The 144,179-nt window shown below is 36.5% G+C and overlaps 7 protein-coding genes across 7 annotated transcripts; 1 reads left to right on the forward strand and 6 right to left on the reverse strand.

Annotated features, from left to right (window-relative positions):
* Positions 1–14,836: 14,836 nt before the first annotated feature.
* Positions 14,837–15,722, reverse strand: LOC5563961. The gene is made up of 3 exons (XM_021852107.1): positions 15,545–15,722; positions 15,093–15,487; positions 14,837–15,024 (listed from the first exon to the last, which is right to left on the reverse strand). Exons 1-3 carry the CDS (start codon positions 15,689–15,691, stop codon positions 14,844–14,846), a joined length of 723 nt encoding a protein of 240 aa, XP_021707799.1. The 5' UTR covers positions 15,692–15,722; the 3' UTR covers positions 14,837–14,843.
* A 15,922-nt stretch (positions 15,723–31,644) lies between these two features.
* On the reverse strand, positions 31,645–32,434 carry LOC110679653. The gene is made up of 2 exons (XM_021855047.1): positions 32,004–32,434; positions 31,645–31,873 (listed from the first exon to the last, which is right to left on the reverse strand). The coding sequence occupies exons 1-2, from the start codon at positions 32,411–32,413 to the stop codon at positions 31,714–31,716; spliced, it is 570 nt and encodes a 189-aa protein (XP_021710739.1). The 5' UTR covers positions 32,414–32,434; the 3' UTR covers positions 31,645–31,713.
* A 13,526-nt stretch (positions 32,435–45,960) lies between these two features.
* LOC110679479 lies at positions 45,961–47,280 on the forward strand. The gene is made up of 4 exons (XM_021854172.1): positions 45,961–46,220; positions 46,284–46,435; positions 46,490–46,597; positions 46,677–47,280. The coding sequence occupies exons 1-4, from the start codon at positions 46,071–46,073 to the stop codon at positions 46,834–46,836; spliced, it is 570 nt and encodes a 189-aa protein (XP_021709864.1). The 5' UTR covers positions 45,961–46,070; the 3' UTR covers positions 46,837–47,280.
* Positions 47,281–55,830: 8,550 nt separating this feature from the next.
* On the reverse strand, positions 55,831–58,061 carry LOC5563968. The gene is made up of 5 exons (XM_001648224.2): positions 57,640–58,061; positions 56,536–57,049; positions 56,269–56,451; positions 56,084–56,197; positions 55,831–56,021 (listed from the first exon to the last, which is right to left on the reverse strand). The coding sequence occupies exons 1-5, from the start codon at positions 57,860–57,862 to the stop codon at positions 55,886–55,888; spliced, it is 1,170 nt and encodes a 389-aa protein (XP_001648274.2). The 5' UTR covers positions 57,863–58,061; the 3' UTR covers positions 55,831–55,885.
* Positions 58,062–69,252: 11,191 nt separating this feature from the next.
* On the reverse strand, positions 69,253–82,803 carry LOC5563950. The gene is made up of 4 exons (XM_001648225.2): positions 82,439–82,803; positions 69,689–70,284; positions 69,512–69,622; positions 69,253–69,439 (listed from the first exon to the last, which is right to left on the reverse strand). The coding sequence occupies exons 1-4, from the start codon at positions 82,604–82,606 to the stop codon at positions 69,301–69,303; spliced, it is 1,014 nt and encodes a 337-aa protein (XP_001648275.2). The 5' UTR covers positions 82,607–82,803; the 3' UTR covers positions 69,253–69,300.
* Positions 82,804–95,490: 12,687 nt separating this feature from the next.
* Positions 95,491–96,581, reverse strand: LOC5563949. The gene is made up of 4 exons (XM_001648226.2): positions 96,367–96,581; positions 96,112–96,309; positions 95,858–96,054; positions 95,491–95,795 (listed from the first exon to the last, which is right to left on the reverse strand). Exons 1-4 carry the CDS (start codon positions 96,418–96,420, stop codon positions 95,510–95,512), a joined length of 735 nt encoding a protein of 244 aa, XP_001648276.2. The 5' UTR covers positions 96,421–96,581; the 3' UTR covers positions 95,491–95,509.
* An 11,877-nt stretch (positions 96,582–108,458) lies between these two features.
* On the reverse strand, positions 108,459–109,588 carry LOC5563976. The gene is made up of 4 exons (XM_001648227.2): positions 109,431–109,588; positions 109,166–109,363; positions 108,909–109,105; positions 108,459–108,845 (listed from the first exon to the last, which is right to left on the reverse strand). Exons 1-4 carry the CDS (start codon positions 109,431–109,433, stop codon positions 108,563–108,565), a joined length of 681 nt encoding a protein of 226 aa, XP_001648277.2. The 5' UTR covers positions 109,434–109,588; the 3' UTR covers positions 108,459–108,562.
* Positions 109,589–144,179: the final 34,591 nt, after the last annotated feature.

Below are 144,179 nucleotides of genomic sequence, written 5' to 3' on the forward strand. Positions count from 1 at the left end.
AACTTTTATTCTGCAAAAATGTTTGTTGAGTATTGTCGGCGCGGTAAAAAGTTAGAATCACTTTCTCAGAGAATTTAGATTTTCTTAAAATCTATACGGTACCTAATTTCGGAAGTGGTGCATTCGATTCACGTCCTGATGTGCTCTAATGGGCCCTACTTCCGAAGCAGGGTATCTCACATAGATTCCGATAAAAATCCAGCTTGTCTGCTCAAAAACAATATTGTGAATTGGATACCATCAGATTCTTTTCCTGTGATAGGTTTGTTGCGGAAAAATATTATGGATCAGTTAGACATCAAGACAAACCCTTATTTTTAAATTAGTTTTTTCTCGGGCCCTAAGCGTCGCGACTTATATGTGAATAGTGCGCTGTGTTAATAAAAACCGCAAAAATGCAGGGCCACACTGAAAAACTGATTTCAAAATGCGGCGAGTTGAGGCGCATCGCGAGTCACACAAGCGCGATCCGGTTTTGGTGGCGGTGCGAGAATATAATATACAGTCAGCTCTCCCGTACTCGATATTTGATTGTTCGTCATTTCTCCGAAAACCATTTCCCCGAATTTTTTTTTTCCCAAATGACGTTCTCCTGAAAGAACTGTTTCCCGACAATTATTTTCACGAATGTACGATTTCCCCGAAAAAATCGTATTGTAAGCTACATACTGAAAAATAATTATGATTCTACTGACAAGAAGTATTCAACGCGCTAAGGGATGTAAGTTTAGATGCAAAAATGGTAAACTTTGTATGAAATCCATGTGTAAAATTACCTGTTATTCACGTGCAATAAGCTCAAAACAACTTAAAAATTGCTTCTTGTAAAACGAGTGCACATTATTTCATTGGAAGCGGTATGTTTGACATAAATGTGGATGTTTGGCTTATGTACATTTGATCGAATGAACGTTTGATCGAATATTGAATTATTGGATTAATAGTCTATTTTATTAAGTTAGACTGTTCCAATAATTAATTGCACTAAGCTGATAATATTTCAATTAGCATTTTCTCTTATTTTAATAGCAGGACATTCTTTGAAATATATTGCCATTATTTTGCCGAGATACATCACTCGTGTATTAAGCCAAACTATTTTTTATTTTTCTTAGTGTCACATAAAGACTATAGTAGGATTATTAGGCTAGAGATAGAATCTTCTCTGACGTGTTCAACATATATTAACCCAAGGCAAATTTCAAGTCATTGATAATTTCCAGAATCGTCTATAATGTGGCGACTATACCAAGGAGTTTCATGGAAAACGCATCAGCGTAAACCTTTTGATAATAGATTAAATTGAATAATTCAAGCGTGTGCTAGAATAAGGGCGTAAGTCGCATGATCGATTTCTCTTCATCGATCCTCTCTTTCGTTAATAATGATGACAAGACGCAAGTTTGTCAGCAGTTTTCCACCTCAGGAGGCAAGATTGCATTACTGCCTAGCGTACTGAAGTGAAAAAATGCCAACAAACCCGCATCTTGTCACCTTTATTCACAGAAGAGAAGATCGACGAAGAGCAATCGATCATGCGGCCTGCGGGTCGGATGAATCGCGACGAGCTGATCTCAAATGAAGGCAAATCAACTTGTCCAATAAGTCTCACCTCACGCAATACATAGGATTAGTGATCCTTTATAGAAAGATAAGCGAAAGTGAAATGGAATGATTTGGCAACAGACCAGCAGTGCTGATTTTGCTCAGCGTCGAGAATAATATTGTAACACGGACATGACTTCCTCATTGCTAAAAAGTGTATTTTGTTTCGTTATAAATCTTTGAGCTACATATCCAAACTAATAAACAGCCGAAAAAATCAACAACTAAAAATCGCATTGACAAAAATTTAAAAAAGGAAAATATTTCATAAAATGATGCTTATATTGAGCTATTCGGTAATCCAATCCGCATTTTTATTAAATTAATTAACTCATTACGCGTGGTAAAGATGGACAAATTATGGGTGTAATTATGAAAAAATTGAAAGGAGTCCGCGTGGTCTGTAGGGATTTGGGTCACCAAGTGTCTCGGTAGCTTAGTTGGTAAAGCGCTCGTCTAGCATACAAGAGTCCTGGGTTCAAATCCCAGCCGAGCACGTGGATTTTTTTCATAATTTCACCCATAATATGCCCATCTTTACCACGCGTAATGAGTTAATTAATTTAAAAACCATGCGGATTGGATTACCGAATAGCTCAATATAAGCGTCAATTTATATTAGAGTGTTACTGCCTCTCGGTAGTAGTCATGTCGTCACTTGAGTGAGAACGACACGTTGATAGCCTTCTAACATCTTTACTCTTCCACAATACAGTTGTTGTGGAAGCGATGTAGTCCTGGGTTCAAATCCCAGCCGAGCACGTGGATTTTTTCATAATTTCACCCATAATTTGTCCATCTTTACCACGCGTAATGAGTTAATTAATTTAATAATATTTCATATTTTTGCTTCATGCAAAATTACTGAAATAATTTCAAGCGGATTACATTACTCTTCAAGAAAAGTTCAAAAAAAAACATAACGCATGTTTGTTTGGCTCACACGTTGACAGCTCTCGCTGCTCGATTGGCTCACACTTTGACAGAAATGTCAGTTTCCGCGAATCTCTCTTATAAAGGATTACTACATAGGATAAACGAAATTCTCTTTTTGTTTATTTTAGATGGATTATTATCAATCGTTTTAAGGTGACACGGGAGACCATGTTATTCTTCCTATCTTTTGTCTTACTCTAACAATTATCTTCAGAACTTTGCAGCAACAAATCTCTAGTTCAAATGAGCCGATTCAACTGAAAATTTATTGGGTTGAGCACTACATATATATAATTATAGTGATACATTTTTCGCATCGATATATTGAGTGGTACTTGAGATTTGCTTCTTCAAATGGAGAGAGTGATTAAAACACCGTCCCATGCGGCTTTAAAAGCTATATGTTTATTCAAGAAATGTCATGTAGCTGTAAGTCACAATAATAACAATAATTCAGCATGTGATGAAAACGTATTATACCGGTACTTTTAGTTCACTTCGTCAAAATCGTTTCCTTCAAGCCGCGGCCATCAAAGTTGATGAACTTTTGAAAGAATAATGAATTCAACAATGCACACTGGGCCAGGAGCAGAATTTAGCCAGACAAAACCTTCTAGCGCATTAGGAGTGCATTTTTATGGATTGGTGTCAAAGGAGACTTATCTTGAATTTGTTTGTTCTTCAATTTGATGATAAAAGTTAGTTGGAAATTTCGCCGCATAATTGGCGCTGCGATGCAAACTTTTTTGTTTTACGTCCTAGAGCTTTCGCGTCTTCGGCAATGTTTTAGAACGTGTAAAAATACGACAAGTTGTCGAAGACATCAAAATTCTAGGACTTCAAATAACAAAGTTATGGTAAAAAATGTGTAAATCACTTAAATTTTACGTTTTTCCTACTTTTTATGTCAAAATCGTAAAATGTTTCATTTTAAAAACCATGCGTCGCTTGATTTCGATAATATGCATGTACTGTATGGAAAAAATATCTTATTTTTGTATAAATATTTGAATTTTTGAACAAATTATTGTAAAAATATCATAATTTTTAACATAACTTTACTCAAAAAGTTGCAAATTTTTGCAAAAACTTATCAATGTTCCTAAATACGCTATATTTAATCTACCAAATGTCAAAGTTTGCCGGATGTATATTTTGATATATTTGAGATATCTGAATTCAAAATAACCACCTTTTTCATATAAATAGAATAGGCTTAATATTAATTTTATCATTGTACTACAAGATTGTTGACACATTGCGTGAGTCAAGTTTTATTAATCAAATACTTAGTCAGGTCTTACAGTATATAAATATTTTCATATTGTTATGTGGCTCTTTTGTCATCTCCAGCAGCTGTCTAATTAGAACTTCGGTGTGGCCTGCTATAATTATTTTTTTACATCCTCTGTTATGACCGTGTCGAGACAGTTCTCTCTGATATAAATAACAATTTACAAATCACAAGTATCAAAATAAAAGTATTTGATTTTTGACACATTGCGTCAGTTAAGATTTGACTGACGCAATGTGTCAAAAATCTTGTAGTTTAATGATAGAATTAATAATAAGTCCACTATATTTATATAAAGAGATGGTTAGTTTGAATTAAGATACCTTAAATATATCAAAATGTACATCTGGAAAACTTTGACATTTGGTAGATTAAATATAGCGTATTTAGGAACATTGATAAGTTTTTGCAAAAACTTGCAACTTTTTGAGTAAAGTTATGTTAAAAATTATGATATTTTTACAATAATTTGTTCAAAAATTCAAATATTTATACAAAAATAAGATATTTTTCTCATACCATACATGCATGTTATCGAAACCAAGCGACACATGGTTTTTAAAGTGAAACATTTTACGATTTTGACATAAAAAAGTAGGAATAACGTAAAATTTAAGTGATTTACACATTTTTTACCATATTTTTGTTATTTGAAGTCCTAGAACTTTGGTGTCTTCGACAACTTGTCGTATTTTTACACGTTCTAAATTATTGCCGAAGACGCGAAAGTTCTAGGACGTAAAACAAAAAAGTTTGCATCGCAGGGCCAATTATGCGGCGAAATTTCCAACAAACTTTTGTCATCAAATTGAAGAACAAACAAATTCAAGATAAGTCTCCTTTGACACCAACCCGGAAAAATGCACTCCTAAAGCGCTAGAGGTTTTGTCTGGCTAAATTCTGCTCCTGGCCCAGTGTGCAATGTTTAATATTACAATAACTGAACGACAAAAAAAATTTTTTTTTCACGAAAATGATATTTTGAAAGAATAATATATTCAACATAATTATTTAACGTTGAGCACATTTAGTTTCGAACTACAAAGCTGAATGAAATAAAACGTCCAGTTCAAAATAATGTATCGTACGTAGACACTAGTAGTATATGTACTAGCATCTACATATGATAAATTATTCTTTAAAATGTTATAATGCTTCCACCACGTTGCAAAGCGTAGGTAATATTTATAATGTAGATAATTTTGTGGATGGCTGCAGATCATTCATTCAAATTTTTAGTTTTGTTTTATTTCTGCTGAACTAATCGATGTTTTAATCAAACATTACTTTATAATATTTCGACGGAATGCTCTAAAGTTATTCGACCAAACGTCCATTCGACCAAATGTCATTCCACCAAATGTATTTTGACCAAATGTCCTAAAACCCCTTGTACATGCTGTATCTTTTTAATTTATCAATGATATTTCAATCAGTTTTCAATCCATTGTACGACTAGTATTGTACAATGTTGTGATAATAAAAACCCTCTTAAATAATTAAATTTCACACGAATATGGAACAACGTTTAGAACGGTCAATTTTTGGAGGTCATCGAAACCAATGATTGATGAAAATTGGCTGAAAAGTTCGACTATCTATATTTTTTATTTTCAAAAAACGCTTGTTTTTCGAAAGCTTTATCAATCAAAAGTGAGATGTTAAAAATCAAGTTATTGTTGGAGCAACAATTTTACAGATATGATGAAATCATTTTTTCCCGATATTTTTAGAGAAAAATATTTTAAACTGGAAGAGAACTGATATAAGTGGAATTTTTTGGTTCAAAGTACGGAAGTGCTAATATAGTTTTAATATGGAAATTAACTTGTGCCTTCATACAGTTGCTTATTTAGTCGTCACGTCACATTTAAAGCACAATAGAAAAACATTTTTTTATATTTTTAGAAGATCTTTTAAATCACAATGACAATCATCAAAATTGGCATCACTTCTGTAATCAAATCGATTTCATTTTCCACATATTATTTTCATAAAATTGTATTCTGAGATAAAATCACCTCACGCTTAAAACCAATTAAAATATTCGGAGAAAAACGTTTCCAATTTGTTGTAAATCGATAAATATGCGTACCGTCGTTGGTGGTGAGAATGGGTCAAAAAGGGATAAGAACGATTTATTTATGGAATAACTGTCGCAATTTAACTCCAATGAACTTCAAATTTTGTGTGTATGTGCTTTGATGGTACATTAACAACTGTTCAAAAAATTAAAGAAAAATATTTATTTACAGAGGAACCACAAGTGAATGAAAAATGACCCAATCTCACCCCATAGAAGGGGTGATATTGGGTCACTGTTGTAATTGGAATAATTTGTTTTTGAGAATATGATTGCAAAACCATTCACAGCTGAAAAATATTGATGGAATACGATGCAAACAAGACACAAAGATATCTAAGATGTTTCACAAGTATGATAGACCCACTTAAAAGAACGATTATACCAAAAAATTGAAGAGCTATGAGAAAAAATAAGTAAACCCAACATGTATTGTCAAGTTTACTACAATTTTCTTGTAGTAACGGTGCGACATTCCACAATCAATACATTTCAGGCAGATGTTGACGTCATAATCCCGGTATTTCAGTGATCCAACTCATTTGTACATCCGTGAGATGTGTCTATAATATGAAAACACTGATAAATAATTAAATTCCAAAAAAAAAAATCCATTTGATAAAAATTTACGATGTTGCTGCGCACGAAACACAGTTGCTGGTTTGAGAAGTTGTCAAAATGCGTTGCATTGTTATTCAATGCATGGAATCCTCAAGTAGACTTGTTTGATGTTAAAGAGATGCTGTATTTAGAAAGAATAAACACATCTTAATGAAAAAAGAGAACACCCGGCTCCGTAAAATGTCAAAAAAGTGGGCTTGCAATTTCATTTACTATCGATCTTGCTTGACCCAATCTCACCCCCATTTATTATGTTTTAGACACCGTACCGAAAAAAATGAAATTTTTGTGGAAAAATCCAATAGATTCCGGAAAAGGTGCAACACACGCAAAGTGCGCTTCAATGGTGTGATTTATTGTGTCGTTTCATCGTGTGATTTTGATGTGAATTCGTGAATTTTCCGCGTGACATGACATATTACTGGATAGCGAAAATCATTCTAAATACGTGCGTCGTGAAGTTATCATAATTTTCTGTTTTCTGGATGTGTGATACTTGATTTTATAATTCTGTTCCGATCGATCCAAAACAAGCGATTTGCATATAGCAGATAAAGCTTTGTTTATCGCCCGTGGGGCGAATAAGATGCCAAGAATAAATCACCGCTTGCTACCATGGCATCGGTGGTTTGCAGTGGTTGTGTGCATAAAATCACAACAGAGAGCGATCGAGTGTATTGCTTTTTTGGCTGCGATAAAATTTTGCACACTAAATGTGCTGAGATTAATTTAACTGGAGCGAAAGCGTTGAAAGAGAATCCAGCACTTCGTTACATCTGCTTCGATTGCCGCAAGAATCAATTGTCTATTAATGATGTTCAAAGTAAATGTAAGTCTGTTCTGAAATCCGTTAATGAGCTACACAGCATACAAAAAAGTACCACTGAAAGGATCGTTAATCTCGAGCGCTCTATTGCTGATTCGGTATCAAGTTCTTGCGAAAAAGTTGTTTCGAAATACATTGAGAAATTATTAACCGACCTCCGTGATTCTGCTTGCTATGTCCAACATGCTGTACCTAACATCGCTGCCGGTCCTTCGTATGCTTCTGTGGTTCAAACTGGAGTGCCCTTATCCCAACGAACTGAAAGTTACAAACGCAAGGTAGCTGATACTTATTCTCAAAACTCTGCAAAGAAGCTGAAACCTAACTCTGCTGATGATGACGTTGCAAATGATGAGGGACAATGGTTGCGCTCTGGGAAAAGGCGGAATCGGATTATTCAGAGTACACATTTAAAAGCCACTTCTGTCGAACCTTCAATCAGAACTCCTATTGGCCGACCCAAGCCTAGCCAGGTGCCCAAAATGAATCGTACTGTAGTAATGAAACCGAAAGTATCACAGGACGTAGACACGACGAAATCTGAGATAAAAAGCAATTTGGATCCCGTCGTTCATGCTGTTGAAGATGTGTTCTTCAACGACAATGGAAATGCCATCATTCGATGTGATTCGCAACAATCTGCCCTTAAACTAATTGATGCTGCTCAAAGTTCATTGGGTACCAAATATGAGATAGGTATTCAAACTGCACTGCGTCCTAGAGTTAAAATCGTTGGATTTTCTGATGTTATGCAAGACGAATTTATTTCGAAGCTCATAAAACAAAACAACCTGCCTGATAACGCAGAGTTGAAAGTTGTGCGGTTTACCAAATCCAAAAAGCTGATAGACAACCCAATGTCTGTCGTTTTGGAAGTAGATGCCTGCACCTTTAAAATTTTGCTCAACGCTAAGTACGTGAATATTGAATGGGAACGCTGTCCGGTTTTTGAATCAATCGATGTTCTTCGTTGTTTCCGCTGTTCTGAATTTGGACATATTGCGGCCAATTGTAATAAACCCTTCTGCTGTCCAAAATGTACTGAATGTCATGAGGCAACTGAATGCATGTCTGAATACGAGAAGTGTATTAACTGCACTATTGCGAATAAAGCACAAAACGTACCTGCTGATCAACAGCTTGAAGTCAACCATTGCTCCTGGAGTAATGAATGTCCGGTGTATCTGAAGCGTTTGGAAAAGTCAAGACAAAGGATTGACTACTCCACATAGCAGTCAGAGCTGATGCTGCTGATCACTCCCCTTTGCTGTGAATCTGGAGCTTACAATGCAGCTTATTCAGTCAACACGTCACCTCAAGGCTCAGGACACCAGCACAACGAACTGGCTGGTCCAGAGTACTGCTACTTCTTTCGACGATATGGTTCAAGACGATAAAGCTGGTCCAACCGACACGTTGTCTCGGGATTCAGGACACCAGCGTAACGAACTGCCTGGTCCAGGTAAAGCTTCCTATAGTATATGTCCTGCCGAAGTCTATATAGATACTGCGCCCGCCCTCAATCGTATACACGCATTACAGAATTCAGATCTCCAGCAAGAAAACGTAGCTGTCACGTTACTGCCGGATTCAGGACACCAGCACAACGAACTGGCTGGTCCAGGTAAAGCTTTTTATAGTACACGTCCTGCCGAAGTTTATAAAGATACTACGCCCGCCCTAAATCGAGTACACGAATTACAGAATGTTTCAATCGATACCATATCCACGGATTCAGAACACCAGCAAGAAAACGTAGCTGTTCTAGGAGCCACGCTTCCTCTGGATTTAGGACACCAGCACAACGAACTGGCTGGTCCAGACGATGATGCTGGTCCAACCGACACGCTGTCTCTGGATTCAGGACACCAGCGTAACGAACTGCCTAGTCCAGTACACGTGTTGCAGAATGTTCCTACTTATCTGAATGCAATTGTTTCTGATGCCTCCGTTGTGCACACCGAATTGTATTTCCCTAATGCTTCCGAGAAAACGAAGTCTCCAATAGATGCTACCACTTCGGATACAGGACATCAGCACCAAGAGCTAGCTGGTCCAGGTAAAGCTTTATGTAGTATATGTCCTTCCGAAGCAAAAACTACTGCACCCGCCCTCAATCGAGATCAAACGTTTCAGATAATGCAAAGCGGACTGTCTTCTACGACTGATGTGGATTCTGGACATCAGTTAAGTGATTCCCATCTCAGTACAGCTCTTTCGTCGATCATCAGCGTTTCTCCGCCAACCAGCTTCAAAAAACTGCGTATTTACTATCAGAATGTTCGGGGTTTGCGCACAAAAATCGATGATTTTTTCCTGGCTGTGGCAGATTTGCATTATGATATCATCGTGCTTACAGAGACGTGGCTCGATGATAAGATCTATTCCGCGCAGCTTTTTGGAGATTGTTATACCGTATTTAGAAACGATCGTAGCACGCTGAATAGCAGAAAATGTAGAGGTGGCGGGGTACTTATTGCTGTTTCCTCTGGTTTGAACTGTAATCTTGACCCTACTCCTGTCGATAGCTCTCTCGAACAATTATGGGTAGTGTTGAGTCTTCCTGAGCAGAAAATAAGCGTTGGTGTCATTTATCTGCCTCCTGATCGCAAGAACGACATGCCAAGTATATCCAAACATGTTGAGTCAATCCAGCTAATTCAATCGAATCTCGGAATACAGGATCACGCTTTCTTATTCGGTGACTATAATCAATCAGCGCTTGTTTGGAACTATTCAACAAGAAATCGTTTGCAAATCAACCCATTAGAATCACACATTTCGACTCAATGCACCACACTTCTTGATAGATTCAGTCTAAGCGGTTTAAATCAAATCAATGGAAGTGTTAATCGAAACGGGCGGATTCTTGATTTAGCCCTGGTCACCGATTCTGTATTAAATCAATGTGAATTATTAGAGGCCGTCGAACCTTTAGTTCCTCTTGATGCTGACCATCCTGCGTTTACCGTGGAAGTAAAAATTCCGTCTCGTTTGATTTTTGAAGATATGTCAAACGAATGTGGTTTGAATTTTAGAAAGGCCGATTTCATCGGTCTGAACGAAGCCCTTGGAGAAATTGACTGGAACATTATAGAATCTACCCCGAACTTAGACGACGCCGTGAACCTCTTTAATCACCTGATTATCAGGACAATGTCCAATTACGTTCCTGTTCGTAGACCTGCTCCCAAGCCTCCCTGGACTAATGCTCGCTTGAAGAAGCTTAAACGAATTAGGTCAAAATTTTTACGGAAGTTCTGCAGAACTAGATGCCCACATGTTAAACAACAATTTGATCATGCGAGCAACAACTACCGGCTATATAACAGATTTTTATACCAAGAATATACCTTGAGCATTCAGGAAAACCTGCGTCGAAATCCTAAACAGTTCTGGTCGTTTGTGAACTCCAAGCGTAATGAAAAGGGCTTACCTGTAAAAATGTTTCTACAAGACAATTCTGCTAACACATCCGCCGAAAAATGTGAGTTGTTTGCCACGCATTTTAAGCATGCTTTCAACAGCTGTGTTGCATCTAATGACGAAGCAGAAGCTACGTGCCGCGATGTACCATATAATGTATGTGAATTGAGCAACGTTCAAGTTGATCACCAGCAGGTTAAGGCCGCCATCTCTAAATTGAAATATTCAACCGCTGCCGGCTCGGATGGAATTCCATCCTGTCTCTTGAAAAAATGCGCAAACAACTTGATCCGTCCGCTAGCTTTTTTGTTCAACGAATCTCTGCGACAGCGTCTGTTTCCATCTAACTGGAAAATTTCTGTAATGTTTCCAGTGTTCAAAAAGGGCGACAAGCAAAACGTTGAGAACTACCGAGGAATAACCTCACTATGCGCATGCTCAAAAGTTTTTGAAATCATCATTTACGAGTTGCTTTTTGCGAGCTGTAAGAATTATATCTCTTCGGATCAACACGGTTTTTACCCTAGAAGGTCAGCCTCAACGAACCTTTTGCACTTTTCCTCGTTTTGCATTAGAAATATTGATGCAGGATCACAGATTGATGCGATATATACTGATCTAAAGTCGGCGTTCTATCGAGTTGATCACAAGATATTACTTGTCAAACTGAAGTAGTTAGGAATCTCATCAGACCTTATTGATTGGTTCAATTCCTATCTCACAAATCGCAAGCTGCTAGTTAAAATAGGCGATGAGTCGTCGGAATTCTTCACTAATCCAACTGGCGTTCCTCAAGGAAGTAATTTGGGACCTCTGCTGTTTTCAATCTACGTGAATGAGCTTTCAAGATTGCTGCCACCGGGCTGTCGATTGTTTTATGCGGACGATGTTAAGATTTTCATTGTAGTTAACAGCATTCAAGATTGTTACACACTCCAACGGATTTTAAACTCATTCATAGCATGGTGCTACAATAATAAGCTGACAATAAGCCTAGCTAAATGCAGCGTGATAACATTTCACAGAAAATTGCAACCAATTGTTCACCACTATATAATACTGAATCAACATCTGGAGCGCGTCGACCATATCCGAGATCTGGGAGTTATACTCGATCAGGCATTTACTTTCCGTCTACATTACGAACACATCATATCTAAGGCCAACAAACAACTTGGCTTCATCTTTAAACTAACCAGCGAGTTCCATGATCCTCTATGTTTGCGGGCATTATATTGTGCACTAGTTCGCTCAATTTTGGAATCTAATGCTGTTGTATGGTGCCCATATCAGGCGAACTGGATCTCCAGAATAGAGGCCATACAAAGAAAGTTTATCAGGCAAGCGCTTCGAAGCCTTCCATGGCGTGACCCGCTGAACTTGCCGTCGTACGAAGATCGTTGCGGACTACTCGGACTGCAGACATTAGAAGAAAGGAGATGTATTAGCCAAGCAGTGTTTGTTGGAAAAACATTGCAGGGAGAAGTCGACTCTACCGAAATTTTAGGACGATTGAACATCTATGCTCCTGAAAGAATTCTACGCCAGCGCAACTTTCTACAGCTTGAGCCACGCCGTGCAGTATATGGCTTTCATGACCCAATCCGTTTCATATCTGCCAGATTTAACGAAGTATTTCACGTATTCGACTTTAACATCTCTACAACCGCGTTTAAACGCCGATTACAAGGCTCTTTACCGACTTTGAACAGGTGAGTTCCTCTCCAACAACTCTAAAGGTTGTAAATGGTGCTACCAGATGTTTTTTTTTCTCATTCTCGATTACTATTGTCGCCGAGTCTGGACCAGAGATCATCGTAATGTTTCCTGTAGACCACGATGTTTGGATGGATGGATGATGCACGAATAGTTTTTAGGTTTTATGATGATTGACATTGTTTGTAGAAAAGTAATTGTGATTGTATTGTATTTATTGACTTTGTTTATAATTGTTACTGACAGTGATTGTAATGTTTATGTAGAAAAGAAATGAGGTTTTTACGCCTTTTTGAGCAAGTCGCGTGTTGTTGGTCTACTCAAATCGGCTTTTCCTCATCAAACGCTTCATTAAGCAAAAGCAGATGAAGCTAGAAACCAAATAAACAAATAAACAAATAAACAAATAAACAAATACGTGTGAAGTGCAGGGGGGGTATACGCAACGAGATGCGCCTACCGTTCATGTTTTGTGGGTGTATTCGTTTGGCTCACAACGCTGCTAGGCATCACGCTGTTTGAGTGTTGAAATGCATCAGCATTTGCTGCCTGGCATGGCCCGCGTTCGACCTATGCTGTTGGGTCGGCCCGCGTGAGAGATGATGCTGTTTGGGACGGCCCGCCCGAGAGATGATTGTTAGGCGAGCTTTGTTTGTAGTTGACAGCCGTACACCCACCCTGGTGAAGTGTAATGAAAAGACTTTCAACCTTCTACTAATATAGCGATAGAGGTTGAAGTACATGCGTGATACTTTGCACAGGAGAAATTTAATGTTGTAAATTTTATCTAGTTTCATCATACAAGTTCATTGATATAGTAAACAAAAACTACTTTTTTCTAAAAATGTATATTGTCATTAATTATGTGTAATAATATGTTCCCTAACATATGAATTATAAATTTTAGTAATATCAGCCTTATTAGCTGAAATATTCCATAAACCATATTTTTCCGTTTTGACCCAATCTCACCCCTAGACCCATTGTCACCCCCATCGACGGTACATGATTTTAAAAGTATGAGATTTTTCAGTAAAACGACCATAAAGAGTAAAATTTATACTTAAGACTGCGGTTTAAACTCACGTTTTAGCTCTCGTTTATACAAATGTAGTTTCTTTAGTAACCTAAACTAGTTTTGAACACGCCTATTACTTTTCTCTTTTTCAGGGAGTGAAGTTGTCCATAAATGGATAAATTACTAAAGTAACCTAATATCAGAGAATGATGGAATATAATTAATTTTTTAAAGCTATACCATTAGTAGAATAGTAAAGGATACAAACATACAATTTGTTTATAAACATGAGGATTTTTGATTTGCGAAAAATAATGTCAAACTTTGACGAACAGTTTTTCTTAGGAGTTTTTGGAAACACTATTTGGTTTTTCAACCAAAAGCATTTTCTAAGATCTTATATTTTTGAAGCATTGTAGAATAATAGTTGAACGATTACGATTTTATCAATAAATAAAAAAGATGAAGCGTAAGCACTTGTCCACTTTATATAATGAACAGTAATTACATCTCTAATTCGATATTTTCATTAAAAGTCTCAAATATTCTCCAAATGTTAATAAATTCCATAAATTTGAATGTTATGATTATGCTTATAGTAAAATTAAGGGTTTTAACTTGCTTCAGGGTCAGAAAACTTAATATTTTTTGACTGCTCAAAAGATGTAAAGAAAGAGAATGTTTCACGATTCTACTATTTCCCACGTTGAAATTAGTATTTTGAATGTATTTTGTGAAACTTACAAATATTTCAAAATTTGAAAAATATGTGTTCTGTATCTCGATACCTCCCTAACTCGATGGTCCCTGCAATATCGAGGAGTTAGGGAAAATTGACTTAAAATCAGTACAATTGCTATTCAAAGGACCATCGACGAAACCATAAAAACGATTTTGTACTATTGTTCTCTTACTCGATACCGAGATATGTTACAATGATCACACTATCATGGGTCACCCACTATTGTGGGTCACTCCATTAATGCGTGTGGAACAGAGTGACTAATAATCGTGACAAGGTGACCCATAATAGTGTGAGCAGTGTATATGTATTTAATTAGGGAGAGTTGACTCTGTATACATTTTTGTATTGCACATTTATTGAGGCTCAGGCATTAGACAGCTATAAAATAATCAATAATCAAACTAAAGACGGGGTTGGGTGTTGAAGAGGGTTGATGAACATGTGAACGAAAAAGCATATGTTTTGAAAACTTTCCGAAAAAAATCTCCATCGTATATCGCAAAAAAATGGGATCATGTCACATGAGCTACCAATAAAAACGCAGATAATCCAAAAACAACCACAGGTGCAAAATCACCTGATTGCCTCTAGTTTATTATCGTCTAAAAAGCCAGAAATATCCGTCAGAAAGCTTTTCCTGCACGTGGGATACATCAAGCTGCAATCCGCACCCATCCGTCCGTATTTTTCTGCCATTTCGTATTTGAGTTTCATTTTCCGCTCGTGATCACCAAATGCTTGATGCTCTGAAGGCCTGAAATATCGTGAGAGTTTTCGATTTAGTATCGATCAAATTATGTTGTTTTTATGAAGGTAACTTACGTTAGCAAAAAGTGTAAGACTTCAGTATATAAGTCTTCCTCTAAATTATGGAAGGGGCTATGTGATAACTCGCATACACTTTTGATAACACAGTCCTTATCATAGCCAGCGAGCTGTAGAACTTCTTCTATAGCCGTATAAACATCCCCCGCACTCAGGTGTCTGGAGGAGCGTCTTTTTCGAGTTGCTCTAGCGGTTACGACTTCCGTCGGCATGTATCTTCCTTTCACGATATCCACCATTGACCGGGCCCAGGTCGGAAAACTGTAGAAATCCTTCAACCTGTACGGAAGATTGTAATTCACCTGAAAGCCTATATTCACACCCAAACGTCTGAAGGGGTACTTTTTCTTCGGGACGAAAAATGGCGTTCCTGACGAAGTACAAATCGATAGCTGAAAAATGATAGAATATTGCACATATAGATTTTTGCACAATCATATCAAACAAACCTGCATGGTAGAGAGAGATGGGAAAAGTAGGTAACGTCCTTCTTCAACGGCATTTGTTTGGTTCTTTTCCACGAACGTTCCAGCCACATCACCAATAAAGACGTACAAGCATGCCGAAAACGTGATTACTTTTAAAAGAAAGTGCATTTTTTGGGGAATGTATAACTAATGGCTTTGCTGTCGGATACTAAACTGTTTTCTCGTCTCACGGGAGGCATCGAATTTCAAAGAAAAAGTGTTGACTCAAAGGTGCTAACTCGATAAAATCACTTTCTTCTGCTTTCTATGTGATAATGAACTGATTGGTAGGGGCTGTTACCAGATTTTTCTTGACAGATGGTGCATTATTTATAAAGGCCCTATAAAACGCGTACAACAAACCTTGAACTTCAGGTTTTTATTCGCAGTTTAGCGTGACATTTTTGTCATAGTTTCACAGCTAAGAACTTTATACAAGTGTTCTTTGAAATAAGGGTGTTCTTTTACATTTTCTAAAATGACTGGTTGTGAAACAAACAAAAAAATAATCTTGGGATTTATTATATACAGTTTAATCAATATCACGGATGAACCTTTTGTAATGTTGTTTGTAATGGGTATTAATCAACTATTGTGTTTTATGTTCTGAAATCGATGGAACTAGCTTGCTGAGCAACATCGTTGATTATGTGCAGTCATGACTGAAAACCCCATACAAATTTCAATGGAGATAGGAAACTTTATTTAAATTTTCCTTATTCTTCCTGGTATTTTATTAATAACCTTCCCTTAGTTTTTATATGTCGGACAAAACCTCAAATGTGTCCCAATAGATTGAAAATTGCAATCTACTAACTTTCTTCGAAAACTGATATCATCCCGTTAGGTATAAATGTTAAATCTAAAATACGATTTTCCAGTGAATTTTTTTTCTTGTTAAGTTATCGTATTGAATAAAAAAGCTATTATTTTGTGAAAAAAAGGATGTAATGTTAAAATTTGTACCTTAACTAGAGATACACATTTTACATCCATACGGTAATTTAAGTTGAATTTTCATCGTAATGTGGAAAAGGATGCAGATTTAATGGATAAACCAGCTATATTATAAAGAAAAATAAAATTGTCAACTCTTGGGGCAAAAAGGGTCAAGTAAAACTTTAGTACATCTGATAGCATAGATCACTTGCTGCCAGTATAAAGTGATCCATTTTTCCGAAACACTTCATATAAGACGGAAAAAGTATTAAAAATTATTTAATATGTTGAAGAAGGATTGTAAAAAATATTATTTGTTACAAATAACTACTAAATTTGTTCAAAACTATAAATGTATCGCCAAATCAAAGGTTTAGGACTACATTTTCTAATGAAGCCTATTGATATCAATTCGGTTATGATATTGTTACAGCTGTTAGAAGTTTTCTCAGACAACTAGAAGACGCATAACAGTTTACGAACAAAGTTGTTTATTTGCACAAATTTCATCACATCCGCACTGGTGGATGATATCGTTTGATCGATGAGTTTCGCTATTTTATGAGTTTATATGTTCATCTCGTTTCGTCCCGTATGGCAAACTTAAGTTAAATCGGATCAATGCGTAGAAACTGTCAAATCAACTTTTTTCTTCTATATTTATTATCGAGATTTTTAGCCCTGGGCTAGTTCATCTCGGGACCAATGGTCTTCTTCCGTTTCGAAGGAAGTCATCGCTGATTTTATTTAGTGTCCCTTCACTTTTTGTACATATAAGGCGTTTTCCCAACATCTTATACGTGAAACTTTGCGCATATATGCATCGCATAATGCGCAATTTCGTTATACGTTACATTCTGGTTGTCTGGGTTCTAGGTGAACTGTGGTTGATGAATTCAAAGCAGGGTTAGTCAGTTGTTTAGGCATATTGTGATACGGAGTGTGGACTCGATTTCCACCACACGTTCACTGGTCCACTGCACTATGGTCCAGAGAGCAGTTTTACGCGGAAAGATGCATTTTGAGCTTTATAATGAAACATTTGACGAAAACGGTCTTCCACAAAGTTGTTTGTATTCGTTAAGCTCTTTGTTAGTTGTTATTGGAAATTAGGGTGGACCACATTTTCATAGAAATTGTGTAACTTCCTTTTTTAATTGAAGAAATTATATTATACATCAGCAAAGTTGTAGACCATCCAATTTCAAGCAACGGTTTTTTTATGTTACTCTTAAATTGACCAATTTAGAGCTTTTTCCTAAGGTGACATAGGGTGGCTCTAGCGTTTTCAATTCTAATATCTCATCAAAGTAATCTGTGAAAAACTTTTCAAGCTTTGAAAAATGCGCAATTTGGTGAGTGAAGAAGCTTACTATCTCCTTCCATTTGGGAGTTATTGTTTTGTTCAAAATCATGCCTACTTTGATTGTGAATGTCTCTGATTGGGGAAAGTATAGAAAATATCTTTTGAGGACATTCAGAAGACAGAATAAAATTGTATATTATATCAATAAAATACAGATGTGTTATTTTTCTAATTCTTATAAAATGCCTTGAAAAACAAATATGTTTTATCACATAAACTTAAATAACTTTTGAACTTCTATAACCTATTCCTATTATTGGCACTTTTGATTCATTTCGGCAGTGGGGCTTTTAAAAAGCCACTGAGATCATATCTGGAACCAATATGCGTCGTATTGAAGTGCTTCTTATTGCAAATATTCAGAAAATTAAGCCTAGAAAAACACTCCATGCCAAAGTGAATAAGCGAATTACCCAAGTAGCTTTTCACCCTAGATATCAACAATCTTTTAACATGTAAATTTGCGTTTTCTCAAGTTCTAAAAGTCGTTCACAGGCTACTTTGACGAGAAGTTAATATTAAAATAACTAGAGTTGAAAGACTTATTTTTGTTGTTTTTCTATGATGATTGGGGAAAAATGCTCTTGATTGGTCAAATTTTGAGCTACAGAAAAGCTTTTTTATCACAGTTGATCAACATGTGATGATCTACTACTTTTCCTAAGAGTAAATACCATTATTTTTGCAAATAAGAATGGTAGGTTATAAGAATTATGTGATATTGTGCAACACCCTAGTTTAAAATAAGAAAGTATTAGAGCTTACTTTTTTAAGAAACAATTTTGTAGAAGATCATTTTTATCTTAAATTTTATTTGCATGCTTAAAATTCAAAAACATACGATGAAAATCTTCAAAATAGTTTTATAGCCCTATCTTTCTTATTTCAGATTCTCGCAAAAGTAGTCTATGAACAACTTTTAGAACTTAACTAAACGCATTTTTTCGTGCAAATATTGAACAATTTGGTGAGTGAAGAAATTTACTATATCATTCCGTTTGGGAGTTATTGTTTTATTGGAGACATATAAGGAATGCAGAACGTCGGTCATAATTAACATTACGGGTCTAAAGATTCATAGCGTAGCTCTTCCCTAAGGGAACCTGCTTCGGATGGACCGTTTTGAAGTCTGGCTATCATATCGTTTCATAAGGATAATGTAACAACATCCAAATTGTTAAGTCAGAAGGGACCAAGAATAAAACTTGGGAAAATTGTATAATTCTTACATTAGATGCGAAATTAACTTCCCTCCATTTCACCTTGATCAGATTTGATGCAAACGGGAATGGCAAGAAATATGTAACAAACTTACTTGTATTGTAAAAGCTGTTCCCAGCTCGTGTGTGTTGCCGCAGCTCTGGTAGATGGTATGGTTACCTCTAAACGTTCGCAACATTGATCCCTTCCAACACACTTCCTGCAACGCTACAATGCCGAATTCATACGGTTCTGCAGCACGTCGGCGAGTATGCGTGTGCTCCCGATGAAGTTGAGATGTTTACAGCTCCACGTACCGAGCTTCCAATCGCTAGTCCCTTTACGTCGCTGTGGTCTTCGCCGACTGTCCCGGTTCGTATTCTCTCGTTGATTATTCGTTGCTTTTTTTTTACGGCTGGCTTGCAGGGCCTGACATCAACCCCCTGGATTTCCGGAGGATCATTCCCCCTAAATGTTCGGACGGCCAGAATGCACAGTTTAGCTTATAACAGACGCTGTTGTGAGCCGCTCCTAACATGGAGTACATACGCTCAAGGTTTGCAGAAGCAAAAGAAAATCCCCCCTTGCCCTGTCAGCATACGACCAGAGTTCCCACCGGGGTTGGCTACCCGATCTTCCCTAATGTTACTCGTACCCCGGCCAGTACCGCGAGGGGGTAGGGGTATAAGTTGCTGGGCAAGGGGCTGTCCATTAATTACGTAAGGGTTTATGGGGGAGGGGGGGTCTGAGAATTCTTACGCGCCATGCAGTTTATTTTTGATTTTCATACAAAAAATCTTACCATGGGGGGAGGGGGGGTTGAAAAACCCCGAAATTTGTCTTACGTAATTAATGGACCGCCCCCAAGAGACTAAGGACCGCACAGTGGGGTCTATTTTATTCCTTCAGGTACGCGAGGTAGCAATGGTACGCCATGCCCAGTCATTTACCAACCAAAAATTTTGACATTACTTCTGAATAAATGATGAGTGATTTGATAATCTCCCAATATGATCCTCTAAATGGATTTTTTTTTTCCAAATATGCCCACGCAAAAAAATATATCAAGTGTAAAATTCTGTCAAGCAATTTTCAGCAATTCATCCACAAATATCCATCATGATTCTTGTGGAGATTTTTCGGGGTATAGTTACTTTTTCTAGCAGTTTCTCTGAGAACTACGCTGAACAGCGATAATTACAAAGGTTTCAATAGAAGCAAATCATAGCTAAACCCACTCTTGTTTTACAATTACCTACCAAAACAAAGTTAAAAAAATTGGGGAGAATAATAAAATCATCTTTTTAGAAGCTATATGATAAATTCTTGATGTAATCCTAGAGACATGCCTTCACGAATTCCTCCTTTATCCCCCTTACAACTTCAATTTATTTTCAGAAAAATCAGATATTTTTCTGAAAACCTTTGGAAAATTATGACAATTAAAAACGAACGATTAGGCATATTAGGAAAATTGTTACATTATTAAAGGTAAATTATGAATGCTAAAGATTCCTTACAAAATTAAGATTATCAAGCAATATGGGAAATTAACAGATCATTTATCAATTAGTTATGTATGATTACGTTTTTTGAAGAATATATAGATAAAATGGATAAGTGAATAATCACAGTTCATCAATACTCAACCCAAAACAATATTCTATGTCAACATAATACTTTCTTTAGTCAGATAAAACCACGTGGTTGACCTTGCATCCTCCCCCTTCACAGCGTTCCTTTTCCAAAAAGGAATAATGATATTAAGATTTTAGTATTCCAGGATTATACAAAAACACATTTTTGCAGTGTATACAAACTATGACGTTTTCATGTTCAAACGTAAACAAACAGTAGCTGTTAAAAGTTCCACTCTGATACAATCTACAAAAAAAATGTGAAACGATAAAATTTCATACAAGTGTAACCACGAACGTGTCTTATAATTTAAGCTGAATTATCTCCGAGCATTGACTTAAGTAAGTTTAGCATCAATCACAATGCAAAACTTATTGGAAAATGTAAAATTTCAAAGAAAAGCAACCTTTTTTGTAAACCATTGCAAGTCCTCTATGGTCGGACACCTCTTGTCCTCTATTACCGGACAGTGAAAACGTTAACCTAATAACTGGAATCTAATTTATAATTCGCTTTTTTCATAAATGTAGAGTACAAAAAACAAACAGCAACAAGAATAAACCATAAACAACAAAACTTTCGGTCCTTGGAGGCCTTATAAAGTGCTTCAAACATGATGCTTTTAAGTCAAATGAGCACACGAGAAGCAGCCACAAGATATGATGTACAGTCATCTCTCCATAACTCGATAGTGACCATCAAGTTAGGGAGGGTGGTAGGTCATTTGGCATAAAGTCTTTGGCATAAAGCCGTTTGGCATAAAGTCGTTTGGCATAATGGTCATTTGAGTGATTCCAAGCAACAGCACCAAAATTTGGTAAATTTTTTAATTCATTTTTTTCTATTGAGCTGAAACTTTGCACAGTTTTCCAGTTCCATCTAAATCGTCATTTTCCGATATCAAATCTTCAAGTTGAGTCACGACTAACTTTTCAAAAGGGTGTATGTGAAAATGGTTCAAAAATATTCAAAAAGCTGCACAGCAAAAACGGTTCGTTCGATTGTTAGACAACTAAAGAAACAAAATTAGACAACTAAATAAAGATTCCAAAAAAAAAATACACACAGTAAAAAAAAAAAATTTTGCATTAAAAAACATAATTTTTGACACAAAAACTCAAATATCTCAAAACCCTATCGGAATACCAACGTAATTTCGGTCCATTATATTAGCTATCTACCATAAAAATTTGGTGATGGTAAACCAATAAACAAAAAAGTTATGACATTTCAAACATGTCACAATTTTCACATTTAGTAGAAAAAAATTTTTTTTTTTCGGTGTAAATTATTACGGGAACCGCAGTTTGTTGCTGATTTTATTGTTAAGGGCCTTGCGTGAATTAAACAAGTCGTTTTCATGTATTTATTAGTATTATGTATATTATATGTATAAATATTATGTATATGCATAAATATTATATGTATATGTATATACGTATAAATTAAAATGAATTAACAGATTACACGAAAATAATTTTTTTTTTACCAGGATATTTTTTTTTAGAGTATGATCGATGAGTTTCTAAATGTTATATATAAACTTTAAAAGTTTTGGATTTGGGTATGCGTTATGAGATCATGAAAACATTTTATTAATACTTATTTATTTATTTATTGTTATTCAATTTTTTTACAATATCGAACACTTTTGCATCATTATCAGTACAGTTCGAGTATAGTTTTGCTTTAATTTTATTTTCTGACAATGGAATGAAACAGTGAAATTTTTGGGTTCCTTGGATCGTTTTCGTGTTATTATATTGCTCGCTGAGCTCTGATGCCGTTAATTCGTACTCTTCAGTAGTAGTAAAACAAAATGATAATTTTGTTAAATCTTCTTCTTTTCTGCGATTCGCCCAATCAAATAGTTCTTTTGCAGTTTTAATTGGATGCTCACGTTCTTTGGCTAAACTTGCTCTTGTGGCCATGCGCTTTATGGTTCTTCCAATAGCATCACAAGGACCTTTGCCATGTGACGTAGCAAAGAAATGCCATTCTGCATCAATTCCGTACTTTGATTTAAATTGACATAGCTCGAAACATTCTTACGGTTTTTGTACTGCGATGCTGCTCCATCAGACATGAAATATATCTTTTTTTTTCTTTATCCTTATCAATGCGTAAAAAGTTAATCATTTTGGCAATGAACAAATTTACAGATACTGAGTCGTGTCTTAAATCTTCGGAAATTACAATAAAACTAAAATGTTCAATTTGCGTACTTCCATTGAAATAAATAACGAATGGATGAATTGTAGCTTGTTGTACGTTCCAGTGATGGGACTGCACTTCATCTTGCAATACAAAGCTATAGTTTTCAGAAAAATCACAAATGACTAAAAATTCATGTATTGTATTCAGTAATGTATTTTTCGTATTTTTTAAAAAGCGGGATTGCTCTGTTTTAATAAAGTCGTGAGGAATTATGACACAAACTCATCTACAGGTTTTACAATAGTTTCTAGGTCACACCTATCCGTGGTCACCTATTGCTCAAATGATAACTGATCAATATAATTTTCTTCAAACTCAGCGAATAAAGTATTTTCCAATGATGAAGAATCTGGACAATCCGAACAAGATCGTAGATAGCTATTTGATGTTGTATTTTCACACAAAAGACTACCAGTTAACATTTTAATATCCTCGGATAAATTGATTCTTTTCAAACTATGTAAGATTAGGTTAATATTTTCGTGTGTTGTGCACACACAAACATTATGTGTTCCTGAATTGGATATAAGCTTGCATTGCCTTGGGCGAAGGCTTGCAAATGAGGAAAAACCTACCTTAATATTTTCGTTAATTTCCTTGAAGCGTGTATACGCTTCTTTCAAAGTAGTCATCATTAATCGTTTTTGGATTGCTTGACGCTTTCCATCTTTTTTTACAGATACATAATCTTTTTGGCCAGGCATAGCTCTACTTACTTCATCGTCTTCAAAATATTGAATTATTTTTTCTTTTGTCTCATCTGTTAATGAAGTACTCGACCTAGCATTTTTGGTTGCAAGACAGTTATTTTTGAATTGTTTTACCTCTTTTGCTGTATTTCTATTGGTTTTGAACTCATCAATGGCGTCTTGAATAGACCACGAGCTTGGCAGCATCGACAAAATCAATAATTTTTCTTTCCTTGTCGTGGCTAGATTCGAGAACCTTTCCTTCATATTCATAATTACCTCATCGTAGTCTGTATTTTCCACATCCTCAGGTCCTAATTTGAAGAGGTTTCTTCGTACAGCTTCGTTGATTTCACGGTATTTTTTCTCGGGATAATTGACGTAACCCATCTTCGTCCATTTAATCGGAGTCACTTTTATTCCAGCTATCCCTTCGTTGAAGCGTTCGATGTTGACCTTCTGGATGCACTCATCTTCTGATTGATTTGTTGAAACAGATGTCGCTGATGGTACCGTGGCAAGACTATCTGCACTTGGTACTTCTGGTAACTCCTCAGTTGTTGTCGGTGCATCTAGTAATTCCTCAGTTGTTGTTGTTTTCGAACTTCCTGCAACCTGATCCACCGATGATGTACAGATTGCCCGTTTGTCAACGTTTAAACGGCAGGACGTACAAATGCGTAAATTTGTATTCAATGTAGACATTGGAGCATAACCAGCCGCTTTCAGTTTATCTATGGTGCTTTCGAGGAGATTTCGTAGCTCTTTCGAACACTTTTTTTCTGCAAACGGCCTGCAACAGTTGAGAAAGCGACTACTCATGTTGCTCGTTAGATTTTAATAAACAAAATCACTTTTAAGTTTTTACTGACTAGTTTGGTGTCGTTTGCTTGACTGAAGAAAAATTTTACAATTAATTCTTTTATAACCATAGTGGTAGTATATTTTTAGTTTTTTCGTGAGTATGTTCATGGTATGTACCTATCATGTTTTTGATGTTGTTGAAGTTACTCGCTTTCTCCCAAATATGATTAACAAAGTCTATTCTCTACCAAGGCGGGTCTATACCCAGGTGTAATCAGATGTTAACTTTGTGGAGAAAACCAGCGCCGAGAAAACCGACCTGCTTTACGTATACTAGATCACCTGGGTATAGACCCGCCTTGTTCTCTACGAGGTAAACTTTTTGCAGGTAAACTAGTCGTATACCTGTATAGAAAACTTTTTTTGTAGCTTTTGTCTTCAATATTAGATTTCTTATAGGTTTCTTTTATCAAAAGGTTTCAACAATATTGAGAGAATTTTTCTTCAGTTACGTACAATAAAAAATATGACACTATCAAGACTTTAGATCACAACACTGGATCGCGTCTAACTTTCTAATAGATGCTATAATAGTTATGAATAATTAAATAAAATATCATGAAAACAACTTGTTAACCTCATGTAGTACCCTTAACAAAAAATTCAGCAACAAACTGCGGTCCTAAAAAATATTAACAATGAAAAAAAAAAAAAATTTCACTAAGTGTCAAATTTGTGAAATATTTGAAACGTCATAACTTTTTTGTTTATTGGCTTACCATCACCAAATTTTTATTTTAATGGACCGTTTTCCCTCAAAAAATTACGTTGGTATTCCGATAGGGTTTTGAGATATTTGAGTTTTTGTGACAAAAATGATGTTTTTTTAATGCAAAAAAAAAAAAATTTTACTGTGTGTACTTTTTTGGAATTTTTATTTAGTTGTCTAACTTTGTTTCTTTAGTTGTCTAACAATCGAACGAACCGTTTTTGCTGTGCAGCTTTTTGAATATTTTTGAACCATTTTCACATACACCCTTTTGAAAAGTTAGTCGTGACTCAACTTGAAGATTTGATATCGGAAAATGACGATTTAGATGGAACTGAAAAACTGTGCAAAGTTTCAGATATTTTTGAAATGGTCGATCAGAATCGACTTGCATGCCTCCGTGGAATCCCTCATTTGGTATTATGGTCATTTGGCATAAAGTCGTTTGGCATAATGGTCGTTTGGCATAATGAGTCTGAAATAAAGAATTTCTCAATTTTCGTTTTTACGTTTCTATTGAATCTTTCTGGAGTCAGTTGATACAAAACGGCACTCTATTCAACAATCATTCGCTCTTGAATAAATTTAAGCATGTTAGGAATGTTATTGCCAATAGTATTTTATTATTTATCCAGAAATTACCCTTCTTTCAAATATTAATTCTTCTTTTGAGTTTCGCTATTGGAACAAATTTTTACACTGAAGATTTTTATATATTTAGCACGAACTTACCCTTTTTTAATTGTTCTATTTTTTCCAAAATATGATGTAACCATAATTATAGGTATAGGTAACTGTTGATTATAAATTTCAATAAATTTCTCCTTCTTTTATGCATAGGCTGTTATTTGGAGCTATATTTTTTAAGTATTTTTGTTTACAACTGTCAAAAGGGCGGCAATCGATAACATTGATCTGCTCAAATTATCAGCGAAAAGAGAAATCGATTACTGCAGTTACTTTGATGGGTTGAGCTACTTTTCCCCGAATGTCGTTTCCCCGAATGCCAGTTCCCCGAATATCCCGTTTCCTCGACTAGCTCACTACCACGAAAAAATTTTAGCACCCATAATTGTCGTAACTTTATACATTTCAGGGTGGTGAACGAACTGACCATCTAATATGCACCCTTCTTTATTTGATTGGCGGTTCTTTCGAGTTTTACCGTCCTCAGCATTTTTGCCAACATGTGTATAGCCGAGAATGACAGAATACTTCCTTCTTTTGACTGGTTATCGTTCTTTCTCGTCACCACTTTTTGGGGGAACCAGTCATTGCCGCAATATTTTTTGGCGTCAATTCTTCTTTTGCCTTCTTTTAAAAATAGGCTTTTCTTTAAATTTATACTGTTTTAATTTTTATTATTTAGTAAAGCTTATTGTGAACCATTTTTATATTTTGCTGTTATATCAATTCTTGCCAGATGTGTTGTTAGAATGATAATTATTTTAGAACCTGCCAATATTTAATATATACTTGTTTTGGGGCAAAGGCGTGATCTCCTTCCGAGATATGCTGGAAAAAATATTATTTCAATCACAAATTTTCTCCTTTCTCTTTTTGAAATACACTTCCAAAATTAGAATTTATATTGAACCGTTGAAACGTTTTGCTACAAATATTTTCTTTTAAAGATGTGTTGTTCATTTGAGCTATGCCGTGAAAAGATTTTTTTGCGTTAGAGTTTGAAACATTTTAAGGAAAAATATTTTCAACGAGTGTTACGTTCAAACTGCGGGACAGAGCTTGATATGCAGCGAAATATCCTATGAGCGTTCCCTTGATGAATAACTGCGAACTCTCCATGCCAATTTACTGTTTTCAAATATGTATATCACAACAAGCTCAAGGGTACTCTATGTTCTGAAATGTAGAGACCCGTCACGAGTTTTATTTAGTAATTCTCTATAATGTCACAACAATTTTTGAAATTCTTAGCTTGGATAATCTCTGAACGAACACCACGCTTGTTTAGAACCTACCAATTTTTTTTTGCTATGGGCTCGGTGGTGTTGATCTCGGTAAAAGCTTAAAAATGCCGATATTTATTTTAAGTCAATCATTATGCCAAACGGCCATTATGCCAAACGACTTAATGGCAAACGGCTTTATGCCAAACGACCTTATGCCAAACGACTTTATGCCAAACGGGGTACAATCTTAGGGAGATATCGTGATACAGAATACTAAACCAAATATGCGATTCAAGTGACCATCGAGGTAGCCATGAGCACCAAATTCTACTATGGTTCTTCTAGATAGGTATTGAGATACAGATATCGAGTAAGGGAGAGTTGACTGTACAGCACACTTGAACCTTCGAGCTGACAAAGAAATTGTGAAGAACTATAAACGCGTTGAATTGCCGAAGACATTTGCATCTGAATACGACCAACCGCTAATGCAACATAGACTAATATGGCGAATCGAGCTATGGCGCTGATCAAGAAGGAGTTTATACACCGTGTCCAATATATTCTCATACACTTTTTCTTTTCTTTGGTATAACTTTACTGAATGTAGGATAATCCAATGTTGTAGTATTTCATTGTAGTCTGGTAGTATTATACTAACGTAGAATAGCTTGTTTTATGAATAAGAAAAAATAATTACTATGATAAGTGATGAAATGTCCATTAGGCCGTCCCTTATTTTTCGAAAATGCGAAATGTTATAAGTTCGTCATTGTAAAGTGCTCGTTTTGGTTAGAAAAAAATCAGGTTAAAATTTGAAGTCCGTACGTGGACGCTAAGTGGTCCCCCAACGACCCTAAAGGTATTAGGTGTAAATGACCCCTGTGCGCCAAATCGAGCTCGCTGCTCTAGTGTAGCAACATGAGTACGAAAAGCCACTAGTAACAAATTAATAATCATCATAGAATATCAAGAAAAATAATATTTTACACTGTGGATATCTTCATAACACTGCACGCTGACATAAAATCCATTACTACAAAGGGATCGTTCAAATATTACGTAACGCAACAGGTGGAGGGAAGGAGTCTTCCATAGTGCTACGATCCATACACAAATTTTAATTTTTTTTTCATACAAAAGCTGTTATGTGAGGATAGGAGGGGTCTAAAATTGGCAAATTTTGTGTTACGTAATATTTGAATCATCCCAAGGAAAACAAACTTCTATGCTGATTATCAACGCGCGCAGGACAATTTCTTACTGGTGGCTTTTCGTACTCATGCTGTGTGCACTAGAGCAGCGAGCTCGGTTTTGCGCACGGAGTCATCTACGCCTAATACCTTCAGGGCCGTTGGGGGACCACTTAGCGTCCACGTACGGGCTTCAAATTTTTACCTGATTTTTTTCTTACCAAAACGAGCACTTTACAATGACGAACTTATAACATTTCGCATTTTCGAAAAATAAGGGACGGCCTAATGTCCATTGAAGTCGTGTTTTGCACTTAAAATGAATTTTTGTTCATATTGGTCTGGTTAACCTTCGGGCTGTCGCGCTGTTGTACTTTGTACAACAGTAGTGATTTATATGCTATCATTTTGCAGATATCTATCGACACCAAACCAAAATATATTCCTCAAGAATCTTCTTAAGAACAATACTCGACAGTTTTTATTTACAGTATGGCCCTTTATAATACGGTAAAATCAACAAATGTACATGGAAGTCGCATAATAATGAACGCACTATGTACGGTTCGAGGAAACCACAGTTTGAAATCGTCATATCTCAAAATCAAGATAATATAGAAACTTGGGATCTATATTAAAGTTGTTCTGGAGGTGAAGCACTATATGATGGTACCTCATTTAATTCGGAATTAGACCGCTAGGTGGCACTAGTGGGCATGGAAGTTTAATTTTTGTTTTGCAGATATTTCAGGATCCTGCCTATTTAGAAGGATGTCGTCTTCGGCAAAGTTGTTGAGTAAGTTAAGGACTTTCATTTTCCGAGCTTGATTCAAAATTTTGCCACTAGGCGGCGCTAGTCAGCATGAAACTTTTGTTTGCAGATATCTCAGGAGCCTGACCACTTAGAAAGATAGTTTCTTCTGCAAAATAGTTCAGTAGCTCAAGGGCTATCATTATTTGAGCCAAGAAATAGGGTATTTTGCCACCAGACGGCGCTGGTGAGAATGTTATTTTTGTTTTGCGGATACTGCAGGATCTCGACTTTTTAGACAGGCACCTGCGGCAAAGTTGTTCAGAAGCTCATGGACTATCATATTTTTGCAAAATCTCGAACTTTAAGGATTAAACAAAGAAAGAATTTGAGCTACTGAACAAATCTGCCGAAGACACCATCTTTCTAAGTGATCAGGTTCCTGAGATATTTGCGAAACAAATGTTTTATGCTCACTAGCGCCGCCTGGTGGCAAAATTTTGAATCAAATCAAATCCTTGAGTTACCGAACAACTTTGCCTAAGACGTCATCTTTCTAAGTGGTTAGGATCATGAGATCTGAGAAACAAAAGTTTCATGCTCACTAGCGCCGCCTAGTGGCAAAACCTCGAATTTTTTGGCTATAATAATAATAGCCCTTAAGCTACTGAACAATTTTGCCGAAGACGTCATCTTTCCAAGTGGTCAGACTCCTGGGATACTCACAAAACCAAGGGTGTTGTACAAAGTACAACGCGCGACTACTCGCCTTACAAAAATTCGCGCGACGACCGAAAGGTTAACAAAGTGAAAATCATAGCATTCACAAAAAAGTTTCGGAAACTTTAAGTTAATCATATTGCATTTTGAATAGATAAATATTGATTAAATTTGATAGATATATGTGCGATAACTGCAGATTGAAATTGGGCTCTGCCTATGAGCGTGCCGCTGGAAATATTTTCCGTAAATTCTTAAGTTGATAAAATAAGTTTGTAATTAAAATATTTCTAAAATATTTCCTGTAGTTAATCAGTATTATAACCACTTTCTAAAAATATTGTCACCAATGATGTCAGTTAAACAAGCGCAAAGTAATGTTACCTCGAATTTGTGTGAGAATATACCGGACACGGTGTAGAACTGGCCTATGATATTGCTTATATGCTTCATACGCTGTACATCATGTAAAGATTGAACCCTCAAGGCATGTGCTGACATACGAAGCACCCCTTGGCCTTTCTGTGGGTTTGGTGTAAACTTTGATGGTGAAAATCATAGTGTCCGAGCAAAGAGGACACATTTAAGTGCACGCCATTTTTGGTACATAATGTTATCCACCATAAAAATGAATTGTAAAGGTTTATTTTTGTTTTCATGTGAATTTTAACTTTAAATAATGTGTATTTTTTATACAGTACAAAAAATAACGGTAAAACTAACGTAGATTTTGAAATATTACCAAAAAACAAAAAGTGTCCGGGCATAGAGGATTTCCCCCCATTTTGAGGAATTTTTGAAGAAGACAGTTGTTTTAAATTTATACTTGCACTTTTGCAAGCGTTCCTTGCGCAATTCTTTACGAGCATTCAAGCAAATTTAGGACTATGTCACTTCCAAACATTCTATCAATTGTACAAAGCCCAGAACATTTCTAAGCAACAGCCGTTATGCTTTTGTTTTATCTTTTTTTTAATGTTTGGTGCCGAAATGCCAAAAAGTCTGAATTTAAACCTGAAATTAAGCAGTTTGATAAAATTTGAAAATTGATCATCTTATTTTTTTAGAGTCCGGTGGCGGTCGTACGCCCGCAGCCGTTATAGCGAACTGACACCTGCAGGGTGGAATGAATGGAAAAACTTTCCCGCCTAAATTGAAAGCACGTGGTTTTCGCAGAATGACAGCGCTGTATCTTTGTATTAGTGATATATATCAGGAGTCACTGAATATGATGAGTGCGCTTGTTGTCTAGTCTATGTACTGTGTTTCGAAGTTGAAGGTTCTGTATGATCAGTGACCGCTGCGCTTATATTTGGAGACATGGGCAGATAATCGCAATAATTGAATTTATCTTGAGACAGGCAATATCTTTTCAGACTAAAATAAACTGCTCGAAAATAAATAAAATCAAAACTTATGAATCCGTTAACAACTAATATCCGATTTCTCAATTCTCGTCCGAATTGTTAGATCGATTAGCAAGTATTGAAAAGTCCGAACTTTTTGTCGCTATAAGGAGTCAGTCATACACAAATATCATATAACTGAAAATGTCCGTTTTAGACACTTATCCACAAATTCGTAACGATTTTTATAGTTTTGTTTAAGCTATAACATAATAATGATACCGACCGTTAGCGTTATGAAGTTTTATGATTTAAAAGCCAAAATGTCAGAAACCCCCTGGTTTAAGCTATTGTTCACTATTGTATATGAACGTGTTTAAAGTTTGTCTACAGAAGCCTATAGTGCAACATGGAATCAAATTACTTGTAGATTGGCTCGAAACTTCAATTTAGAAATAATGTGCTTTATTTTATTTGCAAAACAAAACAATTTGTTTTATTTTATTTGCAATTTTATTTCAGTCATATTTTCCACAAACTTGACCAATTAAAGACAAACAGCATTAAACTTGAATAATAACTTCTAATATCGCTCCTCTAATTCCACTACTCATGGTTGATTGCGGTAATGAGGCTGATAAACGATTGAGTGCACTTTTGATACAAGCGATTACAGTCCTTTTTATGGCGGCCAGCTCTTTCAGCCTTTTCAAATCGTTTTTGCATAATTTTCTCGCTTTCATGAAAAGATAGATGCTCCGATGGTCTGAAATTAAGTGAAAAATATAAATATTTTGAACCATTCAATGTATTCAATGTATTCAACATATATTATGCTTCATTTTCTTTTTTTTTTTGAAAAAGGCAATCGATAATGTGAATATTTTTTAACTTACGTTAACAGAAAATGAACAACTTGTTGCACCAGATGTTCTTCATCAGAGTCAAAAGGAACATGAGCCAGTTCACAAACACTTTTCACCAAGCAGTCCGGATGAAAGTCCATGGCTTCCATAAATGCTTCGATTGCTTTGTACATCTTCCCAGCCGAAAGACCGATTGCGTCTTTGTAATATCGGCCATTCTCCTCAGATTCAGCTCCTGGACGTATTTTTCCGGTGATAATATCAGTTGCCGCTCGAGCCGTTGGTCGATAAAAATCAACCAGTTGCCATGGTAGACGGAAATTTAGTTGAAATCCTAAATTTGTGGCAAGTCGGCCGAATTTGCGGTTAAACACTGGCGATACTGTGCAAAGTGTTAGCTGTGGAAAACTATGATTTAGAGACAGTTTATTCAAATACATAAAATTCAATACCTGTAAGTCCGTGAGACTGGGATACAACAAAAATCTTGCGTTATTTTCATATCTCGTTAGGTTGCGGGTTTGTGAATAAGGTGGTAAGTTGATTACGATGGATAGAAGAACCAGTTGGTGCAGGTTCATGACGAGTGTGTGACTTAGGTAGAGATGCAACTGATTTGTGAAATTTCTCTTGTACTTCTTGTCCTTCTTGGTGCATCGAAATGTTTGCAATCACGACATGCAAATATAAAAAACAAGCTGTAGAGTGCACAATTAGTATGTACTCAGCTGATGAGTTCAAAGTACTTTAAGTACCCAATCGTTCTTCATTATTCCTAATAGATAACTCCAAAGAAGAGCAATGCACCATATATGTTGTACTTGATTTAGAATTTAACGATAAATAATTATGTCCATCGTTTGAGGAAGAGAAAAGGGGTTCAACAAAAGTGTGACACTGTATGTATTTAGTTTTGGAAAATGCGTGACATGTGCAGAGGGAGTTTCTAGAATCTCGAAAAGAGATAGATGTTTTTTTTTAATTTCTATATTTGTATTATTCTAAACATAACATTAATTTCTTATATCAAGGTGTTCTGTGTTAGATAACACTATCATTCTAATTTGGTAAAACTAAATTAAGGCTTTTATTAACATTTTGTTAACAACATATAACATTTCATCTGTCGTAGAAGTTCAGAATTTTTACAGATGAGTCGATTCCTCCTGCTTATGACGCATTTATCGTGGCAATCAAAATTTGCTACGATTTTATTCAAAGTTATTGATAATTTTATTCGACATTTGTTCCAATGTTTGAACACGGGATTTTCTATGTAACTCATTAGTACTATACCAGGGACGGAGTTTCAGAATTATTTTCAAAATTTTATGTTGAATCCTCTGCAGAACTTTCTTCCTGGTATCACAACAGCTAGTCCATATTAGTACAGCATACAACATGGCTGGCCTGAAAATTTGCTTTTGGTTTATGTAGGAATATTATAAGTTGAGTTTTGGAAGCATTAGAGGAAATCTTCCATTTTTGCAAGCATGGAGAAAAACTTTTTTACGATCTTCTACACATGACATCCAGGCTTCGTCCTTTGACGGAGAGACCTGTGTCACCCGCAAACAAAAAAATTATACCTGAGGTATCTCAGATTAGTCAGATGTGAAAATATAATAAAAGAAGTGGATGTCATTTGTTAACCTTTTTGAATTCAAAACATTCAATTTTTGATACATTTATTTTTTTAACATTGTGCTTTTGAAACAATAGCTAAGTTTCTGCATTCTTACGATGCTTTTTAAACATTTGTGTTTGTTTAAAAGTGAAATTTGAAACTTTTGATGATTTGTTATGCCTTTAGTTCTCTGGCCTGATAATGTCGAGTCCAATGCTGAAATTGAAAGAAAAAGTCTTTGTTTGGAATTGATTCATATTATCGATCGCTCGTTGGAACTGCTCATATGTGTATGTAGGTAGCCACCAATCCTTGCTTGAGTCTTACTCTGCATGCGGCTCCACTCAACAGTAAGGTCAAATTTTATTACCAATCTGCATTCAACATACCGCTGTATGAAGGGCCGAAAGGGGGGTGGCGGACCCGTAAGCAGAAACACTTACGCGAAACCCGCGGGAAATAGAGAATCTCCTTCCAGCCATATGATCCAACAGATTGAGTATTAGAATTTGCAATACTTGTCGAGCTTTCCACGGAATGGTTTGTTAGAAGAAGGGCGCGTCAAATCTTTTACAACTGTTGGAGAGAAAAGTACTACCCAGTCAACATTTCGGTTGGTATATTTTTTGCTTTACATCATTATATATGAATCAAATCACTCGTATAAAATGCATGAAAACGCTATATACACACCAAAGTGGAGGCCATATACGCACTTCGCACGACTTTTTCAGACTTTCCATGGTCAGCAGTACGATGCCATAAAATTCCGATAAAAATAAAAAAAAGTTTCCAGCGAGACTCGAACAGCGGACCTTTGGATCCCTAAACCGGAACCATACTACTGCACCACAGACCGGTACATGCATTAGTTGTGATTGTTTGCCAACATGAAAGGAAGTTTGCTATACAGCACACACGCTTTGTTGTTCTTTGAAGCCCACCGCCAGAAGATACCGACCTCAGATGGCAAATTTTGCTACACACTCAATCACGATTTGCTTGTTCGGTAATTTTTTATACTGGGTACGAATTGTAAATCATAAAAAATACCGAACTTTCAGCTTTTTGATTGAAAACTTCTGAGGTTCAGTAATAATTTTTACTTTTTACTGAACTACGGTAGCTGTCAGACCCAATTTTGCAACATTACCGAACAGGCCGAAAAGTCAGTAAAAACAATTACCGACTATTCAGTAGTTGATGTTTTTTACTGAGTTGTCGTTAAATTCAAATCAAAACAAACTGATGCGCATGCGGGATAGTGTCAAATGAGAATCTCACTGTAAAATCGTCCGGCGCTGGGAGACACGGCTATGGCAACCAAACTTTTCCTGCACCTATTTTGCGTTTTCTCGTGGTAAGTAGTCGAAATTTAGTGAGAAACTCAACCATTTTAAACAACCAAAAAGGCTCAGGATTGCTTACGTTGGTAAATTCGGATGGTTTCCATACAAGAGGTGAAGTCATCTGCATCATTGAGTTTGCCTCTTGTATGCAAACCAACCAAATAATGATTTTGTCACATTTTTCGATTACTTCCACTGAGATATGAGCATACCGTAGATGTTTATTCGTACGAAAATGCATGTCGATGTCGATTGGTTTTTAATTTGTATTGATTTCTGAAAAAACAGTATCCGGAAAAGCATAGCATGGAGCATGGGAAACTGGAAAGCCAGTAAAAACGCTTTACAATTTTACTGACTAAGTCAGTAATTTCCATCAATCAAAACATATTTTGATTTACTGGGTTTTTTCGGTAATCGTAAAAATTACCGAAAAAAACCGTAGTTCCAAAACCCAGTAAAATTTTACTGGGGTCGGTAATCTGAATTGGCTGTGTAAGTTATTGCGATTTCATTTGATGCTAATCTGAATTGATATATGATCTGTCAGTTTATACAACTTGATGCGATTTTAGATTATACTATTTACGGCATGGTTTGTTGTCAACAAAGTTTGTCGACAATGAATCGTAGTGGAGAATTATATACAATTTGTGTTAACATTTATTCGTTTTGATTTGACATATTGTGCGATTCTGATTTTTGACGTATGAATATGAGATTTTTGGCGCACATCCTTATACGATACGTGGTTCACTGGGTAGACGCGAACGACTAACACTTTTCCTCCTGACTCCGATTGGCACTCCACTTCATTGTCCAATTGTAAATTCAATGATGCCCTGATGCTCCCCCCCTCCCCAAGACATGGTAATTTTAATTATAGTAACATGTTATATAGTAGAACAGATTATAATATATATATAATAATAATATGGTAATAAAATATGAAAATAAAATGGTGGAAGTAATCAAATATGACGCAGTTAAACAGAATTTGAATGCATTCATTATTATATCGGCCAACACATATTATTCATTTGAATATTTGTCCTACTGATGATATTAGGCTGGTCGAGTGCAGAATAGTAAATGGTAATGGTATGGAATGGTTAAACAAATAATTTGAATAAAAATTAAAACTCATCGGTTTGTTAATAAAGTTTCCGGATACATTAAAAATAAGTTTACAGCTTCCATATGTTAAGGGAGGACAGAGTCAAAATCAAATTTGTATCAACCTAAAAATAAAAATAAAATCACAGATAACCTATAATATAGATCAATATAACAAAATAATATGAAGTGCATTATGATACCAAAAAATTAATAAAACAAAATTTCTGCATATAGAATGACTGCTGTTCGAGCAATCGCGCATTTTTTGAAACGAGTTGTTCGAATTAAGTCGTGCCTGATGTGCTGTTCATTTTCCTGAAAGGTTTTATGATGAATTTGAAGAAATATGTGTATTTTGTAATTGTTCCATTTTCTGTACATCCCCTAGACGAAGCTTGTAAAATTTACAAAAGTCATCAGGCATAATACATTTTATATAATACAACATTATGGCATACAACATAAAAGAATATAATATATTATAATATAATATAATATAATATAACATAATATAATATAATATAATATAATATAATATAATATAATATAATATAATATAATATAATATAATATAATATAATATAATATAATATAATATAATATAATATAATATAATATAATATAATATAATATAATATAATATAATATAATATAATATAATATAATATAATATAATATAATATAATATAATATAATATAATATAATATAATATAATATAATATAATATAATATAATATAATATAATATAATATAATATAATACAATATAATATAATATAATATAATATAATATAATATAATACAATATAATATAATATAATAGAATAAAATATAATATAATATAATATAGTATAATATAATATAATATAACAGAATATAATACAGCAATAAAACATTATATAATCTGTAAAAGTAAAAACGTAATTTGTTTGTTTGTAAAGATTCATCTTCCAAATGGATTGTAGTGAAAGAGCTGTATATTTGATTGAATCATATTGAGAGTGCTAGTGAGCTGCGCATATGATTGTTGAAACAGCGCCAAAATAGAATCAATGATGATGATAATAATGAATGACGATAGTTGTATGGGTGAGTCTGTTCTGCACAACCTACCGATTCTCGTGAACGAGATGAGGTTGACCTGTTGGAACTGCTCATATTCAGTATGAAAAATCAAGAAATAATAAAAAAGCGTTGTTCAAAGATTATTTCTTACTGAAATTGAGCAACTTATATGCCATTATATACAGGAGCTTATGTATGGTGATGGCACTTCTTACAGAAAGCGACGATATTTTCATTGCTCTGGAATATCAACACAACATTTGTCAGAAAAGTACCAATATTTTACGAATGAATGCTCAATATTAAAAAACGAGTTTTACGTTAACATGTATAATTTGAGTGATTTACTCGGTGTTGAACGCCAAAGTGATCCATAACTGTGTGTGATCCGTCACTGTTTGGACATGATATATGAAGCATATTTTCGACAAATTTAAGCTCTGTTATTTAACTTTTACAGGACAAGGTACCGACATCGAAGTTCCAAAACTTTGTATCTTCGTCATCATCCGATCGATTTGTAAGAAACTTTCAGAAAATATCCAAAATGAGTTAAATTTTCGATACATACAATAAACAATGGCATTCGGTGATGGTTTTGGATGGAGGTCCACATTTAATATAAATAAATGCTAAAGAAATGCAAAAACCATATCAATACTTTTCAACGATCAATGTAAAATTGTTCTACTTGACAGTTTGTTTCATCTACTTCAGTTTAGAGATAATGGTATACAAATGCAAAAAACAGGAAATTTGCAATGACATTATGAAAAATTTTCATTAGGGATGGTACACAAATTATGTCACGCTAAATTTTAACTTTTTCGACCACTAGGGGGGGGAGTTGTCACACTTTTTGTATGAATCATCCGAAAATTTTGTAAGGCTTGTCACGCTTGGCTCGACCCCCTCCCCCTCTTGGAGCGTAACGTAATTTGTGCATGACCCCTTACAAAATTCGTCTTCATGCGAATTGTCTTACCCCCAGGTCAATCATGTGAAAGTGCTCGCGAAATACTAATCTGAGGAACATGCTCTGGCGCGTAATGCAAGAAAGCAGAGAAAAGATATGCGAGGATGTCTATTCACTTCTGTTTGAAAAATCATGAAATTCATGACGTTGCGTTAGTTCTACAAGAAACTCAATCCATCCAGCAAAGGCTTTGGATCGCGAGCGGAAATGTACCGTGATAAGGATGGAGGTATTTTGACAGTCAAACGTAAGGTTATTGAAACGGCACTACAATAAACACCTAACACCTCGAATCCGGCCGGTACAAAGCGAAGAGTGACACAACGAGTTAGAAGTTGGTTTGATCAAGTGGAAATGTAGAACGATCAAGAAATTGTAAGAAAGTAGCCATGGACCGAGTTTGTTGGACGTAGCGTCACAAAAAAAGAAAATTGGACATTTATGACTTTTGTATGCATCGCATGCAGGAGAATGGTATAAAATTTGTATTGAAACCTTAGTAGAACATCCGTGCTATTCCTAACCTGATAGATCATCAATTACCGTCAATGTAAATGTTGAGAATGTTAAAATGTGTCTATTTCAAAAGTTATCTGGCAACTCATCTATTAGTAGAATCTTTGAATAATTGATCAAATTTGACTGTAATTTCTCATTTCGACAAGGCGTTTTGTATCTATTTGGCCCAAAAAAAAAGTTTCGCCTTTCAAAATATGATATATATTTCAATTTAACATCCAAAAGTATTATTTTTATAAGTTTCCTGAACTTAAAAGATACCGATCACAAATCAAGCTTGACGGGAGGAAGGGATGGACTTGAGCGTTCACCGCTAAAAATATGTTGTAAATTTAGTTTATTTTTATGCACATATTTGGAGCATCAAAATACCGCTTTTTTAATCTAATGCGCTTTAAATTTACGCGATCATGTAACATTCATTCATCTTAAGTTAAAAATTAAACGTGATGTTGTAACAACAGATGAATTTGATTTACTTTTACTATACCCTTCTGTTTACGCTACATTGAAAATTAAATATTTTTATCCGTGTTATTGATCATACAAATATTATAAAATTTTCCATTCTTAGTTGTCAATGCTAACGTTACGTAATAATTCTTCTTCTTTTCTGGCGTTACGTCCCCACTGGGACAGAGCCTGCTTCTCAGCTTAGTGTTCTTATGAGCACTTCCACGGTTATTAACTGAGAGCTTATTATGCCAATGACCATTTTTGCATGCGTGTATCGTGTGGCAGGCACGAAGATACTCTATGCCCTGGGAAGTCGAGCAAATTTCCAACCCGAAAAGATCCTCGACCGGTGGGATTCGAACCCACGACCCTCAGCTTGGTCTTGCTGAATAGCTGCGCGTTTACCGCTACGGCTATCTGGGCCCCATCCCTTTTACGTAATAATTGATCCCTGTCAAATCTTCAATACTACATATCAGTATTGAAATGCATATATTGGATGCAACCCTTATTTTGTGGCGGGACCCTCAAACATCGCGATGATGAGCGATACGATGAGCGTACACATGTTTGTGTACAAAATACAGCTACAGTAAAACGATCGTTTGTAGATTATGAACATATTTAACAAAGTTGCTTGTATTGATTCAGAGCATGTTTTTGTGGAAGAGTGTCATGTTAAAATATAAACAGTTTATAAATTATGATCAAACAATTTAAGAAACTGTCATTTTTACGTAGTTTTTGTAACAAAACACTACGAAAAAAATGAAAATAAAGGGTGTACGGAATCAAATTGCACCACTTTTATATGACTGTAACTTTTTACCTGTCGGGTATTTTGTTTTCAAACTTTTGATGTAATTCGTTCAATGTGCTTTTGTTTGCGATGTGTAAGTTTCACTAGCAGATGTGCAATCATTGTGAAGATGGATTCGGAAGAACAGCAGCGACGCGAATAAATTTTGCGCACGTACCTCTAAAATCTGGGTCTATCTCATCGTGCCATCAGCAGAAAGCTTGGAAATGGTAGATTCTATAGTATCTCGTATTTTAAATCGGTATCTCGAACATTTGAGCATCAATCTAAAAGAAAAAAGTGGCAAAATTGGATAGTGTTAAGGATCACAAACGGGTAGTTCAAGTTTTCAAGAGGAGTTCGAGATGTGGTGAAGAAACTGAATCTATCCAAAACTTTCGTACTAGATGCGACAAAACGAGCTACATACGTACAAAGTCCAAAAGGCGCCTAATCGCGATGAACGGCACACTACAATAGCTAAAACAGAAGCTCTACACCCAGATGATGATGAAACCACATTACCTTGTTATAGATTATGATGAGACGAATGTAAAAGCAGACTTCCGGCTGCTTCTGGGGCTCCAGTTTTTCACTGTGTATCATAAATTCGATTCCTCAGAGACATGAAGACGTTAGAAAGCAGAAGATGTCAAAATTTGCCAAAAAATATATGATTTGGTAAGAAATGTGCTCGTGTGGAAACCGGAGCACCCTATTCGTGACAACTGGAATGGTCAATTGGTAGGTCCCAGACAACCAAAATGTACGCACCGTTTTGATTCACATTAACGACACTTAAGGCCCAAGTAAAAATAGTTATAAAGTCACAACTGAAAAAGCAGTTTTCTATTTTTAAATAGGCAAATCGAAGAAAATTAAAACACACAGTTATTTTATTTGCCAAATAAAAAGGCTGTGTGTTTTTATTTTCATTTATTTGTTGTTTTAAAAGGAGAAAATTGCTTTTTCAGTTCTGACTTTTGTGCATTTTTTTCTTGCACCTTAAGGCTTCAGTGAAGTAAAACTGTTTCAAACAACAGCATGTAAAATAAACCAGTTTGTATGGGTGGCCGAATTACGAACAAAAAAATTATACAACGCTGATTTATAGGTGTGGCCCAATAATTGTTCAGCAAATTAATTTATAGACTTTTACGATGTGATGGGACGTCATGTTTGTTGCTATATAAGCGCTTGAAGAGAACGATAAAATCAACCCGGTAATTCAGGACGAAGTTGTCAACTTCACACATTGCAACGGTGTGCTAAGGTTCCAAGTATTTTAATGATTTCATCAGAAGTTATTCCTTCTTTGACACATAGGCTATTTTTTCCAGTTAAGGTACCGCGGGGCAAGTGGGAACAAAAAAAACGATAGTTCAAACAAATTGTTCAATAAAATTTTCAAATGTCAATATTTTTCAAATCCAACAACACAATCACGTTTTGGCAACATATTTGCTGGTGTGTGCATGAAACTAATCGAATAATTTCGAAATTGTGAAAACCTTGGAAGAAAGTTTTAGAATGAGCCAATGGACGCAGTTACCTCGCTAAGCGGGGCAAGTGGAACACATACAGTTTCATGCGTCAATCCACATCAGTAAGTCAACCATTACAATAATAGGATTGATAAGTCATAGATTTTTAATTTAAAGTACACATTTGATGTACATAAGGGATCAACCATAAAATACGTTACGTTTTAGGAAGAAACCCTTTATTTAGTAGTATGTCACCTCACATTGAATATTAACTGAAAATTCCTCAATAAAAGCGTAAAGAGGAATTAAACATGTTCAAAATATATCATTTATAAGTTGTTAATTAAAATGTAGTACATAAATAATCAATAATTGACGAAATTAGAAACATGTTTTGTTATTATTTATATGCATGGCAGAAAACCACCTTATGGGATGGAATTGTTTTCCATCACTACTTAATTTGGTAGAAATAACAAATAAAGTTTGAATAACATAGAACAGTACACGCTCAAAAAAGAATTCTGAAAAACGTGAACTGTCAAAAATACACCATGAACTACCACAAATGGTCACATAAACATGATCTAGTTCACGGTGTATTTTTGTTGTTGACGAGTTCACGTCTGCTGTTCACGGATTTTTTTCTGTGTAGTCGTTCTCATAATGTGTTTGTTCAATTTTGAAGTCGTATTTCAAAAATAAAAAATTAGTTAAAAAATAAAGAATAATAACACTTTTCTTCTCCCTCTTATGCAATTACGTAATTTGAGGTTGTTTTTTTTTTGATAAAAATCATTTGTTTGAATGTTTTACTCTCTAGCAAAATGTATGGAATGTGTACGAAAAGTGTTGATTCTGGTTTTTGTTTTGATAGGTCCCACTTACCCCAGATACAAATATATTTTGAGGTAAGATAGACCATCGAAAATGTCATATGAAATGAAAACAAAATACTGGTTTATCGTTAGCAGCTTGTAATAATACTAAAATTATAGCTTACGGATGGAAACTCGATATAAAACACATTTATTTTTTGCGAGTCAATGCAAGACGTGAAACGTGTCACAATTTATCATGCAAGTTGAAAATGGCGCTGAACTGCCAACTGTTATATGAACCACATGGTAATAAAAATAACAATATGTATATGGGTACCTTATACTGGTTTAATTACTATTGGCAATAATTTAGCTTTTACTTTCATCGGGAATTTTACCTTCTTTCAATATTTGGCAGTTTTTTGTAGTTATAATAATAAAATGATTATTTGCATTATACTAGCTTAAATTGTCATTGGTAATTTTTCCTTCTTTTGATCATAGGCTATTCTTTCAAACGTAAATTATTTTTTATACTTATTAGAATTAATGCTTATAATACGTTTATGGGAGTCTTATTCAAAACATTTTGTTTAGCACAAGGGTTGCCTCAGGTGAGGTGAGATGTCATTCTCCTCCAAGATTAAGATTGCAACGTGTGAACTGAACTCTGCTCCGTTGCTTGCAGAAAACCGATTGACTCGGTGGACAATTACGCCGAAGAAGCTCACTGTTTCTCCGTTGTTAAAAGAAGAAGCCAAAATTTGTGATTGAAACAATTTCCTTAACACCATTCGATGAATCGAAGCAAACCGGTTCTGCAAAAGGACGAATAGGGTAGGTGTACCAGTTATGGCCATAGTGGTTCCCTATTTCGCCATACGTGATATTTTGAATGCCTTTACATTTTGAAAAATCTTTTGTGTTTTAGCAGTAAATTAAAGAATAAATCTTGATGTTAAAACATTCAAAAAGAATAAAATTATAAAAGTTCTCCAAATTTTGCATATGGCCAAATAGGGAACCACTATGACCATAACTGGTACACTTTCCCTCGTCGTAAACCGTTTTAGTTACCGCTAGCAGAGAAGTGAGTAATTGCTAACATTTAGGATGCTGATTATTTGTATAACAATGACGATTTAGCCATCTTTAATAATAAGCTCAATAAATTCTTTGAGATTCAGCTACGGAATTCATTACAAATGCATGCCAACTGTAGGCCACTATTGTTTTCTATTTTGGCCAAACGGCATTCGGCCAAATGGCATTCGGCCAATTGACCCGGAACCGTTTGTATGATACCTCCACGTTATCGAATCATGAAAACACTTAGCTTTCAAATTGTGGGTGGAGATTTTGATTCCGCAACGTGAATATTTTTAAATAAATACAAATGTGTGAACTTTCCGTGAGTCTTATTCCGGGCGCTTTCTTACTTTTGCCTTGAATTCCGGACTTTTTGATTCAAATTCCGGACAACTCATGAAAATTAATAATTGACAGTCAAATCATCGATTCAAATCGCTAAACCACTAAACATACGTCTAATGCATTTGGGAATTGTTAATTTTCATAGATGTCGATGGAAAATGCTTATTAAAACAAGCCAAGAAAGAGCAAACTTTTGAACGGCAAAAATTGAAACATTTCGTCTGAAATGTTTCCCATACAAAGAAAAGTGTTCGAAATTTAAAGCTGTTCGTAATAGGAATCAGAACGAACGAATATGAACCTGGAGGCATTGCATGTGCAAAATTTCACTTATAAGATGTCACGAAAAGGCCTTCTACGTACAAAAGTGGATGCGATATACGCAGGCTTGATAGAAACTCCTCTGCGAGGCAAAGAGGAGGCGATTTTGCCGTTTTTCTGAGGAGAAAAAAATAAACTCAAAATTTTCAACACAGATCCTCAAGCGATTCGAGTGAGAGTGCAGAAAAATGCGAGGATTTTTTCAGACACTCTCTCTCTCTCGTTGCGATGCTCACCATCACTCACACTTCAAACAAACACTCGAGTCTGCCGCCCGAACAGACAGTCCTCGGGGAGTTGTGAGAGCACCCTTTTTTGATGGAATTTCACTCGGTTTTTTTTTGTGCTGCATCTTCCTCGCTCATTTTTCGTTGCCTCGCTGCTTAGCATTTTTTGGCTCCTTCGCAAAGAGGCACTGGCAGCACGCTGCTCTAGAGTATGTCACCGAACTCTGATGGTGTTGAGGAGAATTATCAAGCCTTGATATACGTGCATATATTATGCGATCAAAAATGGCATACAATGCGAGTGTATAAATTTTCTTCCGAACTAATCTGTGACCTTATGCGACTTAAAATATGATAACAAATGTTGATTTGACAGCTGCTACGAATTGATTCGACTTACTTTGTACGAGTGTACGGGACGAAACAAAATGTACAAATGAACTCAGAAAAAAAGTTTTTTGTGCGAGGAAACTCATCAATTTGATGATCTTATCCACCGTGTTTTGCGAGTTTGATGTAATTTGTGTGAACAAACGAGTTATTTCATGAACTTTCATGCAACTTCTGGTTGTCTGGGGTGTACCTAAAGGAATGCCTCCAAAAGCGTCTACTTCTTCTTCTAATGTCACACGATGGTCCTACGATTTTGGTCGGATACGGCCTCGTGTCATTACTCGAAAGAGGTTTTGGAGTGGTACAAGGCTAAGGAGGTCAATTTCTTGCCAAAGGATCTCAACTCCCCGAACGCACCGGAACTGCGGCCAATTGAAAATTACTGTGCCATCATGAAGCAGGCACTTCGGAAGCATTTTAAGGAATTGAAATCAGAGGAAGATATAAAGAAAAAATGGACTACCACGCAAATATAAAAAAGTTTGTCCTAGTATTGTACAGGACATTATGAGTAGTGTGAAGAGAAAAGTGCGTGCATTTGAATATGGAATTGATATAAAATAAAACAAATAGGGTAGGTGTACCAGTTATGGCCATAATGGTTCCCTATTTCGCCATACGTGATATTTTGAATGCCTTCACATTTTGAAAAATCTTTTGTGTTTTAGCAGTAAGTTAAAGGATAAATCTTGATGTTAAAACATTCAGAAAGATTAAAAATGTAAAAGTTATCCATATTTTTCATATGGCCAAATAGGGAACCACTATGGCCATAACTGGTACACTTTCCCTATGGGAAAATATTCATAACATGTTCTATTTTCCCTGAAAGTTTGAAGATGATTATTTGAACGTGAGAATTTTGCCAAATATGTGTATGTGTGTTTCAATTCGATTTCGTACATCCTTTACCCCATGTTTACAAAAGTTGTGTCTTGTTGTGTGAGGAAAATTTCGTCCAAAGGTTGCATTGAGGAAATTCCAATAGTTCTATATTCCATGATAGTGATGATCCCGTATGGGATGCCCCGATATTTAAAGTACCTCAATTGTGATGGTTTTCGGCACTAGAATAATATTCGTTAGAAAAATTTGCAGCATGAGCCAGTAAGATTTACCGTAGCACTTATTTTCCTGCATCTAGTTATTTGGCATCAACAGCATTATATAAGACAGACTAAAAACCGTAAAAAATAATCAATTTTACCCAAAATTACGGTACTTTTATGCAGTCATGTGCAACACGAATCTTTTCGCTTTCACAATCCAATGTCATTCAATCGTTAAGTCCCATATGTGGTATGCGATGTAGGCAGCGACAGTCAACGAAGCGCATGATAGATTGATCTTGAGCGCATACACGCAGGAGAAAGTATAATCAACGATCCTCCGTCAATCACTTAAACAAACAGCGAATCTGTTGAAGATACCAGATTTGGATGATCCATATTCACATTGCGTACTTTGGTGTAAGCTTTGGTGAGACTCGGTGGACGAAAAGAAAATGAAACTAATATGGTTCGTGCTTGTTGTTGGACTTGGTGCATCGGTAGTTCATAGCACTGATAATGAAAGTGATCATTATTCTAACTCCACAAGAATTATCAACAGGCGAAAGCGTTACCTAATTTTTCGAAACATATCCAGAGGATTCGTAAGTTTTTATCACTGATGGGATTGAACTTCGTATTTACATTGAAATAACTCCATTTTTTAGGCTCGTGTTAACGTTAGGGATCGAATGGCTGATTCAACCAACATTTGGGCACAAGGCGCTGGATTCCGTTGGAATATTGAGTATAACAACCCGCCAGGACTCAAAATCACCAAAAGAGACATCCACAAAACTCTAGGAGAAATGATTCAAATGTATGTATGATTGAGTATAGTAGAGATCATCTTTTAAAGTTTTTTATGTGTTAGCCATGATTTTGACGGACGAGCTTGCATTCTGCGGACCATCTGCGAGTTGTCTCATAACATAACTCCCAACAGTGGAATCATTTTCAAGCTGTTCAAAAGGATTTTCTCGTAAGTTTTGCTTATTTGTTCCCATTTATCTGTATCACAGTCAACAAAAAATCAATCACCTACCATTATGTGCATTCAGACCACCTCTAGCAACTGATGATACTTCCAACGGTTCCAGCAGCTTACCTCAGGGTGATGAAATCTACTTCCCTTACCTCACCTCAGATGACTGCGCAGAGCTAGACCGGCACTGCCCAATATCCCAGCTAGAGATACTAGACAGCGACAACGCCGTGTAAACTCTGGAAGCGAAAATCAAGTGATTCTTGTTTGCACTACTTGGCGTCGAGTTCCGGTTCTTCAGCGTACAGCAGTATCATTTATCAATTTACTCTATTTGCTCCGGCAAAACCCTCTGACGAAGATATAAAATATCACTTCCCCACATCGCTTGCCAGATAGCACCATTAGTTAACAGCAGCAGGCACGCCGATGGGATAGAAGAACAACTCATTGCTGGGAGTGGTTCAACAGCTTGTCGATAGCACCGAAACGGAAACAGGTGAATGATGATCCGTCTCGAGCTTCGTTCCATCGCAGGATGGAGGCTTCCGATTAGTATCGATAACGCTGTGTCTCATCGTTTCAGTAGATTTACCATTAGTTGTAACAATGAGATGTGATGAAGAATATATTCTCACAATTATAGTTTTAATTTTGTGGATTTTTCGAACAGTTTTTGTTTTGAGTGAAATAAAAATGATTCATTTTCCTAATATTTATTATAACTTTGTCATAAACATTATCTCTTTCAATTGAAGGGTTTGGATCTCCCTGATTTACAATTACCTTTGGTTGGGAGTTTTCTTGACTTTAATGATCATAACGATAAATAAATGCATAAAATGTTCTCAGTTAATAACGGTTAAAGTGTTCATAGGAACACTGAGAGGTTGAGAAGCACTCTCTGCCCACTTGAAATAAAACACCAGAGACAAGAAAAATAAGAAGTTAACATTTATGCATTATTTTTCATAGATCAGTGGTTTGAAATCGTTTTATTTGCATGATTTGTATGTGTAACTACCTATACTAAAAACTTATCAATGTTACCCTGAATTACGGTAATGCATTTGCTAATGTTTACTGATCTATAAGTACATGAAATTTGACCCATTCTCACCACAACGAAGGGGTGACATAGGATCAAATGGACTTGAGTTAGTATAAAGCAATGCAGAAATATAATCTTCTACTCAATGTTGATGCTACTTATATATAAAAGTTTGTATGATGAACTAATATTTAATTCTAAAATAAGGTTTATCCATCTGAAAGCAAGAAGTTCTACGATAATATACGAGAATTAACGTATTCTCGGCAGTCTAAGCCGATACCGCGCTTCTTTTGCAATTTACTCGGACATCAGCAAACAAATTACGTGTTTGTCTGTTCACATTTATGCGCTGCTCAATCCTCTATGGACAGAGTTGTTAAAAGATTTTTGAAAATGTTTTCACGCCTCTTGTCAGTGTGACTATTGTCGGCAGTCTCGTTTTCTTCGGCAGCTTTCCCATAAGAACTGCAGACGAATATCTTCGGCAGCTCCAAATCAGCCGCACTTTGAGACGAAATCATTTGGATTAATCTCATCTTTGGCGAAATTGTTTGTTCAGTCTCAGCAATCTCGTCAGTAGGAAGCAGACAGAACAAAAATGTATCTGAATGTTTTCATTGATGTGTTTTGATAGCAAAATACTGAGTATTTGGCGTTTGAAATTTTGTTGCCGATAATAGTCGAATGGTGTTAAAGCCGTAAATTACCCTAAATGGTCTTTTTAAAAAGGCGTTATTTTCATGTTTTTTTTCGGAGATTTATCTCCTTAAAATAAACTACGTGTCTCCTAGAATCATGATTTTGATGGTAGCTTTCCGTATATGTGTACAATACACAATTAAAATCATAAGATGTCTTGCTGTATTTTCGGCAGCTTTGTTTACTTTGCCATGGGCGGTTTTTTTTAAAGCAATGGGGCTCATATTTTGAATCAATACTTTTAGCATATAAGCGCATTTTACTGCTAAATTTCAGAAGATTCGGTCTGCAAAAGAAAACCATGACCAAGGTATTTTGAAAGTAGATTCCTTGGTCATGACTAAGATAACAAAATGGCCGACACTTCATAAGCTCCCCTGTACAAAAATTCGACATATTTTCTGATTATTTATTTTAAATTATGTTTCGACAAATTCTCACCCAATAGACCTATTTTCACCCACATCGACGGTATTAAAAAAATGTGTTGGATAACATGGGAGTGGATAAGCAATTTTGCGTTTAAGTTCAATTCCGGTTAAATACCTACTGAACCAAAATTTGATTTTTTTTTTTCATAATGCAAGGAAGTTAGACGGCTGCTTTACTCATCTTCTTCTCCTTCTTTGCTCCGATAAGCAAAGAATTTTCTCTAGACAAATGACCATCATATTTGCAGGTTTGCTGTTTGTCATTCTTGCAGGTCCTCATCGAACATATGTATGTAGCTCACGTTTGGTGCCCGTAGAGGACCACCGGTCTTAAGCGTATTGTACATGAAATATATTGAATAGAATCTTTCTCAACTGCAGACCCGACTTTAACAAATGATGCACTTTCGAAGCTCACAACTTACTTTATTTTTAGCTACCAGGCCAGATCCAAGGTGGAGGAACTCTTCCGATCTCATGAGCGTTTTTTACATCTTGCATTTGGAGGTGAATCTTTCTCGACTCCAGTTTCTTCTGCAGCCCTAAGTAGATATGACTTCCACAGACGATGCGCCTTCGTATTTCACGACTAACATTGTGTCAGTCGTTAGTAAGGATCCGAGGTAGACGAACTTCCCGGAAAAGCTGTTCTCGTACCTTACCTTTCATAGCTACACGGCCAATACTGTCGTATGCTGTTTTGAAATCGATGAACAGGTGATGCGTTGGCACCTGCTTCTCACGGCATTTGTGGAGAAGTTGCCGCACGGAAAGGATCTGGTCCGTGGCCGAGCGGGCGTCGATGAAAAATGCTTGACAAATTTCCACGAACTCGTTTGCTATAGGTGACAGATGACGGAAGATAATCTGGAATAGAACCTATTAGGCGGCATTTAGGATAGTGATTGCATGATAATTCTAACACTCCAGTCTGTCACCCTTTTTGTAGATGGGGCATATAACGCCTTACTTCCTCAGCCGATGCAGACTAGCGACCAACCTCTCTGGGCTCATCTTGATGAGTTCGGCACGGATATCATTCTTGCCAGTGGCCTTTTTGATCTTCAGCTGTTAAATGACATCCTTAACTTCCCCTATTGTGGGAGCAGGTTGGTGCGCACTGTCCGCTGTGTGCTGCACATTTGATCTCGCGGCATTAAGCATTGGCCTTGGTCGGGATGAGTTGAGCTTCTGATGAAATTTTCAGGAGATCGATACAGCAACTCCATCTTTTGACAATCCACTTCTTCCAGGCGGCGCTTTTTGTCCTGGAAACTTTCCATTCAAATCTCCTATGATGATCTTGATGCCGTGCAGCGTGTAAATGCCACATTGTCATCATTCCGGAGTGTGGACATGCATTGATTATGCTAAAATTTAAAAAATCAGCCCTCATTTTTCAACTTGCACATTCTATCGTTGATCGGCCAATACCCGATGAAGCGCCTTTGCATGGCGTCCATCACTATAAAAGCTGTTCTCATTTCACGTGTGTTGCCGCACCTCTGGTAGAAGTTATGATTACCTCTAAACGTTCACACGATTGATCCCTTCCAACAAACCTCTTGCAGCGCAACGATGTCGAACTTGCGGTCCTTCGATGCATCGGAGAGTATGCGGGTGCTTCCGATGAATCGTTAGTCGTTTTCATCGGCATTATAAGCAAACCCAAATGACAGGCCTACAAATCATTGCACCATGCTTAGTACATTGTACTCAACATACATAGTCAAGCAGAAGATCGAATTACAGACCTCCACTGTCGGCACTGTGGCGCGGGAACCAAATTCTTTAATGCAGATGTTGCGTTTATTTCGAAGTAAGGTAAGGTAAGCACTTCCTCCACTCGGGTAGTCTCTATGTATGTATAGGTTTGTAGACTTTGTAGACTTTTGTAAGCGAACCAGCATTAAATTAATATTGAATAAAGTAATTGAGTCTAATTTTGACGATCGAAGAGCACGGAGTACTCTCAATCTATATCACGTCACAGGACAGAAAACATCATACGTCTACAGTATGATTGTGCGATATTTGCCAGAAAACCATTCGCCAGAAAGCACCATTCCCAGAAAGGACCATCCCTTAGATTTTTTATCAGATGAATCAAGTTTATAACTGTAGATGAAATAACCGAGCCAAAGCGTTATCAAATAGTGTGAGATTATATATGTTGGTATAATAAAAAATTATACAGGATCTCTTGGAGACCATCTCCAGTTGACTTAGTGAGCAAGCTCCAAAAGTTCGTTTTGGATATTATGGTTCTACTATTCTAATTCTTGGACTAAGTATAAATGGTGCCCCACCGGGGAAAAATAGACTTCTTGAGCATTCAATGATAAACATTAACATTTGTAGTTTTATAACAACATTCAGGAGCTTTCAAGAAAATAAAACAGATGTAATGGAGAATTCTTATTTGTTCCAAATTATATCAAGTAGCAAAATGCAATGATGCTTTTGAAATACTCTTTCATATACCGAAATTTAGGTGACCAATACAGTGCCGACCCGATTTTGTCAGCTTTTTGACCCGATTTTGTCAGCCTATTTAGAATATAATATTGTTCGTCATGTTTTACCGTACTTACATTTAAACTGATCCCGTATGATTATATATGACGCAAAGAAGCGTTCATACAGTATGGCCCATAAAAAATGCGAAAAATGTTTGAACGTGAATTTCGCATTCACATGCGTTTATTTCATTGTTTTTTTGTGAATGAATGCAATTTCTGATTACTGTAGTATATTTTGACATAACTTCGCTATCTAGTACAATTTTTGTCATATTTTTCTTGCTAGCCTAAATAATATAATGAAGCAAAGAAGTTTAAAGGTTTTGTCCGCTAAAATTTAGAAACAACGTCTGATTGTCGTATGCTCTAGTGATAATCTTTCCACCTTCTAAAATCACAGTTTATTGTTGTAAATGTTAGTTTGTTTGGTATCATAGGATGGAGGAGTTCTTAGAGAACGTGGTGTTTATGGTTACAAGAAAATATTTTGCCAGGCCAATAGTTTTGGAGGCATCTGGGTCTTAGGATTTGACATGACTTTTTTTTTTGTTGAAGTTTGATAAAAAAATAAAACAGAAATCTATAGCAGTTTTTTGAGGAAGAAATTTGTTCTTCCGGCTAGAGCCATCTAAGACCAGTCCTGGTTCGAAGGTTTTGATACACTTTTATAAAGGTTCTTCCACGGCTCTCCAGAATGAGCCAAATTTTCTACAATATGTTTAAGTCTTCCAATGCTCCCGGTATGAATCCATTCTATCATTTGATATGGGCGAATGCTGGATATAAGGACTGTGAAGAATCTCAACCCATCGTTGCTGTTTTAGAAGCTTTCATCACAAAAATATTGAACTCGATGACTGCATCACAAAAATTGAAGGTAAGCTTCCAATTTCTTTCTACTAAGGTGAAAGTAGCATATTAAAATCACGTCAAAAGCGAAAAACAGAGTCTTAACAGACTAAACAATACAAATAATGAAAAACATTTATGTTTGGTTTACATTTTCAATATAAAAACTACCATAAAACATGATATGAGGATTTTCGCACTTCTTATATGAAGACTGCGAAATTTTTGTATGGATCGTCACGCTTCGCTGAAGCTTCCTTCCCCAGCAACACACATGTTATAATTGTGTATTATCAACTGATATATGACCAAAACTAGTCATATATAAGTAGATAAAACACAATTATAACATGTGTGTTACTCGGGTTCTCCTTAAGAGCGTGATGTAATTTATGAACGAGCCTCAGGTTAGATATTATAAAGGTTAAGCTTTGATTTAGATTGATACTATTAAGGCGCCGTCCAAAAATTACGTAACGCTCGAAGAGGGAGTGGGTAAGCTCAAGCGTTACGGCTCATTCAAGAATTTTAAAATTACAAAAAAAAAACATTACGAAGCCGGGGACTCCTATCCCAATAATTTACTTACAACTACAGTGTTACGTAATAAATGGATGCTGGATGAATTTAAACACGGACATGGGGCAAAAAAACAGGGAAAATTTTGCTTTAAAAATCGCAATGATTTGAGAACGGTTAAGGATTAAAAAAAATCGTCATACATAAGGAAATTCGATATCAAATACCGTTCTGTCTCTAATTTCGAACACAGTCATATTCTCAATACTTGATTCCGTATTTAAATTTTGTTGAAATATTTCACTAAAATATGTCGCGGAAATGAGTATCAGTTGAGGCTCAATTGTGTCGTCTTAAGCTAGTTTAGGCATTGGAAGTAGTATCGATTCCTTAGCTCGATGTCAGTGCAACTAACTCAGATGTCTTTAATGGAAAATCATGTAATTAACTACTAATTATTCATCTTTTTCTTTCTGGTGTTACGTTCCAGTGGGGACAAAGCCTGTTTCTTAGCTTTGTGTTCTTTTGAGCACTCCCCCAGCCATTAACTAACGAATGTGTTCGAAATACAAAACAAAATGAGCGGTGTTCGATGTTTAAAGCATGACCCTGCTTCAAACTTTTGCAAGAAATAGGATTGAAAATGTTAAATTATTACTTTTATCAGTAAACTTAATAGTTTACAGTAAGATAAGTAATTAAATTGCCTTTTCGGCAAATATTAGCTGATTCATTTCTATAAGATGCATTTATGGCCCTATTAGCCTGTTCAAAAAGGTGCCTTCCTTAGCCGAGCAGTTAGAGTCCGCGGCTACAAAGCAGCAAAGCCATGCTGAAGGTGTCTGGGTTCGATTCCCGATCGGTCCAGGATCTTTTCGTAAAGGAAATTTCCTTGCCTTCCCTGGGCATAGAGTATCATCGTACCTGCCACACGATATACGAATGCAAAAAATGGCAACTTAGGCAAAGAAAGCTCTCAGTTAATAACTGTGGAAGTGCTCATAAGAACACTAAGCTGAAAAGCCGGCTCTGTCTCAGTGGGGACGTCAATGCCAAGAAGAAGAAGAAGAAGAAGCCTGCTCAAAATATGAATCAAAATGACATTAAACAAGCATATGAAGCATTCGACGATTTTTCGAAACTCGTCGTTAAATATAATCTTATGTAGATTTACTACGTTTATGTCCCTTATTCAATTTTTGCCATAAATTGATTCCAATGTATCTTATTTGGGTTGTAACTTTGTTTACATTACATAATATCCAATAAAACTTGTTTTATTTGATAGGCCCTTTCAAAAACTTATTCTGGAAGACGACTTTTCCCCCTTCAAAGTTCATATTGTTTGTAACGCAGTCCATGTCATAAGTTGATAAACATGAACAAAAATAAAATGTCCCGATTTTGTCAACCTAAAATTCACCGAGGGGCTGATCAAATCGGGTCCTAACTGTATTACTAAAATCGATTGTGTTACCTCAATGTCGTTACCTTGAATATAGTTTCATCGAACGTCCATTCTACTCCAAATCCATTCTCCCGAATAACCCGAAATGTGTGAAACTTTAGAGAACCGCCGATCAAAAAAGAAGGGTGCATAAAGTAATAAGAATTGTGAGTACCAAAAACATCTCGGGCAAATAAACCACTCGGGAAAGAGAATGGCGCTGAGAGCATAGACACGGACCAGCCAACCAGCTCCCACTTTGAAGGAAGTTAAGGATGGTGTTCAAAAGCTCAAGAATAACAAAACCACAATTGTACCGGAGTGGAAATTATTAAGCTGGTCCCGGAGAACTTGGTCGCTTGCTACATCGGCTGATAGTCAGAATCTGGAACAACTATCGGATATCCCAGATCATATTCCGTCGTATATCACCAATTGCAAACAAGTTCGTGGGAAATTATAAAGCCGGCTTTGTGGGCGGCTGCTCGACAATGAACCATATTTTTACGTATGGCAAATCTCTAATACTTATCATTTACGCATTACCTGTTTATTGATTTTAAAGCGGCGTACGACAGAGCTATAGAGGATCATGGACGAGAATAGCTTTCTCGGGAAGCTCACAAGACAGATAAGAGCGATGATGCAGAACTGCGTAAAGATTTCGGGCCTACACTCCAATTCGTTCGAATTCTGCCGAGGGCTACGACAAGATGAGGAACTTTCGTGTTTGTTTTTCAATATTCAACATGCACAGAGACGGGTACGATATTCACAAGGTCCAGTCAATTTGTTTGCTTTGCTGATGACATGTATATAATCGAAATAACATTTAAAACATTGACAGATATGTACATCCGCCTGAAGCTTGAAGCAACTAAAGTAGGACTGGTTGTGAATGCTGACGGGAGAAATCGACAACGACAGGGCTCGTCTAGGCATTAGCATTAGTGGATACGAGTAACTGACACTGAAGAAGACTGCAAGTGGTAGTCGATATACGCGTATCTGTCAAAGATAAGCATTTAGGAGTGGAATTAAAAGGTACACGGTACTCCATCTACTTTTAAGTTTCTCTATTTGACATTCTGCTCAGAGGATTCGAACATTCATTAAAGAATTAGCTTTATATTGACAAGGATACCTTCGAGCTGGTAGATGAGTTCATTGACCTCGCATCCACGCTAACGGTGAACAACAATGCTAGCCGTGAAATACGAAGGCGTATCATCTGTGAAATTCGTGCCATGCTATGGGCTCCAGAAGAAATTGCGTACTGGAAGGATACGTTGGGCGGTGCATGTTGTAAGAATGCCGGACAAGAACATTGCAAAGATGGTGTTCGCCTCTGATCAGGTGCTGCAAGATCTGACGAGTGTGCACCGCAGCCGAGGAAGGAGGGAGGCAGCTGTGAACCGAGTTGTATTACGTGGAACTGACGCGGTTTCGTTTTAGTTACAATGTGGATCCGAAACACTGTTCGATTATCCAACAGGAGTGTAACACCGTAATTGCCCCGCCTGACATTATCCCGGGTTAATTGATTTCAGGCAATGAGGTATGTTATGGAATTCGTGGTATAAGAAATTCGACAAAATGAAAGGTGGCCAGGTTGGCAATTGGAGTTACGAAAAAGAATCGTAAATTTTGAGCAAAGCTGTAAATATGGTTTTGTTTGTTTTGTTATTGAAAAAAAGGCTTTAGAAAAACTGTTTTATTATAAACGATAAAATATTTGTCATTCGAACTGTTGTTCTACACCCTTCAGAAAATAAAACTATCTGACCATATACTATCCTGACAAAACGAAAACTTTTCCGCACAATCTCCTTCATGACCGTGAGCTTCGTCATACATTCGATGTTTGTGATGAATGGGCGTTTCGTGCGTCGTTGGCAAACTAAAAATGAAGTAAAATGTTAGCAACAATCTCAGTAATTATAAAATTATATTCGATATTACCTAAAAACAGCCTTCAAAATCTCCTTCAAAAATGAGTCCGGTTCGTTTGCATTCCTTCGCTGTCCACTTTCACAAAGGGCTCGCAAAACGCAGTGGTGACCATGTTTGCCCTTCCTGTAAGAAAAATAAATGCATGATTTACCCTCCTCTAACCAAAAAAAAAAATCAGTAGTCACGATACTCACGCATCGAGAAACTTTTCAATCTGCAAGTACAAGTCGTGTCGAGTTGAGCGATGATGGCTCAGGAAGAACTTATCTTCGGGATGGGTATGCTCTTCAATGCTCCGTTTGCCGAACACGGGGTAGAAACGTTTTTTGCTCAGGTGATAATTTGGTGGATGCTTTCGAACCCAGTTCAAAAAGTATCTGAAAGAGATGAACGTAGAAATTTAAAAATTATTAGTGTTAATGGCTGTGTCAAAACCTTGATGTAACGCTAAATTAACCCACCTACTGATGAGACTATTCCAATCATTTTTGGTATGGTTGTATGGCGATAGAAAATTTGGCGGCAAATCTTTCAATGAAAATGATGGATTTTGCGGCCATTTGTTTGCGTTGTTCTGGTATGCTTCATATCTGCTATCATTGGAGCTAGTATAGTATTTTATTCGATTGTTGTAACCCATTTGTGCTTGTTGATTTTGTTGTTGCAAATTGTTGTAATAACCAAAAATGTTCTTCGTCCCATTTGCCGGCTGGTATAAGCTGTTTCCATAAGGATTGTTGTAGTAATACGAGTGCTTATTACTTTGCTCATATTTACTCGTACTAGTGTCGACCAGCGTAGTTGTATTGACATTTTCGTCTTTTCGTCGTAAGTGTACTCCTTCTTCGACTTGCTCTCGTAACATTTTCGATATTTCAAAAACGGATATACTGGGCAACTGATAGGCAAGAGCAACCGTTACACCGACTGTGAATAAAAGAGTGCTCCCCACCACTGGAATGGTTTGATCGTACACTGAAATTGTGAAACATAAACACAGCTTTAAAGTATGTGGATATATCGTATTAAACATATTCTAGTGGATTCGTTGAGCTTATTTTTGTTCTAAGTTAACTTATATAAATATCTGTAAGTAAACTAGTATCCTAGTATCTCTCGTAAATGCTACTATGTCAAAATAATGTTTTTTTTCGTTGAACACTAAAACATGATGGGTCATGGCCTCCCGACATACTCTAATAGTGAATGACACTTTGCTTTGTTGAATACCTTGCACACTATTTCTAATACTCAGAAAAGTAATAATATTACTAGGGAAAATCATACCACACTAATGAATTTGAGTCTTAAGACTATGGATCTGCTCAGTATTTAAATTTAAACATTGAGAAATTGGCAGTCTACTTCAACGAATTTTCAACTGGGATCTAATCTAAATGTTTCAAACGTGGTAAGGTATTCTCGTTACTGTAATGTCTGATAATACACTTATTAATAAACGCTTAGAGATAATTTTTTTTATCTCATATCGAAAACAAGAAAACCGTTTTATTTACAATAAATACTTATTCTTAAGCTATAGTTAAAAGTTTAAGTTCACGAACCAACTTGAAACGAGCTGCCTTCTGGAAACTGCAGGAAACGTCTTTTTCTCGATAGAACTTTGTTACTTCCACTTCCTCCTCCATCGTCCGGGATTTGTCCTTGATTTGATTGAGCTGCATCAAACTTCTGTTCCGTTATCTCCCCTGAACACAGCTGTCCAATCTGATTGATTGCCAGAATTGCTCCCAGGCAATAAATACACCTTTCTGAACCGAATCTCATTATTGGTTTTGTTATGCTTCTGCTCTGCTAATGCACTGATGCGATTCAACACTACACTCCAGTTACGTCCCACACTCAATCAAAACAATCATGTTTCAAATTTATGAACTAAAGGGTTGTACTTTTAAGTTCAAACTCAGACACCATTCGGCGTTTAACTGAGAGCATCCCAGTGGAATGAAGGTGAATTCTTGTCTGGGAGATGTGATAATAGCTACCGCAAACAAAGCTCATCTATGCAATATCTAGATCATAAGCAGTTAACAGCAAACCTATGATGACCTATTTACGATGAGAGTGAGAATTGAACGAGAAAAACAGGGAAAAACGAGATCAAATCCAAAAGATAGAAAGTCGGTTGCAGACGTGAAACTGGCACCGTTTCATTTGACAATGCCGACGATAAAAGGAGGTCTAAGCGAAATAGAAAGTTATGGATTCTGGAAGACCATTAGATTATATATTTATGATAGCTTAATTTTAAATTTCCTAGCTAAAGCATGTTGTATGTTCTAGCTATTAAATGAGAGTGTTGTAGTTGAATAGGAAAACATCGAATTAATTACACATGTGCAGTCAGTATTTGAAAACATAATTTATCTTTTTCCAAATAATCAACGCATTGAGTAAAGACGGAGATGCTGGTTCTCGTTCCTACCTCTTAAACAGAAGGTCACAAATTCCCGGGATAGTATTTTACTTGTTTATATTTGTTATTATTTTTGCAGCAATCATCTTTCTCTATCCATTCTCATAATCCTAATAGTCGATAATTATCAGTTCCATAAGTCACTGGAACTAGAACAATCGGATTACCATGTGTTCTCCTACATAATACTTAAACACTTATTTATTACTGACAGCATAACAAACATTTTTCGTCCAAAGAGGCTGTGGTTAATACAGAGGTTCTGGGACAAAGCTTGTTTCTTAGCTAAGTGTTATTATAAGCACTTCCATAATGATTAACTGAGAGCTTTCTTTGCCAATTCCCATTCGAAAAGATCCTCTACCGGTGGGAATCGATTTCACGACGCTCAGTTTGGTCCTGCTGAATAGCTGCGCGTTTACCAGAACGGCTATCTGTCTCCAATGCAGAGGTATACAATGTAATGTATGTATAGTAACGATGATTGTCTAACTATTCAAACCATATCGTTGGACATTAGGAAATGACCGGCGTTGTTATTTGCATAGACAAGTTTTTGAGCATTGTCCTCTGATTGGTTTTGCGTACAAAACCATTAGCTTTGATTGGTCACATAGTGGCAACAGCGATAATGCATGTCTTATCAGTAGATTAATGATCAATAAGCCAACGTATTGAATAAATACAAGTGAAGGTGTACATTAGGCCGTCCCTTATTTTTCGAAAATGCGAAATGTTACAATTGGGTTGTTTAGTGACGAAAAATTCACAGTTTTTTGTAGCTTTATCGAAAGAGCACATTTTTCTAAGTGCAACGCGATTTTATTGCGCTTTAATATCTTAATTTTGATATAGTAAATGATTAAAACAGATTTCAATCCATCGACTCAATGACATTTCAATTTACTTAATGCCAGTTCGTCCCGAAGCATAATTTACCGAGGGGTGATTCAAACGCGATTTCCATACTAAATTCATACGTGTTTTTAACATAGTTCCAGGGTACGGAAAATTATGAAACATTGGATTCTGGCTCAGTTTTTAAAGTAGAATCAGAATATGTATAAAACAGGATACCCCTAAACAAGCCAATTTTTGTCATTGTAAAGTGCTCGTTTTGGTAAGAAACAAATCAGGTAAAAAATTGAAGTCCGTTTGTGCACGCTATTTGTTCCTTAACGACCCTAAAGGTATTAGATGTAGATGACCCCCTTGTGCCAAATCGAGCTCACTATTCTAGTGTACGCAATACGTGTACGAAAAGCCACTTGAGCTTGAGCTTGAGCTTGATTAGCCGCCCGTGGCTGCTACTCCAGTGTAGTAGTAGGGAATTTGATGTACGAAAAATAATAAATGAATAAAATAAATAAATTGTTGATTTTCAATTATACAACCTTGTTCTGAAAATATCGGAAAGAAAAAGAACCTTTATCGTTAAAATGAGCACATAGAATCAATAAAATGATATCATGAGTGCGGAAACAATTATGATTTACATGCCGATACGTATATTGCAATTTTGGTGAAAACTTTCCGTTCTACGGTTCAACGAAAAGCTACCGCAGCTATCACATCACTGATTTGCACTGGTATATCATCAGTAGGCTTCAATGATACCTTGGATACCGTCTCGATGATTGCTGTTTGTTGCTATTTTTCATAGCGTTTTCTCTTTCAAGTATACTATGATTGAATTTTTGCTTCAATGATGGAATGATTTCGAAGCCTGCAGTAGAACTTTGACTGCTGCGGTAGAACTCTGCGGCTACCGCAAACTGGAAAATTTTCTTAACAACCGTAATAACAATGCGATACACGCCACATTCTTACAGCTTAGCGGAATTTGGGGCAAGTGTGCCACCTTAAGCAAATTGATCTCTAACTTTGCCTAAAGCTTATAAAATCCACTTATTTAGCCTCATGATGTTAGTTTCACATCTTTTCATACACACCAAAAAAATCTTATATATACACGTAACGTAATATTAGCCTCAATCATGCAAAGCCATTTCTCATGTATTATTCAATGATAAAACCTATAAACACATCTATTATATACAACATTGTTACCAAAATCCTTAATATTGAACGCGAAACGTCTTCTCTCGAAGAATGTTGCATGCAAAACGGCACGATTTACATGATTTTCACGCTGAAAATTCAATCATAAATAATGCACATGGAATGACAAGCCGTCGATCCATCCATGTGCATTATTTTTGACAGAATATTCATCGTAGAATCATGTAAACTGAGAATTCTTGTTTGCAATTTCACTTTCAAGATGCAAGAAAGCATGCAACATTGGCGAATGTTGGATGGAAGATCATGAAATGTTTCAGTTTCACTCAAGTTTGCAAGCATTATCGAATGCAATGAGACAGATTACATTAATTATCGTTGAATGTTCAGTTGCAACTCGTTTTACATGATTATCATAAAGAATTACGTGCCATGTAAATTTGAGAATTTTTTGCTGTGTAACCATCGTATCATTCAAAAAGAAAATAACTTCAAAAAGTATTAGTTTTGGAGCTTCTCAAATATCATCCAAAATAACCTATTTTTCAACACTATGGGGCAAGTGTGACACCCATATGGGGCAAGACGGCCACCGAATGAACATCGCATGTAATTCTACTTGTAATACAATTTTCTTTATTTCCTAATAATATTACTTACAAAGCATACGCTAATCGATAATTTAAAAAAATAATTTAAGTTTACCGTAACAAGGGGATGATTTATAACAAGGTTCAAAACATGCCTAGCTCTCTATTACTCAATTCGAATAACTTAAATGGTTGTTTTTGTCTCCATTCAATAGAATATATGCATTACCCTTATATTACGGCAAATATGTATAATACTACACTAGATCAGCACTATATAACGGTAAAATATTGATGTAGATATGTAAAACGGTACTTAATAAGCCGAAAAACAAGTTATTTTTGAATATTTAGAGAAAAAATAACTTTGGGGCAAAAATGTCAGTTATTCCCCTACTATACTTCAGAAACCACTACTGGTGTCTCATTTTGGTTTATTATTATGATTAAAATGATGATGATTATATTTTTTTAAATTTCACTCCAACAATTCTCGTTTACCAAATAGGTGGCACACTTGCCCCAATAAGTATAGATTTCAACCAAACTGGATTTCGTATGTAGAACTAAATACTTTTTTCGTTCAAATGCCACAATAACTTACACATTTGAATAGTTTCACAATCTACAGTACATAAAAAAAATCTGTTAATAATTTACCTTTAAGCATGCTATTTAGAAACAACGAAATCTTATAAAAATCTACTCAAATTTGGTTGTCTTTGCAAAAATCGATGTAAATACGTGAAAAATAAAACAACTTTCATCATATTTTGATTATTGTATTGTGCACTATAAGAGAACATATTGCTAAGCTCAAATAGAAAATATATATTGTAGTTTTTATAAGAAGCAGGGGTGGCACACTTGCCCCTATGGCACACTTGCCCCAAAGTCCACTACCACCAAGGGAAGGTGGAGGGGCGCTCAATTCGAGCCTCGGCCCAGGTTTGCGTTGGATGAAATAGCAACGAGTCGCAACTCAAGATCGCGCAACTTGCGCCCTCGAAAAAGCTTATTCTCAAGGAACTGAATGAAGCACTCAAGAAGAACAATGCACTTCGCGAGCAGGTGGCAAGTTTATCAGCAGGCTTCGGCAGTGATCTGTCTCCAGCAGAGAATGGCAGAAAACTCGGAGCGGTGCAAAATATGCATGTGCTGCACCCGACTTTTGCGTGCGTCTCCTGTTTTTGTTGAGTGACACAAAAGAAGGTGCGAGTATTGCCGCAACTGTGTGAGAGACAAAAGATAGCTCTAGCTCTACTCTTAAAAACGCTTGGAGTAAAGCACAATGTGCTTCGTTTGGTGCTTATCATTGAAAACATAATCGAGAACGAATGTCACTGACGCCGGTGTCGAATCATTTTTTGCTTGCTCTACACTTCAGAATCATTTTAGGGTTTATTCACAAATTTCATAACGCCGAAAATGGCCATTTTTGACACCCACCTACCCCGTAACATTTTGTATGAATATTTTTCAAATTTTGTATGAGCTGTACCATCTTAAGGACACCCCCCCGTTTGTTCAGGAAATTGTCAAAACTCCTGGTCAACACGAAAAGTATTCCGAAGTCGTCGAAATTATCGAAGTAGGGTAAGAAATCCATTAGTTGCGGGTGTTCCTATAGTTATGGTAACGCCATTTTCACTGATATTGTTGCATTAACTACAGAATCGACACTGCCACATAGATACACTAAATAGTTGAAAACAGCGTTCGAATTACTTTAAAGTTGGTGAAATATCACTAAAATTGATGAAAGTTTTCTTACTTGTATCAATAGTTGCGGTAAAGGGTTCCTATGGGATCCCATAAGAAAACAACGGATACCGCAACTATAGGAAAGCAAATTAATAATATACCGCAACTAAAGGAACAGTGTATCAAAAGTGGAGGTACTATTTTTCACTGATACGCTACTGCAATGAAATAATTTTTCTCATTAAGTCAATGGTCGTTGCTCCCCGTTATAACATTAATATGTTCATTAAGGCGAAGTAGGCCGTCAGTGAAATTTATACGCGTCCTTGATGATTGTTGCTAATTCATCTCACGATTTTGAATCAATGAAAATCAGCTGGTTTTGCACTGACATAGCTGAAAAAGTATCAGCACACTTTATGCACGTCATCGCGTACACTGATACTTTTTCAAGTTAATATAAACTTTAAAGACTGAGTTTTATCACTTTGAAATTGCAAGCTCAAAGGCATCATTGCTGCCAAAACGAATGACGGACTACTTAGCCTTGATTGCGCTTCTCGAATTCAAGCGGTTAAATGAAGATTAACTGTGCTTAATACCTCCACTATTGGTACATCTACCCTATGTGTGAGGCGAAATCATCGAAATCATGTATGATTTATGAAGTTAACAAACGTTTGTGTGGTTCGTTTGAGAGTGTCGTCCATCCGTACTCCGTCATCAAAGCAAAGTGTTATTATTTGAGAGAGCCTTGCCTAATGCTCAGAGAGATTCTCAGCAACGGCACATGGGAGTTTTAGCACACAAAAAAGAATGGGTGCAACACAATTCATATTGCACTAGCACGTCTCTTTCAAACTGAACGTGCTGTCTCCCGGCAGCGCGTGCTGCACCGAAAGAGTTTTGAGTCGCACCCTATCCCTGAGGGTATCCCACAATTACCCTTTCCATCGGACATGTGAGGTATGTGACACGGGTTACACAGTTCAGCATTTCATATGCAACTGCTCAGCTTTTAATGGTAACAGACAGATGGGATATCTGGTAGTATTCGAGAAGCCCTGCAGGACGACCCCTCTTCAACGGCGGCGCTTATCTCGTTCATAAAGGACGCCGAATTATAGTTTGAGGTTTAGAGATAGCGTCCTGGATAAATTTACGTGATTGTAACCCAATATATATGTATACCCGTGATATGCATGTTTTGTAGTAGTTTTAAACTAGTCGGATCTTCTGTCCGTCTTGTGCGTCTAGCTCTTTGTTGTATTAATTCGTGCCAACTTAAAAACTCTGTGTTCTTAGGTAAAATACAACACTTTTGTAGTTTTTTCTCAGGCTGACCCTTCAGGCTTGTTCTATTTTTTTTTAACCTGTCTGGGGATGAACCTGCCTACGGCAGAAAATCACTTCAATAAAAAGGTAATTCAATTCAATTCATTTGTCGGCCGAACATTTGAAAAGGTTGCAGATTTATACACCCGCCTGGCGAGGCAGCAAAAGTTGGACTGGTGGTTAATGCGACCAAGACGAAGCACATGCTAGTTGGAGCCTCCAACTTGGAGGGGACGAGCGCAACATGTCTCGCCTAGGTAGCAGTGTTACTATAGACGGGGATACGTTCGAGGTGGTCGACGAGTTCGTCTACCTTGGATCCTTGCTGACGTCTGACAATAACGTTAGCCATGAAATATGGAGGCACATCATCAGTGGAAGTCGGACCGACTATGGCCTCCACAAGAAGCTGTGATCAAGAAAGATTCACACCCGCACCAAATGTACCATGTACAAAACGCTCATAAGACCGGTAGTACTCTACGGGCATGAAACGTGGACGATGCTCGAGGACCATTTGGAGTCTTCGAACGTCAGGTGCTTAGGACGATCTTTGGCGGTGTGCAGGAAAACGGTGTGTGGCGGCGAAGGATGAACCACGAGCGCGCCCAACTCTACGGTGAACCCAGTATCGTGAAGGTGGCCAAAGCTGGATGGATACGATGGACAGGACATGTTGCAAGAATGCAGGGCAGCAACCCTGCAAAGGTGGTGTTCGCTTTAGATCCGGTTGGTACAAGAAGGCGTGGAACGCAGCGAGCTAGGTGGGCGGATCAAGTGCGCATCGATTTGGCGAGCGTGGGACAGAACCGAGGATGGAGAAATGTGGCCACGAATCGAGTATTGTGGCGTGAAATTGTTGATTCAGTGTTATCTGTTTAGATGTTAACCACATAAATGAATTGAAATATCTTTCGCGTACCAATAAAAAGGCAGTGATTCATTTATGTATTCATTAACTTAAATAGAGATAATAGAAATAAACACTTGCTTTCAAACCTTAACAAAACAACACTTTGTTCGTTCAATGGTAACCTAGTCTAAGGGGTCGCAAACTACAGTATAGTATTAGGTGCCTGACACCATACAACTTCCAATAAAGCCTTCATTTCGTTTCCAATGATAATTATCTGCGGCTTATAACCTTTTCTGCGGCAGAGGAATGGCAATCAGCTGTACCTACTTAGCACGCAAGAATATCCGCAACACACACCTGGCGACACCCGAGTGGCGATTCCTGCTCCCAAATAGAGCACGTGCTGGTTGCTGGGTGACATTACTCAGATGTCATGAATGTCATGACCTTCCGACTCGGATCATCATCTGTGATTATTATCTTGTTGTAGCTCAAATTTGGGCGCGGTTATCCAGCGTCACGAGTTCTAAAACTAACAGAACGCTGAGCTTCAATATGACAATGCTTGTCGGCTGATGTAGTAGCTGCACAGTACCGCCAGCAGCTAAACGAGCAGTTGGGAAGAATCAACGTTTCTGGTGATGTCAACAGCCTATGGAACCCAATCCACGAAGCTGTGACCACAACGGCGTGGGAAGTGATTGGCACTGGTCAACGAAGAAGACGATTCTACAGGTTCGATGAAGAGTGGATGAGAGTGACAAAAGTGAAGAATGTCACCAGAAACCTATGCTTGTGGCTGGTACTCGACAGAACAGAGAGAGATACAGGGCAGCGAGACACGCAGATTCACCGCACAACGAAAAGGCAGCACGAAGAAAGTGTAGTAGCTGAAGCTCAAGATAGCATAAACTGGAACAATATGTGGAAATTTTATGCAACGATTAATGACGGCGTGCAATGATCGAGAACGGAACTTGCTGACCGATAAAACAGCGGTGGCTGTCAGGTGGAAAGAGCACTTTCAACAGTTGTTCAACAAAGACAAAACAAAGACCTTTATGTCCTTGCAATTGATCAAAATTTTATGGCACATAAGATAGTAGAGCAAAACCTAGAATGGCGTTGAAAGTGTTCTGAGATTTGTCAAACTTGCGTCCCTTCTTTTTTGTTCTTCGACCTTTTGTCCTTTCGATCTTTTGTCTTTCGACCTTTTGTCTATCGAGACCTTTTGTCTTAAGACTTTTTGTCATAGATTCCGAAATTTTGGCATTCGACGTTTTGGGATTCGACGTTTTGTCACCCAATCTGCGGACGCAGTACACGCATATAGGCTCTCCAAAATCGACGCGACTTTTTACGGCGACAGCGACAAAAAATCGTCGCGATTTCGTTGTTGTGTCGCTGCAAGAACTCTTCTATGGAAGCAGCTTGACTGACACGACGCGAATCGCGTCGCTGTGGCTTAGACGCGCTCATCAAACAGTGCGCTGCAAACATCAGCGAAATCGCGACGATTTTTGTCGCTGTCGCCGTAAAAAGTCGCGTAGATTTGGGGGAGCCTTATATTTGCATTGCAACTCCGTTATGCTAGCGTTGCATGTGAGGGGAATGACACTAAACGTGTTCAGCTCTGTGTACACCCCACAGTACTGCAAAGGAATCTAAAACGTCGAATGCCAAAATGTCGAAAGGACAAAACGTCGAAGGGACAAAACGTCGAAAAGTAAAAAATTGAAGAAAACGAAATTTTGCGGAAGAATGATTCTCTTCTGAAAGAATCAATAATTCATTATGTGCCGAACGTTTTTCAAAGCATATTTTATTGACCCCAATGTGAAAAAATTAGTCTGGCAAATAATGTTGAAAATTCACCACTTTCGAAGTTTTGTCCCTTTCGACGTTTTGGCATTCGACGTTTTAGCTTTCGAAGTTTTGTCTTTCGACATTTTGTCCCTAAACCGCGTCCGCAATGTGACTGTGTGTGCCATGACGGTGAGTGCATGGACTGACTCTTGGTGTCCACTCGTCAGTGTAGTATAGATCCTCGAAGAGGTAAGTCGCGTACATTGGGAGCGTCCGGCTAGCGTTCCAAGTGATTCTTCTCCAGTGAATAAATATGGATGTTAGTTATCGTACGAGGGATAGTGGATATTTACAAGTACCAAGGGACCAAATGCAGTACTAGTCTCTGGTTGAACGGTAACCATGGAAATTTATCGAGAAACGGGGTGGATATTTATGAAGAAGGTTATGGTGTGGACTCACTGACCATATGAGAGGTTAAAATGCTTTTAGGGAGCTGAAGAACTGTAAAGCTGCTGGGAAGGACGAAATCTCCGTCGAGCATCTCAAGCACGGAAGCGAGTAGCCCACTATGCAGACTTTGGGGTTGAAGAGAATTGAAAAAAATCATGACGATTAAGTTATTCACGCACGAATAATTGGTAGTCAAAAACATTTCAATTCAAGGAAAGAAGAAACGAAGACAACCGTACCAACCGTTTCGATTCAGGATTATAGGTAAAATCGTTGGGAGTGGCGATGATAATGCACACTCCTTAGTTGTTCTTCTGGGATGGGACATTGGCATTTCTTCATGTCCTGGCTCTAGCACCTTGGATCAAGTGCTTTTGCTCGCTCTCTGAAATGAAATAAAAACTTGTTTTGCCCCTTTCTGCCAAACACCGTGCAAAGCGAGGCAACCTTGACAAAGAAAGCTCTCAGTGAACAACTGTGGAAGTGTTTTTAGAAAACCAAGCTTAGCGTTTTATGTCCAAATTTCTCCACGCCGATCAACGCCGTCGCCGAAACTTGCTAACGGCGTGACGCCGATGACGCCAAAATTGCCACCGCCGGTCCAAAATTGCCCTCATATCACCGCTGATTTAAACTATTTCGGACCATAGGTCATGCAACAGTTAAGTTTCACATTAAATACATGATTTTAAACATTTTAATGAAACACAAACTGGTGGTAACTGTAATGCAGTATGAATTCGTGCTTAATGTTTGATTTAGACATATTTGCTTCAATAAAACTTCATTTAGATTAAAGCTCGCTACTCTTTCGCATAGATTTGATCTTTATCTGTGGATTTTTATTTACGACTATTAGGGTTTGAAATAAATTAAATCTTCTTCTTCTTCTTTCTGGCGTTACGTCCCAACTGGGACAAAGCCTGCTTCTCAGATTAGTGTTATTATGAGCACTTCCACAGTTATTAACTGAGAGCTTTATTTGCCGATTGACCATTTCTGCATGTGTATATCGTGTGGCAGGTACGAAGATACTCTATGCCCTGGGAATCGAGAAAATTTCCTTTACGAAAAGATCCTTGACCAGTGGAATTCGAACCCACGACCCTCAGCATAGTCATGCTGAATAGCTGCGCGTTTACCGCTACGGCTATCTGGGCCGATTAAATGTAAACACTAGTTTTTACACAGTATTTAACTTAGTACCGTAATCCAGGGTAACATTGATCAGCGGGATAACATTGATCGGTATGATCATTCTCATAAAAAGTTCGATTCATAATTTATTTATGGAATATTTTAAAAGCATAAATGGTGCCTCCCTTTCTTACATTCATAAGCTAATGAAAATTGAGGTTTTTGCGAAAATTGCGTTTCGTTCATGCGTAAATTTGTAAACTTTTTGTATCAATCATTTTTATCATTATGGATGACACTACCGAAGATTCATGTCTCACACGAGATCTGCAAATGCAAGCAAGGAAAATGCGATTGTTACAAAAAATGGCATTGCCGAAAACGATTCCGTTTTCAAATCTATCATAAGTTTATTCAATTAAGTAATATTAACGAACTACTATTAAGAATGCAGAATTTTCTTAAGAAATTGCCTACCTTCAGGCGTATTGCGTGGTTCATAGTGATTTAATGTTTGAAATAACTCAATAAGTAAATGACTTATAAGAATTGGGTCTTCATATTCGGCTTCAGGAGTCATGATTTAAGTAACCAATGATATTTTTAATATTACTCAGCTAAATCAAAAAATGACTTAAACATTATTTTATTTAAGAATACTTAAATGTTTTGAAACTCAAAATACAGTATATAGTCACGAGCGGTAGGTGCCAGTACTTTTTTTTAATATAAACCATACGACATTGGCATTTTCGAATGAAAAATTTAAGAAATATATCAAAAATTGATCAATGTTACCCCGGATTACAGTACCGACAATTATAAGATACCAACTGGGGTAAATAACAGTTAGAACGAGGTTTTCTTACATTTTGTTTTTTTTTTATTACGTTACAAACTTTCCAAATAGGATCAGATACAATATACTGACAGAGCAATCCTTTCCATACACTTCATGGCAATCCATATTTTCATGTCTCATCGCCTTACTGTATTCATCCTGGAGGTCATCCTTCAGTGGAACACTGCAAAAAAGGAAAAATTTGAATCATCGATGTACTAACTAAAGTTTTTGAACATTTTAAGAAAGCACCAACCTGAATACAATCCTTAGAATGTCCATCATCATAGACCTGCCCGGTGGAAGAAGCAAACTTCGTGCTTCACATATGGCGCGCAATATACAGGATTTCATCTGGAATCGAAGCCTGGAAGTGAAAATTAAATATTTTCATGATTACTACTTACAATCAGCAATCTCTACGAATTCTTACTTCTGTCCAAGTGCCTGTTCAAGTGATTGGTACAAGTCTCGCTTTTCCCGATAATGGTAGTAATGCTCCCAGTTGCGATGATGACTTATATTATATCGATCCTCATCTTCTTCAATATGATAGTCCGTTACTGTTTTGCCAGACCTTCTCATACGGTAAGAATTTGAAGGATTGACGTCCAACATATTACTTTCGAATGGAATATAATTTGCAGCCGGTGTTTGTCGATAGTAATTTGGATACGGATTGTAAGTATTCTTTGGGAACCAGTCAGATCTATCTTTGCCGTATCCTGGAGGTACCCACGTATCCGGGTGCGTTTTCAAGTAGTCTTGCAATTCCATTTCCGACAGTTCATGTCCATCGTGATGATCGTGAGGATTTTCAGGGGGAGGTGGCGGCGCAGGAGCTGGTACCGGTGGAGGGGGTGGTGCTGGCTTGGGTGCAGGCTTTGGTGGGTAATATATTTCACCTAGTTTGAATTGTGTAAAACGGTTATTGAAGTCCGGAAGCGGGTGATACATGTCCAGTTCCAAGATGGCAAAATTTCCTCCAGGGCCTTTGTATACCATTGCTTTTGCGCCGGATACTGTTACCTGAGGATAAATAATAATGAGCATAACTTATTTTGTACTATGGCTTATTTCGTTCGTCTTGTTGGAAGTCGGAAAAGACCCATAGTAGTTATTTTTTTGATAATAAAACATATACTTGATTGATTGGGGACGGACCTGTTGTAGTGATTAGAACACACGCCTCTCACGCTGAGGACCTTGGATCGAATCCCATCCACGACATTGTCACTAAAAAATTCAGTGACAGTGAAGGGAAGTAGAGCCGTTGGTCCCGAGATAAACTAGCCCAGGGCTAAAAATCTCTTAATACAGATAGAAAAAAAAAACGCTTGATTATCGCTTTGTAGGTAGCATAACTTCAACAACCCCTATTTTGACATTCAACCCTTCTACTGGCAGTTTTATATTTTGAACACTAAAGAATATTAGAATCACGATTACTTATTTTATTTTTCAATATTTTTGCTCAATTTATTCAAAATTTCTTTTTTTATTTTTAGAATCTCCATGACACGAATATCTTTTTTTATTTTTAGAATCTCCATGACACGAAGCCTGACGACACTACTCGCACGGCCACAAAACTCACATGTAGAGCAATGCTAATTCTTCAAAAAAAAATTCTATATAAATTCCTCGCAGGGGGTTTCCACGGAATCACGCAGAAATTTTGCCTGGTATACCCCAGAAAAATTCTTAAGGAGTTCTTCCACCGACTTCAGGCATAAGGGTAATCAAAGTCAAACCGACACCCTTGGATTTTTCATGTTTTGAGCAGATTTGCATGCAGTTTCCACCACACTCTATCTTTACTTGCCAAATGTTGTGTTCGAATGACATAACAACTAACACTACCAATAAATTTCTAAAATTAACAACAAAATCTAATTGGATAATATAGAAGAAACGGCAGTTGCAATATTTCACTGTCATTCTTTAACTGTTGTGAAATGTCATTAATTTGTTTTGCTTCTACATAATATTTTACTATTATTTCGTAGATACAACTTGAAAGATAATATAGTTTTCGGTTTTTCGACAGCTAAAGACGCAATTGAAAAAAAATTATCCAGTGGAATGCTTATAGCACTTGATCTCCTCTATGTTTTATCTGAACAGTTTAATTGCTTAGGTGTCTTAAATCAGCAAAAGCACTGCACTATGGGCCAGGAACGCAATTTGGCGGGACAAAATTAATAACTCGGTAACGAAGCGTTTCCGATATTTGGTGTCTTCGGCAAAGTTTTTTGTAACAACGAGGACCATCTACTGACATAAACGGATAGTTCGTAAATCGTCCGCATAGGTGGCGCCACAATGTAACTTTTTACTGTGATGTTGGCATGGTCGACAAAGTTGTTTATTTTGATAAAATAAGCAACTCTCTCGAAGACGTCAAAATTCCACAGCCTACAGTTTTCGAGTTATTGTCAAAATTAGAGGAAATGACTTGACATGACAAATGAATTTGACATTTTTCCTAAGACCCATGTCATATAATATTTTTTACTGATAAATATATAACAAACACCTTAATATCTTCAAAAGCGCAAAAAATCGCAAGCTCAAATTTTCAGGCAACATAGAACAATACTTGATGAAACGGACGTCAAAATTTCAGAGAGGTATATATTGGTGTTTTTGAGATATTTTAATTTTTTACAATAATTATATTACTTCAATACAGTTAAATTTCCATGAGTCAATCTGAAGGGACGATCGACTTTGTCATGGAACAACATGACATTCAGTTTAAGAGCATTTCCTTGAGTTGATATCGAGTAATATAGATGAAATTGTAGATTTAAACTAGGCCAAGGAAAACTTGATCATGTGTCAGTTAATTTTTGTCATCATGGCTTGAGGTGAGCAATTCATGTTGTGAATGTTTTAATTTTATTACGGAAAATCAAATTTAAAAGCATATTCATGTTGATATCTCTAAATACCAAAATTTCAGAGCGCACGATCTCTTGTCCGGAGCTTGTAGATTTGTTTTCAAACGGGAAGAGCGTTGATCCTTGGATGTTTCAAAACAGAGGATACAGATCAAAGGTATCACCTTGGAGATTCCCTCGATTTTGAGAACTGTTAGGTTGTTTAATTTTAAATATGTGTTTAATCACCGGATTTGCTTAAATTTTAAGCTTCCGGAAAACTGTAACAGACGAATTTGAGATGAAATCCAAAGCCAGCTTGTACTGTGAGCAGGTATAATAATTTCATGAAATAATAAAATATATTTTTCAACTAATTTTAAAATACACTCAAATTTTTGCCACGAAATTAATATTACGATTAATCGCGTTATGAAAAGAAAACCGTAAAAAAAATAAAATAAATCTCAAAAACATCAAAATATACCTCTCTGAAATTTTGACGTCCGTTTCATCAAGTATTGTTCTATGTTGCCTGAAAATGTGAGCTTGCGATTTTTTGCGCTTTTAGAGATATTAAGGTTCGAAAATTGCTCTAGTTTTCAAGTTTTTTCAAAATTTCTTAATTTTTATGCGTCGTATTATAATTTTTTCCACCAGAGCTTGTGCTTGTTTTATATTTATCAGCAAAAAATATTATATGACATGGTTCTTAGGAAAAATGTCAAATTCGGTGAAAAAATCGTTTTTTCACTCATTTTCTCTAATTCTGACAATAACTCGAAAACAGTAGGCTGTGGAATTTCGACGTCTTCGAGAAAGTTGTTTATTTTATCAAAATGAACAACTTTGTCGAACATGCCAACATCACAGTAAAAAGTTAGATTGTGGCGCCACCTATGCGGACGATTTACGAACTATCCGTTTATGTCCTCGTTGTTACAAAAAACTTTGCCGAAGACACCAAACACCGGAAATGTATCGTTACCGAGCTAATAATTTTGTCCTGCCAGTTTGCGTCCTGGCCCATAGTGCACTGCTATCTGAAATCACTTTGTCGTAAATTAGCTTTTTCACTGCAAGATGTGTTTTCGTTTCTTAGAACCTGAAATGCTAGTTTGATGCTGTGCGAGTGTCAGAATGAAGAGATGTCAGATAATATGTTACTAATTATATAAACATTCTGTCTCTCTCATGCCTATGCCTAGTGTGTGGAGTGGCTCTGCCATCTGATGAAATAGGAGAAGAAATGTTGAAAACAAGCAATATTGCTATTGCAAAAAGTAGCACGTTAATACTTTTCGTTTTGTCAGGCATGCGGGTTCTGCAGAAAAACAATACCGGCTGATTCAAGAGCCCAACCATGAAATAAAATGATTTGGTACTCTGGTTTGTACATTCAAATTCAATTTCATCAGTATGCATCGGCATCGAGCTCAGTATAGCATATTCTACATCCAACACTCAAATCTGCTCTGGAATAAATCAATGTGTGTAGCTTAAGTAGGATACTAAATCAACGCTGAGCACTGAATCTTCTGTAGGATAATCTGTAGAGCGGAGCATCATCACTAGTTCTTTATCAATCATCGGTTCATGATTTTGAATCGCAATTCGCGTCTACGAAGGTAATTACCACAGTTGACCCTATGCGTGAAGCTCCGATTATTTTACATGGCAAAGCATAGGAAGTCAATTTTCAAATGCTTCTAAAAAATTCAAAACACTTTTTAATTAAATTCTGTTAAGTGTACGGGGTTAGACTATTGATCAACTATAGAATCAGCAGCATATTGAGAAAAATATATAAAACTCAAAATTATATGCCTAAAATGTAGCCCATCAAAAGTATATCAACATATACTGAAAAGATTTTAAATAACTATTGTAGTTAATTTTATATGAGTATTTGAAATTTCGCTTCCTATACCTTGCCGGGTAAAATTTTCGACGCTTCACGCATCGAGCAAACTTTTCCCAGATGGCAGCACCGTACCTTCGTACACTCGAATCAAGGAAAAATTCAACAAAAAACTGCACCACAACAACAAAACATATCGAAAAGAGCAACGGTGACAGAAAATGAAAGGAGAAAGAGAAGGAGATGTACAGTATTTTTGTTTGTTTTTGCTCTCCACCGGTGGTGTTACTTTTTTTTGACAGTTGCATATCGTTTCTGAAGGAGTAGCGTTAAGGTGAAACATCTCAAAATCCAAAGATGGCCGTCACAATGGCCGCCATGAGCCCCAACTCACGTTTTGAAGAGCACAAAACTGGAGAAATAGTTGGCAAACGTTTCCGGTCTTCTTATTTTAAGCTTTCTGCTAGTGCACAAAGCCAAAATAAAAAGTTCACTGCTGTTGGATGTTTTCTTCGCGAGATTTGTGCCTTTGAAGTTTCAGTACAATCTTAGAAGTTGATTCTAAACTGTTTCACCTTAAAGCAGCCCGTTGTTTTGCCAAAACCTGCTTTGGTGAAGTATTAAAGGCAGCTATAAGTTCACATAGCATTTGATGCATTGCCGTCCTGACGCATATGATGCTGGATGAATGCTAGTTGAAATGCTTATTGGTTACTTGAGATGTGTATTGACCTATACTTTATAATCTGAGCAAAGAACATTTGAAATTTTCACATATATTTTATGGATCTTTGTCCTCTACTCAATAATTTACGTTATCTCTAGAAAAGGAGTCATAAAAATCAAAAGTCATGTTAAAAGATTCTTTTTAATATGCCATATGATTATGATGTTTACAACATATAAATTCTACTCAATGTTCATGTGTCGGTTTTACCCCAACAGGGTGTCGATCTTACCCGCACTCTCAATTGTTGTACCTAAAAATGATGAAATAACAATATGATTTAAAATACTACATAACCTTAATATTTTATCCAGCAATATAGATGATGATACAACTGATTTAGATGAGTTTAACAAGCAGAAGTATACAATTTGTATCAATAAACTTAGGGTGTCGGGTTTACCTCGATTTACCCTATCTTCATGGATATGTTAAGGAACTTATTCAGGATTTTTCAAGAAATTCATCATGCGATTACGTTAGAATATTGTTAAAAAAATTCCATAGGGATTGATTATTTCTCAAGTAATTGTCCTATATTTCCTTCTACAGAAATTCCACCAATGGTTCTACAGAAAATTCCTTCAGTTTGTCATTAGGGGATTCGGTCGATCATTCTCCCATTTTTAGTCAACTACTAAATACTTCAATATTTCCTCAATATTCTAGAGCTTCTTCTGGGATTCTGGCAGGCATTTCTCCAAAAGATATTGCAAGAGTAACCTTTGGGAAGAACGGGTAACCAATACGGGTGGGAACTTTGGTCATATGCTGACAGGGAAGGGGGTTTGCTTTTCCTTTTGCTTCTGCAAACCTGGAGCGTCTGTACTCCATGTTAGGAGCGGCTCACAACAGCGTCTGTTCCCCATGTCAGGGGCGACTGATCATCGTCCGAGTGCCGGAGAAGGACTCTTATCTAAACTGCGCAATGTGGCGCTCTGAACATTTAGGTGGAATGGTCCTCCGGAAATCTATGGGGTTGGTGTCAGGCCCTGCAAGCCAGCAGTCAAAAAATCTAGCAACGAATAACACGTTTTTGTCTCAAGCATCACTCAATAAAAGGCTGCTGAATCCATTGCCGTTTCCAAAAATAGAATAGCACAGTATCATAAAGTTCAAGTTAAATTTTATGAGCGTGTATTCGAAATGCTTTCTTTCGGTTTGTTTTGTACCATGGCTACCATGGTTTGAACCTCGGTTCAACCGAAGTTCAAGTGTAGCGGGTTCAATATGCAACGTGAGTTTTTTGCCGTCGTGCGTTTGCTGTTAAACACGAATAGAAAGATGCGAACCCAAGTTGAACATCGGTGATGTTCATGGGAAGACTGTCGTTTGTTTAATTTATATTTAATCGTACAATTTCAACCAAATTTAATCTAAAATGAAAGTTTAAGAGCAAAATAGCTTGCTTAGTGGATTAGATCACAAAAAAGTTTGATAAATTATACTTAAAATTTCAGGTAAACATCAATAAAACTAGTGTTTTATACAACTTTATACAAGCTAAAGGTCGCCATTAACTAAAAACTGTGACGTGTTGGAACATTTCTGAAAAAGGCATCAGATTCAGCAGCTCCAAATCTACTCGAGACACATAGTTTGATCCTTGAGACACGCAAAAATGTCATTTTTGTTACGCTGTGTAATCAACGAGAGAATACGAACCGGAATAATCGGCGAAGACCACAGCGACGTAAAGGGACCAGCGATTGAAAGCTCGGTATGTGGAACTGTAAATCTCTCAACTTCATCGGGAGCACACACATACAGTATGGCCCATAAAAAAATGCGAAAATTGTTTGAACGTGAATATAGCATCCACAAGCGTTATTTTCTTTGTTTTTGATAGTGAATGTAATTTCTGATTATTGTAGTATATTCTGACACAACTTCGCTATCCAGGACAATTTTTGTCGTATTTTTCTTACTATCCTAAATAATGTAATAAAGTTAATAAGATCAAAATTTTTGTCCGCCCAAATCTAGAAACAGCGTATGATTGTCGTATACTCTGATAATAAACTTTCCACCCTCAAAAATCATACTTTATCGTTGAAAATTTTAGTTTGTTTGGTATCGGAGGATGGAGGACGTGTTTTTCATGAACGCAATAAAATATTTTGCCAAGGTCATAGTTTTGAGGGCATTTGCGTCTTATAGGTTTGATATGCCTTTATATTTTGTTTAAGTTGAATAAAAAATAAATACGGAGGCGTATAACAGATATTTGACGATTAAATTTGTTCCTTCGGTTAGAGACAACTTATATCAATACTAGCTCATAGGTTTTGAGTAAAACTTATCACATTTATATAAAGGTTCAATCAAAGCTCTCCGAAATGAGTCGTTTTTTCGAAAATATGTTTAAGTCTACAATTACCCAGGTATGACTCAATTCTATCATTTAATATGGGCGTATGTTGGAGACAAAGCATGTGAAGAATCTCACGCCATCGTTGATGTTTTAGAAGCCTTCATCACACAGATATTGAACTTGACGTCCGCATGATAAAATTTGAAGGTATGCTTCCAATTCGTCTCTAGTAAGGTGAAAGTAACAGATAAAAATCATGTCCAAAGCAAAAAACTGAGTCGAAATAGATTAAACAATACAAGTAATGAATAAAATTTATGTTTCATTCACATTTTCTATGTAAAAACTACCATAAAACATGATATAACGATTTTCGCATTTTTTTATGGGCCATAATATACTCTCCAACGTACTGAAGGGCCGCGGATTCGGCATCGTAGCGTTGCAGGAAGTGTGTTGGAAGGGATCAATGGGGCGAACGTTCAGAGGTAACCATACCATCTACCAGATCTGTGGCAACACACACGACCTGGGAACAGCTTTTATAGTGATGAGTAATAGCAGAAGCCCATGATCAGGTGGTGGCCGATCAATGAGAGAATGTACAAGTTGAGGCTCAAAGGCCTGTTCTTCAACTTCAGCATTATAAGCGTGCCCTCACTCAAGAAGCACTGATGATGATAAAGACGGTTTTACGCGCAGCTCGAACGCGAGTACGACAACTGCCCAAGACACGACGTCAAAATCATCATAGGAGATCTTAACGCTCAGGTTGGCCAGGAGGAGGAATTCAGATTGACTATTGGAAAGTTCAGCGCCCACCGGCTGACGAATGAAAACGGCTTATGACTAATCGATTTCGCCGCCTCCAAGAATATGGCCATTCGTAGCACTTACTTCCAGCACGGTCTTCCATGCCGATACACCTGGAGATCACCACAGCAGACAGAATCACAAATCGACCACGTTCTGATTGATGGACGGCACTTCTCCGACGTTATCGACGTCAGGACATATCGTGGCGCTAACATCGACTCTGGCCACTATCTGGTGACGGTTAAACTGCGCCCAAAACTCTCCGTCGTCAACAACGTATGGTATCGTATGTTCTAGAGCGGCTTATGAAACCGGATGTCGCAACTGCGTACACGCAGTTCCTCGAGGCTGTATTACCGGAAGAGGGTGAGCTGGATGAAGCCCCTCTTGAGGACTGCTCCAGAACAGAGAAAGCAGCCATCTCCAATGCAGCTGAGAGCGACGTAGGGTACGTGGGACGAAGTCGACGGAACCCTTGGTTCGACGAGGAATGTAGACAGATTCTGGAGGAGAAAAATGCAGCGTTGGCGGTCATGCTGCAGCAAGGGACCCGACAGAACGTGGAAAAGTATAGACAGAAACGGCAACAGCAGACCCGCCTCTTTCGGGAGAAAAAACGCCGAATGGAGTAAACGGAGTGCGAGGAGATGGAAACCAACCAGCCTCCACTTTGAGGGAGGTTAAGGATGCCATTCATCAGCTCAAGAACAATAAAGCTGATCGTAAAGATGGTATCGGAGCTGAACTCTCATGAAGATGGGCCCGGAGAGGCTGGCCATTTGTCTTGCACCGGCTGATAGGCACAATCTGGAAAACAGAACAGCTACCGGAGGAGTGGAAGGAAGGGGTTATAAGCCCCATCTACAAGAAAGGCGACAAATTAAATTGTGAGAACTTTCAAGCGCTCACCATTCTAAATGCGGCCTACAAGGTATTATCCCAGATCATCTTTTATCATCTGTCACCTGTAGTAAACGAGTTCGTGGAAAGTTATCCAACCGGCTTCATTGACGGCCGATCGACAACGGACCAGATCTTTACTGTACGGCAAATCCTGCAAAAAATGTCGTGAATACCAAGTCCCAACGCATCACCTTTTCATCGATTTCAAGGTGGCATACAATAGTATCGACGGCGTAGAGTTATGGAAGATCATGGACGAGAACAGCTTTCCCGGGAAGCTAACGAGACTGGTAAGAGCAACGATGGAAGGTGTGCATAACTGCGTGAAGGTTTCAGGCAAACACTCCAGTTCGTTTGGAACCTGCCGGGGACTACGACAAGGTGATGGACTTTCGTGCCTGTTGTTTAATATTGCGCTAGAAGGTGTTATTCGGGGAGCCGGGATTAACGGCTGGGATACGATTTTTACGAGATCTAGTCAATTTGTTTGCTTCGCGGATGATATGGACATCGTCGGCTGAACATTTGAAAAGGTGACAAACCTGTACACCAGCCTGAAACGCGAGGCAGCAAAAGTTGGATTGGTGGTGAATGCGGCCAAGGCAAAGTACTTGCCAGCTGGTGGTGCCGAGCGCGACAGGGCTCGTCTAGGTAGCAGTGTTACGATGTCCTCTATTCTTTTTAGTTTTTACTAATGATTTGGGTATCTCAAGACTCCGAGGAATTCCAAAACTTTTTGCGGATGACATTGCATTGTTTTACCCGCAGGCCAATGTTCAACTAATTGTCAACGATGTCGAAAAGGATCTTGAGAGTCTCATAGAATATTTCAACGGCAACCGTCTTTCGTTAAATCTGGCAAAGACAAAGTATTTGGTTTTTCATTCTTCCCGTAAATCGATACCGCAACATCCTGACCCAGATAGCCGTAGCGGTAAATGCGCAGCTATTCAGCATGACCATGCTGAGGGTCGTGGGTTCGAATCCCGCTGGTCGAGGATCTTTTCGTAAAGGATTTTTTCTCGATTCCCAGGGCATAGAGTATCTTCCACACGATATACATATGCAAAAATGGTCAATCGGCAAAGAAAGCTCTCAGTTAATAACTGTGGATGTGCTCATAAGAACACTAATCTGAGAAGCAGGCTTTGTCCCAGTTGGGACGTAACGCCAGAAAGAAGAAGAACATCCTGACCCGTGCGTCAGAAATGTTCTTTTTGAAAAAGTTTCATCTTTAAAATTTTTATGTTTGCATTTGGATCCTTGCCTTTCGTGGGATTGCCCCATAAGAAATGTATCAGGTAAAGTGGCGTCGTTATGTGGACTTGTGAAAATAATACGGTCTTTTGTGCACAGAGATGTACTAATGCAATTTTATTATGCTTGTATCCATTCAATTCTTCAGTATCTCATTATTGTCTGGGGTCATTTTTAATTTATCTCCATTCTTCTCAACATTTTCGCTCTACAGTAATTTGAATCACAAAGTTATCCTTGTTCTTGGATTGCGCAATTGTCATACAATTATGTATGTACATAATACCTTGAACAACCGCAGTTTTCATCATAACATTTCTTTTCCATATAGAGTAAATATCCATAATACTAGACATGCATTTGAGCTTTTTAGAAGCAGAGCATACACGAATCTGGGGCTAGAACGCATCACCAGTTACGGCCCTTTAAAATTTAATTCGCTTCCAAATGATTTAAAAAGCGAAATTAACAACATTTATTTTCAAAGCAAGCGCAAGCAACATTTATTGAGGAATGTAAATGATTGCTTACGGTAACGTGTCAACCATTTAATAATGTAGGGTTTTTCTGGCTCATGCTAGTTTTTACCTGCATAATTTTCTTACTCGTAGCTATTCACTTTTTTATATTAAGCCACAATCGTTGTCACTGTAGTTTGTATTATGTTTATCAATCTGGTCTGTGAATCCCTTCCAAGGCACAATGTTCCACTGGGATTTCACACTGTTTGTAAATGTTATTCATACCTTCGCGTATTAGCTTAAAATAGTTTTTATCCAAGTAAGTGTCCACTACCAGGGGGCTCTCTGTGTGAGCTCTCAGTTAGGGGTCAGTGGTGGGTCTTAAAAAAATAACGTTAGCCGTGAAATACGGAGGCGCATCATCAGTGGAAGTCGGGCCTACTATGGCCTCCACAAGAAGCTGCGGTCAAAAAAGATTCACACCCGCATCAAATGTACCATGTACAAAACGCTCATAAGGCTGGTAGTCCACTACGGGCATGAAACGTGGACGATGCTCGAGGACCTGCAAACATTTGGAGTTTTCGAACGTCAGGTGCTTAGGACGATCTTTGGCGGTGTGCAGGAAAACGGTGTGTGGCGGCGAAGGATTAACCACGAGCTCGCCCAACTCTACGGCGAACCCAGTATCCAGAAGGTGGCCAAAGCTGGAAGGATACGATGGGCAGGGCATGTTGCAAGAATGCCGCTTCCGATTCGTTTGGTACAAGAAGGCGTGGAGCGCAGCGAGCTAGGTGGGCGGATCAAATGCTCGCTCATGCTCTAATTTTTAAAGGAAATAATTTTAAAATCTCAGGAGAAATACCTAGTGCAATCTCTAGTACGTTTTTTTAGAGTAACTTATGCTTAGTTTCATGCAAAATCGTCGCCACTTCTATACTGTGATTCCCTATCTAATACAACTGCGTGTTTGATATACTTTTCACTACATTTTATTTGGCACTGAGCTTACGAGTCTACAGGGTATCCGCAAATTATCCGTACAAATTTTGAAGGCATGGCTCTATGCAATCATGCAGAATAAATTCAGTATTCTTCAATGGTTTGAAACATTCACCTATCATATTATTGGGCAGCAAGTTTGACACATTTCCGATTTCAAATATTTGTGAAACCAAGCCAAATGTGTTGAGGTGTCTTAAAGAAAGCTGTTTTTCGAGCTTAATGACGGCAGATAAATGTCCATAGAGCTTATTGGTTCTGAACCGTATAATTTTGTATTTCAAGTCTAACTTGAAGCCACTAAACTGTAGGTTGTTTCAAATAATAATAGGACATTCGGATTCATCTCTTTTAGATTTTAGGGACAAAACATCTCTAGTATGACTAGCGGCCCTCAGGAAAAACGCCTCAGAAAAATTCAAATTTGCCTATCTCAGTAAGAAGCAACAATTTCGAAATGAATTAAAGTTGAATTTTGTGTTAACATATAGACGTATTTAAGAGGTACATGGACATTGATTTTTTATTGTTTTCAATACGAGATCATCTTTCACATATTTTGCTGTTCGAATAATTTACGGACACCCTGTATGCGGATTCCCGAGTAAACGTGTAATTGATCTCTAATGAGATACTTTGCGGAAGCCTGAATGAGCTTCATAACTCTATTACAACAAAATGACGGAGAATATTGTTGAAAAAAAAAATGAAAAAAGAATTATTATTTGTAATAAAACTTTTGCTCGTTTAAAACAATAGTTGCCCAGCCGAAGCAACATTGACATTTTCAACTTATCTTTCTTGCGATTGATGCAAATACACATTTCAGAAATAATAAAACGTTAGGTTTTGTTTACTGGAATCAGAGCGTGATAAAATTGAATCCCCATTATCAGTGTGAACTGGATTGTGCAAACTCTATGTTCTAGTAAATTATGGAATTTCCGGGATACTCACCAAAATAGCGGCACCAACTGGAAAAAGCAGAAACCTCTTCTTCCTGGACAGTGACAGCTGCCTATCGGTTGCATTTCGATCGTTTTCTCCGAAATCCCCAGGTTTGTTGATAGAGATACTGGAGCATTCGTGGATGGTAATCAAAACAAGCAAAAACAATGCTTTCATCGTCAACACTTTCGTCCCACTTGCCAGTTTGCACTTACTGATGGGAACTTGCTATGGCCAGAATGAATATATCCGATGAATGAGTTGTAAGCGCACATTTTTTTACAGTTAGCATTTACGTCGGAAGTAAATCGTGCGGCATAGATACCGTGGAGAATGTTTGCGTTTCCATTTTGTGGGATGTGTTAAATTGAAGCGAAATGGAACGACAAACTATTCAATGTGGCAATTTCAAATCTTTCAATATCGCATTACTCATAGAGTACAGGCAGACAGACAATGCTTTGTAAGTGTTTTTCAATTTGTCCAGTGTTTCGAAATTGTTAAGCAGCATGTGATTTTTGTTCCTGGATGGAAAAGTAATCGCATTTAGTAGAAAAATGCAAAAAACGTTTTAAGCTTGAAAGTTGAAACCATTTGAAACCTAAGTGGCCGTGCGAAAGCACTTTGTTTATTGGTTTGCGGAACCCAGAACCACAGGATTTTTCGATCAGTTCAGTTACAAACTTAGTACAGATGTATATTACACTTCCATACATTTAAGTGTATTGACATATACGCCATAATGCAAACACACATTCGTTTTTGACAAAATGGATATACTATGGAGAGCCAATTATAATACCTGATCAACTACTGAAATCTGTCAGTTAGAGTGAAAATACAATTGTTTTGACATTGGTAATTATACATACAGTCACACTGAGATTAAAACACCTCGTTGATGCATGATTACTATCGAATATTTTCTGACAAGTTCACCTAGTTGCAATGTTTCAAAATCTGCTCAATAAGTATCAGTTCCTGAATCAGAAATTTAGTTCCTCCATACTGCCAAAATGCAACTAGTATCCATTACCAATGCTACTTTTGTCGATGTTACAATATGCGTTATGGCAGTTGCTGATCATTGAACGCGTTCAGTTCGTGTTCCAGTCAATTTTGGAACGAGTGATAATAGGCTCTCATTGTTCGTCAAATTTGAACTCTATGGCAAAAATTTGAACGCAGATTGTTCTGACAGATTTTACGGCATCTTAACGTGCCAAAGTTGTTTATTAGGTGATCAAAGCAAGAATAATATATTCATTTATGATTGAATTGATTTTATTATTCATTCAAGAAATATTTTCCAAGAGAATACCTAAATCTATGCTTTAATTACCATTGTAGTGCATTGCGATCTGAACGGGGCGTTCGAGAGCAGCGGCAGGCTCCGGCTCGCGAGTTCACTGTCTACTGCGTTCTCGTGAAAAATTTGAACTTGCTCTGTTCAGTTTTGGCTCGCGTTCAGTTCAAAATGCATCACTGACATATAGTATTATACAGTATTGATGTGAGTAATAAGGATAGAGACATACTCACTTCGTAGCTGCATCACTTCATTTGAAGTACGTTTTTGAATATGTTCTTAATCATATTTAATCAAACTTTTGCAACCAAATGATCATGTTTGAGTAGAAAAATTAACCTGTGAAGGTTCTAGCTGCAAATATTTACAAATAAGTTAGCAGCGTGCCTTCAAAGATGTTAGTTTTTACCAATGAGCAATTCTCGCTGAAACCAGGCCGCCATCGGCACCCATCGTTAGAATTCCAATTTTATGTCACTGATCGCTAGTTTTCGATAAAACTTAAGGGTGGTCCTTTCTGTTTTCTCAAATTGGTGGACCCCTCGTACGCCAGCTAGCTGAACAGTTTGCGAAAAAGCCCATTTTTTGATAAATCTTGGGTATTTCTTCACGGGATATGTCTCATATTTCGCTTGGAACACATAGCAAACTTAGTGGCATCGTATAGAGAAAGGATATAGCTTTCATTTAAACTTGAAAAAATTTTGACATGCTGAGTGCTATCAAGGTGAAAAATTAATTCAACTACCTAAAATCAAGATGGCGTCAAAATCCAAGATGGCCGCCAGATTTTTTCACTAAAAATAATATTTTTATTCTTTACTCGACTCGAATAAAACACCAAAGGTTGACAACTTGTTTCTTTGTTGTACAAAAAATGATGTTTGTATTGATTGCACTTGCCATATACGTCAAAATCGTATAACATGATTTAGAAAATCGTTCATTTGATAGGGTAAATACCATTGCTCACCTAGTTTCTGCAGCCTATCTTACGCAATTTTTCCTTAGCTTTCTGATGGTGATCTCAGAATTCAAAACTAGCGGTGCGCTAATGGTGAAAAATCGATTTTTCTAACAAAATTCAAGATGGCGGCCAAATTCAAGATGGCCGCCAAAATTTTTTCAAGTTTAAATGAAAGCTATATCCTTTCTCTATACGATGCCACTAAGTTTGCTATGTGTTCCAAGCGAAATATGAGACATATCCCGTGAAGAAATACCCAAGATTTATCAAAAAATGGGCTTTTTCGCAAACTGTTCAGCTAGCTGGCGTACGAGGGGTCCACCAATTTGAGAAAACAGAAAGGACCACCCTTAAGTTTTATCGAAAACTAGCGATCAGTGATATTAAATTGGAATTCTAACGATGGGTGCCGATGGCGGCCTGGTTTCAGCGAGAATTGCTCCAATAAAGACAATGGTGGAAATATTCATAAAAACTACATACCTACCAGTATATTTATAGCTAACTGGAATGAATATACAAAATAATTAAATTTTCGCTGCTCATACTTCAATTCGATATTGAATTAATAAATAGTTTTTGTAGGGGCGCTGAGACAATAAAGTCCTGTTTAATAAGTATTGGTACAACAGCCATTCTTATATACAGCCATTGCATGAAAAACCGATCTAGTGGGTCACTAAATTCCGTGAAAATTTGCTATTTTTTTCCTTATCCAAAATAAGGATACACGTGTTTTTGAGTTTTTTGATTAGGGTGACCATTTCCGAAAAAAAATGACCAAAAAAATCGCGATTATGCAAAATTTTATATATTTTTTGAAAAGTTAAAATCTTAAGCTTTCATTTCGTCCAAGAAAATTGAAAATCGATAGCGGTTCAACAGTTATAATTTTTCAGAAAATAAAAAATTTGCAAGATTGCAATTTTTCTGGTCACCTTATTTCGCAAATGGTCACCTTTATCAAAAAAAAAAAACCCAAAAACACGTGTATCCTTATTTCGGATAAGGAACAAAACAGCAAATTTTCACGGAATTTGGTGAATGGCTGTATACATATGTCATTCGACTTCCCAAAGTATGGGAGAAAGACATGAAATTGTGCTTGTATATTTTGAACATCAAAACAAGATATTCATCAACATTCCAGAATCAATATATCCAGCGCTGAACAAATAAAATTGTGAGAATAAAAAAAATAAGAAGCAACAAAATATTAACAGATAATTCAATCATAGGCTTATGAGCATGTGAAGCAACTCTATGCGAGGAATCTTCTCAAGTTGGATAAACATAGCCCTGATAAATTGCTTTCAATGTATAGATTTCATGATACTTATCAATAAAATATTAAATACTATTGTTAATCTTGGACTCGGAAAGAGAGATAATTACAAAGTCGGTATTATGCACGTATAATAATTCATATAACAGAGCATACACAATATAATCTCCGCATCCCAATCAGAATTTTTGAAATTATATCAATAACGACATCAACCTCGATGGAGTTTTAACAGTCAAAAATAATTAATTGGGTAATTTCTGATGGTATTTGCCATCGGATATTGAGTAAAATGATTTATGACCGCTTTGTAGAACAAATGGAACCACTGTGCACTTTTCTCCGTCATAAAATCTGCGATAGTGATAGTAAGAATGTTTTGATCCCTCTTACCATTCATGCAAACACTAAGCACGTGATATATCTGTCAAAACAGTAGATAGCATTGAAAGCATTGAAAGCATTGGGGGCCCAGATAGCCGTAGCGGTAAACGCGCAGCTATTCAGCAAGACCAAGCTGAAGGTCGTGGGTTCGAATCCCACCGGTCGAGGATCTTTTCGGGTTGGAAATTTTCTCGACTTCCCAGGGCATAGAGTATCTTCGTACCTGCCACACGATATACCAATGCAGAAATGGTCAATTGGCATAGAAAGCTCTCAGTTAATAACTGTGGAAGTGCTCATAAGAACACTAAGCTGAGAAGCAGGCTTTGTCCCAGTTGGGACGTAACGCCAGAAAGAAGAAGCATTGAAACTTGCTCTATTTATGGCCAATATGGTGCTCATTTCGTGCAAAGTAGGTACTGCTGATTGTCATCCCTCTAGAAGCAGCGAAGGTAACTAGCCGCAGGCCATTATCATTGGTAATGGAATGAAGGCTTTCCGTTCCAATGGCGGGTCGGAAGAAATCTTCTTTCCTGATCTGCGCATTTGCGTCGCCGATGACTATCTTGACATCTTATTTTGGGCACTCTTCATAGGCCTTATCCAGGCTCTCATAGACATCATCCTTCATATCATCGGGCTTATCGTTCGTTGGCGCAAATATGCTGATCAGGCTGTAGTTGAAGAACTTGCCCTTCATTATCAACACACAGATTTGGTCGCTTACCGGTTTCCACCGAATAATTCGCTTCATCTGCTTCCCTATCACTATGAAGCCAACTCCACGTTCTGCTCTGTCGCCACCGCTGTAGTAGATGTGGTACTTGAATGAGGTGTTGGGGATGGGGTCCCCGCTCGGAATTCATGTTCTCCGGTTCTCGGCCAGCGTATTTCCTGGATAGCTGCCACGTTCACGCCAACGTTCCGCAGTTCACGAGCCAGGAGCCCAACACGCGCAGGTTCATTCAAAGTTCTCACGTTTCAAGATCCAACTTTCCAATCGTTGTCGTTTATTCGTTGCCGGGTCTGTTGACGTAAAATCAATCCTTTTGCCTTTCTTGGTTGGTAAAGAGTCTTCGATAGGCCACCTAACTAGGGTTGCACTACCTACATCGTGCTAGAGGGGCTGCCTCTTCGGTGCTGATACGATACAGCATTGTCCGTTTGTTCTTTACATGATGACCACGGTCATAGCCATCACAACCATCCACCTTTATCAGGGCTTTGGACCTGTAACTCTGGTTCTCAAAAGTTTCAAGTTCTTTCGGACATGCTTCTATGGTAAGCCATCATGAGCTAGCGGTGTTATTATCCAGCGTCACGAGTTCCAGAACAAACAGAACGCTGCGCTTCAATATACCGTAAATTCGGGTGAAATTGATCAGTAGGGTGAAATTGATCACTGTGTCACTCGATTTTATGTCTTCCTAATGGAGCACAAATATCAATGTAACCTGCAGTGAATGAACATTGTTTGTCGTAAGTATGTCCAAAATGTTTGTTGTGAAGTTTTTTGCGTTCAAAAATGTTTATTTATATGAAAATAATGTAAAATTTCAAAATCTTGTACGGTGCAGTGTTGACAAACATCAATAAACTTCTAGGTCTAGACAAGGATTTGGACATGGTATAATCCTGAAAGTTTGTGAGGATACTAGAGATATATCCCCAAACTAGATTTCATAACCAAAACTCGTACCAGTTCGTTGATTTGGTTGAAATAATTGAATTTCTGTAATATATCAAGAAATTCCTTAGGAAATTGCATACATTTAGGCGTCTTCTGCGTTATTCTTGAAATTTAAACATTCATTATTTCTATAAATATTGTATTGTTAAGAATTTGGCAAGCATATTCGGATTCAGGGAGCTCAAATCTATTATGTAAAGTTGTTTTGAAAACTAACAATAATGGCGTTGATAAGTGATCAATTTCACCCCGAAATGAGATCTCCCGATTTTTGATTTTAGACATATTTTTTAGCACTAAAATTACATTTGTTAGAAAATTTCGGTACTCGAGTCAATGAGGCTCACCTTCATACTTGTTTTCCTGCATTCAGTTGTTTGACACTGTCAACATTATAGAAATCGGACAAGAAAAACCTTGAAAAGTGATCAATTTCACCCGAAATTACGGTACTGAGCTTGTCGACTGCTGGGGTCGCTGCACAGGCGGTCGCAATTAGACGAGCAGTTGGGAAGAATCAACGTTGCTGGATATGTCGAGAGTTTGTTGGACCCTATCCACGAAGCTGTGATAACAACAGCGCGAGAAGTGATTGGCGCTGGTCAACGACAAAGACGAAACGACTGGTCAGATGAAGAGTGCCAGAGAGTGACAAATATGAATAATGTCGCCAGAAGCCGTACGCTTATAGCCGGTACCCGACAAAACAGAGAGTGGTAAAGGGCAGCGAGAGCCGAAGAAAAGCGAATTCACTGCACAAAGAAAAGGCAGCACGAAAAAAGTGTGGTAGCTGAAGCTCAAGAAAGCATGAACCGGAAAGATATGCGAAGCTACGGTCAATGATGCGCGGCACAATACCGTACCAGTGCCATGTGCAATGATCGAGAAGGGAATTTGCTGATCGATAAAACGGCGGTGGCTGCCAGGTGGAAAGAGCACTTTCAGCAATTTTTGAACGGTGAAATTGGAAATTTAGCGAGGAACAGGATGAACATTGATGATGACGATCAAGCTGTGGACCCACCGACCATAGGAGAGGTTAAAAAGGCTATCAGCGAGCTGAAGAACTGTAAGGCTGCAGGGAAGTACGAGATCCCGGTCGAGCTTCTAAAATTCGGAATTTAGCAGCTTTATCAGTCGATCCACCGAGTACTTCTGAAAGTATGGCCTCGTACGTCCAATCTACAAGTAAGCGCACAGACTGGAGTATGTAAATTACAGAGGAATTACCCTGCTGAATTCGGCGTACAAAATTATGTCGCGCATCCTGTTTAACAGTCTGAGGCCGCTCGAGGAGTCCTTCGTCGGCGAATACCATGCTTATTTTCATGAGGGCCGTTCGACAACGGACCAGATGTTTAGCTTGCGAATGATCCTAGATAAATTCCGGGAGTATGACCTGCAGACATACTATTTATTTATTGATTTCAAGGCGGCGTACGACTCAGTGAAAAGAAATGAGCTTTGGCAGATAATGTCTGAACATGATTTTCCGGCGAAACTAATTAGGTAGGCTGATACGTGCTACGCTGCATGGTTCGAAATCAAGTGTTCGGATCGCAGACGAGGTGTCAACCTCGTTCGTGACATTAGACGGGTTGAAGCAGGGAGACAAACTTTAATTTTTTTTTTTTTTTGAATTTCTTTATTAGTATTATTCTAAACATTACATTCATTTCTTATATCTAGGTGTTCTGTGCTATTAGACAACACTATCATCCTAATTTGGTAAAACAAATTTAAGATTTTATTAACATTTTGTTAACAACATATTACATCCCAGTAAACACACGATCGTATATGATGGGATATAAGAGTACAAATGTGGAGGCGATATACGTACATCTTGCATGCAGCCTTATGGCGCATGTACGTATATCGCCTCCACATTTGTACTCTTATGCGCTATCGTATACGAGTTTGTGTTTACTGGGATTTCATTTGCCGTAGCAGTTCAGATTTTTTACAGGTGAGTTGATTTCACCTGCTTATAAGAAAAAAAAAACGTTTTCAATTCACTTAACCTGAACATATAACGCATTAATCGTGGATATAGAAGATTTTTGCCTGAAATTATTAATTATTTTATTTGACATTTGTTCCAATGTTTCAACCAGAGTTGCTTGCTGTCACTATCAACGCGTGAAATTTGCTGATTTGTACAGGCCGACTGCGATACAATTCGGATCATTCCATATCACATCAACGTCATGCTCTCTACTCCATCACCAGTGCATTGATGGCGATAGACTATGGATATCACTGATGGTCCAAGTTTAGCCTTAAATTAAGCATCTAAATTGGCAATTTATCAGTACAATATTCTTGATAGTGCTGCAGATGGATTGAAACTGTGTGTTGGTCACTGAAAAACATTAATAGCGTGGGTAATTACCACGTGATCACTCATTCTGCTGTGATTGTGATCTAGAGTGCGATGTCGCATCACAGCTGTTGGTTGTCAGATCCAAGTGATATTGATAGTTCGCAACTGATATTTATAGTTTTAGTCCATCAGCCATCAGCTGATATGACCGATATTGTGCAACTCTGGTTTCAACATTAGATATTCTATGTAACTCATTGGTACTATACCAGGGAGGAAGCTTCAGAATCATTTTCAAAAATACAAAATCAAAATCATACAAAATTCTCTGTAGAACTTTCTTTCTTGGTATTACAACAGCTAGTCCATATTGGTACAGCATACAACATGGCTGGCCTGGATATTTGTTTGAATATCAAAAGCTTGTTCTTAAGACAAAATTTTGATTTTCTATTAATAAGGAGTAGAGACATTTTACATATATATTACATTTGGCTTGAATACCCTCAATGTGATTATTGAAAGTTAAATTCTTATCAAACATGAGCTCTAGATACTTGACTTCATCTGACCAATTTATTGGAACCCCTCTCACCGTGACAACATGTCTACTTGAAGGTTTCAAATAAAAAGCTTTTGGTTTATGTGGGAATATTATAAGTTGAGTTTTGGAAGCATTGGGAGAAATCTTCCATTTCTGCAAGAATGAAGAAAAAATATCCAAACTTTTTTGCAATCGACTACAGATGACACGCAAGCTTCGTCCTTTGGCGGATAGGTCTGTGGCATCCGCAAACAAGGATTTTTGACATCCCTGAGGTAACTCAGGTAAGTCAGATGTGAAAATATTGTATAATATTGGTCCCAAAATGCTGCCTTGGGGAACACCAGGTCTTACAGGAAGCCTTCCAGACCTTTAAAGTTTACTGTTCTTAATTGCACACGAGGGTGCTATTAGGAGATCTGGCGTGCAGAGAAATGGCACTTTTATCACAAGTTCGCACATGCTCCTTGGCTTTGCGGACGATATAGACCAAATTGGAATCGATCGCAGGTCAGTGGAAGAGGCCTTCGTGCCTCTGAAGAGGGAGACAGCGAGGATAGGCCTGAACATTATTTGTACCAAAACAAAGTACATGGTTGCAGGTAGAGATAGAGTCAGACATGGTGGTGTAGATGCTAAGGTTTTGATGGGGATATGTTTGAAGTTGTTGAACATTTTTTTTTACCTTGAAACACTTGTGATATGTGACAAAGACGTTTCTCGCAAAGTGAAAAGACGTGTTGTGGCTGCGAATAGGGCCTTTTACGGACTACGTAACCAGCTTAGGTCCCGCAGCTTGCAAACGGAAACAAAATTCGCCCTGTATAAAACATTTATTCTTCCAGTGGCTCTCTACGGGCACGAAGCAGACCGGAAAGCTCTCGGTGTTTTCGAGCGTAAAGTGCTGCGGACGATACTCAGTGGGAAACTCGAAAATGGTGTGTGGCGCAGACGCATAAATCACGAGTTGTATCAAGTGTACAAAGATGCAAATATTATCAAGCGTGTAAAATAAGGCAGACTTCAGTGGGCTGGTCACTTAGTGCGAATGTCGAAAGAAAGAATGGCGAAAATAATATTCAGCTGGGAAGTAGGTAGAGGTCGGTGGCTTCGGGGAAGACCACAAATACGCTGGATGTACGCAGTGGAAGAGAACCTGGCGACCCTAAACGTTCGTAGCAACTGGAGAAGTTTCGCCCAAGACCGACGAAGATGGAGCTCTACGATACGCACGGCAATTGCCTGACGCTACGATGTAGCCATCAAGGTATCAAGGTAGGTATGGTGCTTATTCAATGCCTGTATGCATCAAGCTTAGAAACAATGAAGTTCCATAAAATGGGGTAACTTTGATAATGCGGATATCTCGCACTATGACCCACCACATACAAAACTAAATAAGATAATATATGTTAATCGGTTTAGCAAAACGAATGCAAAAGTAAAGAATATTAGCATGACACTTCATGTTCGAGTTATTTTCTTTTAAATTGAGAACATGTGCGACTTAATATACGAATATTAAAAATTGATGCAACTTTAGCAAACAATTTCAAAATGTTTACGAACAACCTGTTCTACAATCACTATTTGATGTAGTTTTGAATAGTTCATCACTTATATTTGATAGCCTAGTTACAATAGAACTTGAATAGTTACAATAGAACAATAGAACGAGAACCATTTTTACAAACTGGGATCATTTTTGTAATCTAAGTAAGAAATTTCCATACAACGATAAACGCCTAAAGGTATGCAATGCACTATAAATGTTCGTAATCCATTCAATTTTGTTTGATTTTTGCTCCATTATCAAAGCAACCCCAAAAGCAGTCTTTCCATGAACCGAACCGATGTAGGTGAACATGGTCCAAGGCGCACTGATGGGGTGAAATGGCTCACCCCATTAAAATATTGCTACAGAATTTCCATGTGTATTCTTTGCCAAGCGATGTTAAAATATGTTTACCCAAGAGTTTCCGCTACAACCCTTGGACATAAACTTATAGATTTTTCCTTAAATTCCCGGTGAAATTCAACATTTTTCACTTTTTTGCCTAAATATTAAGGTTTTTCGATGATTTTATTAACGAATAAGCGTTTCCATACCACAGAGCAATCTCATGGAGAAACATGGTAGCTTACTCATAGTTCTCCATACTAAATGGCATTTTACCCGACCCATTCGGTCATTTTGAACAAACCTTTATTTTTCAACCATTTTTTCTACACGATTTAAGACCGTATAAAAACTCAAATTTGGGAAATGTTTTCAATGTGATAGTTGCTGGCTATTCTACTGATAGTGTCAGGACTTCGAATGATGTTAAAATGTAGAGCTCATTAAGAGAAAACGACACAAATCCTTAACGTGGCATTTGCCCTACAACTTTGGTTTGAGCCTTGCAACTTGTGTTGAACCGCAAACGCGCTTCGTCTCTGTACCAGTGTATTAACCCTCTAATACCCAACCCCGCCTTTAGACGGGGTACACTTTGGAATTTTGTGTATTTTTTCGTAGCTCGGAAATTAAAATGATTTTATTTTTGGCCTTAACCTTGACTCATAACACGCATATAAGAAAAGTTTTTTATGATTTTTGAAACTTTTTTGTATTATTGAAAATTATTTGAAAAATTGTATTCTTATATAACCTACAAATGCCTGGGATTCATTCAACGTGTATTATAAAAAATCGTACCTTTTATATTTTTCTACGATCAACCTATTACAGAAGAAGAGCCTGATGGTATTGAAATGATTTCAAATATGTTTTTCCGTTAGTTACACGGAAAGTAAAAAATGTTCCAGAAAAAAATTAAAAAAAATCATATTTGCAAGAGTATAGTAAAAACTCAAATTTTTATTATTGTCAAAAATCAGTAACCAGAAGAGGCTTCAAGAAAATATTGAAAAGGATAGGGATGTTCAAAAATAAAAATAATAAAAATCAAAAACCAAAATTCATAAATTTGCGAAGAAAAATAAAACATTGCCCAAACCGTGTTTAGAATGATTTTAGATAACGAAAAATAATATTTAGATCGAAAACAAAAATTTGGGTATTAGAGGGTTAAACCGAACCCTGTACATGTGTACTTCGGTTCAAATAATGCCACAAAGCAAGCAAACAGAGAACGGTTGAAATCCACGCGGGTAAATTTCTACGATCATATATGGAACTTCTTGGTTCAAATCGCAAGACCCTTGAAGCTTGAATAAATGTTTCATTTAAGCAAATCAACTAGATCAAAAAGAAACGATGTTTTTACTATATCAAACAACAAGACACGTTAAGTAGAAATTGATAAGCGTGGATATCAACAATTTTCTGTCTGTCATCGTTCTGAACCTCGGATGCAACCGAAGATTTGCACCAAAATTTGAATCGCGGTTGCAATCGAGGTACAAATGGACCGGTTATCGAAAAGGCGTTTGCACCGATGTTCACTTTACACATGTTTGGGTTTAGGCTCAGTTTCGAGCGTTTCGGTTTGCACACGAAAACAGAGTACAAGGAGAGTACGAAACCGCCTGAACCAACGTGTTCGGTGTTCGTTTGTGAAGACTGTCCCAAAACAGAAAACCGACTTTCGATTATATGAAAAATTATATATGCATTCAAAATAAATCTTTTGGCAATCTATCAACTGCAATCGATAGCTAGGGTGCCATTACTTGTATTAAAAATAAAAATTAAAAATTTTTGAAACATCATGCATAAATATTCAAGTTTTCTGCATGAGCATGATTGACGCAGTTGCTACTCCTTTATTGCAAGAACAGCTGTAGTTACACATGGAATCAATAGATGCTACTCAGGATCAGTAGCATCTTCAATGTGTAAGTACTGGTGCTCTCATTATTATAACAAACAATATCGGTGCCGGCTGCGTCCAAATACAGGTCAATTTGGGAATCGGAGAGATGTTTCTTTTTTTTTTTTTCGGAAAACGCAAACTGGAAACCATTGATCCGGATTCCGTCGATCGCCCTCAAAGGAGCATGAAACAGATTCAACGGATCAAAAACTACTCCATGCATAAATATTCAAGTTTTCTTCGAAAAAACTATCAAAGTTACCCCGTTTTACGATAATAGGGTTTATAGGGTGTCCCAGAAAGTGTGGGCACGACTTCACCATACTGCCATTCTTAGACCAGTGAAGATAAAAATCTGATTTTTACACATTTGATTACTTTGCCCAACTAGAGTAGACTGCGATTTTTTTAATGTAATTATTATTGTATTGACTACGTAACATTTCTTTGAAGCATCTCTTGGCTATAAAATTTGATATTTTGAGTATATCACTATTACGTTTCAAACCTGTCATATATATATATTGGGGTATATGTAATATATGCAAACTCCATTAAAGACCATGATTTTTATTCGAAAATTCACCAAGTTTTTTGGGATACCTTTTTAAGTGTTGTTTTGATAAGTGATTTAATACGTTTCAAGATCATTGTGGAAAAAAGACGCGCTCCAGTTTGTAGATACCATAAGTAAGGAATATTTTTTCAGAACACTTTGTAAAAATCAGGATTTTATAGATAAATAACAAATATATTACATAAAACTAGAAAAGGGACTGGAATACTTCCCTAGCGCAAGCTCAAGTAGCGAAAACCCACAGGTGGGATACATTGATTGACACAAAACTTTGTTCCGTCCTTTCCGGTGCGCCTCATCGTAGATTCTATGGTCACTATGTTCGAATGATAACACTTTAGACTTTGGATAGCTAAACAATGTCCTTAGCATTTCCGCCACCATGTTGGATCCCTTCTTTCCAAAGTATTGAGAACTTTCGCACAGCGCTCGTAAAACGCATTCCCGGCCACTGTATCCCATGCTAGAATAAAAACATATATTTAGAATATATCGTTTTCACTTCTTGTTTTTCTTGCTACTTACTCGTTCATAGCCACTTCTAGTTTTTGATATAAATCACGTCGATGCCTCCGCTGCGCCATCGGTTTTGGCTCCATCATCTCACTCTGGAAGCTAAACGTCTGGTTGGGCAAATTGTACGCAATACCCCAATTCATAGCCCAACTGAACATTTGATAATTGGGATTTCCATACACACCAACAGTCATACAGGCAGCAACCTGTTTGTTTTAAAATATCGTTATTCCCTGAACACGCACATGTCACCCATAACTTACCGAAAAACTTGAACCCTCGGGGAGTACAACGAATCGTTTTCGCCGAGATAGAACTTTTGTGGAAGTTGCTTCATCCAAGTAAACAACATTCGTTTGATTTATAGGACTCACAAGTTCTCTTTCGTTTTCGGTGGGTTCCCAGGTCAAACAATTTCCAATCGAGAACGTCCCCAATGCCAGTAACAGTAGGAAGCGGTTCTGTAAAAGCGTTTGTTATTAATATTTTGTTAGACGTTAAGAAATTAGAATTTTTACCATTATATTCGGTTGCAACCTACCACTCAACACTGAAAACACTATCTTTATCATTAGAGTTCAAAGCTCCAACTGCCGAAACGTGTTTGATTAGAAGGAACGATTGGTGTAACATTCTTCTTCCCGGTTGATTGTCACTGGGCCATGCAGGCTTTAATTGAGGTGATCAAACTACATACAGGTTGGAATAAACTATTAGTAGACTCTGTTATTGTTACTTGCAACAACATAGCTGCTTGGATTTATTAATGTTTAATGAGAGTTGTATGATGTTCATAAGTAATGCAACCGATAAAAGTTTCATTGAATACTATAAGAGTTTTGTTGAACTCTGATAAAACAGCATCAAAACTAATCGCTTAAAAGTCTTAGGGACCGTCCATAAATGACGCAGCATTTTTGAATTATATTTACACCCCCTCCCCCCTTGTAGCATTTCATCACAAATGCTAATACCCCCCTTGGAAAATACGTAGCATATCAAGCACCCCCCCCCCTCTATATTTTTTTTATTTGTTTTCCTCAACAATTGAACTATAACGAAACAATGAAATTGAATAATTACTGACTGAAACGTCAGGATAATCTGTCGAATCTGATGAAAATTATTTGGAAAAGAAACTGTGTAAGTAACATAATTTTGTTTTCTAGTTTCATACAGGTTAATTTAATTTGTAGGTAGTACTTTTACTGTTGAAAACATAAAACAAGTTTACAGCTGAAAAGGTAGAAAAAAGTGTGAAAATTGTAAGTTGTGAAAAATTAAGTGATTAAGACTATTGATAGAGCTATAACGCTATATTTGATGTCTTAATTATTATCCAGGCTATTCCAACAAGAACTTTGATATATCAAAACAGAGTTGATTGCGCGGAGATCTCCTGTAACATTGAACTCAAAACACTGCGGAACACGTTTTTGTCTCAAGCACCAATATATTCCTTCTTACAAAATTAAGGGTTGCTGAATCCATTGCTGTTTTAAAAAACATAGCACGTCTAGTTTTTGAGATATTGACTGATACTAATTTTTACTATTTCATCAGCTTGTATGGCCATTTATTCGCCTAATTTTTCACAGAATGCAAACTTTATATGTGTAGCAGTTATTGTCAACCAAGTTCATAATACTCTTGTTGCTCAAAAGTTGTTTTTTAATGTTTACAAAAATATTGTATTTTGTAATATAAGCGAAGTGAAGAATTTTGTATGGAGACTGAAAACATGTTGGAAAAATCGATATAAACTAAAATTAACCGTGAAATTTCAACCAAATTTTATCTCAGATGAAAGATAAAATGATATTTTGCATGTTTGGTGGATTAGATCGCAAAAAGTATCTCCTGGTGACTGACTGGATATGTGAGTGTGTTGCAAGCCAATCGTGCCTCAGGCTGGTCCATGTAAAAGACTGGCACACACCACACACCTTCTAAGAGGTTTTTTCCCAAGACGGTATCCAAGAAAGATCGCCACCGTTACCTTTCACAAATGGGTCAAAAAATCGAAGGTATGGGTCTCAACAAGAATCGTAAAGGGATCAATAGTAGAAAATTAGTACTGAAAAGTATTATTTTTGTAGCACTGAGATGCACTGTTCTATTGATTTAGGCAGTTCTGAAAACATCAAGGAGCAGAGAAAATTGGTGTACGCACATCACGAAGGTACGATGCGCAATAAATAGCGATTTATTTCTATATGGTTCAATCGAGGATTTAAAAAACGCTCAAAGCATTCAAAACAATTGATTGTATTATTCATAAATGTTTTAAAACTATCTTGAACCGTAAATTCATTCCAGCAGCTTTGAAAGTGTTACTTGGTAGCGCTATTAAACGGGCAATATATAGCATGTCAGCTGTACAGTAGAGGAAAAGCACTAATTTTAGACCTACAAGAATTATAGAATCTATGACGAAAGGTCGAAAGACAAGAGGTCAAAAGGACAGAAGGTCGGTTTACCCTGCGTGATGATATAATACTACTGAGTTTATGGACAAAAGGTCGTAAGACAAAACGTCGAAATAACAAAAGGTCGAAAAACAAAAAAGGAGGGACAAAAGGTCGACCTTTTGTCCATTCGACGTTTTGTCATTCGACCTTTTGTTCATAAACCCAGTAGTATTATATCATCACGCAGGGTAAATTCATGTGCCATTTAATAACTGGGGTATACACCAAGTTGTTTTTTTTTTCTACCTTTATTAACGAGATTTTTAGCCTTGGGCTAGTTCATCTCGGGACCAACGGCTTTACTTCCCTTCGGAAGGAAGTCGTCACTGAAATTTTTAGTGACTATCTCGGGGATGGGATTCGATCCCAGGTCCTCGGCGTGTGTTCTAACCACTACACCAGGTCCGTCCCCACACCAAGTTGTTTTTCAATAACCTTTAACAGCGTTTTATCAACACATTGGTAGATTGTAATTCAATACTCCCAAACTGGCGTCAACCTTGATCATAATCCTTTCAAAGTCATATAAGCGTAAGGTCTTAGCGCACATGAGCTCTTGTAAAACATCAAACGGTCGTTGAACTCAAAACTTGACGGGATATATTTCCATGAGCTCATACTAGTATATATTTCGAGAGGTCCCTGGTTACTCTCATAGGGGAAAAGCACCAATTTTCGACCAATTCATACGATTATGACCTGATTGATCATATTCATATCGGGCGTATCTGTAATTAGTTATTTTTCTATTAAGGCTAAGTAGCCCGTCATTCGTTTAGGCATCAATAATGACTTTTCAGCTTGCATATCAAAGTGATAAAACTCAGTCTTGATAGTTTATATTGACTTGAAAAAGTGTCACTGTATGTGCTAACATGCCTAAAGTGTGCTGATACTTTCTCAGCTGTGTCAGTGCAAAACCAACTGATTTTCTTTGATTCGAAATCGGGAGTAGAATAAGCAACAATCATCAACGAAGCGTACAAATTTCAATGACGGCCTACTTCGCACGGAGAACACGGAGAAACCTAAACAGTGCTAAGTAATCTTCAGAACAGACAAAATTGCTGCATCTGTCGCGGTAGATAGCACATACAATTCATGGCTACTATGTTTTACTGCATAAATCCAGTGATTCCGATAAAAAATAATAATTAATTACTGAGATGTCCGATTTAAAATCAGTCTTCGACAAGGTTGTAGCTGACAAATGTATCTAATGGTCAACGAAGTTCTAACCCTCATGGGCACATGGGGGGAACAATATAGCCAATTCAATTCAATGAATGACTAATATCTTTCATACCCGACTAGAACCACATATCAAGATTATAACACATTCCTATCGGCAGCAGTTAGAAATAACAGAAGTTGATAAAATTTTGCTATCAAGATGGCTTTGTTCTCATCTAGTTATATTTTTACTAATACATTTAAGGATTGTTCATTTAATAAAGTGGACACCTTGTACATGCAATATCTCTTTAATCTATCAATGAAATAGCAAACGGGATTCTGAACATCGTTCGACTAATACTATAGAATGTTGTGGTATTAAAAAAGTTACCAAAATAATCAAATTTCACACTAATAAGGCATAACGTTTAGAACCTTCGATTTTTGGAGGTTATCAAAATCAAGGATTTCTAAAAATAGGCTGAAAAATTCGACAATCTATATTTGTTATTGAGCTTGAGCTTGATTGGCCGCCCGTGGATGCACTCCAGTATCGCCAGATCAGCTGTACTTACACAAGGAACCAACCGAATGACTGCTTGGGACTAACAGGCATCCTCAGTGTTTAAGTGCTGGTGATCTTCTATTTTTAGGCAACAATGGCACCTGCCACGTCAGAATGCAGACCAATGAGGGGAAGAGGGAGGAATTGATGATGCATTGAACTGACTCCCACGTAGACCGTATATTCCACTGCATCCACGTCAGTTCATGCGGGAGTGTATGGATTGGGGGAAAGGCATGGCAGAGAGGTTTGCTTTTGTGGTTAGCAGACTGCCTATGTATCAGGCGTAAGAAAGGCATGCGCGTGGAAGTAGGAAGCGTTAGGGAAACGGTTTCTTATCCGTCTCTGGTTCTAGCTTTTGCTATGAACGAATAGTTTGAGTGTGATATATTGATGGAAGAAGAAGCAAGTAAGAGATATACAACTATCAAAGTACGTGGAAAGGGACGGGCCTGGGATTGAACCCATGACCTTCTGTATCAGAAGCGGTAGCCATCAGACCACCAACCCCGTCTATTCGACAATCTATATTTGTTATTTTCAAAAAAGGCTTGTTTTTTTAAAGAATCATTAATTAGAAGCTTGCTAAAAAATATCAAGTTATTTTTGAAGAAACAATTTTCCAAATATCATAAAATCATTTTTTATCTATTTTTTTAAAGAAAAAGGGTTTAAATTTAAATGGAACTGATATGAGTAGAACTATTACGATTAAAGTTCGTCCAGACGGAAGTAATGATTAAGTATTAATATGACAAATAACCTACGCCTCTATAGAGTTGCTTATTTGGTCCCCACGTCATAATTTAAGCACAATAGAAAAACAAATGCTTTATTTTCAGAAGACCACTCAAAGCACAATGACAATCTTCAAAATTGGGAACACTGCTTTTATTAAATTGAATTCATTTTAAATGTATTATTTTCAGAATGTGTTATTCTGAGATTACCTATCGAAATATTCAAAGAAAAACACTAACATTTTGCTCTAGATAGTGGGCTTCGTAGCCATGCGGTTAGGGACGTCAGTCGTTTAGGCGTATTGTGCTACGGAGTGTGGGTTTGATTCCCACCCCAGTCGGAGAAAACTTTTCGTCAAACGAAAAATTCTTCACTGGTCCACTGGTCGTTCCATGTGTCCGTTGTCTAATGTTAGTTATGTTCAGTCTGTGCAGCCTATGGCTGAAGACGGTGTGAATTGTCTTTTTTAATATGAGTACCGTTTTGATTCATATTACGGACAGCTTCAAATTCCGGACACTCTACTTTGTATGGGAAACATTTCACACGAAACGTTTCAATTTTCGCCGTTCAAAAGTTCTCATTTTCAAAGCTCGTTTTAGTAAGCTTTTTCCATAAATATCTTTGAAAATTTATAATGCCCAAGTACCTTAGATGTCTCTTTAGTGGTTTGACGATTTCAATTGATGATTTAACTGTTCCATTAATGATTACCATGAGCTGTCCGGAATTCGAATCAAAGTGTCCGGAATATGAGGCAAAAGTAAGGAAGCGTCCGGAATAAGAATCATGAAAAGGCCACACAATTTGATTTATTTAAAATTATTCAAGTTGCGGAAGCGTATTTTTTACCCACCATTCGAAAGTTAAGGTCTTCCGACGCTCGATAACGCTAAAGAATCATATATAATGATTTATTTTATATGTTCTATGCTGGCTTATACTTCCCTGATGCCTTAAGTGTCCGTAATATGAATCAAAACGGTATATGATTTTAATAGTATGGCATTTTTCAATGGAACTACCATGAGGAGTAAATTTTGTAACTAATAATGCGGTTAAAACTCAAGATTTTGCTTTATTTCATACAAATACAGTTTCTTTAGTAATCCAAACTAATTTTTAACAAGCTTATTACTTTACGTTTTTGCTGAGAGTACAAGGACGGTGTATCAGCAATTTTGGCCATAAGGAGTAAATTATTCACGTGACCTAGTATCAGAGAATGATGGAATATTATTGATTTTGTTAAAGTTCTACCTTTAGTAGAATAGTAGAGGATACCAACGTATAATTTGTTAATAAAAATTAGGATTTTTTACATGTAAAAAATAATGCTTAACTTTGACGAACAGTTTTTCTTAGGACTTTTGGGGAAAACTATTTAGTTGTTCACCCAAAAGCATTTTGTAATTTTTTATATTTTTATAACATTGTTGAATAAAAGTTGAACGATGTACAGAAAACCGATTACGATTTTATCAATAAATAAAAAATAAATATAGCATAAACAAGGTGTCCACTTTATAAAATGAACAATCCTTATAACAACATTTGTAATATTTTTGACATCGCATTTATAAGTTTGTTGCAAAAAACATCCGATGTCATAAACAGTAACATAGTTTGCAATAATATAATTACTTTGTAATAGCCTTGCAACACATTCTGCAATAATTTTGATATAATTGTAACAGGGTTTCTCGTGTTTTAGTTCAATTTGCTACAAGTTTTGTTAGATTTTTTGTTATTTTAACTACTAACGGTACATGTTTTATAACAACTGGTGATATAAAAAAATCATATCAGGGGAACACGATGTGTAATAATCTTGTTTCATCCGTCTGGTCGGTTAGTGATTTCCATTCAATCTTTGAAGGGCTTGTAAAGTCTAAATTTCCATAAAAATGAGTAACAATTTTGGTAGGCACTCAGAATTCGGCCTAGAATCGAATGAGCAGTGTTCAGCAAAAATTAGACTGCGGAACACGTTTTTGTCTCAAGCTTCAAAATACCGCTATTTACTCAATTAAGGGTTGCTGAACCCATTGCTGTTTTCAAAAATATCATAGCACATCTAGTTTTTGAGATATTGACAGTTGAAAATGCAAAATATTACTATTTCAGCCAACTTGCATGCAAGTTTGCCAGCTTATATGGCAATTTAATGGCTTAATTTGGCTCAGAATTCAACTTCATGTGTGTTTAGCAATACTAATTAAAAATTTTATAATACTTTCGATGCTCAAAAGTTATTTTTTGATGGTTTGGAAAAGTATTGTATTTTGCCATATAAGAGAAACGAAGAATTTTGCATGAAGACTGTAAACATGTTGAAAAGATCGATTCAATCTAAATTTAATCGTGAAATTTCAACCAAGTTATTTCTGAAATAAAAGTCTCAGTCCTATTTTGCATGCTTGATGGATTAGATCACAAAAAAGTTTGATAAATCATACTTTAAAATTCATGTAAACATCAATAAAAACAGTGTTTTATACAACTTTGGCGACATGTAGCTAAAAATTGTGACGTGCTGGAACATTTCTGAGAATGGCATCAGATACAACATCCCCAAATCAACTAGAGATACATAATTTGATCCTTGAGACACGCAAAAATGTCATTTTAATTTCGCTGTGTTGTATTTTGAATCATCATTCTGGTTATGCTCGTTGATCAGAAGGCTTGTACTCAAAGAAGTTCAGAACATACATAGGGTCTCCTATTGAACGCATTCCTATAAGTCACAGTTGAGTCGATTGTATTGGCTTCAAAATAATAGCCTAGTATCTCCACTGAACCACTTTGCTAAAGAGGCCATCTTTCTAATGTCGTTTTTCTTTATTTGCACCGCCTGCACCGTTTTCCCACCGGTAACCGTTCTTTTATTCCGCAGGTAGCACACCGTTTTTACACTCGATCGCCACCGGTGCAGAAAATTCTACACCCTGATCGAGATGGGTGTAGCAGGTAATGCACTCTTTTTACCAATGCATGTATGGTTCTCAGCTGTCAGTGGCGTTCTTGTTTTGGTCGTTTTGGTAGGTTTTCTTATTTTCGGTAACGAACAAGCAAGATTTTTCATTTGCGATCATATTCGGCTTAGCAGATAAAAATAGATTTAGAATTGAATATTTTTATTCAGTAAAAGAAGACATATTCTTAGCATTAGAAAATGTTACGAAAACTACAATAAATACAGATTATATAAGAACAATAAGGGATACTATTATGTATGAGCATGTTTTATAAGTAGGAACTTTTACGGCTTTGTAGGAGTAATAAGTGTGAATATGATAATAAATAATGTCAGAACACGGAATTCTTCATTTAAATGTTTGGACTACATGTATACCAGTAACCGCTACATTAAAAACATTTCATTTCAGTCAAGTTTTCCGAAATTCGCTCATGGGTGCCACTCGGTTCATGGCAACTTTTCTCCATCCTTGACTGCGACCCACGCTCTTCCTGGTGCACCTGGTCAATCCACCTAGCTCGCTGCGCCCCACGTCTTCTTGTTCCAACCGGATTCGTAGCGAACACCACCTTTACATGGTTGTTGTCCGGCATTCTTGCAACATGTCCTACCCAGCGTATCTTTCCAGCTTTAGCAACCTTCACGATACTAGGTTCGCCGTAGAGTTGAGCGAGTTCGTGGTGCATCCTTCGCCGCCACACGCCATTCTCCTGCACGTCGCCGAAAATCGTTCTTAGCACTCGGCGTTCGAAAACCCCAAGTGCTTGCAAGTTCTCCTCGAGCATAGTCCACGTATCATGCCCATAGAGAAATACCGGTCTTATGAGCGTTTTATACATCATGCATTTGGTGCGGGGGTGAAACTTTCTTGACCGCAGTTTCTTCTGGAGTCCATAGTAGGCACGACTTCCGCTGATGATGCGCCTTCGTATTTCCCGACTAACATTGTTGTCAGCCGTCAGCAAGGATCCGAGGAAGGCGAACTCGTCCACCACCTCGAAGGTATCCCCGTCTATCGTAACTCTGCTCCCTAGGCGGGCCCTGTCGCGCTCAGTTCCGCCAACCAGCATGTACTTTGTTTTCGACGCATTCACCATTAGCCCGACTCTTGTTGCTTCGCGTTTAAGGCGGGTGAACAAATCTGCCACCGTTTCAAATTTTCTCCCAATGATATCCATGTCGTTCGCGAAGCAGACTGTTAAGTCCGGCTCTCCGCATGATACTTCCAAGCGTAATATTGAACAACAGGTACGAAAGTCCGTCGCCCTGTCGTAGTCTCCGCCGGGACTCAAACGAACTGGAGTGTTCGCCCGAGATCTTCACGCAGTTTTGCACACCGTCCATCGTTGCTCTAATCAATCTTGTGAGCTTACCGGGAAAGCTGTTCTCGTCCATGATCTTCCATAGCTCCACACGATCAATACTGTCGTATGTCGCCTTGGAATCGATGAACAGATGGTGCGTAGGGACTTGGTACTCACGGCATTTCTGGAGGATTTGCAAGGAAAAGATCTGGTCCGTTGTCGAGCGGCCGTCGATGAAACCTGCTTGATAACTTCCCATAAACGATAAATGATAAACGACAGAAGAGAATCTGGGATAGATTTTTAAAGGCGGCGTTTAGGGTAGTTCTTCTTCTTTCTAGCGTTACGTCCCAACTGGGACAAAGCCTGCTTCTCAGATTAGTGTTCTTATGAGCACTTCCACAGTTATTAACTGAGAGCTTTCTTTGCCGATTGACCATTTTTGCATGTGTATATCGTGTGGCAGGTATGAAGATACTCTATGCCCTGGGCAGTCGAGAAAATTTCCAACCCGAAAAGATCCTCGACCGATGGGATTCGAACCCACGACCCTCAGCCTGGTCATGCTGAATAGCTGCGCGTTTACCGCAACGGCTATCTGGGTTCCTGTTTAGGATAGTGATTGCACGATAATTTTCACACTCCAGTTTGTCGCCCTTTTTGTAGATAGGGCATATAACGCCTTGCTTCCACTCCTCCGGTAGCTGTTCCGTTTCCCAGATTCTGACTATCAGCCGATGCAAACAAGCGGCCAACCTGTTCAGGCCTATCTTGATGAGTTCGACTCTGATACCATCCTTGTCAGCGGCCTTGTTGTCCTTGAGCTGTTGAATGGCATCCTTAACTTCCCCCATCGTGGGAGCTGATTGGTTTCCACTGTCTCTGTGCACATCGCCTTCGCTGTCCTGACCTTCTGTGTCTGTGTTCTCTGCGCCATTCAGGTGTTCGGGATGTGTTCAGCTTCTGATAGAACTTCCGCGTTTCTTTAGAATGGTACAGCAATTCCACCTCTTCCAGGCGGCGCTTCTTGTCCCGGAAAAGGCGGGTTTGCTGTTTCCGCTTCAGTCTGTACCGTTCCACGTTTTGTCGCGTACCATGCTGCAGCATTGCAGCCCGCGCTGCATTCTTCTCCTCTAAAACCTTCTGGCACTCTTCGTCGAACCAATCGTTTCTTGAGCCCCGTTCCACATATCCAACAATGCTTTCTGCAGAGTCGTTAAGGTGGCGCTAACATTGACTCCAACCATTACCTGGTGATGGTAAAACTGCGCCCAAAACTATCCGTCATTAACGATGTATACGGTACCGACGCCCACCTCGGTACAATCTAGCGCGTCTGAAACAAACTGATGTTGCAAATGCATACGCGCAGCATCTTGAGGCAGCGTTGCCGGATAAGGGCGAGCTCGATAGAGCCCCTCTTGAGGACTGCTGGAGGACAGTCAAAGCAGCCATTAAGGTGAAGATAAATCGAAGCCAGTCCTTTAATTTTCAAGAGCACAAATCTGGAGAACCGAACACCCGTTTGAGCTGAAAACTTAATCGATTGGTCACCACTAGCGAGTCTAAGCCACGGCAGTCTGCTGGGGAGGTTCACAAAACCTCTTTTGGCTCCGGGTCTCAGGGTGTTTGGCGCGGGGAGGTCTTCGGAGCGCGATAAACCCTAACAGAATACGGGCAGGACAATAATTGTTTTATTAGCAAAAACTTACAGTGGCAATTGCTGGTGTTCGGGGGCAGTGAGGGCAAACGGCGGTTCCTATGTCCTTGTTGGAGGCGGGCGGCGAGGCAAGGGAGCGTTGCCCCAACCCGAAGAGGCCGAAGATGGTGCAGTTGAAAGCGAGACGAACCGGCCGAGGATGGTGAAGGTCATCTGTCACCGTGGCACGGGCTCTCCTGAGCTTGTTTGCGTGGCGAGGGCAGGCTTCGCACGACGAAAGGGGATTTGGCGTGGCTGGCGAATCATTTCTCCGGAACTACGGCTCTAATGGCGGGTATGCAGCCGGTGATTCTCGGATAGCCTTACGATGTCCACGATGGCTAGGAACACCCGATCCCGACGGTAGTTGGTTATGGTTGGTGAGTAGGTGAATTTGGCTGGTCGACCTACGGCGCAGTCGCACGATTGACGGCCGCTAGTTTTCAGGCGGTTTGGCGGTCACCGTATTTTTCCACACGGTATCAACGTTTCGGGAATCTTGGCTAAAGGCGAACTTCGCTGGCACGTGGACTTAGGGTGGAACACGGGGTTAGATTACCGCCAACTGTTTGGCACACCGAACTTAACTCTCCTACTGCCACCAAATGGGGGAGGGACGTTTCGCATTAAAACGTTTCGCATAAGGACGTTTCGCATAATTTTATGGGTGGACGTTTCGCATAATGGATGTTTGGCATAAAGAGAATTATATGCCTTCTTTAAAATGCTACCTGTTCTTATATGGCAGCGAACTGGCAGCGTTTCATGGTTTCCTGCCATTTTGCATTAGCTGCCGTCATGCACTCACTCGGGGTTGCTCATTCGCCGGGTTTGCGTTGCGAATGTCGACACCCCACCGCACCGTTCAAACTCACAGGCTGTGTTGGTAGCAAAGCACAAAAAGCTTTGAGCTAACCCTTTTCCAGTAGAGAAGCTAGGCAGAATACAGGACGCTTCGATGCTTACTGACTTTAAGATGGCTTGCTCAATTTTCACCACCTAATTAAATTTCAATCTTGTCGCTCCCTTGCGACGCCTATGCACCTATTCGTTTCCATCATTTGCTTATATAGACTCCCTTTACCTTTGAGTCACATGACCGATACAGCCATAGAACAAAAATAATTTAAAACAATCACGGTCGAAACCTTCTCCTATGGAAAGGATTTATAATCTATTGCTCCGCCAAATTTTGATTTTACCTAACAATCTGTCCTGTATAGTTCGAACCGTAAGTATTTAAAATTCCTATCGTGGATACCTACCCGACTAGAGGCTTGTAACAAAAATAAAATAAAATGTTATCAGAAAATGATATGCATATCATATTATGATATAATTTTGTTAGGCTTCGTTATCCACAGAACATAATAAAACAGAAATATGACATAATGTGTTTTATTTCCATTTAAGATATTTTTTTGTTCAACTATCTATTTATTTTATTATAAAGTTGTTAAAAACTTTATAACAAAATAAATAGATAGTTATGCAGTTTAATACTATATAATATTATCGTATATCTAACAGTATTATAATATTGATACTTTGTATCAAACATTATAACTTGGTTTGATATATTATTGATAGAATTAAAACACATTTTGTTATGTTTATGTCACTATTCATACACTTTTTGTTATAATTTTAGTTATTTTAACAACATCCTGCATCAAGTTTGTAACAACCTATGTTCGAAAAAACCTTATAACATAATAACATATGCTGATATGTTAGTCGGGTAAATTACGCAATATATAAGTTTTTTCTTCTTATCACATAAAACTATACGGACTTGTATATTTCCCCAACGCAAGCTCTAGCAACGAAAAGCCACAGGTCGGATACAGTGACTGGCACAGAACTTTGCTCCGTCCTTTCCGGTGTGCCTCATCGTAGATTCTGGTATCACTATGCTCGAACGATAAAACTTTGGACTTTGGAAAGCTAAACAATGTTCTTAGCATTTCCGCTATCATGTTGGATCCCTTCTTTCCAAAGTATTGCGAACTTTCGCAAAGCGCTCGCAAAATGCATTCCCGGCCACTGTAACCCATGCTGGAACGGAAACAAAGATTTAAAGTTTGGCAATTTTACACCTAAAACCACCTTGCTAATTACTCATTCATGGCCACTTCTAGCTTGTGATATAAATCACGTCGATGCCTTCTTTGGGCCATTGGTTTTGGTTCCTTCATTTCGTGCTCGAAACTTATCGTCTGGTTGGGCAAATTGTACGCAATGCCCCAATTGAGTGCCCAACTGAACATCTGATAATTGGGATTTCCATACATTCCAATTGTCATACAGACAGCTACCTATTTTTGAATATAGATGTGATTGAAACCAAAAAAGACGGCTTAAATCATCAGTCTTACCGAGAAACTTGCACCTTCCGGGAACACAATATATCGTTTCCGCCTTGAGAGCACTTTAGATTTACTTTCAGGATCAGTTGGATCTGATACTGTCTGATTGAACTGTATATCCGTTGTTGATACGTCCGTCGTTGATTCCTTAGAGAAGCACTGACTCATGAAAACTATCCAAAGCGCAAACACCTGATGTAAAGTTTGCTAAAAATATAAAGAATCGTTAATAACTTCAATTGCCTTTCATGCATGAAAATGCACAAAACCATACCATTTTTAATTTGTTAAGAACACTTCACAACTACTCCAAAGTTCAACTATCAATCAACTCTTGGGGCTTAATGTTCGAGTTAAATGTTTATCGACTGCACCAACATATTGCTGCTACGTGCCACCAACTGCGCAAAACGTACTTCACCGCAGCAGCAGTGTACATAGAGAGCATGGAAAAAGTAACCGAGAAAATTAAATATTCAGCGATCCGGAAAGTAAGGATGCTCAAAGGGAAAGAAGAGTAATCCACGTACGTATTCTCACTGAGGCTCATGCCTGGTGATGCGCAAGAAAAAGAATCTAGCATATTATAGTTTTCTTACTTAATCTCTGTTATAAATTATAAACGTTGAATATTAAAAATAAATTGAAATCAACACGCAGTTCTGGAAGCAGGTCTCTTTTGAGGGACATAGAACGTGTCTCTTAAAAGACTTTTTTTAATAGAATATCTTTAAAGCTTTCATTTAAACTTGAAAAAATTTTGGCGGCCATTTTGAATTTTGTTAGAAAAATCGATTTTTCACCATTAGCGCACCGCTAGTTTTGAATTCTGAGATCACCATCAGAAAGCTGAGGAAAAATTGCGTAAGATAGGCTACAAAAACTAGGTGAGCAAAGGTATTTACCCTACGATATGAACGATTTTCTAAATCATGTTCTACTATTTTGACGTATATGGCGAGTGCAATCAATGCAAACATATATTTTTTGTACTAAAAAGAAACAAGTTTTCAATCGTTGGTGTATTATTTGAGACAGATGAAGAATAGGAGTATTAATTTGAGTTAAAAAAATTGGCGGCCATCTTGGATTTTGACGCCATCTTGGTTTTAAGTAGTAGAATTAGTTTTCACCTTGTTAGCACTCAACATGTTGAATTTCAATGCTACCGTTACACTTATTCTTCTTCTAATTCTTCTTTCTCCTCACGTTACATCCCTACTGGAACAGAGCCAGCCCTTCAGCTTAAAAACTTAGTTTTAAAAACAAATTATCAAATAGGATTTTTTAACGCTTATTTGCTACCTGAATGATTCTTCTGCATATCTTCGAGTTGTAAAAAAGCATTATTTCTTTCACTTATTTGGTCTAAAACCATTGATACAAATGAAAAATCAGTTGAACAGCTGAGATAAGATAAGAAAGATAGAATCTGATAGTTTTTTTAACAGAGGCCTTATAATTCAACATGATGAGCACTGAGATGGTAAAAAATCATGCAACTGCTAAAAACCAAGATGGCGTCGAAAGCAAAGATGGCCGCCAGCTTTTCTAACCTCGAAATTATACATCTGCGTTTCGGCATTACGTCCACATTAGAACAAAAGCTGCTTCTAATAATTCAATTTCGCTATTTTTCACATGCATGTTGGGCGGTACTAAAAACGATACTTTATAGCTTAGAAAATCAAGATACTTTATAGCTTAGAAAATCAAATTTTGCTTCAAAATTTAAGACTTTTATTATAAATTAATGCACTTTTGTCATTTTTTTACGTTAGAACTACAGATATTACCACAAGGCTTACTAATGTCCCGACACGCAATCTTCATACAATGAACAACAATGCATAGGGTAAAAAAATGTTTGTTTAATACAATCAATGTTTTTTGACGGTTTTCATTTATTGAATTTATTTATTCATTATTACTGAATTCAAAGATATGTCGAAGAATTATTCTGTTGTCAGAAATCGCATTTAAAAATAAAATTCCTGTTTAATAACCTGGATTTATAACTAATAAAGCTGAGTATCAGGCTCGGTTCTAGTAGGGACGTTACGTCAGTAATATGAAGAATAATAAGAAGAAGAGTATACGTAACCTTTTTTTATTGGTAGCCTCTTAATTCGACATGCTGAGTGCTACCAAGGTGAAAAATTAATTCTACTACCTAAAATCAAGATGGTCAAGATCACCAAAGGTTGAGAACTTGTTTCTTTGTTGTACAAAAAATTATGTTTGTATTGAGTGCACTCGCCATATACGTCAAAATCGTATAACATGATTTAGAAAATCGTTCATTTGATAGGGTAAATACCATTGCTCACCTAGTTTCCTTCTTCTTCTTTGTGGCGTTACGTCCCAACTGGGACAGAGCCTGCTTCTCAGATTAGTGTTCTTATGAGCACTTCCACAGTTATTAACTGAGAGCTTTCTTTGCCGATTGACCATTTTTGCATGTGTATATCGTGTGGCAGGTACGAAGATACTTCTATGCCCTGGGAGTCGAGAAAATTTCCTTTACGAAAAGATCCTCGACCAGTGGGATTCGAACCCACGACCCTCAGCATGGTCATGCTGAATAGCTGCGCGTTTACCGCTACGGCTATCTGGGCCCCTAGTTTCCTATCTTACGCAATTTTTCCTCAGCTTTCTGATGGTGATCTCAGAATTCAAAACTAGCGGTGCGCTAATGGTGAAAAATCGATTTTTCTAACAAAATTCAAGATAGCGGCCAAATACAAAACGGCCGCCAAATTTTTTTCAAGTTTAAATGAAAGCTATATCCTTTCTCTAAACGATGCCACTAAGTTTGCTATGTGTTTCAAGCGAAATATAAGACATATCCCGTGTCTGTAGGAATTAAAATGTCAACCATATTCCTAGAAGCGTTGATTTAAAACTGTGGGACATTGAAAACCATACCACAGTTATGGATCAGAGATAAGACGGGGCTTCCATAGCCGAGTGGTTAGAGTCCGCGGCTACAAAGCAAAGCCATGCTGAAGGTGTCTGGGTTCGAATCCCGGTCGTTCTAGGATCTTTTCGTAATGGAAATTTCCTTGACTTCCCTGGGCATAGAGTATCACCTGCCACACGATATACGAATGCGAAATGGCAACTTTGGCAAAGAAAGCTCTCAGTTAATAACAGTGGAAGTGCTCATAAGAACAGTAAGCTGAGAAGCAGGCTCTGTTCCAGTGAGGACGTTAATGCCAAGTAGAAGAAGATAAGATGATTCCAAACTAAACGCCAAAACGTATGCTTTCACCAACACACAATTTAATTACCGCGCAGAAAAATTGCTGTTATAGTGCTCTGATCCATAACATATGGGTCGATTTGCTCCATAATAAGGATCTTCCTCTCCCACTGATCCACATCTGTGGGATGGACAACGTTTGGAATTTCTATCGAAATTGACACTTTTTCGTAAAAAACCGCGAGTTTTGAGGGAAATTCCCGAAAATAACTATATTCTTCACTACCTGGGAGGTAGTTTTGTTTAGTACAATGTCACCATGTTTCTTAATCAAATTTTATTCTGAAAATTTTTGCCCTTATGGTTCATTCAAATATTACGTAACGCGAAACTTGACAATTTCAGACCCCCTCCCTCCCCCACGTAACAGCTTTTGTATGGAAAATTTTGAATTTTTGTATGGACCGTAACACTATGTGAGACCCCCTCCCTCCCCCTGTTGCGTTACGTAATATTTGAACGACCCCTTAGGGGAAGGGGTGGTGAAATAAACTACTGTTTCTGATAGAAAGACGAGGAATTTGTACAGATCTATCGCATAACATCAAAAATAGATTTGCTATCTATAGCAGAGACGTGAATTCACACTAAAAGATCTGATTGTTTACATATTTTTAACGCAAGCAAAAAAAAAACTATGCAAATGTTCTTTTTACCTGCACTATGTGGGTAAAATGAAAAGCTGTTGGTGATAAAATGAACATCATACAAATAACGTGAGCAAAACAAATACTTTTGTAATTACATATCTGAAAATATATCTATTAAGGATTGTAACCCATTCGAAAAGAATTTTGAAAGTATAAAATTTGACATCATATCTAAACGATATTCACCTCACTGAAAAACCTCAAGACCTCCGAGTTAAAAGTAACGTCAGTTTTAATTTTCAAACATGGTTTTCTAAAATTTTAGTTTTCGTTGATATTTTGACTTCAATTGACCTCTGTATTAACCCGAACTCCGATTTATGCTCTAAATCGTCCGTGTGTGATAAAAATTCATTGAAATAGATTTTTCCTTCGTATGACGCGTGGTGTTTATTTTGCCACCACTTCCCCTAGTTGATCCATAACTGTGGGGTGACTGTATTAGTCGTTTGGCATAATTAGTCTGAAACCAAGGATTTCTTAAGGTGACATTCGTTCTAACGTTCATTTTGAATGCTTTATTTAACAATACCATGCTCTTGATTAAAACCATTGAATACCGACAAATGACAAAACATTACAAATAGTGCATCATTATTTCCCCAGAGATTGCCCTTCTTTCAAGTATTAATAATTATTTTGAACTGCGATATCAGAATCAATTCTGGCACTGAAGCATTTGATATATTTATCACCAAATTTACCCTTTTTTCTAATATAGGTTTTTCTTTCGATACATGATGTAGCAACAATTAAAGTTATTACAGCTGTTAATTTGAATTTGAATAAATGTTACCTTCTTATAACCATAAGCTGTTCAAATAAACGAGTTAAGTAAAAAAAACCATAAGCTGTTCTTTGAAGCTCTGTTATTCGGATAATTAATGGTTTCGAAGCTGAAATTGAACTTGGGTGACAAACGAATACATTAATCTGCCCATGTTATTAACAATAAGAAAAATCAATAAAGAGACATTTATTATACTTTTGGGAACTTGCAATCAGAAGACACAGTGTGTTCCTTTGACAAATTGTGACATGAATTTGCGAAAAAGTTTGCGTTCTAGTGAGACCCAAACTAATGACTCCGTGTAGGCTAGACCAGCGCTTTAACCAACTAAGCTACAGAACACCTTATGATTCTGCGGAATAGAAAGCCAATCTGAATCCGAGTACTAACTATCAACACGTCTTTTTTCGCAAATCCATTCCTCTTTCGGACTTAGATACCAAACCCCCAACACGCTAGCGTTTGTATCTCCCGATTACAAGTGAGAACGATTTTTTTTTGATACTGAGTTCTTACGCTCTACAGCCGCATACCTATAAGCCGAATACTTGCCGGCACGAAATTCAGTATGCGTTGAGCTCTCAGTACGGTCGCACTCTCTACGACCAACTGTGCGACGCAACTCGGGATACATTAACCCCTCTACAGGCAGCTTCATTTTTTACCGTTAACAGAATATTCAAATTGTGTTACCACTTTTGTTTCAATATTTTTGCAACATTTTTTCACAAGATCTCAAAAAACTCTTCTAGTTCAAGAATCCGTGTCGATATTAATCATTGGTGATCTAGTTTTGAAATTATTCCGATGTTCCTTGGGGGACCGACATTCTTTGTCTCTGGCGTCCATTTTGTTTTTGGTCAATTTATCAAAAAAATAAAAAGTGTACTATACAATGACAGGTAATAAGGAGCTACACTGAAAAAATCATACGAATCGGTTCAGTATTCTTGGAGAAATCTGAAAATTACGACATGAGGTTTTTTTGAGTTTTCAAGATCTTTATTTATCCAGCGTGGTACCAGAAACATAAATGCTCATAACTCAAAGACAGCTGTAGCAAATTGCTTCATTTTTTACAAAATACTCGCGTTAATGTATCATTCCGACGAGTGAATATCCGAATACGATAAAAAATCTATAGCCTGAGATATTTACGTGGGTTATGGCTACGCTTCGGTCCCCCAAGGAATTTTGGAATATCTCCGGATCCAGATGACCAATTATCAATAGCAACACATATTCTAAAAAACTAGTTTGTGAAAAAAGATTGACTGTTCTTTAGAGTTATATTGTTATGAGACAATATTTTGTAAGGCATATTTTTAATATTTGTATGTTTGATTCATTATTTCAATAAGAATTAGTTATAAAAAATTTTGCTTTGAATCCTGCTAATATTTCAACACACATTTATGTTTTACAAACACTGGTTCTTGTTTCGTGATATGCTTGAAAAATATATACATCAATTGAAAATTATCCCTTCTTTTAAGCTTTTAACATTTTAATAAAAAAAACTCTGTTTTCATGTGAGGGTAGTTTTTTGATAACGCTGCAATAATAAATCTTTGTACCAAAGCTTTTAATATTGTGTACATCAAATTTTCCTTTTTTTTACCAAGTTTGCCTTAATCAAGTGTCACGTACTCTTATCAAGTTATGCTTCTTAATAATCACTGAAAACCTGTTCGAGAACATTTCAGTCATACATGAACCTGGTTTCAATTAAACTGTTTTGTGTGAAAATGTGATGTTAAAACAATTCTTGAAAACTCTACTCAGGAATTTGTTTTTAATTTTTTAAATTTGACTTCTGTTAGGCTTTATAGTTTTGTTCGGTTGAAAATCTACAATTTTAACACAAACAAAATAATAATTTTAATTTTTTTTGGCAAACGATATTTATGCACTTTTTTTGCAAGTTTACAAGTTCCGGTAAATAATAATTAATTACGAGAAAAATTCGTTCTAGTTCACGTTTTATTTGAGACTGATTTTCTATAACTAATGGAGGCCTAATTATATTCCACTTTTCCCTATTAACTTGCATGAAATTTTCCAGAAATGTATTGTTGTCTACATGCAAACAAATCTTATTGTATAATCTACCGAATCCGTAGTGGAATTAAGAACTGCACCAACGACTGCAAATATCTGTTAAGTTTACTATAGTCTGGTAAAAACCACTGAGCAGTGCAGTAAATGTGACTATGTCCATAGTAGCCTGACTACAAAGCATAGTATATCAATCCGTGACACCCACCGTACAACACAGTGTGGTCAGAAGTATAATGCCAACCATGTCAAATCTAGAATGTTTCTAGTCATGAAAACTACAACAGTGGTTGCATAAACAAAATTTATTTTCTCGTGTAGTGATGTTAAATATGTTTTGGTAGAGTGAACAGATTAATGTAGTCGATTGAAAATCATTGGTGCAGTTCTTGATTTAACCATGGATTCAGTAGTATCTACAATAAAATTCATTTCAGCGTACAAAAATGCGTCGAAAGGTAACTGTTATACAATTGATGGATTGAATCTTCTGGGGGCCCACATAGCCGTAACGGTAAACGCGCAGCTATTCAGCATGACCATGCTGAGGGTCGTGGGTTCGAATCCCACCGGTCGAGGATCTGTTCGTAAAAGGAAATTTTCTTGATTCCCAGGGCATAGAGTATCTTCGTGCCTGCCACACGATATATGCATGCAAAAATGGTCATTTGGCAAAGGAAGCTCTCAGTTAATAACTGTGGAAGTGCTCATAAGCCGGCTCTGTCCCAGTTGGGACGTAATGCCAGGAAGAAGAAGAAGAAGAAGAATCCTCTGGAGCTGTCAGACAATGATACAATGCAAGGAAGGTAAACAATAACAATATTGTTTTAATTACCCATTCGTCCGTACGGTTCACTAGAACTATGAGCTATTTTCGGCCTAATTACCCTTTTGGCCTAACGACCATTTCGGCCAAACGGTATTCGGCCTTACGGGATAGGGATGTACAAAATACCACTAGGGTTGATGGTGGTCTGAAAATCCGAAAATAATGACCATGTGGTTTATGGACAGTTCTAACTTTTTAAGGTTTAACAATTTGCCGTTAACTTCGAACTTATATCAAACGATTGATAGAAAATTGCTCTGCCGTTACTTTTTGTCATGTTTTAGTTTTTGCTGTCAAAAAGTCTTTTTTAACCTATATTATTAGAAAACAATATAAAAAAATACTTTGTTCGATCACTCTATGAAAAGCATACCAAGTCAATTTGTCCCACTGTTAAATTTCTAAGTTTAACTGTCTCGTTACTGAATTTCTACGCATATCTGTGCCACTATGTATTTTCCAAAAACAGTTGCAAATAAATAACTAAATTTATAGGATTCATTGAGCTGTGTCAAATCGTGTTATATCATCTTTTTTCTTTGAATATACATCCCATGTGGAGCACTTTCTGTTTTTCACAAAAGTGTTCTTAGATAGGGGATAGACTAAATAATTGAGTAAGGCGATATATTTTTATATTCAAATGCTTGAAACTTTTTGAAAAAGGCATGAAATTGGTTGCATCCAGAAGCATTCGACGGAAAATCACATTTTTTTTTCTATTGCTTGTATTTTTGTGCGGTGTGAAGTTGTATTCATGTTAACGATTTTTTTTAGAAACTACAACAAATTGAAAATTGAATGCCACATTAAGGTTCGTTTGGTTGGTAAATACTGGCGTACCATTGGTACTTCGCGTACCTGAAATAATAAAATAGACCCCTTCGTGTGGTACTTAACCTTCTGCCCTATCTCTAACTCCTCGTGGTAATGGCCGGGATTCAAACAACCTAAGAGAAGATCGAGTAATCATGCTAACAGGGACCCCCCCCCAACGGTTTGCTTCTACAAACCTTGAGCATCTGTTCTCCATGTCAGGGGGGGCTAATCATCGTCCGAGTGTCAGAGAAGAACTCTAAGCTAAACTGTGCACTATGGCCCTCCAAACATTAGGAAGAATGGTTCTCCGGAAATATTGGGGTTTTTTGTCAGGCCCTGCAAGCCAGCCGTAAAAATACATCAGCACAGAAACATTTATAATTGGAGGCTATGAACCACTCAAAGGGGTCTATTGTATTCCTTCAGGTACACAAGGTATCCAATGGTACGCCATGCCCAGCATTTACCAACCTGTATTACAACATTGATACACATACTCATATAAGGCTCCAATTCGCTACATGCCACACGAGCCTTCGTTTGGACCCTCAACATAGGCTTTACAATACACATCTTCCATTTTCGATATAAAACTCTCGTCAAAGCTACCATCAAGAGCAATGTGATTGGTCAAAATCGGTCTGCTACAATTAGTAGGACTGTTATGCGTAGAAATTCCCTCAAAACGCCCCACTTTGAATTTCATAGCAAAATTTAGATTCTTTCGCTGAAACCAATTCTTGACTGTAAAGAACACCCATTGACTCATATTATTATGAAGAAATTATTCAAATTTGTCATAACCTTCACCAATACGGAGCATAAATGTGCGAATATCTTTAATCGTGTTTTTCTCGGTTTCATATTTTGGAACATGGGACATTTATGCGTATAACGGCAGTGCTGTAGTCTTTCATTTTCAAATGAAGTTAGTCTGAAATCGTTAAAATTTAAAAAAAAATACTGCACCCATTCCATGCAAAGTCATAACAAAGGTATCAAAGCAAAGCTCGGCTTTCATCCATCAATTAGAACTTCACACGGCAGACTAACTGGGGAGGGAAGCAGCACTCGATTTAAAATAATTTCTCAGATACTTGACTTTCTCGTTCCATTCACGGTACGTTATCTCGCACAGAAAAATGTATAATAGGCTAGTATAAACCCCGTTCCAGTTCAAACTGGCCCACAAAGCAGTATTTGGGTCAATTTGGTCATCAAAAAATCTACTATCGATAAATCTTCCTTACCTTAAAAAGGCGTGGACGACTTTATTGCACTCTTTTGCTCACATTTTTTTATTGAATCAAACCATTTGAAAAAAAAAAAAAATACAATTTTAAGTATGTAGTGTGCACCTCATATACCACCAATGGTTATTGGTAAAATTTCAATTTATTTCTGATTTATTTATGTGAAAGTAAAAGAACATAGTACTTATTAGGTCTTGACTAAGTCCCCTAAACACCCAGTTCACATAATCATATGGTTAACATGTTGCCCAACGAGTTCTGTAGATGGCGGTAGTGTGATACATCAATGAGTGAGCGATGGAAATTTCTTCAGTGTAACGTCTGTTTGTCTGTGGTCAGGCTCTGCACAGGAATATATATTTAAAATCGGATTGTAATGTTTTGGCTAACTTCCACCCTTAGGACACAAGCTATTCGATAGGATTGATAGAATCAACTATGATGTAGGCACTTAAAACAAATACATTGGGAGAAGTTGTATCGAAGCCAAACCTCTAATTTTCAAGTGTACAAAACTAGAGAACTTGAAATCCATTCGCGCAGAAAATTTGATCGATTGGTCATCACCAGCGAGTAACCAGTGAGTTAAATTTTCAGCACAAACAGTTGTCTCGTTATCTACATTTGTGCTCTTGTACATTCGATGTTCAGCTAAAATGCATCTACACCATAGTGAACGGTGCGATATAACATGTGTGTGCATGTGAATGCTCGAGAGGTGATAATTAACCCTCTGAGTGCCAATGATCTGAACGGTATTCTAAACTAGTTGTTGGTAAGCGTACTTGTGGCGCTCTCAGAAGTAGAAAACCGGGATAAATATTGTCGAACTAATTAGCACTTGAATCTAGCAGTAGTTTAAGTGAAAGTTTCACAAGTGGTACGTCAGCCTGTGTGGTTCAGGAGCAATTTTTGTTCGGGTGTCGCAAAAAGCACTAGTCGTTGAGGTACATTTTATTTTTTTAATCTTTTATGAGCATAATTTCAAACAATATTTTTTTATATTTTTTATTAGTCTCATTCCAAACATTACATTCATTTCTTATATCAAGGTGTTCTGTGTTAGGCATCACTATCATCCTAATTTGGTAAAACTAAATTTAGCATTTATTAACATTTTGTTAACAACATATTATATTTCATTTGCCGTAGTAGTTCAGAATTTTTACAGGAGATAGCGCTTCATCTCCAGAACAACTTTACCTACTAAAGACCTCAAGTTTCTATATTATCTGTATTTTGAGATATACCGATTTCAAACTGTGGTTTATTTAAACCGTATATAGTGCGTTCATTATTAAGCGACTTCGATGTACATTTGTTGATTTTACCGTATTATAAAGGGCCATACTGTAAATAAAAACTGTCGAGTATTGCTCTGAAGAAGATTCTTGTGGAATACATTTTGGTTTGGAGTCGATAGATATCTTTGTTGCAAAATGATAGCATATAAATCACAACTGTTGTACAAAGTACAACAGCGCGACAGCCCAAAGGTTAATCATGGCAATAGAAGATTGCAACGATTTTTGCCTGAAATTATTAATTATGTTATATGACATTTGTTCCAATGTTTAAACCTTGGATATTCTATGTAACTTTTTAGTACAAAACCTGGGATGAAGTTTTAGAATCATTTTCAAAATTTTATTTTGAATCCTCTGCAGAGCTTTCATCCTGGTATCACAAGACATTTTACATATAGGTTGCATTTGGTTTGAATATCCTCAATGTGATTTTTGAAAGTTAAATTAAATATCTAGCATGAGCCCTTAATACTTAACTTCATCTGACCAATTTATTGAAACCCCTCTCATCGTGACAACATGTCTTCTTGAAGGTTTTAAATAAAGAGCTTTTGATTTATGTGGGAATATGATTAGTTGAGTTTTGGAAGCATTAGGAGAAATCTTCCATGTTTGCAAGTATCCGTCCTTTGGCGGAGAGGCCTGTGTCATCCGCAAACAAAGATTTTTGGCATCCTGGACGTAACTTACCTGAGTTTAGATGTCAGTTGTCAGTGCTGTAGTCAGATGGGAACTTATTGCATAATATTGATCCCAAAATGATACCTTTAGGAACACCAGCTCTTACAGGACTTGCAGTTCTGATAATTAACCTGAAGTGTACGATGTGACAGATAACTTGGATTATTCAAACAATGTAATTTGATTTTTTTTTACGATCAAGCTTTCATGTCCAGGCTTGGGAACTGTGACCACTATTTACCACAGTTCATCGATTCTGCCAGCATTAATACCATCAGACGTTGCGCTGCCAACGGTTTACACACTGCCCTTCTACGCCTACTTGTCACATGTTTTATGTGAACCTTATGGACGGTGGGACAAATATGCGTAGAACAGCAGCACACTGCTTGAATGTTTTTGTCTCTCCACTATAATCGTTTTCAGGCAACCATCTCAAGGTGAATGACTGAAAAAATGTTAAATAATTCAATCGCTAATATTTTGCTTGTATTTTCAACTAATTGAAATCTATTAGCGCTAATAGCAAGAGCACAATCATTCCGTTGCGATACATACACACAAGTTCAATTTCATCCTTCCTTCATTGAGCAAAAATGCAAAACCCCGAAAACGGGAAAAATCGTGTCACCACTGTGCTCGAGTCATTTCGCATTCGGGTTTGAAAAAAAACGTTGGGAAGAAGAAGTTTCGAAGAGCCGAGACATTTTTTTTGTTTTGAACGGTCATGGTTTCCTTTGGATTTTGATGGTCGTGTAGAAAAATGTGAATGTCGAGGTGGTAAATGTTTGCTACAGTACATTTCCCATCCCTGTTCATGTCAAACACTGTCGAAAGCTTTTTCTATGTCTAAAAGAGCAGGACCAGTAGAATAGCCTTCAAATTTGTTGGACCAAAAAATTACCCGTAAAAGATGATGAATAGTCGAATGTCTTTGTCGGAATCTTAACTGGTCGGCGTTAAGTCAGAGGGGACCAAGTACAAAACTTGGGAAAACTGGATTTTTCTTTCATTAGATGCGAAATTTCCTTACCTCCATTTCACTTTGATCAGATTTGATAAATCTCGTAAAATGCGAGTGATATGTAATAAATTTGCTTTGGATGATCAATAAAAATCGATAAAAGTGTGCAGTCACAGTGGACCAAGTGCCTATTACCATAACAGCGAAAATGATCAGCGCGCTGAGGAATGCGAAGAAATTAAAAAATATTCCAAGAGATTTGTCAGATTTTTCGACATCGAATGATTCTTCTATTCATCTTTCAATAGGAGTTCATAAATTTTACTTGATTCGATGCATTTGATTTTGGTTTTTGGCCATTTATCATATTTTGATGGGCAACAATTTCTGTGCAGACAGAGCGGACCAAGTGTTGAAAAGCAATAAACTGATTGATTATTGCAATTTTTGAGTCAATTTCAGAGTTCGATAGAAGTTTCTGGTAGTTCTATGGTATATGTTAAGAATGTCCTAGAACCCGCTTATTGGATCAGCATATTTTGGTAGGTACTCAAGATTTTCACTTGGTCCGCTCTGATTGAACGCATATTTGAATATTTCTGGTCTCCAATGCCCTGACCCTGCAAAATCTTAATTTTCAAGCCATCGTAATGCCATTGATTTCAGGATTGACGATATGGATTAATGAAGAACTTACAATACTGGTGTCGATGGGTCTTGATAAACTGTTTATCTTAGAGATATGCACACAGTTTGACCATGCAAGTATTAAATGATTGTTATTTTCCAAGAAATTGTTCAGTCAGAGTGAACCAACTCGCTGAACGGTGTTCTTCAGTTCAGTCAGAGTGAACCAAGTACGCATAGTTCATCGCTAAATCGTTATATCAGAGGTTTGGATTATGATTTTCCGTGATTATCACTTCACGTTATATTGTTTGAAAGTATATGTGTATAAATATTCAACCACAATTTTAACGAGTTTAAAAATTACAGAGCATTAGACTTTATGCCCATTTTTCTCAAAAAATGAAAAATGTCACTTGGTCCACTCTGACTTAACGCCGACCAACTGTGCATTGATAAAAATTGATTTTTTTTGTTGATGTGGACCATTATTTTGTTCAAAACGACCTTCAAAAAAAAAAAAAAAAAAAATACTGATTGAGGGAAGCAAGCAGGTTGGGCGATAGCTGGAGGCTTCTGCAGGATTTTTGTCTGCTCTTAAGGTGAAACATCTCGGAATCCAAAGATGGCCGGCACAATGGCCGACTTCTCCCCCTACTCACGTTTTCAAAGGCACAAAACTGGAGAAATAGTTGGCAAACGCTCCTGATCTTCTTATTTTAAGCTTTCTGCTAGTGCACAAAGCCAAAATAAAAAGTGCACTGTCGTGGGATGCTTTTTTCGCGAGATTTGTGCCTTTGAAGTTTTAGTGTAATCTTAGAAGTTGATTCCAAACTGTTTCACCTTAAGGTGAAGATGAATCGAAGCCAAGTTAAAATTTTCAAGAGCACGGATCTGGAGAACCAAACATCCGTTTAAGCTGAAAACTTAATCGATGGGTCACTAGCTGGTGGTGACCAATCGATAAGGTTTTCAGTTCAAAAGGGTGTTTGGTTTTCCAGATCCGTGCTCTTGAAAATTTGAACTTTGGCTTCGATTCATCTTCACTTTAAAATTGGTACAACCTTAGCATTTTTACATTTGTCAGTAAAATATGCCAACTACAAACATTTGCTAAATATATTGATACACTGAAAATATATATTGTTATATATAACGAAATCGTTCGTTTGAACTACGAATTTATCCGTTGTTTTCTGCAACGAAATAGTTCTGTAGCATTTACAAAACCAACTTCGGAAAAAAAATCAAGCTCTACATCAAAACAAACAATTATTGTTATAATATATCAAACATTTTGTAATCGAATTTCGTGAATTTCGTATTGAGAACGAACATTAATATACAATGTACGAATCATTCGTAAAAGTACTTTTAGAGCTTTAGTTCATTCGACGAAACGGTTTCGTACATCTCAAAAAAAAATACAAATTGCTGGGATAAATACAGTGATTCAAATTAGTACTCGTACAGGGCAGTGTTTTCACATCAAGTTAATGAATATTGATCAAATTGTATATACTTTCTCAATAATGGAGGTTTATTATTTATGATGTAGTCGATATATCTTTTGATAGCTTTCTACAAACTTAATGTGAAAACAGTTCGCTGTACGAATATGAGTTTAAGAGGCAATGTACAATGCTTTTTTTTCGGTCTTTAAACCAGAAAAAAATGCTTTTTTTCACTTGCACTTTTGTATACTTAGATACCGGAAACATAAGAATAATCTGGAACACCAGCCCACTCTACTTCAGAGGAAAGAAATAGGAGCATTGCCACCGATACCAGGCCTTCCGAGCTTGCCTGGGCCTTGGGAAAATTCCTTGATCCTCTTTGGTACAGTTGTAAATACCGAAAATCGATCATTCTTTTTTATAAACACGGCCCGCATCAAAGGTTTTCTTCCCGCTGGAAGTTGCAGCGTGACGCCATCGTTAGTTCATTCTACGAAATGTGTCTACGAAACCATTTCATTGCAGAAAACAACGAATGATTTCGTAGAACAAACGATCAGTTTCGTAATAGTAAACAATTCTCGATTACTTGTTCAAATCGACTTAGGTTAATTTCCCACGGTTTAGAGAAAAAAATAATAATTGAGAGGTAATAAAACCTTATTTGTTCCTTCATTTATTTTAAAATAAATCTACATTTTGGCATTTTCCCTTTTCGAGACTGACGACGTTATTGTACCATTGCACTATGGGTTCATTCACAAATTTCATAACGCTGTAGGAGGTGGGTGGGTGTTCTAAAAATGTTTCAGTTCATATAAAATTCGGAAAATATTCACACAAAATGCGTGGTGTAAAAAATGGTAATTTTCAGCGTTATGAAATTTGTTAATGGTTCAGAAAACAGACAAACGCGAAAAAAAGGCATTAAGTTTTTTTTTCTTTTTTTAATTTATTTTTTTATTAGTATCATTCCAAACATTACACTAATTTCTTAAATCTAGGTGTTCTGAGATATTAGACAACACTATCTAATTTGGGAAAACAAATTTAAGATTTTATTAACAACATATTATATTTCATTTGCCGTAGCAGTTCAGATTTTTTACAGGTGAGTTAATTTCACCTGCTTATAAGAGAAAAAAAAACACGTTTTCAATTTACTTAACCTAACTTAACTTAAACATGTAACGCATTAATCTTGGCAATAGAAGATTGTAACGATTTTTGCCTGAAATTTATAATAATTTTATTTGACATTTGTTCCAACATTGGATTTTCTATGTAACTCATTGGTACTATACCAGGGAGGAAGCTTCAGAATCATTTTCAAAATTTTATTTTGAATTCTCTGCAGAGCTTCCTTCCTGGTATTACAACAGCTAGTCCATATTGGTACAGCATACAACATGGCTGGCCTGAAAAATTGTTTGAATATCAAAAGCTTGTTCTTAAGACAAAGTTTTCATTTTCTATTAATAAGGGGATAGAGGTATTGTACATATGTGCTACATTTGGCTTGAATACCTTCAATGTGATTTTTGAAAGTTAACACTTGTCCGCCTAAGATATTCGTCACTTACACGGACGACGAAGCCTCAAAATCAGTTGGAACGCTAAATTCTACCCACTATATCTCGGCTGTCCTAAGCCCGATTTACAAAATTTTGGCACCTACAGAAATGTATGGGCTTCTAGATTCATGTCAGATTTTTGAAATATTTTTGGGAACTTCTGTTTGATTTGTACTACAAATCAAACAGAAGTTCCCAAAAATATTTCAAAAATCTAATAAAACACCAGAGCAAGTCCTAAAACAATTTCTAACCGGCGGTAATTTGTAGATAACTTAGAATTTATCGCGATAACCTATAGATTTTTTTATTGTATGATGATCGTATTAGTGTAATCTAACAATTGGCATTGAATTTTTGATTGTTAACCGTTCAAAGAACTACAATATATTCACAAAACTGCGTAGAATACAGAAAAAATACATTTTCAATTATAACTTGAAATTTATCGCGATGACCCAAACATTTTATGATCTCAAAATATACTCATATTTAGGGCCATCAAATTCTCAGAACAATGATAATAAATTTCAGTTGAAAACACTACAATATTTTCACAAAATAATGAAAAATACAGGAAAATACAGGTTTTCTTCAGTAATTTCATATTTATCGCAATGAGTCATCAGTTTTATAATTTTAATATCTTTGTTTGTTCATGAGAAACAATTTTCCTGAACATCGTTGATCGCTGTTTGTTCAAAGAACTACAATATATTCACAAAACTGCGTAGAATACAGAAAAAAATACATTTTCAATTATAACTTGAAATTTATCGCGATGACACAAACGTTTTATGATCTTAAAATATACTCATATTTAAGGCCATCAAATTTGCAGAACACTGATAATAAATTTCAGTTGGAAAAACTACAATATTTTCACAAAATAGTGAAAAATACAGGAAAATACAGGTTTTCTACAGTAATTTCATATTTATCGCAATGAGTCATCAGTTTTATAATTTTAATCTCTTTGTTTGTTCATGAGAAACAAATTTCCTGAACATCGTTGATCGCTGTTTGTTCAAAGACCTACAATATATTCACAAAACTGCGTAGAATACAGAAAAAAATACATTTTCAACTATAACTTGAAATTTATCGCGATGACCCAAACGTTTTATGATCTTAAAATATACTCATATTTAAGGCCATCAAATTTGCAGAACACTGATAATAAATTTCAGTTGGAAAAACTACAATACTTTCACAAAATAGTGAAAAATACAGGAAAATACAGGTTTTCTACAGTAATTTCATATTTATCGCAATGAGTCATCAGTTTTATAATTTTAATCTCTTTGTTTGTTCATGAGAAACAAATTTCCCGAACATCGTTGATCGCTCTTTGTTCAAAGAACTACAATATATTCACAAAACTGCGTAGAATACAGAAAAAAATACATTTTCAAATATAACTTGAAATTTATCGCGATGACCCAGACGTTTTATGATCTTAAAATATACTCATATTTAAGGCCATCAAATTTGCAGAACACTGATAATGAATTTCTGTTTGGTAAGCTACAATGTTTTCACAAAATAGTGAAAAATGCAGAAAAATACAGGTTTTCTACAGTAATTTCATATTTATCGCAATGACTCATCAGTTTTATAATTTTAAACTCTTTGTATGTTCATGAGAAACAAATTTTCTGAAAATCGTTGATAGCTGTTTGTTCAAAGAACTACAATACTTTCACAAAATATTGTTTACTAATTTTCTGTATTAAATTCTGAAATTTCTTCTACAATTTATTAGTTATCTCTAGACCTTATCAATTTACAATGCTTCAATTGTTAGATATAAAAATAATATTTTTTTATGTTTTTCAAAGAACGACAACATTTTCGCAAAACTGTGAATAATATCGAAAAAATACGATCCTAACAACAATTTGAATTTTTTTTGCAATGATCCATGGGTTTTTTGGTTTTAATATATTCTCATATTTAGAGTGGTCAAGTTTGCACAACATAATCGATGAAATTTTATTGAAAGAACTACAATATTTTCACAAATTACCGTATAATACAAAAATATTCTGTTGCTACCGATGTTTGAACATTTTATCATCTGTATAATTTTCTAAATTGTTGTAAATTTTCAAGAAAAATAAGTGTGCTTGAAAATCATGTATAATACATAAACATTTAAAATGTCTCCTGTTATTTCGAAATTGCCGCATTTTCTTATAATCTCCACGGTTTAAAATTTTTCAGATTCATATATAAAATGATAGAACGTATCAAAATACAACAAACGTTCAATGTCAAAACGTCGAAAGGAATAACACATCGAAAAGAAAAAAATATCGAATTATTTATTCTTTCGGAAGAGAATAATTCTTCCAAGATCATTTCGTTCTCTTCCAATTCCCGCCTTTCGACATTTTGTCAGCCAAATGTAAATAACTGATTACCTCCAGACCATATCATTTTAAGGGTTTGGAGCATAAATATATATAAAAGTAAATATATCTACAGAACATTTTTGGTGATTTCTGAAGAACTAAAACATTTACACAAAACTGTGGAAAATACCAGAAAAGTTAGATCGTAATAACAACCTGAAATTGACCATAGTGTTCCATGGATTTCATGATTTGTAAATGGTAAAAAAATGTTATCATTTAGAGTTGGTAAGCTTGTATAAATTAACCGATGAAATTTCGTTAGAAAACTTCAATATTTTCACAAAATACCATGTATCACAAGAATATACAATTTCTGCTCTTGTTTCATATTATTCAAGATGACTAATTGATTTTATTATTCAAAACCGTTATTAGGTATGGAAAAAACAAACTTTCTCAACAATTATAATGGCTATTTGCTCTAAGAACTAACAATATTTTCACAAAATCACGAATAATACAGAACAGTCTCTGACTATGGTTGCGTTTTCATAGTAGTTGTGTTTACGATTTGAAATTTTCTCAACGTAATAAATATAAAAAATAGAGCAGTTATTATTTCTGTTTTCAAAGCACGACAAACAGTTTACAAAATTGGTAATAAAACAATTTCTATTTATTGATAATATTTGCACAAATCATATCTGTGTATTATTATGTATTATAACAGAAATATATCAGATTTCCGTTGCAATATAATAATTGTGGCAAAGAGTTATCATTTTCATGATTTTTTTATATTTTTTCATATTATAAACCATAAATTAACTGAGCAAATTTTATAGTTTCTCCAAAGCATTAAACCATTCTCAAAAAATTGTAAATAATACAGAAAAAAATACCTTCAACAATCTTACTTCATATTCACCGCAACGACCCATAGGTTTTGTGGTTTTAAACTATTCTCATATTTGAGACTTACAACTACAAATTGTAGCTAACCCATTATTGTCGCAATGACATCATTTTTTAATTTACTTATAATAACGCAATTAATGATATTTTACTTACATGGATGACGGTGTTAAAAAAAAAGTTGATCGCTTCAACCCTAGTTTGTCCTTATTTGTAGATTCATGTGCGGTTACAGAAATGTGCTTGGAATCTATTGTTTGATTTGTAGTACTACAAACACTGGAGCTAGTCTAAAAAAATAGCGTTTGTTTGTACACAACTTGGAACTTATCTAACAATGAAGTTCGAATTTATATTACCAAACATTTGTCATTGTAATTTGTACATTTAACGAATTACAACATATATATTGAACTGCGTAGCATATGGCAGAAAAAAAAGTTTCAGCAATAGTTTAAAATAAACGCTATTACCCATAAATTTTACAATTTATAAATTTTCTCATATCTAGTGTAGTTTGATATTCATTGCGATGACGCATTGATTTTATTAATTCAAACTATTTTCATGTTCACGAGAAAAGGATATAAATGAAAATTGATACGTGTTAGTTCAAAGAACTAAAATATTTTCATTAAATAATTTATTCAAAACTAATAACTCTTTTGTAATTTAATAATTTTACGCAATGACCTATATTTTATGGTTCAAAACTTTCTCATAAAAAAAAAAACAAGAACATGTTTGATGCCATCTATCTAATAACCTATAATAAGAATTAAGAATAAATATATAAAGGTAAATATTTCAAATATACAGTTACCCTAATCACTGTCTCAGCTAGGGCTTGATTGAAAACCCATTTTCATGTCACTTTTTCATATAGTAAGTTAAACAGTAAGAATCGATTCAACCAGCTTTACTTTAATAATATTTGAACATGACACATCTTAAAAAATCTGCTTCAAAATACTATCATTTCATTCTTAAAAGAACTACAATCACAATAGAATGTTGAATGCAGTAAAAACTTTCTTAACCTATTGCTATGGAAAACTTACAGATATTTTAATGTTTAACCACATCGTACTGTTTACTATCACCGTAGTTTTCCTATTTCACAGGGAAAAGAAATAGAGTACCATCTGTGTACCATATTTCGCTCATTCAAGGGGAGTTAGGTGTTCGAAGGTTCATTTTAAAATAACTATTGAGTCGATCAATACTTTTTTATGTTACAATGTTGCTCCAAGTATAGATGATCAGCGTTAATATAGAAATTATTTGAAAAACATTCATAAAAAATATTTAATTGAAACTGTTACTGCATCTAAGTGTTCCTATTCCGCTCACGGTAAACAGATTTCGGGACGAGCATACTGGATAAAAAGCATTACATAATTAGAATTTCGTTATTTATCCTGCCATTTTTTATGGTCAAATTATACCTACTTCAGCAAAAAGAATTGGTATACATAATAATTTTTGAATGTGCGATTATTGAAACATAGAAAATACCTACTGATCCAATAGCTGCTCACGGCGTCTTGTGTTTTTAATATAAAGAATAATTTGACCACATATAAATAAAGTCAGACGACTTCATTTGAAAGTTGTTAACATTGCTAGAATATATCACGCTATGTCTAAATCAGCAGATTATGCAAATCGAATGTACCTCGGATTTATTTCCGCTACAGTTCAGTAATTGGGTTATGTTTTCATAATTAGAAAGTTTTACAATATTCCAAAGGAACAAACAAACAAACAGCTTCTAATAATTTTGAGCACATTTATTTTTATTGAAAATACACAACGATTTAGAAAATTATATAGATGATAAAATTTTCAAACTTCGGTAGCAACAGAATATTTTTGTATTATATGGTAATTTGTGAAAATATTGTAGTTATTTCAATAAAATTTCATCGATTATATTGTGAAATCTGGATAATATTTCAAAATCACAAAATATATGTATCATTGCAATGAATTTCAAACTGTTGTTAGGATCGTAATTTCCCTGTATTATTCATAGTTTTGTGAAACTGTTGTAGTTCTTTAAAAAACATCAAAAATATTCTGTAAATATATTTATTTTCATAACTAAAATTACTTCAAATCTTTTAATTGATCTAGTGGCAATCAATAAAATGCAGCAGAAATTTAAGATTTTTCTGTATTATACAAGATTTTGTGAAAGAATTGTACTTCTTTGAACACACAGCTATCAACGATGTTCAGGAAATTTGTTTCTCATGAACATACAAAGAGTTTAAAATTATAAAACTGATGAGTCATTGCGATAAATATGAAAATATTGTAGAAAACCTGTATTTTTCTGCATTTTTCACTATTTTGTGAAAGTATTGTAGTTTTTCCAACAGAAATTCATTATCAGTGTTCTGCAAATTTGATGGCCTTAAAAATGAGTATATATTAAGATCATAAAACGTTTGGGTCATCGCGATAAACTTCAAGTTATAATTGAAAATGTATTGTTTCTATATTCTACGCAATTTTGTGAATATATTGTAGTTCTTTGAACATACAGCGATCAACAATGTTCAGGAAATTTGTTTCTCATGAACAAACAAAGAGATTAAAATTATAAAACTGATGACTCATTGCGATAAATATGAAATAACTGTAGAAAACCTGTATTTTCCTGTATTTTTCACTATTTTGTGAAAATATTGAAGCTTACCCGACAGAAATTCATTATCAGTGTTTTGCGAATATGAGTATATTTTAAGATCATAAAATGATTGGCGCATCGCAATAAATTTCAAGATATAGTTGAAAATGTATTTTTTTTTTCTGTATTCTACGCAGTTTTGTGAATATATTGTAGTTGTTTGAACAAACAGCGATCAACGATGTTCAGGAAATTTGTTTCTCATGAACAAACAAAGAGATAAAAATTATAAAACATCAGTAAATATGCGGTAAATATGAAATTACTGTAGAAAACCTGTATTTTCCTGTATTTTTCACTATTTTGTGAAAATATTGTAGTTTTCCCAACAAAAATTCATTATCGGTGTTCTGCAAATTTGATTGCCTTAAATATGAGTATATTTTAAGATCATAAAACGTTTGTGTCATCGCGATAAATTTCAAGTTATAATTGAAAATGTATTTTTTCTGTATTCTACGCAGTTTTGTGAATATATTGTAGTTCTTTGAACAAACAGCGATCAACGATGTTCGGGAAATTTGTTTCTCATGAACAAACAAAGAGATTAAAATTATAAAACTGATGACTCATTGCGATAAATATGAAATTACTGTAGAAAACCTGTATTTTCCTGTATTTTTCACTATTTTGTGAAAATATTGTAGTTTTTCCAACGGAAATTCATTATCAGTGTTATGCAAATTTGATGGCCTTAAATATGAGTATATATTAAGATCATAAAACGTTTGGGTCATCGCGATAAACTTCAAGTTATAATTGGAAATGTATTTTTTTCTGTATTCTACGCAGTTTTGTGAATATATTGTAGTTCTTTGAACAAAGAGCGATCAACGATGTTCAGGAAATTTGTTTCTCATGAACAAACAAAGAGATTAAAATTATAAAACTGATGACTCATTGCGATAAATATGAAATTACTGTAGAAAACCTGTATTTTTCACTATTTTGTGAAAATATTGTAGCTTACCAAACAGAAATTCATTATCAGTGTTCTGCGAATTTGATGGCCTTAAATATGAGTACATTTTAAGATCATAAAATGTTTGGCGCATCGCAATAAATTTCAAGTTATTGTTGAAAATTTTTTTTTTCTGTATTCTACGCAGTTTTGTGAATATATTGTAGGTCTTTGAACAAACACCGATCAACGATGTTCAGGAAATTTGTTTCTCATGAACAAACCAAGAGAAAAAAATTATAAAACTGATGACTCATTGCGATAAATATGAAATTACTGTAGAAAACCTGTATTTTCCTGTATTTTTCACTATTTTGTGAAAATATTGTAGTTTTTCCATCAGAAATTTATTATCATTGTTCTGCAAATTTGATGGCCTTAAATATGAGTATATTTTAAGATCATAAAACGTTTGTGTCATCGCGATATATTTCAAGTTATATTTGAAAATGTATTTTTTCTGTATTCTACGCAGTTTTGTGAATATATTGTAGTTCTTTGAACATACAGCGATCAACGATGTTCGGGAAATTTGTTTCTCATGAACACACAAAGAGATTAAAATTATAAAACTGATGACTCATTGCGATAAATATGAAATTACTGTAGAAAACCTGTATTTTCCTGTATTTTTCACTATTTTGTGAAAATATTGTAGTTTTTCCATCAGAAATTTATTATCATTGTTCTGCAAATTTGATGGCCTTAAATATGAGTATATTTTAAGATCATAAAACGTTTGTGTCATCGCGATATATTTCAAGTTATATTTGAAAATGTATTTTTTCTGTATTCTACGCAGTTTTGTGAATATATTGTAGTTCTTTGAACATACAGCGATCAACGATGTTCGGGAAATTTGTTTCTCATAAACACACAAAGAGATTAAAATTATAAAACTGATGACTCATTGCGATAAATATGAAATTACTGTAGAAATCCTGTATTTTCCTGTATTTTTCACTATTTTGTGAAAATATTGTAATTTTTCCAACAGCAATTCATTATCAGTGTTTTGCAAATTTGATGGCCTTAAATATGAGTATATTCTAAGATAATAAAACGTTTGTGTCATCGCGATACATTTCAAGTTATAGTTGAAAATGTATTTTTTTCTGTATTCTACGCAGTTTTATGAATATATTGTAGTTCTTTGAACAAACAGCGATCAACAATGTTCAGGAAATTTATTTCTTATGAACAAACAAAGAGATTAAAATTATAAAACTGATGACTCATTGCGATAAATATGAAATTACTGTAGAAAACCTGTATTTTCCTGTATTTTTCACTATTTTGTGAAAATATTGTAGTTTTTCCAACAGAAATTTATTATCAGTGTTCTGCAAATTTGATGGCCTTAAATATGAGTATATTTTAAGATCATAAAATGTTTGGGTCATCGCGATAAATTTCAAGTTATAATTGAAAATTATAATATTTTTTCTGTATTCTACGCAGTTTTGTGAATATACTAGAACTACTTGAACGGCTAACAATCAAAAATTCAATGCCAATTGTTAGATTACACTAATACGATCATCACACAATAAAAAAATCTATAGGTTATCGCGATAAATTCTAAGTTATCTACAAATTACCGCCGGTTAGAAATTTTTTTAGGACTTGCTCCGGTGTTTTAAGTACTACAAATCAAACAGTAGTTCTCAAAAACATTTCAAAAATCTGACATGAATCAAGAAGTCTATACATTTCTGTAGGTGCCAAAATTTTGTAAATCGGGCTTAGGACAGCCGAGATATAGTGGGTAGAATTTAGCGTTCCAACTGATTTTGAGGCTTCGTCCTCGGTGTGTTAAATTCTTATCTAGCATTAGCCCTCGATACTTAACTTCATCTGACCAATTTATTGGAACCCCTCTCATCGTGACAACACTTGAAGGTTTCAAATAAAGAGCTTTTGGTTTATGTGGGAATATTATTAGTTGAGTTTTGGAAGCATTAGGAGACATCTTAGGTTTCAATTATGTCCATGTAACTTTTGTTGATAAATATTTAAATGTATTTCAATTTGGTTGACTAATTTTTAATAGAAAATTATAAATATATAAACAATTAACAAATAAACAAATAACAAAAAGGGCTACCGTTACAATCTTCCATGTTTGCAAGTACCGTACACCCCCGTTTATTTGAACGGTACCTCATGCAAACCATCGGGGTTCATTTTTGATTTGAACACCTAGTCATCCTAGAAACGAGAATCTGGTTTCCTCTTATACTGTTTTGTTTTGATTCTGCGTTCCGTTCTACAGCGTTCCATTACACTTCACTCCGTTCCATGAGCTAAATGACGTTTGAACCATTCTAAATCTTAACGATGTGCAAATTAGCGGGGTACAAATTAAACCAAACTTTTTTGCAATCGACTGCAGATGACACGCAGGCTTCGTCCTTTGGCGGAGAGGCCTGTGTCATCTGCAAACAAAGATTTTTGACATCCCTGAGGTAACTCAGGTAAGTCAGATGTGAAAATATTGTATAATATTGGTCCCAAAATGCTGCCTTGAGGAACACCAGCTATTACAGGAAGTCTTTCAGATCTGGAGTTCTGATAATTAACCTGAAGTGTACGATTTGACAAATAGCTTTGGATTATTCTAACAATGTAGGTTGGAAAATTAAAGTTTTTTAATTTTACAATCAAGCCTTTATGCCAAACACTGTCGAATGCTTTTAATATGTCTAGAAGAGCAAGACCAGTAGAGTAGCCATCAGATTTGTTGGAACGGATCAAATTTGTTACAAGTAAAAGTTGATGAGTGGTCGAATGTCCATGGCGGAATCCAAACTGTTCATTGGCAAAAATTGAATTTTCGTTGATGTGGACCATCATTCTGTTCAAAATGACCTTTTTCAAAAAGTTTACTGATGGAGGAAAGCAAACTTATTGGACGATTGAACATTGCATCAATCGTTTTATGCAACTGTTCAGTCAAAAATTCAAAATCAGTGAGACACATTTTACTGGAAGTAGGTGCAATAGGATTGCCTGCGGTTTTTACATATGATTTGAAACAATAAGAATGGTTATCCGTAGAAAGGAGAAGAGCTGAAACTGCCTTCTACAATATCAGTATAGGAGGTTTCTTGTATAAATTCATTCAAAATTGAAAGATTCGGATGGCTACACAACGGAAGAAAATTATCTTTTGAATAAGCATGATTATAATTTACCTATTGGATATGATTCTTAGCAAGCGATCGTTAACTAAAAAATGAGCATTGTTGGAGATTCTGCCTAGGAAATCCCGGGAAGGACAAACTTTACTGTTTATCTGCCTGGTACGAGCCCTATTAATTCGTTTGCGCAAAGGGCAATCTCAAAAGATAGACTTATGTTTGCCCCTGCAATTTGCACATACAAACTTTTTGGTATCTTCCTTCACAGGACAGACGTCCTTAGCGTAAGAAGAACCTCCGCAAATCATGCATTTAGCATTCATGTGGCAATGTTTTGTAGCATGATTTAATTTTTGACACTGACGGCACTGATTGGGGTACTCAAAATTTCCTCCAGGTTTCTGGAATTGTTCTCATGTCACACAGACAACGATCATAAGTCCTGATTTTTCTAAAGTTTTTATATGATTTAGATCACCTTTGTTAAAGTCATTTCCGAAGCCCTTACCGAAGAATGCAAGGTTGGGTTCTATTTTCATTATGATTATTTGGACTAGGGGAAATCCAAGTAAATCATTTATTCCATTTTTGATCTCTTAAAGTGACTTATAGTCACTTGAAGGACCTTTCAAGATGACCTTGAAAAATCCACCAGTTTTGTCGTCATAAGTAAAAAAAATTGTGCTTGTTCTCATTAAGATATTTGAGAAGAAGTTCGCGATCTATAATTGTTTCGCGTCAGTCTCTTAATGGAGTTCAAGGTCACCTGCCCAAATCCCTCTAATTCGGAACACCTGACCACGATAGGCGGCACTAGGGCGGTTCAAAAATTAAAAATATTTGAGAGTTCAATCTTCCATATGTTCCTTACCATCCTTACCATAAAAATAGTGTTCTGTGAAATTTTCAGCTTTCTAGATGGTGATTTTCAGGTGGCCCAAAGACAATGTAGGTTTATATGGAAATAACTATGGCGAAATTTTGATAAATGTTCCAAATACGCTAATACTCATTCTTCAAACCACTATAAAGAAATTTACTGAAGAGAGAAATTCAATCCGGCTGATAGCAGAAGAGATATTCATGAGTTTGTTTGCTATTATTTAGCCTAATGTGGGATTAAGCCCTGCAAACATGTACAAAAATCCCAAACAAAATTAGCTCAAAAGGGATATGTTTCTTCACTTGAATCAAAGAGCCTGGGCTAGAGACTGGTTCGATTTGGTGTTCGGAAAATTCGTCTAGAGCATCGAACTGATTGCTCATTTCGATGTAATTATCAACATTATCCATTCAAACCCTTGAAAGAAAGTTCGCATCCCGGAGAAACGTCCTTTCTTCCATTCTTGCCACGTTTAGTGACAGTTTTGAATCTCACTTTTTTGGAAGTAAGTTGTGAATTAAGAGATTCACTCTTCCTTCTGTTCGTGGTTGCAACTATTTTCAGTGAATAAACGAAAGAAGATAATACCTTCTAAGAGGTTTTTTTTTCCAAGATGGTGCTTTTCGCTAACAGCTTCAATGAAAAATCGAATGCACGGGACCAAACAAGGATCTAATGGGGATCAATGTGTATTATGTTCACACTAAAAAGTAGGTACATGATTCTTAGAGTGGTTAGATCGAATTCCACCGGTCAAGGATTTGTATGGCCTGAAAATGTTCTATTTTTTCTTTGTGATTGCCACACTATTGACAAATGCAAAAATGGGCAATTGACGAAGAAAGCTCTTAACTAATAGCTGTGGAAATGCTCATAAAACACTAGGCATAAAAGAAGGCTCGGTTCTGGTAAGGAGGTTTTGTCAGAGAGTAGAAGAAATATTCCATGGGGAGAAATATTCCGAGGGAAAGTCGGATTGGCATATTAATTTGGGATTATACAAATGGGCCAAAAAAGAATATTTTGTTCAAAGAAGATTCAAATTCGTAAAGCTCATTTGCAATGAGTCCGATCACTTGAAGTGGGATGACTCGTACCAATGAAGAGGAAATTTTCGGTATGCTCTCGTAAATCAAAGTCGCTGACACATATTATTTATTAATAACGCGTAACATTTATTTATATATGTATATATTAATAAATTTCTATAATATACAATCTAATGTTTTCTTTCAATTATGTCACATGACGTTTTGTTATCATCTGGTTTCCTCTTATAGTTTCCAGCTAGTCGTGTTTCGTGTATTTCACTCGATTTCTTGTTGTTGTTTTCAATTTTGTCTGTGTCTATTTGTTTGAGTTTATCTCGTTATCAACGTTAGCTCAGAGTTTAATCTTACCACCGACAAAACACCTCATTGCAATGTAGTAAATTTATAGTATGCGCGTGTTGCATTTGTTTTACTGTTATATAGTAATCTCTCGTTCGGTAGAGTGTAACACTACCTCTTGGGGGTAAGTTTGTCTCTGTGGTTTCTATGTTTGCGCGTGAAAGTGTGTGTTTGTTTGAGTGTTTTGTGTGACGTGCATTTCAATCGTTAATGATGGATCAACTGTGGTTTCTCGTACTTTTTTTTGGTTTCCAAATTAACGAACTGCTTTATGGTGTTTTCCAGTGATTTACTTTATCATTATATGTGACAGTAACATCAAGTTAATCAATGATCACAATACTTATGCAGTTATGATTAAGATTCCGTTGTTTCCTTGTCTGTTAGTGTTGCGTTACTGTTTATTTCTTGTGTTTACTATAAATTTAATTTCATTGTAGGATTAGTTAAACTCATTTCTGTTGACGTCGGAGTTGTATTTTGCGCGAATCCATCCTTGCTATAAGTGTAGTTTCGTTAGTTATAGACTTCCCATTAGTTTATGTTTAATTTTTGGTAGTTAAGTTCCTCATTTGATAAAAATCGTGTTACTTACAATGTCTGTCCTAACTTTTATAAATAATTAACCATATTTATACATTAGTCTTATCGCTAGCCTTACTATAAATGATTTCCGAAAACAATTATAAAAAATTACTTGTCTTTTATTTAAAAAATATATTTACAGCTTCACTATGTTCAAGAATCCAATGAGATGTCCCATGAGCCCTGGGAAAACGATGGACGAGGCGTCTGCGAGCCTACTCGGTAAGCACTGATTGAGCTTTGGTGGTAAACGCGATGGTTATTTTGTACAGCTGTATGAAAACAAGCGCAGTGGGAACTGTGTGATTGGTGAGAATATAAAAATCCGTATTCTGTAGTTTTCCATTCACCGGAAAAGCCTCCCAATGCCAGTCAAGCGGCCAGCACAAGCACCTCGTTTCACGTCTTCGTTCAGGGTGGTTCTGAAAAACCTCAACATCGTCGATTAAGATTCACAGCTCTGGTTTATGTTTTGTTTTCATTTTCAATTAATATCATTAGATCAATTTAATTGAAATGTTGTACGAAATTTCTTTATAAAACAAGAAAAATGAAACAAAGAGTTTTTTTTTCTTACACGATACAATGAATGAACAAGATGCAATGGGTGTAGGTGATCCGAGAGCATTTTGATTAATTCTTAGCCAAATTGGAGTGTTTGGAGTTCTTTTTTTGTGATTATTTTTATGATAGCTATATCATGAATTTTCCTCGGTCGTATTACTTGGGGCTCTCGGTACATGAACTGGAAAAGATGAATTTACATTCATGTAATTCTTTATGTGAACTTGATGCAAACTTTTTTTTATGTAAATTGATTCTTTATTAGCTACGCTGTTTTATCACCTAGCAGAGTGTCACTTTTTTTTATCGATTTTATTACTTTTTTTTTGTTACAAAAGATAACTTGTTGATGTAAAAAACTCGTGAATTTGAAAATGGATGTGTATATAAGATGTTTGTTATTCATTAACTATTCTATATATCGCTAACCTCTGTTTCGTAAAAAATTTAATTTGCGCATACATTCTTACACGTCGATTCGTTTGTTGCTGTTTTTGCTTAAAGTTATTTTAAACTTTTCAACCATGAAAGGTTTGCTTCTCGAAAAATGACAAACTAATCGTTGATGTTATGTTCTTTTGAAATGCTTCCAGAGAATTATAAAGCCAAACGAATATTTTTCTTCCGAAGATTTGTACGGCCAGTTCGAAGATGTTTTGATTAGTTTACGTACTTTTGTTAAAAGTGATAACCGTGCATTTTTTTTTTGTTTTTGTCTTCATACCAAAAGCAGAGTTTTCTTCCCTCTCGAACGAAACAGAATCTTTTTTGCTAGTCAAAGCGATTGTCTACGTCTTGCTGGGAGAACAGAAAAGTTTTCAATTCACTATCGTTATTTGTCACAGATTGATTGTAGAGATGTGGTAAACAATTTGATTTAGTTTCCCAACGATTTTTTTTTGGCGCTAGCGTTTGTTGACCTGTGGAGAAATCATTTACGTTTCGGTAAGCTTTCACAAACAAGCTGGTATTTACACACTCACATGAAATGTTCAATAACGATTTTTGTTTACAATTTTTCGATAACTTCGGTCACTATTTTAAAACAACCTCAATTTTGCATAATTTCCTGTTGAGCTCTGCAGTTTGTATTGATTAATATTGATCACTCGGGTTTCCATTTGCGTTTCACTGTAGCAGATTTTGTTTTTTTGATAAAACATATCAATAGTTTGAAAGTGTTTCAGGTGTTTTGTGTTTTGGAATCGAATCATATGTGGATAAAGTGTACAAGTTACTTATAAATTTTTATGCAGTGGTCAACGAAACAAAATTAAATGAGAATTAAAACAAAACATTTATCTTGTAGATTCCAGTGTCATGATGTTTGGTCATTCATAGATATTATTAATTGAAAATAGCTGAGAGTATAGTTCAAGTACAGTTTTTCCTTGAAACAATGAATTAAATCAATTGCCTAATTATCATTATTCAAATATTATCAGAAATTACAAAATAATATTAATTGCATCTCAATATAATTTTAAGACCCTCAAGTGGTTCTCTACGAAATTGCGGGCTCACATATTTTATTTTAAATTCATCTTCTTCTTCTTCTTCTTCTTGGCATTACGTTCTCACTGAAACAGCGCCTGCTTTTCAGCTTAGTATTCAATGGAAGTGCTTATTGACTGAGAGCTTTCTTTGTCAAAGTTGCCATTTTCGCATTCGTATATCGTGTGGTAGGTACGATGATACTCAATGACCAGGGAAGTCAAGAAAATTTCCATTACGAAAAGATCCTGGACCGACCGGGAATCGAACCCTGACACCTTTAGCATGGCTTTACTTTGTAGCCGCGGACTCTAACAGCTCGTCTAAGGAAGGCCATAAAAAATAAATGATAATGAACTTAAATCCTAAGATCGAGCTTCTGCTCCAACTAACTATGTAGGACATCAAACAAAATGTTTATAAATATCTGTAATGACCCCACACATCTTACTCTGTGAAATAAATGGAACATCAAGACGCATGCAAATAAAACCGAAAAATAAATCTATTTGATCTACAGACCGCTGGTGGAATCAAAAGACACAATTTCAAAGAGCAACAAATTGAACAGCTCGAATCAGGGCAGCAAAAGTCACCTACCAAACGAAAGAATTTATTTTCACCAACTGTCGGAAAATATGGAAACCAAAGAGAGACACAGAGAATATGGAACTTGCACAACTTCAACGGCATTTTCTTTGGCGGGATTCAGGTCCTAATCCAGATGTTTTGCGTAGTTGTTTTTGTTTTGACTGTCGTTTTAGTCGTCGTCGTTGACGACGAATGTGGGTAGCGCTTGTTGTCGTTGGCTTGATTATGTAACCAAGTTTGTTTGCTCAAATCAAAAGACTCAAATTGGGTTCACCGAAACTGGAGAGCTCGCTTTGTTGAGCTATCGCAAACGAATCAACTCCGCTGGGGTAATAGGAAAAGGGGACGGGACATGTATGTGCTCATCTTAGGACGACGTACAAATACACATGACAAGTCAGATACAATATTTGTACGATGTTTGCCGGAGCTCGAGAGGCAAAGCGGACAACAAATGATGTGCTGAAAGGCTTTTAACTCGGTGACTGCACAGTGGGCTGCGGCGAGATGGTAATCGCTAAATTCACACTGAACCTCTAAATTCCCAAACCGGACCAAATCCTGCCGGAGCTTCAAGCTATCGACCAATGAACTTGCTTTCTTCTATCGGTAAAATTATTAAAAATGTCATTTTGAACAGAATGATGGTCCATATCAATGAAAATTCAATTTTTGCCAATGAACAGTTCGGATTCCGACAAAGACATTCGAACACTCATCAACTTCAACGTGTTACAAATTTGATTCTTTCCAACAAATCTGAAGGCAATTCTACTAGTTTTGCTCTTCTTGACATTAAAAAGCATTCGACATTGACATGAAGGCTTAATTGTAAAACTTCAATTTTTCGACATACATTGTTAGAACAATCCAAAGTTATCTGTCAAATCGTACACTTCAGGTTAGTTATCAAAACTACAAGTCTGAAAGACTTCCTGTAAAAGCTGGTGTTCCACAAGGCAGCATTTTGGGGCCAATATTATACAATATTTTCACTTCATACTAACTTCATACTTGCAAAAATGGAAGTTTTCTCCGTATATTCCTAAAACTTAACTTATAATATTTCCACATAAACCAAAAGCTCTTTATTTGGAATTAATCAATTGGTCAGATGAGGTTGAGCATCTATGGCTCATGCTAGATGAAAATTTTACTTCCAAAAATCAAAATAAAGACATTCAAGCCAAACGTAACAAATATATGAAACGGTTAATCCACGTATTAACACAAAATAAAAACTTTGTCTTAAAAAGAAGGTCACCGAGGAGTTGTGCAATAAACTAGGCTTCTCCCCCACTAAGGTGGATTTGAGATATTCCTGTATCTGTCCGTGATATATTGGGAAATTATAATCTACCAATATTGAAAATTTTGCATCAATATTTGTGTGAAATTTCTTATCATGTTTGATACTTGCTGCCTTGTTTTCTATTTCATTTTCAGGTACACCAAGTTTGGCCTACATTCGTGTCGTTGACTGGCATCGTGAATACGTTTAGGAGAACCTTCATGATGATTAATCCAGATAATTCGGCTCTGTGATGGATCCATTCCGAATGAGCCTTTAATTTTAATTTTCATTTTAAAACGTTTTATTAGAAAAGATAAAGAGGTTTTGTGCCTTTTTGAGAACGATTTCGAAAAGGAAATCACTCAAAGAGGCTTTTCCCTCCTTCAAAATTATTGAGTTAATAAATAATAATAATAATAATAATAAGGTGGATTTGAATATAATGGAATTGTGAGTATTTCTGGACACGCAAACCGTGCAGCTATGATTACATTCCCATCACGTTGCTCTGATTACCGGAATTGCAGTTCTTTGCATTGTCTTGAAGCAACTTACCTCTGAGTTTCCCCAGTCTCAGATTGACATTAAAGACTGGCCGATTCCTGGCCTGGATCCATCCAATTAGCTGATCCCCAGTTTCATCACACAGGAAAAATAAGAATGCTTCTCGGTAACAAGCTTTTCTTCCAATTGCTTGACCCGGGAACTATTCAGTTGTATATAACCTTCCTGTATTGCAAAATACAAAACTGGGATAGGTTGTGTCTGGTGTATACAATAAAACTACAAATCGACTAGACTCGATGTGGGGTATTTAGAGGTGCGGGCGAACATCAAATTAGTATATGTGATAACATCAGTTTTGAAGTGGTAGTTGTGCAATGGCAACTTCGGCGAGCCGAAAGTTCACGAAGTAGCCGAAAATGACGTCACGTTGCGAAAGCTGCGAACAAAATTTTTCGCAGCCTTGTCGTCACCATCAGCTGATCGTTTTGTTTACATCTTTTTCGTGACTAATACAAGCAAACACATACTAAGACCCGGACCTGTTATATATGACATTGGACTAGACTCTATCATTGCTTCATGCCTACTGATCAGCTGCGCATGTTTTGGGAGCTCGAAGAGTATATCAATACTCATCCTCACTTCAATGACGAAGAGATATTATGTATCTGGTAGAAATCAGGACTAACATTTTTTTATAATTATTGTTTTCTCGGGTCCCGTGCGTCGCAGCTAATATGTGAATAATGCGCTGTGTTCATAAAAATCTTAAGAATGCAGCGCCACACTAAAAAACTGATTTCAAAATTCGGCGAGTTGAGGCGCGTCGCGAGTATCACTGGCGCGATCCGGTTTGGTGGCCGTGCGACAATACAATGTGAAGAGCATTTCGCGAAACATACAATTCCACGGCATGAACATTAATTAATCAGAGAGACTTTCATCGCTCGGCCAGATAAATTGCTGAGAGAAGAATGCTTCACATTGAGTGAAAGCTGGAGCAAAGCCCGGCACTAAGCCAACAATATCATTCGGTTATGCATGAGTACAATAACCTTGAACATATGAGCCTTGCCACCACATTTTCCTCCGATGACTGTGTGTATGTCCCAAATCATTGCGTCATCGAAGAAGATAGCTCAACGGCAAAATGTCGCATTGTGTTTGACGCATTGAACACATTGATTTTGACGCATCAAGCACAAATTTTTCAATAATATTTCGATAACAAACATTCTCTTACGATTCCGATTCCCAGCAGTAGTGTTGACAGATGTATCGGATAGTGCAAGTCTGCGAAGTTGATCGAATCAACATTGGCATTTTGTGACGTTGGTCCAATGACGAACAAATCCAGGAATAC

This window comes from Aedes aegypti, chromosome 3 (genome assembly GCF_002204515.2).
Source record: "Aedes aegypti strain LVP_AGWG chromosome 3, AaegL5.0 Primary Assembly, whole genome shotgun sequence".
Lineage (NCBI taxonomy): Eukaryota > Metazoa > Arthropoda > Insecta > Diptera > Culicidae > Aedes > Aedes aegypti.

Bases quoted from the DNA above. Each gene is read 5' to 3' on its own strand.
- LOC5563950 (XM_001648225.2), bottom strand. From the start codon at position 82,606: ATGAAAGCATTGTTTTTGCTTGTTTTGATTACCATCCACGAATGCTCC. The intron at 69,623-69,688 runs GTAAGAATTCGT...TTTCACTTCCAG, and splicing joins GAACAGGCACTTGGACAGAA to GCTTCGATTCCAGATGAAAT. The intron at 69,440-69,511 runs GTTGGTGCTTTC...CCTTTTTTGCAG, and splicing joins ATTCTAAGGATTGTATTCAG to TGTTCCACTGAAGGATGACC.
- LOC5563976 (XM_001648227.2), bottom strand. The intron at 109,106-109,165 runs GTAAGACTGATG...ATTCAAAAATAG, and splicing joins CGGAAGGTGCAAGTTTCTCG to GTAGCTGTCTGTATGACAAT. The intron at 108,846-108,908 runs GTAATTAGCAAG...TTTCCGTTCCAG, and splicing joins CTAGAAGTGGCCATGAATGA to CATGGGTTACAGTGGCCGGG.
- LOC110679479 (XM_021854172.1), top strand. From the start codon at position 46,071: ATGAAACTAATATGGTTCGTGCTTGTTGTTGGACTTGGTGCATCGGTA. The intron at 46,436-46,489 runs GTATGTATGATT...TTTATGTGTTAG, and splicing joins CTAGGAGAAATGATTCAAAT to CCATGATTTTGACGGACGAG. The intron at 46,598-46,676 runs GTAAGTTTTGCT...ATGTGCATTCAG, and splicing joins CTGTTCAAAAGGATTTTCTC to ACCACCTCTAGCAACTGATG.
- LOC5563968 (XM_001648224.2), bottom strand. From the start codon at position 57,862: ATGAGATTCGGTTCAGAAAGGTGTATTTATTGCCTGGGAGCAATTCTG. The intron at 56,198-56,268 runs GTGAGTATCGTG...TTTTTCTTACAG, and splicing joins ATTGAAAAGTTTCTCGATGC to GAAGGGCAAACATGGTCACC. The intron at 56,022-56,083 runs GTAATATCGAAT...CTTCATTTTTAG, and splicing joins ATTTTGAAGGCTGTTTTTAG to TTTGCCAACGACGCACGAAA.
- LOC5563949 (XM_001648226.2), bottom strand. From the start codon at position 96,420: ATGATAAAGATAGTGTTTTCAGTGTTGAGTGGTAGGTTGCAACCGAAT. The intron at 96,310-96,366 runs GTAAAAATTCTA...ACGCTTTTACAG, and splicing joins GGTTGCAACCGAATATAATG to AACCGCTTCCTACTGTTACT. The intron at 95,796-95,857 runs GTAAGTAGCAAG...TTTTTATTCTAG, and splicing joins CTAGAAGTGGCTATGAACGA to CATGGGATACAGTGGCCGGG.
- LOC110679653 (XM_021855047.1), bottom strand. From the start codon at position 32,413: ATGTATTTGAATAAACTGTCTCTAAATCATAGTTTTCCACAGCTAACA. The intron at 31,874-32,003 runs GTAAGTTAAAAA...ACTTAATTTCAG, and splicing joins GTTGTTCATTTTCTGTTAAC to ACCATCGGAGCATCTATCTT.
- LOC5563961 (XM_021852107.1), bottom strand. From the start codon at position 15,691: ATGCACTTTCTTTTAAAAGTAATCACGTTTTCGGCATGCTTGTACGTC. The intron at 15,488-15,544 runs GTTTGTTTGATA...ATCATTTTTCAG, and splicing joins CATCTCTCTCTACCATGCAG to CTATCGATTTGTACTTCGTC. The intron at 15,025-15,092 runs GTAAGTTACCTT...ACGATATTTCAG, and splicing joins GTCTTACACTTTTTGCTAAC to GCCTTCAGAGCATCAAGCAT.